This window comes from Balaenoptera acutorostrata, chromosome X (assembly GCF_949987535.1).
Source record: "Balaenoptera acutorostrata chromosome X, mBalAcu1.1, whole genome shotgun sequence".
Taxonomy (NCBI): domain Eukaryota; kingdom Metazoa; phylum Chordata; class Mammalia; order Artiodactyla; family Balaenopteridae; genus Balaenoptera; species Balaenoptera acutorostrata.
In genome coordinates this window covers 104,544,079-104,687,098 of record NC_080085.1, presented here as the reverse complement: position 1 = coordinate 104,687,098, position 143,020 = coordinate 104,544,079, and the positions used below count along the sequence as shown (strand labels likewise).

General features: G+C 45.4%; 3 protein-coding genes across 11 annotated transcripts; 2 read left to right on the top strand and 1 right to left on the bottom strand.

Moving 5' to 3' along the window:
* Window positions 1-34,122: 34,122 nt before the first annotated feature.
* SEPTIN6 (septin 6) lies at window positions 34,123-103,727 on the top strand. 6 transcript variants are annotated; one of them, XM_057537549.1, is made up of 11 exons: window positions 34,123-34,141; window positions 34,610-34,712; window positions 48,408-48,522; window positions 55,936-56,131; window positions 75,242-75,428; window positions 77,913-78,074; window positions 84,885-84,981; window positions 87,859-88,027; window positions 90,887-91,019; window positions 93,523-93,713; window positions 94,528-94,915. In XM_057537549.1, the coding sequence occupies exons 2-11, from the start codon at window positions 34,683-34,685 to the stop codon at window positions 94,619-94,621; spliced, it is 1,374 nt and encodes a 457-aa protein (XP_057393532.1). In that variant the 5' UTR covers window positions 34,123-34,141; window positions 34,610-34,682; the 3' UTR covers window positions 94,622-94,915. The 6 variants fall into 6 exon arrangements, with proteins under 6 accessions (XP_057393532.1, XP_057393531.1, XP_057393534.1 ...); XM_057537551.1 differs by lacking the exons at window positions 34,123-34,141; window positions 34,610-34,712; window positions 94,528-94,915 and adding exons at window positions 40,187-40,287; window positions 96,250-96,294; window positions 99,747-100,148; XM_057537548.1 differs by lacking the exons at window positions 34,123-34,141; window positions 34,610-34,712 and adding an exon at window positions 40,183-40,287 and having other exon boundaries at window positions 94,528-94,920.
* Window positions 103,728-104,014: 287 nt separating this feature from the next.
* NKRF (NFKB repressing factor) lies at window positions 104,015-124,190 on the top strand. 4 transcript variants are annotated; one of them, XM_057537546.1, is made up of 3 exons: window positions 104,015-104,039; window positions 120,036-120,157; window positions 121,216-124,190. In XM_057537546.1, exons 2-3 carry the CDS (start codon window positions 120,052-120,054, stop codon window positions 123,171-123,173), a joined length of 2,064 nt encoding a protein of 687 aa, XP_057393529.1. In that variant the 5' UTR covers window positions 104,015-104,039; window positions 120,036-120,051; the 3' UTR covers window positions 123,174-124,190. The 4 variants fall into 4 exon arrangements, with proteins under 4 accessions (XP_057393529.1, XP_028021350.2, XP_057393530.1 ...); XM_028165549.2 differs by lacking the exon at window positions 104,015-104,039 and adding an exon at window positions 110,501-111,198; XM_057537547.1 differs by lacking the exon at window positions 104,015-104,039 and adding an exon at window positions 110,519-110,539.
* A 2,850-nt stretch (window positions 124,191-127,040) lies between these two features.
* Window positions 127,041-137,495, bottom strand: UBE2A (ubiquitin conjugating enzyme E2 A). The gene is made up of 6 exons (XM_057537552.1): window positions 137,247-137,495; window positions 137,027-137,107; window positions 136,608-136,633; window positions 130,158-130,247; window positions 129,012-129,100; window positions 127,041-128,350 (listed from the first exon to the last, which is right to left on the bottom strand). The coding sequence occupies exons 1-6, from the start codon at window positions 137,288-137,290 to the stop codon at window positions 128,222-128,224; spliced, it is 459 nt and encodes a 152-aa protein (XP_057393535.1). The 5' UTR covers window positions 137,291-137,495; the 3' UTR covers window positions 127,041-128,221.
* Between the last annotated feature and the right edge of the window lie 5,525 nt (window positions 137,496-143,020).

The window sequence follows — 143,020 nt, the reverse complement described above, 5'->3', positions numbered from 1 at the left end:
CAAATTAAAATTTGATTTTCTCCTGTTAATCTGTCTCACTTCAATTTAATGACTAGACCAGCCAGAAGAATCTAGAAGGATAGAGGAAAGTTTTTTCCTCCCCAACAGTCATTACGCATCCCACAGCCAATTCCTCAGCAAATCCCGTCAGCTCTATCTGCAACGGGTACCCAGAACCCAGCCACTTCTCACTTCTCGGTAAGACATAAATCAGATCACATAACTTCTCTGCTCAGAACTGCCCAATGGCTACATCTTACTCCAAAGCCAAAGCCAAAGTCCTCATCTCCAACTGTTCTCCCCATCACTCACCCTGCTCTGGGAATCACTTGACCTTTCTGTTATTCATTTAACATGCCAGCCAAGCTCCTGGCCTGGAATGCTCTTTCCCCAGATGTCTGGTTGGCCTGCTCACTCATCTCCTGCAGATCTTCTTGGTGAGGCCTTCCGTGACCATTCTGTTTAAAATTGCAGCCCCTCCTGCCATCCCCTCTCTTTTACTTTCCCTTCTCTGCTTCCCTGCTTTACTTTTCTCCTCAGGACTCATTATCACCTAGCGTACTATATGTTTTACTCACTTATTTTATTCGCCCCCTTAGAATGTAAGCTCCACGAGGGCAGGGATTTTTGTGTTGTACACTGAAGTCTCTCCAGCTCTTAGAACAGTGCCTGGCACAGGGTAAGTGCTCAATAGATGTTTCTTAATCTCCCAGACGGACTGGTAAGTGACAAATGCAAGTTGCAGAACAACAAGAATCAGTGTGATCTAATTTATGTAAAAGAATACCCACAAAGCACCACTCTGTACCTGTATATATTCATGCATATGGATGTCAATGCATGGAATAGGCTCTGGAAGGATCACACCAAAGCACTAACAGTGGTTATAACTAGGGCTCTTCTCAATGGGCCCGGGAATGGGAGAGGGGTGTCCAAGGAGATTTTAGTCATATCTGTAATGTTTTCTCTTTTATTCCAAGGAAAATGTATCCCTGTATTACTTTTGTGGGATTCAAAAGAAATAAAAATGAATCAATTAAAAGTTATATTTTGCAATAGTTTCTGGAAAGTGAACAGAAGAGTTTAAAGGACTCAGTAGTACTAAAAGCCATTCTCAGGGCTGGGGCATCTAGGAGGCACCCCTCCCCCACTCCCTTCCTACCCCCCCACCCCATAAGACACATGATTTTTGTTTGTTTGTTTGTTTGTTTGTTCTGGCCACACCATGCAGCTTGTGGGATCTTAGTTCCCCTACCAGGGATTGAACCCGGGCCTTCACAGAGTCCTAACCACTGGACCGCCAGGGAATTCCTTTTTTTAAACAATTTATTTATATTTCATTTATTTTATTTTGGCTGCGTTGGGTCTTTGCTGCGCGCGGGCTTTCTCTAGTTGTGGAGAGCGAGGGCTAGTCTTCGTTGCGGTGCACGGGCTTCTCATTGCGGTGGCTTCTCTTGTTGCAGAACACGGGCTCTAGGTGCGCGGGCTTCAGTAGTTGTGGCATGCGGGCTCAGTAGTTGTGGCTTGCGGGCTCTAGAGTGCAGGCTCAGTAGTTGTGGCGCACGGGCTTAGTTGCTCCATGGCATGTGGGATCTTCCCAAACCTGCCAATGCAGGGGACACGGGTTCGATCCCTGGTCTGGGAAGATCCCACATGCCACGGAGCAACTAAGCCCATGCACCACAACTACTGAGCCCTCTTGCTGCAACTACTGAAGCCCACGCGCCTAGAGCCCGTGTTCCGCAGCAAGAGAAGCCACCGCAATGAGAAGCCTGTGCACTGCAAAGAAGGGTAGCCCCCGCTCCCCACAACTAGAGAAAGCCCGCACGCAGCAACGAAGACCCAACACAGCCAAAAATAAATAAATAAATTTATATTTAAAAATATATATATATATACCACCCCAGAATACGCCTCTTTGGCATATTGATTATCTTTACCTGGTTATTTTTAAGAAACAGCAGACACAGGTGAAGCTCTGAAAACTGAATGGAAGTTACCCTTTTGTAAGAGACTTTTACATTTGTAGGGGACATCTCCACGTGTAAGGGTGTCTCCCCCTCTGTACTAGGAAGAGAAGCGTGACTCTAAATCTCTAGAAACTCTTATCAATGCAGAAGGCAATGACTTGAATCTGCATAACACCCTTAATCTGGTTTACCCTTTACTGTGCTTTTCCTGGTAACCTCCCCAAACTGTTTCCCACACTCCCATCCCCCCAACATCTTTTGTCTTTAGCTGGAGATGGTATTTAAGATGGCAGCTTGGGCCATTTCAGGGAGTTACTCAGTTTTCCTGGTTATCTCTCACATGTACAGGAGGCATACATATTATTAAACTTCTGTTTGGTTTTCTCCTGATAATCTGTCTTTTATTGCAGGGTGTCTCAACCAAGAACCTAGAAGGGTAAAGGGAAAATAATTTTTCTTCCCCTACACTCTGTAGGGAAAAACCCAGTTCTTCCCCACTGTATGTTTCTTCCCTGTGAGTCTCCTTTACTACTCACGCCAAACACTTCACTTCTGGTCACAAAATGTGTGGATTTTTTTTCTTTTTTATAAATTTATTTATTTTATTTATTTTTGGCTGCGTTGGGTCTTCATTGCTGTGCATGGGCTTTCTTCAGTTGCGGCGAGTGGGGGCTACTCTTCATTGCGGTGCACGGGCTTCTCGCTGCGGTGGCTTCTCTTGTTGCGGAGCACAGGCTCTAGGCGCACGGGCTTCAGTAGTTGTGGCACGAGGGCTCAGTAGTTGTGGCTCACGGGCTCCAGAGCGCAGGCTCAGTAGTTGCGGCGCATGGGCTTAGTTGCTCTGCGGCATGTGGGATCTTCCCGGACCAGGGCTCGAACCCCTGTCCCCTGCATTGGCAGGCAGATTCTCAACCACTGCGCCACCAGGGGAGTCCCAAATGTGTGGTTTTTTTACCCACATCAAACAATTCTCTGTGACACCAGCTGGGTGTTCTGCAATTTAATTCAGTTCTGATATTGTGTACCAGTGATAGCCTCAGACCCCACAGGTTAAGGGCTCAGTCTCACAGGACTGCCCCCCAGCACTTCAGCTGACAGTGGCAAGCCCAGGGTATCACCTCTGCTGCTAGCCAACAGGCTAAAGGGCTATAGGTCTGGGAGGTTCCAATGACCCCCTCCTTTGGTTCAATTAATTTGCCAGAGTGGCTCACAAAACTCAGGGAAACACTTACCTACGTTTACCGGTTTATCAAAGGATACGATAAAGGATACAGATGAACAGCCAGATGAAGAGATAGGCTGAGGTCTGGGGGGGTCCTGAGTGCAGGAGCTTCTGTCCCTGTGGAGCTGGGATGTGTCATCCTCCAGGTGTGGATGTGTTCACCGACCTGGAAGCTCCCTGAACCCCCGACTATTGGGATTTTATGGAGGCTTCCTCACGCGGGCATGATCCATGATTAACTCCATTTCCAGCCCCTCTCCACTCCCTGGAGGATGGGGGGTGAGGTTAAAAATGCCAAGCTTCTCATCGTGACTTGGTCTTTCTGGTGACCGGGCCCCCATCCAGGAGCCCTTGGGCAATTTGCAAAAACTGGGCCCTCTGCCTCACTCTACACAAAGGAGTTTCCGGTTTGTAGAAGGAAGGTGGTAACGATGATAATACCTACTTCTGAGGTTGTGGTGGCAATTAAATGAGTTTTTTACTGCCTGTAAAAGCTCTTAGAACAACGTCTGGCATATAGTAGGTGCTCAGTACAAGGAGGCAGTTATTTTTACTTTTATTGAAATCACCTTTGATTTAATTTACTGGTTATAAGGATTTCCCTGGCGGTCCAGTGGTTAGGACTCCCTCCGCACTTCCACTGCAGGGGGCATGTGTTCGATCCCTGGTCGGGGAACTAAGATGGAACTAAGATCCTGCAAACAGTGCCCCCCCCCCAAATTTACTGGTTATAACAGCCCTGCAGGAAAGAATGAACAGAGTGGGCTCTGAAGTCAGACAGACCTGGTTTGAATCCCAGCTTGGGGACTTAACTAGGTGACCTTTGTAAGGCACTGCACGGTTCTGTGCCTCAGCCTCCGCTAGAGAGGTCATAATAATTACGTCTGCCTTCTAGCAGTGTCCTAAAAATTGAAGTTGCTCTTCCAAAGACAGCAAATGATGCTGGTGTGTGGCAAGCCTTAGTTAATGGGAGCTGGGTTTGGTTTTGGTTTATGATCTTGATTTGGCTGTGAGCTTCCTGTCTGGCCTTGGGCTCCTCCGTCCTCTCCCCGGAGCTTGTCTGCTTCAGCTGTCATTCAGAGAGTAGTGTCTGGCCCTCCCCTCCTGCAAACCGGGCTGCTCAGCCTGATGGGCTGTGACGGGGCCCTGCAGGAGAGCTGCTGGCCCCGCCCACCCTCTGGCCCCCTTTCCAGCATCTGGGCCACTCAGCTCCTCCAGGGAGGGGACTTCAGCGCTCCTGGTCTTGACTTTGGTGACTAGACGTTGAGTGCTAAGTCTATTTGTCACCGAGATGTCGAGATGGCACAAGTGCGGCCACCTTGCCTGCAGCCCAGCTCCTAGCTGAGGAGGAGGCTGCAGCAGGAGTCATTGTTGTGCCCCCTGCCATCCCCAGGCCTGCAAGTGACATTTCTCTGCTCAGTTCACTGTCACACAGGAGGGTTCATGTGCGGTTTTCTCCAGAGCCTAGACTGCCCTCCCACCCACTCCCGCCACTCAGCTCAGCTTGTCACTTCCATCCCTCAAGCAGCGCCTCACACTGCCATCCCGACACAGCCCCAACGCGACAGCCACTGCCCCGGGCTCTGTTTCACGTGCCCCTTTGCCCACCCCTGCTCAGCAGCCGCACAGAGGAGGAGTCTTCTCCGGGCAGAAGCACACAGCCTGAGCTTGCTGGACCCCGTGTCCCTGCAGGGTCCTTCACAGGGCTCTCGACTCCAAGTGGGTCCTCTTCATGAGCCTCACTGGCTGCCAACTGGCCCACTCTGAAGCCCACTCCAGGGAGGGAGTCCTGCCAAGGGCTGCCCCGATCGTTGTTGTGAGAGAAGCAGCTTGTCCCCCGTAGACACATTGGCTTCCATACTCACGGAAGTGGATATGCCTCAGGAATTTGCTTCCTCCACTCCTCGAGTTTTGAAAACTGGCTAAAATGGGCAGCCGAGGAGAGAGGGAAAGACCTTACTGTGATTGGAGCCCTAGGTCTGCCGGTGACCGGCTGTGTGATCTTGGGCCATCACTTATCCTCTCCGAGCCTCTATTTTTTCCATCTGAAAAATGGACATGAAAGGAATGACTTTATTACCTCCCAGGCCTTTTGTGAGAATCGAACGAGATCGTGGATGTGAATGCTCTTGGCCAGCTTACAGGTGACGAGGGCTGCTGCTGTGTGTGTGGTATGGGTGCAGCATTTCAACTACGACGCAAAATGCTGATTTTGTGTGTGTGTGTGTATGTGAGAACAAGTAAAAATTGCCATTGATTCTCCTCTGAAGTACTCAAAGACTTTGCTCAAGCAAGTGTCCCCTCTTGTTCTTGCATCATTAACTCCCCCCAATGGAGCATTGCCATCCATATTCAAGCATACTGTGCTGTTCCCTCTCTTTAAGAAAACCACAACCTTCTTGATCCAATATCCCCGTCTACCCACCACTCCATTTCTTTCTTTTTTTTGTTTTTTTAAGTTGAAGTACAGTCGATTTACAATGTAGTGTTAGTTTCTGCTGTACATCAAAGTGATTCAGTTTATATATATACTTTTCCATATTCTCTTCCATTATGGTTTATCACAGGATATTGAATATGGTTCCCTGTGCTATACAGTAGGACCTCACTGTTTATCCATTCTCTATATAACAGTTTGCATCTGCTAACCCCAAACTCCCACTCCATCCCTCCCCCACCCCCCTCCCCCTTGGCAATCACAAGTCTGTTCTCTATGTCTGTGAGTCTCTTTCTGTTTTATAGATATGTTCATTTGTATCGTATTTTAGTTTTAGTTTTTTTGTTTGTTTGTTTGTTTTGGCCGAGCCTCGAGGCTTGTGGGATCCCAGTTCCCTGACCAGAGATTGAACCCAGGCCCTGGCAGTGAAAGCGCCAAGTCCTAACCACTGGACTGCCAGGGAATTCCCATTTGTGTCATATTTTAGATTCGACATATAAGTGATATCATACGATATTTATCTTTCTCTGTCCGACTTACTTCACTTAGTATGATCATCTCTAGGTCCATCCATGTTGCTGCAAATGACATTATTTCATTCTTTTTTATGACTAACATTCCACTGTGTGTGTGTATATATATGTTTCCATGTCTTGGCTATTGTAAATAGTGCTGTTATGAACATAGGGGTGCATGTATCTTTTCGAATTAGAGTTTTGTCTGGATATATGTCCATGAGCTCACCACTCCATTTCTGTGCCCTCTTTTGCAGCAGGACTGCCTGGAATTCAAATTGTCTTCTCTGGCAGTCTCTATGTCCTCACCTCCCATTGTCTCTTTTTTTTTTTTTTTTTAATTTTTTATTTTATTTATTTATTTATTTATTTATTTATTTATGGCTGTGTTGGGTCTTCGTTTCTGTGCGAGGGCTTTCTCTAGTTGCGGCAAGTGGGGGTCACTCTTCATCGCGGTGCGCGGGCCTCTCACTATCGCGGCCTCTTTTGTTGCGGAGCACAGGCTCCAGATGCGCAGGCTCAGTAATTGTGGCGCACGGGCTTAGTTGCTCCGCGGCATGTGGGATCTTCCCAGACCAGGGCTCGAACCCGTGTCCCCTGCATCGGCAGGCAGATTCTCAACCACTGCGCCACCAGGGAAGCCCCCATTGTCTCTTGAACACATTCCAATAACGTTCATACCCCACCAAGCCTCAGAATCCACACTTGCCGAGGCAGGATTGGCTACATCATTTGCAGGGCCCAAGGCAAAGTGAATATGTGGGGCTCTCTGTTCAAAAGTGTATTTTTTTCCTACAGTTATCGTAACAAATTACCACACACCGGGTGGCTTAAAAGAACAGAAATTGATTCTCTCACAGTTCTGGAAGCCGGGAGTCCAAAATCAAGGTGTCAGCAGGGTAGGTTCCTTCTGGAGATTCTGAAAGAGAATCCATTCCTTGTGTCTCTTCTAGCTCCCAATGGCTACAGACAGTGCTTGGCATTCCTTGGCTTATAGATGCATCACTCCAATCTCTGCCTCTATCTTCACCTTCTCTGTGTGTCTTTCCCTGCTCTTCTCCCATTAGGACATGTGTTGCTAGGTTTAGGGCTCACCCTAATCCAATCTGATCTCACCTCAAGATCTTTACCTTAAGTATATCTGCAAAAACCCTTTCTCCTAATAAGGTCATATTCGGGTGGACATACCTTTTGGGAGAGGGGTCATCATCCAACCCACTGGAAAAAGTTGCTTAAGAATTTCCAGATGGCTACAGGAGAACATTAGACCAGCGCAAGACCCTCCTGAGAGTGGACTGTCCAACTGCACAGGTTGCGTGCCCATGAAGCGGGAGTGTGCCAAGGTCATCCACGGCCTCCATCCCTGCTGTCAAGTCCAATGGTGAGTTCTGAGTCCTCATCTTACTGGAGCTCTCAGGGAATTTGATGCAGTCCATCACTCTGTCCTCCCTTCGACCCTTGCTTCCCTTGGCTTCTGGGACAGCAAGCTCTCCTGCTTTTCCTTTGATCTCACTAGCCAGTCAGTCAATCCTCAATGCCTTCTGCTGGCTCCTTCTCCCACCATCCTCTAGCGTCTGGAGGTTGGAGAGCCACAGGGCTCTGGCTTTGGACTGCCTCTCTGTGCATTCCCTCCTTTGAGGGTCTCATCTGGTGTCAGGTTTTTAAATGTCCCCCCTGCTGCTCTGAACCCTCCTCTGGGTGCTAGACAGACAGATCCAGTTGCCTGCTCGACAGCTCCCCTTCGAGGTCTAATAGGCCTCGCAAACTCAGCACGTCTAAACTGGAGTCCTCCCCAGCTTGCCCCGGGTCTCCTCCGCATCACTTAATGGCATCTCCAGCCTTCCAGTTGCTTGGGTGAAGACCTTCGCATCACTGTAATGCCGCACTTTCCTCTCATAACCCAACAAGTAGTCTCAGCAAAAGCTCCCCATCCCACTCAGAGGGAGGTCTCCACTTCTTGCTGTGCGTGGCTCACAAGGCCCTGTGTGATCGGGTCCTCCTCTACCTCACCCACCCCATCTCCTGCTAACTTCACCCCGACCTTCACTCTCTCATGCTGTTCTAGTCCTCCCCCACCCCACCGGCTTGTTCCTTGATTATGCCAAGCACACTCCCACCTCAGGGCCTTTGCACCTGCAGTTCCCTCTGCCTGGCGTGATCTTTCTCCATTCATTCAGGATCCTTTTGCTCCCTCACTTCATCCAGTCCTGTTCAAATGTCCCTTGGTCAGGGAAGGCACCCTCTGGTCTCTCTCTCGTCCCATCCCCTGCTTTATTTTTATCCCTTTTTCTCTGTGTCAATCTTTCCAACTAGAATGTGAGCTCCATAGGTTTAGGGACTTGGTTTTTTCACTGCCATCACCCCCACTACGAGCGCAGTGTGTGACATATATATATATATATATATATATATATATATATATATATATACACACATACACACACACACACACACACACACACACACACATATATATATTTGGCTGTGCTGCACGACACGCAGGATCTTAGTTTCCCGACCAGGGATCGAACCAGTGTCCCCTGCAGTGGAAGCGCAGAGTCCTAACCACTGGACCGCCAGAGTTATTCCCGTGGCACACATATATTGAGTCAAAGAGTGACTCAATCTGACCGTGTTGCCCTCCCAGCTTAAAATCCGACAATGCTCCCTCACACCTAGGTGCCTTTGCGCATGTTGCACTCTCTACTCGGAAGGTGCTTCCTGCTCCTAGTCTGCCTGGAAAACTCTTATTCATCCCTTAAGACCCAACCCAGCTGTCACCAGCTTTGTGAAGCTCCCATGTCTCCAAGCAGTTAGCCAGTCGTTCCTCGGTGACCCCACAGCATCCCGTACAGGCCTCAGTTAATGTCTGAGTCTCATGCGATTTGTCTGTCTGTCTTCTCCAGTAAGCGGTGAGCTTCCTGAGGGCAGGCGCTGGGTCTTCTCATCCCTGTATCCCCAGAGTCTAGTCTGGTGCCTGCACAGCTATCAGTAAGTATTTGGTAAAGGTTTGCTGTCTGAATGAATAAATGAACCAACAGATGAGGGAAGAAGGGAATAGAAAGGAGGGAAAGAGGGAACTATTTCTTTCTCAGTAGGTGCCCTCAGGGTGCCTGGGAGCCCTGTTCTCCAGACTAATCCTGACACCCTGCCCCTCATCCAAACTTTCTAGAAACAGGTGCTAACCTCTCTGCCACAGTGACTTAGTTTCCACCACCCCCAAATTAGGACCCACGATCTGACAAGTTTAAGCATGGGTTTTAGAGACAGCAAGACTGAATTCTTGAAATCTGTCACATGCAGGACCTGTGGCTATTCAGGTTTATTTTCTGGTGAATGTAACCAAGAATCAGGGCTTGTGGATCTAATATATATTTACTAGAGATTATTTGAAAATACAAGTAAGTGCAGAGAAAACCCATCCACAATCCTACATCCTAGATGCTAAACATTGTTACTATTTTGACATAACTTCCTCTGGTATGTATGTAGGCATCAACATATGTGCATGTGTGTATATGAAACATAATATATACTTGTAAGTGCATATGTAAAATACATGAATGGAATCTCCCTGCACCTTCCATTTCATACCAATGGATCATATTGTAGCAGATGCCTGCCCACTGTCTTCATTCCATGAGTAGCTGACAGTTGGGTGCCCACACCAGACACCCCAGGAGTCCTGGCTCTGCCTAGACTCCCCATGCTGCCCCCACCTACAAGCAGGACCTCTAGATGTGCCAATGTGCCCGGAGGGCCAGGGCCAGCTGTGGGTAAATAGAGCAGCGGGGGGCAGAGCCAGGAGCTGGGGTGACCCTCCCACCTATTCCCCAGATCCTTCCTGTGAGGTCCAGGAGCAGATGGCGGACCAGCACCAGCTTTCCCGGGAGCTGAGGCAGGGGATGGAGGGAGAAGACATTTCCACAGAGATGGAAACTGGGACCCTGCTTGGAGAAATCCAGCAGTGGGGGGCTCTGCAGCCTGAACTGTCAGAACGCTGTGTTGCTGTGTTGCTTTTTTCCAGACATTTCTGGCACATCATGCTGGATGGTGTAAGAGACACTCAGATTTTCTCCTCTGTGTTAAAAAATAGGCAAAAAACCAATAACAAAAGTCTCCCTGAATCACTTTTTTTCCTTGCCTCTCCCAAGGTAACACCTTTCCTAGAGGGAAATTATGGGAATAAAAAAGATGGTTAAAGAAGATGTGGTACAGGGACTTCCCTGGTGGCGCAGTGGTTAAGAATTTGCCTGCTAATGCAGGAGACACGGGTTCGAGCCCTGGTCTGGGAGGATCCCACATGCCGCGGAGCAACTAAGCCTGTGAAGCCACCACAATGAGAAGCCTGGGCACTGCAACGAAGGGTAGCCCCCGCTCTTCGCAGCTAGAGAAAGCCTGCACACAGCAACGAAGACTCAAAGCAGCTAAAAATAAATAAACAAACAAATAAATAAAAAGATGTTGTATATATATACAATTGAATATTACTCAGCCATGAAAAGGAATGAAATTGGGTCATTTGTAGAGGCGTGGATGGACCTAGAGAGTGTCATACAGAGTGAAGTAAGTCAGAAAGAGAAAAACAAATATCGTATATTAACACATATATGTGGAATCTAGAAAAAAGGTACAGATGATCTTATTTGCAAATCAGAAATAGGGACACAGATGTAGAGAACAAATGTATGGATACCAAGGGGGGAAGGGGGGATAGGAGGAATTGGGAGATTGGGATTGACACATATACACTATTGATACTATGCATAAAATAGACAACTAATAACAACATACTGTAGAGCACAGGGAACTCTACTTAAGACACTGTGGTGACCTAAATGGGAAGGAAATCCAAAAGAAGAGGGGATATATGTATATGTATAGCTGATTTATTTTGCCGCACAGTAGAAACTAACACAACATTGTTAGCAACTATACTCCAATAAAAATTAATAATAATAAAAAAAGATGGTTAGTTGTTTTTTTTAATGAAGTGGAACCTGGGGGTAAGAACTTGGTTGGCCACTAGGCGGCAGCAAAGTGCTCCTATTCTTAGAGGAAGACAAGAAAGCCTTTCACATCCAGCGGTGAGGGGAATCAATCTTTAGCCATATAGCAATAAAGGCTCAGGCACTGAATTTACAAATGACTGGCCATCACCCACTCCAGCGTCAATATTTGGAAAAGAAATAAGAGTTTAAATCTCAGCTGAGCCACTTAGAATATGCCCTTGGGCCAGTCGCAATCTATTTCAAGTTACTCATTCTTTTATTTATTTATTTATTTTTGGCTGCGTTGGGTGTTCGTTGCTGCGCGCGGTCTTTCTCTAGTTGCAGTGAGCAGGGGCTACTCTTCGTTGTGGTGCACGGGCTTCTCATTGTGGTGGCTTCTCATTGCGGTGGCTTCTCATTGCGGTGGCTTCTCTTGTTGCAGAGCACGGGCTCTAGGCACGTGGGCTTCAGTAGTTGTGGCACATGGGCTCTAGAGCACAGGTTCAGTAGTTGTGGTGCACGGGCTTAGTTGCTCGGCGGCATGTGGGATCTTCCCGGACCAGGGCTCGAACCCGTGTCCCCTTCACTGGCAGGCAGATTCTTAGCCACTGCGCCACCAGGGATGTCCCAAGTTACTCATTCTTAAACTAGGGATACATGCTTCCCAATATCACACCTTCTTCATATAGTTTTCTTGATAATTAAGTGCATTAACTAAGGTAATAGGTAAAATGCTTGGCATAAAGCAAGTGTTCATATGTTAAATATTATTACCATATAAAGAACCAAGGGAATAGTTATTTGAATACCTATTGTGTGTCAAGCACTTTGAATCCTTAGAGCAATCAAGTGAGGAATGATGACAAATTAAATGAGAGATTGAATGCAGATTAGAGGTTAAAGAACATGGCCAAGGCCAAGTAGCTAGCAACAGCAATAGCAGCTAATGCGAAGCAGGCACTAATTATGGGCCAGGCACTCACTGTTCCAAGTTGCATGAATTATCTCACTTCTTACAGAAGTCCTCTGGAGTGGGTACTATGATTATGCCCATTTGTCAGAAAGGGAAACTGAGGCACAACAAGTAACTGATCCAATGTCACTGCTTTTCCCTAAGGTTGGCTCTGTCTTCTTTTTTTTTTTAAAGATTTATTTATTTATTTTTTTATTGATTAATTGATTGATTGCTATGTTGGGTCTTCGTTTCTGTGCTAGGGCCTTCTCTAGTTGTGGCAAGCGGGGGCCACTCCTCATCACGGTGCGCGGGCCTCTCACCATCGCGGCCCCTCCCGTTGCGGAGCACAGCTCCAGACGCGCAGGCTCAGCAATTGTGGCTCACGGGCCCAGCCGCTCCGCGGCACGTGGGATCCTCCCAGACCAGGGCTCGAACCCGCGTCCCCTGCATTAGCAGGCAGACTCCCAACCACTGCGCCACCAGGGAAGCCCAAGGCTCTGTCTTCTTGATCTCCAATTCCCAAGTAAACCCTTATCAAATAATCATCAACGGATATTTATTGTATGCCAACTATTTACAAGACATCGTGTTGAGCACAGTGAGGACTTGCACTGTTACTGAGGGACATAAAGGAAGACCTGAATGTTTGGAGGGATGCACCATGTTCAGGAATGGAAAGACTCAATATCATAAAGATGTCAGTTCTGGCATACAGAATTCATAGTTGTGAGATAATAAAAAATATAAGTATTGGGCTCTGGCCCGGTTGCTGGCACAGAGCTTCTGAAACCCTGTAATTTCCTAAGTGATGAGAGCACTAGGAGCATCTTTTGTTCCAATATTTGGTTTTTAACCCTGGTTTCTGACACAGGGCTCCTGAAACCCTTGTAATTACCTGGGTGGTAGGAGTGTCTTTTGTTTTCATGAGGCAAATCTGGGTGGGCTCCTGGATGGCTCCTAGATGGGGGCTGGTCACCAGAAAGACCAAGCCATGATTAGAAGCTTGGAATTTTCAGCCCTTGTCCCCTATTCTCTTGAAGAGGGAGAAAGGCTGAAAATGGAATTAATGTTCAATCATGACTATGTGATGGAGCCTCCACGAAATCCCAATAGTATGGGCTTCGGAGAGCATCCAGATTGGTGAAGAGTTGGAGGTGCCAGGAGAGTAGTGCAGCTGAAGAGGGCATGGAAGCTCCACCCCCTTCCCACATAACTCGCCCTGTGCATCTCTTGCATCTGGATGTTCATCTGTATCCTTATCATATCCTTTAATAAAACTGGCAAATGTAAGGAAGCGTCTCTCTGAGTTGTATGATGACCTGTTCTAGCAGATTAATTGAACCTGAGGAGGGGTCATGGGAACCTCTGATTTATAGCCGATTGGTCAGAAGCATAGGTAACCTGAACTTGCAATTAGCATCTGAAGTCGGGGTGGGGGGCATCTTGTGATACTGAACCCTTAACCTGTGGGATCTGACACGATCAAATTGTATCAGAACTGATGTGAGGGAGTTCCCTGGTGGCCTAGTGGTCAGAATTCTCTGGGCTTTCACTGCCATGGCCTGGTCGGGGAACTGAGATCCCACAAGCCACCTGGCACGGCCAAAAAAAAAAAAGAATTGATTTGAATTCTCAGTCACCCTGCTGGTGTCCAAGAATAGCTTGTTGGTGTGGGGAAGCACCACCCCACACACACACTGGATTTGTGTCCAGAACTGAAATAATAGCTAATGAGGGTTTAAAAAAATGTTGTGCCAGACTGTAAATACTGTTTTGCAATATTTTTTCATTTAACATTATATCTCTGAGTTCACTCCCTTTCAGTGCACATATAGATACACATACAGAGTCAGTGCTTTAGAAGGATGTATGTCAAACACTGGTTACCTCTAGGGATGAGACTAGGTTTGGAGATGACTGATGAAAGGGAACTTTTACTTTATTCTTTTGTTTTTGTTTTCTTTTTAAAATAAGAATGGATTCATGGGGGGACTTCCCTGGTGGCGCAGTGGTTAAGAATCTGCCTGCCAATGCAGGGGACAAGGGTTTGAGCCCAGGTCCGGGAAGATCCCACATGCCGCGGAGCAACTAGGCCCGTGAGCCACAACTACTGAACCTGCGCTCTAGAGCCTGTGAGCCACAACTACTGAAGCCTGCATGCCTAGAGCCTGTGCTCCGCAACAAGAGAAGCCACCGCGATGAGAAGCCTGTGCACCGCAGCGAAGACCCAGAGCAGCCAAGAAAATAAAAATAAAAATAAATAGAAGACATTTAAAAAAAAAAAGAATGGATTCATGTAGGATGGACCTAGAGATTATCATACTGAGTGAAGTAAATCAGACAAAGACAAATATCATATGATATCGCTTATATGTGGAATCTTTAAAAAAGGCTACTAATGAACCTATCTACAAAACAGAAACAGAGTCACAGATGTAGAAAACACACTTATGGTTACCAAGGGGGAAGGGGGAGGAGGGATAAATTGGGAGATTGGGATTGACATATACACACTACTATATATAAAATAGATCACTAATAAGGACCTACTGTATAGCACAGGGAAATCTACTCAATACTCTGTAATGACCTATATGGGAAAAGAATCTAAAAGAGAGTGGGTATATGTATATGTATAACTGATTCACTTTGTTGTACAGCAGAAACTAACACAACAGTGTAAATCAACTATACTCCAGTAAAAATTAATTTAAAAGAAAAAAAAGAATGGATTCATGTATTACTTGTGCCATTAATAATAAATTTACATTTTAAGACTTGAACTCAAAAAGACTGATTTCTTCAATGTTTCCACTCTGTTGTCCATATATCTTTTGCATCTGCTTTCATTCAATTCATTCTTTCACTCAGTTATCATTGAGCAACTACTGCATGCATGGCAGTGTGTTAGACACTGAGAGTATATGAGAAATTTAAAATATGATTTGGTTTCTCTAGATTGACAGCTTTAAATCTGTGTAGGAGAATTGCAGGGCAATCCCTCCCTCAAAGAAATAAAACCAGCATCTGATGGATAAGATCAGACATTAAAAAAATAAGTTAGGGGCAAAATATTTCCCAGGCCCAAAGCAGGAAGAGTGAGAAATTGATTATAACTTAACAGAGAGTTATAAGCTAAGGAAAGTCTGTGTCCACCAGAAGGAGAGCGGTCAACATTAGGCACAGAGAAACAGGAATTGGAGAGAAAAACATTTGGCAGGGCCCACCCCATGCTATCAAGTCTGAGGTCCCCACTCAGCTTCTTGAAATGTCTGGGCCCCTTGTCAGGTGTAGGTCTGAATCCCCACACGCTGCCCGCAGCCCAGGAGTGGGACAGGGAGAGGCAGGGCCCCGACTGGGGTTCTGCAGCTAGAGAAGCTTAGCAGGAAGAGTGAAGGAGCAAGTCCAAACTGAAATCCATGAGAAAGGGGCTGTAGACTAAGCCTCCATGGGCAAATGCTGAAACAGAGGATCAGACACCAGACTTCAGATGGATGTAAAGCTGGGTCGTGGAGCTGAGAGTTTACTGTCAGCCGGGATCACGGTCAGGTGAGACTAAGTCGTACACAAGCAGGGAAGGTCCAGCGCAATGGGATCAACAGTCTTGGAGTGGATGCTTGGGGCACTAAGTGTGTCAGGCCGTTTTAAGGCAGCGTATTCTGGGCAGGCAGTATATCACTGCAGTGGAGATGAAAGCGTCGGTGCTTGCTGTCTTTGGACATTAAAGTCATCCAGCTAAGCCCTTTGCTCTGGCTCTATGGTCACTAAGCAACCTTCTGATTAAAATGTGAGCCCTCACGTAGATCTGCCTCCCGGGAGATAATGGGCTGGCTAGCCAACATGAATGGGCCTTCTCTCTTGGTCTCTATTTCTCATTGTAATGGTTTTTTCTAACTAAAATATACTTTATGATGTTCTCTTATTACAAAAGTAATAGATACTAACTGCAGAAGATATAGACAAGCAAAAAGAGAGCATAAAGGTCACCCATAGTCCCACAATCTGGAACAACTATGGTTAATACTTTCGTGATTATTAGTTCAGATCCTCTTTATTATGTATATTTATCTACAGTACATATGCATATGGTCATATATGCATATTTACCTTTGGTATTCTATCTTTAGTTTTCTTTTTTTGGTTTGAAATTTCTTCGATTAGGCAAGTGATAACATGAGTACATTTTTATAAAAGATTTTAACACAATATAGAACTACATAGGGTAAGATGGGAAAGACCCGAGAAAGCAACTTAGAATAAATAGCTTCATATTTATCATTGCAGTTCTTTTTCTATGAATTTAGATATCTATACTCCATACTATTAAAATAGAAAACCCAGGATCCTTTCATGACGCTTTTTTTTTAATTATATATTTTTTAAAGTGGACCATTTTTAAAGTCTTTATTGAATTTGTTACAATATTGCTTCTGTTCTAGGTTTTGGTTTTTTGGCTGTGAGGCATGTGAGATCTTACCTCCCCAACCAGGGATCAAACCTGCACCCCCTGCATTGGAAGGTGAAGTCTTAACCACTGGACCGCCAGGGAAGTCCCCATGATGCTTTTTTTTTTTTTAACTGGTTATTTTTACTAAAGATTCTACCATGAACTTCTCACCATGTTGATAAACACAATTTACATGATCTTTTTTTTTTTTTTGGCCACACCACTCAGCTTGTGGGATACTAGCTCCCTGACCAGGGATCGAACCGGGTCCCACAGCAGTGAAAGCACCGAGTCTTAACCACTGGACCACTAGGGAATTCCCAATTTACATGATCATTTTTAATCACCACACAGTATTCCATGGTATGAATGCACCGTGATTTATTTAACTAATATTCTGTGTTTGAACATTTCGGTTGTTCTTCATCCTTCTCCTGTTATAAACAGTGTTTCAATAGCTATCCTCCTGTGTACACCATTATGCACACGAGTGATCATTTTCTTGGAATAAATTTTCATGAACAGAATTGTGGAGTCCAACAGTGTAAACATTTGAGGCTCCAATTGCCATCCACAAAGGACGCAGCAATCTACACACCCAGCACCAGGATGTGAGAGTGCTCATTTTCCTCAACCCTTGCCCACACTGGGTATTTTAACCTTTGCCAATCTATGAACACAGTAGGGTAGGTCATTGTTGCTTTAATTAGCATTTAAAATTGTTCCTGAGGTTTATTCATTTATTTAACAAATATAATTCAGCACCTACTATGTGCCCAACACTGTATTTGGCACCAGAGATACAATGGTGAACAAAAATAGCCACAGATGTTGATCTTATGGAGCTTACAAGCTAATGAAAGAGACAGACATTAATCAAATGATTCCATAAATAGAAAAAAACTGCAACTGTGATAAGGGTCATGGAAAAGTACAAAGAGCTCTAAGAGCATAAAATAGGGCACTCGGGCCATCAGGGAAGGCTTCCCTGAGGAAATGACGATAAAGTTGGTAACTGAAGGGAGAGTTGGGGTCACCAGGTGAAGCAGGGAAGGAAGCATCCATAGCGGGAACAGCACGTGCAAAGATCCTGTGGTAGGAGGGAGCATGGTGAGGCACTTGAAAGCAGTCCAGTGGACTTGGAGCACAAAAGGAGAGGTCAGAGAGATAGGCAGAATAAACTCAGGGAAGGTGATCTTGCAAAGGTGACCAAATACACAGGTTTCAAGTGCTCTAATTTGACTGAAGAAGAGAACTTAGAGTACCCAGGAGAGTGAATGGACATCCAAGGTGTCTGACATGAAGCTTGCAGATCCAAACATGGCCTGGGAAAGGGGGAGTTGTTGTTTGTGCCTGCCTGAGATTTTTAGCTAAATTAACTAATCTAATTTACTTAATAACTAATACTTAGCTTTTATTATATGTCAGTACTGTTCTAAGCATTTTACAAATTTTAACATATTTCATCCTCATAATAACCCCCTAACATAGGTAATCTTATTATCATTACCTGAATTTTACAGGGAAAGAAGAAATTGGGGCACAAAGAGGTTAAGCATTTTGCCTAAGACACATAGCTAGCAAGAGACATACTGAGATTTAAACCTAAACGGTCTGGCCCCAAGGTCCATGCTTTTTTTTTTTTTTAATTTATTTATTTTGGCTGTGCTGGGTCTTCGTTGCAGCATGCGGACTTCTTAGTTGCGGCATGGTATCTAATTCCCCGACCAGGAGTCGAACCCACGCCCCCTGCATTGGAAGCGCAGCGTCTTAACCACTGGACTGCCAGGGAAGTCCCCATGCTTTTTTTAAGGCCAACGTACATGAATTAGGAGGTCCCAACCAGCTTTTTTAAAGGACTTTAAAAAGTTCTAAACATGGAAAAGTTCACTTGTTATACATGGAGCACCTGCTTTGAAAGGCAAATAAGATTTAAACAATGTATTCAAGCCAAGAGAAATTTGGTGGGCCCAGCTGTCATTGCCTCATACCTCATGCCATGAATTTTGCAAGTCCAGTTTACCACATGATGGGATGGAGAAAGCAATGAAGATTATGAATGTCCTCTGTGCTCACGCCTTTAATCATGAGCAGTTTATGAGCTATTTAGAAGAGATTGATCCCAAGTATGGAGATTTACTGAGCTGCCATCTCCAATCAAGGACTTTTTGGAATAAGAGTCCCCAAATCCAATTTGTTAGACCTCCAGTGATTCACAAGATTATATTTTCTTATGGATGTGACAAGACGTCTGAGCACATTGAACTTGAAACTGCAGGGGACAAACAAAAGCTCTGTTGATCTGTTCAAGGAAATGCAGACTCCAACTGAACATGTGGATTGGACAGATGGTGACTGGAAATCCCTCATTTTCCATTGCTGAGCTGTCTTGAGTTCAATGCATTCATAGATTTTGAAGAGTTCTGCACTATATTGGTGGAAAATAAGTCACAATTGTGAGAAGATCCCTTCCTTGGGTGCAAGGGGAGGGGTGCAGAGGCGAGTTTAGACCACAGGATCCTGAGAGCCCAGGACTGGAGGAAGGAGTCTCTTACCTTAGGCCAGATACACAGAGTCAGGAATCTGTGAGCCAAAACAACCAGAGCAATAACAGCAGGGTCAGAGCCAGCTTCCAGGCCTGGGCCATGCTTGGCCGGTGCCCGGAATTGTTGATTGTCCTGTATTTCGTGTAGCCCAGTAGGGTGCAGAGGGCCCAGGGGAGTTTAAGGCACAGTGGTGGGGTGGTCAGAAAAGGTTGATAGGTTTTATTTTTCTCTAGTATAATAGTTTTTTTCCTGGCCATGCCACGCAGCATGAGGGATCCCAGTTCCCTGATCAGGGATCAAACCCGCGCCCCCTGCAGTGGAAGCATGGAGTCTTAACCACTGGACCGCCAGGGAAGTCCCTCTAGTATAATAGTTTTAATGAGATATAATTCACACACCACACAATCCATCAGGTTCATAGGTTTTGGTGAGCACACACAGTCCTTTATTTTCATAAACAAACAAAATATACTTTATTTTTTTAAAATAAATTTATTTATTTATTTATTTATTTATGGTTGCATTGGGTCTTCGTTGCTGCGCGCAGGCTTTCTCTAGTTGCAGCAAGCAGGGGCTACTCTTTGTTGTGGTGCACAGGCTTCTCATTGCAGTGGCTTCTCTTGTTGCGGAGCACGGGGTCTAGGCGCATGAGCTTCAGTAGTTGTGGCGCACGGGCTCTAGAGTGCAGGCCTAGTAGTTGCAGCGCACGGGCTTAGTTGCTCCGCAGCATGTGGGATCTTCCTTGACCAGGGCTCAAACCTGTGACCCCTGCATTGGCAGGTGGATTCTTTTTTTTTTTTTTTTTAATTAATTAATTTATTTATTTATTTATTTATGGCTGTGTTGGGTCTTCGTTTCTGTGCGAGGGCTTTCTCTAGTTGCGGCAAGTGGGGACCACTCTTCATCGCGGTGCACGGGCCTCTCACTGTCGTGGCCTCTCTTGTTGTGGAGCACGGGCTCCAGACGCGCAGGCTCAGTAGTTGTGGCTCACGGGCCCAGTTGCTCCGCGGCATGTGGGATCTTCCCAGACCAGGGCTCGAACCTGTGTCCCCTGCATTGGCAGGCAGATTCTCAGCCACTGTGCCACCAGGGAAGCCCTGGCAGGTGGATTCTTAACCACTGTGCCACCCTGGAAGCCCCAAAATATACTTTAAAAGACATTTTTATGACTGTCTTGGGAGTACAGGCAGTATTAGGTTGTCATTTATTCATTTATGCTTTGCTTACAACTAAATTATCAAACCCACTAATAGTGTGTGTCAATGTTCAGCTCAGTGAACTGGATTCATCCAGAATTTTGCAGGTGAACATTATCCCAACCCCTTAGGTTGGATGGCCAAGCTCTAGACAAGGTTAAGTAAGGTCCTCCTGATGCAGCTGAGGGTGTGGTCTCTTTCTTAAAACTGCCAAAATTGAAGCCTCCATCGGGAGTCTGTCTCTGAAGTCAGCATAAGACAGCCCCAGACTGAATTAGGTCTCACTGTTCCAGGTCATTTTGTTAAGTGTCAGTGTTCTACTCTTATCACTGAATCAATCAAAACTGACCAATGACCAACAACAGACTTACAAATGTGCGCTTTTTTTTTAAAACATCTTTATTGGAGTATAATTGCTTTACAGTGGTGTGTTAGTTTCTGCTTTACAACAAAGTGAATCAGCTATACATATATACATATGTTCCCATATCTCCTCCCTCTTGCATCTCCCTCCCTCCCACCCTCCCTATCCCACCCCTCTAGGTGGTCACAAAGTACCCATGTGATCTCCCTGTGCTATGCGGCTGCTTCCCACTAGCTATCTATTTTACATTTGGTAGTGTATATATGTCCATGCCACTCTCTCACCCTGTCACATCTTACCCCTCCCCCTCCCCATATCCTCAAGTCCATTCTCTAGTAGGTCTGTGTCTTTATTCCCATCTTACCCCTAGGTTCTTCATGACCTTTTTTTTTTTTTTGATTTACAAGCAGCTCATGCAGCTCAATAACAAAAAAACAAACAACCCAATCCAAAGATGGGCAGAAGACCTAAATAGACATTTCTCCAAAGAAGATATACAGATTGCCAACAGACACATGAAAGAATGCTCAACATCATTAATCATTAGGGAAATGCAAATCAAAACTACAATGAGATATCATCTCACACCAGTCAGAATGGCCATCATCCAAAAATCTAAAAACAATAAATGCTGGAGAGGGTGTGGAGAAAAGGGAACCCTCTTGCACTGTTGGTGGGAATGTAAATTGATACAGCCACTATGGAGAACAGTATGGAGGTTCCTTAAAAAACTAAAAATGTGTGCTTTTGAATGAATACAGTTGGTTAAACTTTTGGGGGATGCTTTTGTATTACTGTCTCTACAGTCCATATTGTGACCAGCCAACAAGCCATATTTCACTATTACTATCAATGTATGCAGCCTGTACATATCTCCATCTTTTATTATGTGACCTACAATGGAAAAAATGTGGATGCCACACCCCAAGCAAACTTTCCTAAAATTTCAGTTCTCTTATCTAGATTTGTGATCAGAACTACATGGCAGGGGACTTCCCTGGTGGGCCAGTGGTTAAGAATCCACCTTCCAGGGCTTCCCTGGTGGCGCAGTGGTTGAGAGTCCGCTTGCCGATGCAGGGAACACGGGTTCGAGCCCTGGTCCGGGAAGATCCCACATGCCGCAGAGCAACTAAGCCCGTGTGCCACAACCACTGAGCCTGCGCATCTGGAGCCTGTGCTCCGCAACGAGAGGCCGCGACAGTGAGAGGCCCGCGCACCGCGATGAAGAGTGGCCCCCACTCGCCACAACTGGAGAAAGCCCTCACACAGAAACGAAGACCCAACACAGCCAAAAGTAAATAAATAAATAAATTAATTAATTAATTAAAACCTTAAAAAAAAAAAGAATCCACCTTCCAATGCAGAGGATGTGGGTTTGATCCCTGGTTGGGGAACTAAGATCCCACATGCCGAGGGGCAACTAAGCCCGTGAGCCACAACTAGTGAGCCTGTGTGCCTCAATGAAGAGCCCATGCACGGCAACTAAGACCCGACGCAGCTAAATAAATAAATAAATAAATAATTTTTGAAAAAGAACCACATGGTAGGCCACTTAAACCTGTCATCTCTGATAATGGCTTAGCTAGAATTTTCTCTCTGTTGTTTATGGAGGGCTGATCCATTTATTTTGGAAACCAATAGAGGAGGTGGTTGGTAGATATTCTGCTATGAAAATTGAGAAGCTTGACCTCTGGTCTCACCTAAATGGAAGGTCATATGTCTTCTGGAGGTGGGCCATGAAGCTACTTATAGTGAAGCCCAGATCTTCCTCAGGAAGCTGCTTTGACTATTTGCCAACAGGTCAAAAAACACTCTGTTCTGTCCCTGAGTTCTACAATATGGAGCATGACATTAACCAATAACCTGCCATAATCCTAGCAGAACCTCAGTACTATTCCAGCTCCGCAAAGGTCACATATGTCCCCTCCAAGGAGTGGGAATGGGGCATTCCATATAAAAGCAAGCTTCCAGAAAGGGTGTTTGTCCTTTCTGCTAAGATCTTACCTGCACTTGAGGCATGCTTATTTTTGCCTTCCTTACTTTTTTTAAAAAATTTTATTGAAGTATAGCTGATTTACAATGTTGTGTTAATTTCTTCTGTACAGCAAAGTGACTCAGTTATACATATATATATTCTTTTTCATATTCTTTTCCATTATGGTTTGTCACAGGATACTGAATATAGTTCCCTGTGCTATACAGTAGGACCTTGTTGTTTGCTTACTTTAAAAAGTACTTGCTGGGACTTCCCTGGTGGCACAGTGGTTCAGATTCCAAGCTCTCAATGCAGGGGGCCTGGGTTCAATCCCTGGTCAGGGAACTAGATCCCACATGCATGCCACAGCTAAGAGTTCGCATGCCACAGCTAAAGAGCCCGCGTGCCGCAACTAAGACCCAGTGCAACCAAATAACTAAATATAAAAAAAAAAGTACTTGCTCTTCAAAGTCCCCACGCCCCATGTCTCTGCAGGAGAATGAAAGGTTCTTAATTCTGGAACTTACTCCACCACCTGCAATATACACATCCATGCTCACCCTTGGTTTTTTTTTTAAATTGATTTATTTTATTTATTTATTTTTGGCTGCATTGGGTCCTTGTTGCTGCGCACGGGCTTTCTCTACTTGTGGTGAGCAGGGGCTACTCTTCGTTGTGGTGTGCGGGCTTCTCATTGCGGTGTCTTCCCTTGTTGCAGAGCACGGGCTCTAGGCACGCGGGCTTCAGTAGTTGTGGCTCGCGGGCTCTAGAGCGCAGGCTCCGTAGTTGTGGCACACAGGCTTAGTTGCTCCGTGGCATGTGGGATCTTCCCGGACAAGGGCTCAAACCCGTGTCCCCTGCATTGGCAGGCAGATTCTTTTTTTTTTTTTTAAATCCACCCCTTCATTTTTTTTTTTTTAAACTTTGGGTTTATTTATTTATTTATTTATTTATCTATGGCTGTGTTGGGTCTTCGTTTCTGTGCGAGGGCTTTTTCTTGTTGCGGCAAGTGGGGGCCACTCTTCATCGCGGTGCGCGGGCCTCTCACTATCGCGGCCTCTCTTGTTGCGGAGCACAGGCTCCAGACGCGCAGGCTCAGTAGTTGTGGCGCACGGGCTTAGTTCCTCCGCGGCATGTGGGATCTTCCCGGACCAGGGCTCGAACCTGTGTCCCCTGCATTGGCAGGCAGATTCTCAACCACTGCGCCACCAGGGAAGCCCCAACAGGCAGGCAGATTCTTAACGCCTGTACCACCAGGGAAGCCCCACCCTTGGTTTTTGACTCTAGCGCAAGATAATGGACTCACACCTCTGGAACCCACCTCTGGACCTTTGCTGACCCTCTGGCATTTCTCCACCCGTTTCTGGTTACTAGTGTTTTCTTCTTAGACGTCAGCCTGATGAGATGATCATTGCCTTTGTCTTGTTCGCCCAACTCCTACTGCCATTCAGGACTCAACTTAGTTATCACTACCTCTGGAAAGCCTTACTTAATTACAAGAATTAGGTACCCAGCCCCTGAGGGCCCCGGAGCATCCAGTGGTTCTCTTTATCACGTTGTATTATAATAGCCTGTACGTCTTCCCCTCCACGCCCACCTAGACTGTAAGTTCCATAATAGCACTGGTTCACTGCTGTATCCCCAGTGTTATGTACAGTGCTCAGCAGTGCTCTGTAAACCTTTATTGAATAAACGAATAAGTGAATTCATTCCACTGGCTTACCCACCCCTTGAAACCCTGGCCGTATCCTTGACTTGATCCTGCAGCTGGTGATTGACACTATGGGATGTCTGATTTTAAGTAACATGAATTACCCATGAGCAGGCTTGGTTGAATTAGCTGCAAGTCAATATGGCCTGAGGTGAATGAATCTGCTTTATAAAGTTATAATATTGACCAGTTGAGTATGGAAAATATGTGCTAAAGTCAATGGTTACAATTTTACTTTACTTACTTCTATTAGGAGCAAAATACTAGGTCTGATTATCTTTTGAGGTCTTTCTTGGCAGGTGATGATAGAATCATGTCACTAGCTTACTAAAAGTCCCTGAATGTCTTATTTGCCGTGGTAGGGAGAATATCTGTGCAGGTGATTGAAACGCAGATTCAAATTATTGGAGTAGAAATTTTAAAAGAGAGGGCAGGCTCTTGGCAAGTGCCTTCTGTCTTAGTATGATATCTGAAATAATTAACTGAAAAGATGAGGTTAGAGGTGTTACCTGGCCACCAGGAGAACTCACAGGATGGTTAGTACCTTGGTGAGTTCAATAAGAGCCACAGTCTGCTCATCACCTTTGAGATTTAAAACACCTCAGCCTCAGGAAAGCTAATTCACAATAGCCAATTTCACATAAATCAAAGCAGAGGGCCAATTTACTAATTCACAAAGAAATGCAGAACACCAAGGGAAAAAATCATAAAAGGAAATATTGATAGATTTTGACTGTACAAATATTTTAAACTTCTTTACACAAAAGTCCACTATAAATAAACTTAATGATAAAGTGTTAATATCCATATATATAAAGAGCTCATATGAATTAACAAGGAAAAAAAGTGTTTCAGAATAAAAGCAGGCAAAGGACATGTACGAGAAATTCACAAAAGAAAAAGATAACTGATAACTGAACATTTCAGTCCTTTCTGCCGTCGGTGGTGTGCTGGAGCCTACTTGCAGGGCTTGAGAACTCACTCACATTAAGAGCTTGAAATCAGTTGTGGTGAGAATATTTACACCATGGAAATAAGCAAATGCTGCATATCAGAGTTGCTTTTTTTGGTTTTTTTTTTTCTTCTCAGAGAACCAGCTGTTAAACATTTAGCAGCACATTACTGCACATCTTCTATCACTCTCTCTCACCTGGATCCTTTCCAACAACATTCAAACCTTCGCAGGTCTTTTCTGCCATCTTTAAAGAAACCCCAACCCCCCCACATCCTTCTCCAGCTGCCATCTCTGTTTTCCTTCACAGCCAAACTTCCCCAAAGAACTGACTATATTTCCTGAATCCATTTAGTCATTTCCCAATCGTTCTTCCACATGCTCAAGCCATTTTTTGCCACCACGTCTCCCCTGAAACAGCTCTTGTTGAGCTCAATGACCTCCATGGACCCTAAAGTCTATGAACAGTTTTCCCTTACTTCCTTTGACCTCTTGGCAGTATTCAATTCTGTTGACCTTTACCTTCTTGAAATCCTCTTGTCCTTGGACTTCGGTGGCCCATGATCCTGGTTTTCCTCCAACCTCTCTAGCTTCTCCTTTGCAGTTCCCTTCTCAGGTTCTTCTTCTTGAAATGCTGTTGTTTTCCAGGGATCAGTCTTGGGTCCTCTTCTTTACTTTCTCCCTAGGTCATTTCATTTATTCCCATGGCCTTACATGCTACCTATACACCAATGACTTCTAGATTTATAGCTCCGGTCCTGGCCTCTTCTGGGAGCTCCAGTTGCCTACTTGACATCTTCCCCTTCAATGTCTCAAAAGCATCTCAAACTCAAGCTAATCCCAAACTGGAGCCAAAGACTTTCTCTCTCTTCCTCAAACCTGAGGTTCTCCAGTGTTCCCCATTTCAGTAAATTGCAGGACCATATAAGCCAGAAACTTAAGAGTCAACTTTGGCATCCCTGTCTTCCTCATCTCCCACATCACCAAGTCTGGGTTGTCTTTACCTTCTAAATAGCTCCCCAATAAGTTCTCTTCTCTCCATCTCTACTTCTACTGCCCTAGTACAAGCCTCCATGATCTTTCAGCTGGAAGACTAAAAGAGCCTCCTAACGGTTTTTTCTTTTTTTTTTCTTTCTTTTTTTGGCCATGCCGTGCAGCATGCGGGATCTTAATTCCCGGACCAGGGATCGAACCCATGCCCCTGCAGTGGAAGCGCCAAGTCCTAACCAGGACCGCCAGGGAATTCCCCTAACTGGTTTTCTGCCTCCATTTCCTTCTCTTCAATATGCTCTCCACACTGAAGCCAAGGAACTTTTCAAAACATGAGTCTGATCATGCCACACTCCTGTCTCAAACTCCTCAGTGGCTCCCCATTGCTTAGGGTAAAAAAGTCCAAACAGCTCTGTACAACGGCCGAGGGCCCTGAATTATCTGGCTCTGTGCCTATGTCTGCAGCCTCATTTCATTCCCCTCTGGTCCGTCTGTACTCCAGGAACACCAGCTTCCTTTCCGCTTCTTGAACAGAGCCTTCAAACATGCTCTTTCCTTTGCCTGGAAAGCTCTTCCCACTCCCGTCCTCCCTTCACTTAGCTGACTCTTATTTAACCTGCAGATCTCAATTCAAACATCACTTCCTCCACGAAGCCTCCTACACTGACAGGCTAGACTAAGTCAAATCTGCACCCCCCCCCCAATAAATATCTCCTTAATTGTTCTTATTGCAGTTTTATTTCTTCATTTTATGTGTGTGATTATTTGATTATTGTCTGTCCTCCCTACTAGACCATAAGCTCCATGAAGGCCAGGACCAAGTTTGTTTTTACTCACCAATGATCTCCAGTACCTAGTCTAAGACTTGGCACATAGTAGGTTATCTATTCATATTTGTGACATTAATGAATCAGTGATCCCTGTGTACAGAAAATACATAAAACTAAGCCAGCTAGTATTTCTCCTTTTGTTATATCTTCCAAGAAGCTAAGAATCCTATTTAAAGCTTAATCATGGCAGTTATATCAACCCACTAGATTCAGCATATCTGAATTCTCCTTTGTGATACTGATGTCCTATTCTCAGTTTATTGACCCATAAAATCTGTTTTGGAATAAGACGCTGTGTGTGTGTGTGCACATGTACGCGAGCACACGCCTACATGTGCACATGTGTATGAATACAAAGCTAAATCAGTACCTAAACGCAAAGCATTGACAGATTGATAAAAAAAGACTTCACCTTAACCGATGACTAATGGTGGTGATGGTGAAGCCAGTATCTCACTGAGGTGTCATTACCATCTTGATTCCATCTATGTGGCTTATTTCAATCCTTTCACAGTGCTGGTGGCTCATCTGTGGAAGACTGCAAGGTCACTGGGTAGAGACCTTCTTTCTCTAGATTCTGTACCATGTCTAGGGGCTGTGGGTGAATGTCATTCAACTCACAGAACTTATTGTCTTTTTAAACTTTCTTTTATCTCGTGAAATGTAACACATATCCCAAAGAGTTCCTAAAGCAGAAAGATAAAGCAAAAATCAATATTTATAAAGCAAACACCCATGTGATCACCACTAGGTTAAGAGATAGAGCATTGGGGGAATTCCCTGGAAGTCCAATGGTTAGGACTCGGCGCTTTCACTGTCGTGGCCCGGGTTCGATCCCTGGTCAGGGAACTGAGATCCTGCAAGCTGCGCGGCGCAGCAAAAAAAAAAGAAAAGAAAAAGAAAACAGAAATAGAGCATTGATATCTATTGTCTATGCTTCATATTGGATACTGCCTTATGACACATTTGGTATTTACTATTTGACTTTTAGTGCACATATATCTCGTCTCCCCAGTTAGACAGGAACTTCCTTCAGAACAGAAGCCATACCTCATATTTCTTTCTACCTCTCCCAGTGCCTAGTGCAGTGCCCTGGTAGGTACACAATGCATTTGACATGATTACACATCTTAGACTAACTCTGTGATTCTGGGAAGACTACTGAGGACTAATTGTGGCGAACAAGAATTGTTTGAGGGGGACTTCCCTGGTGGCCCAGTGGCTAAGACCTGGCACAGCCAAAAAGAAAAAAGAATTGTTTGAGGAAACACAAGATGGTATCATTTGTCTAAATCTATGTGTACAAATCAGGGTCTAAGGACAATTAGTATCCCTGATATGGGCAGTGTGCCCAGCCTTCTCTTGAGTTCTGGCTCTTGCCCACCGCAGAAAGCCAGCCTAGGGCTATGGCAGTAGCCTCCTAACTGGTCTCCCTGTCTCTGGTCTTGCCCTCATTCAATCAGTTCTTCTTGTGGTGACTCAAGTGTGCTGTGTAAACATAGATCTCACTGCCATGTCACTGCTCAATAACCTTTACATGGTGGTTCTCCAGCTGCGAGGCACCTCACAACCACCTGGAAATCTCCTTACACACCCATACTTCTACCAAACAAAGATTCTGTTTCGGCAGGGCTGTGGTGGGGTCTAGGCCGCTGCGTCTATAAGAAGCAGAAAGGGTGATTCTGATGCAGCCGGCTCAGGTACCATCCACCAAGAAACACTGCTTCAAAGGCTCTTTATTCCCTACAGGGTGAAACCTCAGCATCCTTAGCATGGCACACAAGGCCCTTAATGGGTGGCCCCTTTTAAAGCGGACTCTGTTCCCTCCATGCCACTCCAGTCCCATGTCACTGTCACCATCATTTCTTGCCTGAACTGCTACAACAGTGTTCTGGTTCCTGAGCCCTAACTGCTTCAGTCGCTCTCTGCTCCAATCTTCTCCCCAACCTGCAGCTACAGTGACCTTTCAAAATCGCAAATGTATTCATATCGGCCCCCTGCTCAAAACCCTTCGGTGGCTCCTCACCAGCTAATGGACAGTTTCTCCAACTGGTTCAGGGGGCACGGCAGCTGGAAGTCATGATGTTCTTTATAGAATGCCAGGAAATAATTGATATAGGATATCGCATCATAGGAAATAAAACACTTTTCAAAAGAACACTTCTGCGAGCAGAAAATACGTCTACATTATGTGTGTGCAATACAAACTCATAGCCACAAGCACAGATGTCCACGAAAAAAAATGAACTGTTGAATTAAGCATAATCAGTCCTGGGATTGTCTTTAACATTCTTTTGCTATATGTTCATTCATTTTGTTGCTCGCTAGCAGATAAGAAGGAGCATCTATCAAAGATTGAACAAAACTTTATGGTTAAAAAAAGTTAAAATAGAGGTTTCTACCCATTAACTGATTTGTTTTTCACTGTGAGCATCCATCTCATTTGCACCGGGCGTGGTTCCAGAATGAGCAGGCGTTGTCCCTGGAGAGCATAGCTCGAGAATCCCTACTCTGGAGCATAAAGGCTAAGCTCTTTGGCATGACCAATGTGCCCCTTCCAGCTCTGACCCCAGCTTCTCTTCCAGCCACATTTACAACCACTCTCCTCTCCTCCACCATTCCCTCTGGCCAAGAGTTGGAATTCCCTAAATGTTCTGTCCTTTTTTTCTGTGATTTTACATATAGTGTTCTTCTACTGTTCCCCCCACCCCTTGATAAGCTACTACTCTTTCTTCAAGATTCAATCCAAATGGGTCTTTTTTTTTTTTTGGCCACGCCGCACGGCATGTGGGCGCTTAGTTCCCCGACCAGGGATTGAACCCACGCCCCCTGCAGTGGAAGCGTGGAGCCCTAACCACTGGACCACCAGGGAAGTCCCCAAATGGGTCTTGAGGTGCCTTCCCTCACCTCTCTGGGTCTCTACCTCCGCAAGGTCTTGCTCCTGACTGATTATATCACTTATCACGTTTCTGGTTGTTTGTGGAACTATCTGGCACCTGGCCTGGGTGCTCCCTCAGGTCATGGCAAAGGTTCTTGTCACCCATTTTTCTTGAGTCCTCTGGCACTGAGCACAGTGGCTGATACGCAGTTCATATTTGTGGAATGAAGAGTAAAATTTCAAAGGAAGCAAAGTTTATCTTTAGAAACTTCCAGCTCCCTACAGGGGTCCCCTCTCCATCTTTTTTGGCACCTCTTCTCCAACCCTAGGCACTCTGTACTCTCATGCTGCCCACTGGTAGAAATCCACCAGGATCTGCCATTATTGCTACAGCCCAGGCTTCAGAATTTTCCCTCAATATCCTGCCAAACTTTACCCGGTCCTGTGTCCCATCCCTCCATGGCTAGGTTTCAGATAAACCAGTGACTCTCAAACCTTAGCATAAATTAGAATCCCCTGGAGGACTTATTCAAAGGTTGCTGGGTCCCAGTCCTCAAGGTTCTGATTCAGTAGGTCTGTCTGGCCTGGGGCCTGAGAATTTGCATTTCTAACTTCCCAGGTGATGCTGAGACTGCTAGACAAAGACCACATTTTGAGAACCACTGGAATAAAATAATGTAAAGCCAGGGGCAACAGGTAATAATGCACAAAGGAATCCTTACTTCATCTTGACTCAGCCCCTTCACTGAGTTTCTGGTTCTATCAGCACTGGATTTGGTTAATCTCAGATCATTTTCCCTCTGCTTCACCTTGTCCTCTTCCTCCAGCTTTCTGATCTTACTTTTCAGATGGTTCTCAGAGCGTCTCCACTTTAGACCAACTCTAGTATCCTCTTTCTCCTTTCATAAAGCCACAGTTTCAGGACAAAGCCCTTTGCTGAGCTCTTAGCTCCATTTCACTGCCCTCTTCCCCTTCCCTGTCCCCTTCCCCCATCCAGTCTGAGCACCCCCTGCCCCAGCCATCAGGGTGACTTTTCTAAAGCTTGACTATAATTAGGGCCCCCTCCTATCTAGCAGGGAGGGCCATTTCCCCTCTCCGGGGAGTCTGGTTCCACAAACAACATTAGCAAATTAATGACAGTCACCTGCTGGACTGGGGAAGTCGCTGCTTGCTCCAGCTTCCTTAAGGACAGTGGAAACACTGAAAACACCACATTTACAGGCTTCCGTTTATTCATTCACTCAACAAACATGGAGCACCTGCCAGATAACTGCGCTGGGCCCAAGGGACCCCACCAGGACACATCGAACATGAAGACATGTTCATGGCAGGGCCTGAGGGTCCACAATGCCTCTTCAGGAAGGGGATCTTTTGGTCCCACTCATCAACGGGGACAGACATTCAAGGAAGCAACTGACCACTTGTCAGTTGGTCGAAGCAATTGACTCTTGCCTCGGCCCTCCCGTATCTGCCCCGTGCCTGGGCAAGTGACCCAGCACCAAAGACAAACCCAGCGAATTTCCAAATTTCTTTGTTTTCATTTTATTTTTTCCCCTCCCTCCCTCCAAGCTTCTTTGTTGAAATAAGTATCATAATCCACAGCATTCAGTTACTGGCCCCCTGCATTGAGTCAGGTAAGGTATGTAAAGCCGAGAACGTAGTGAGCTAAAACCTCTCTACACATACGCACACGGCCACTGACACACACATTGACATGTACATACTGACACACACACAATACCGGCATGCACACCTTTTCATACATACCAACACACACCAAAAATGCACACTGACACACACACATCGACACAGACACACTCACTGAAACACACACACTGGCAGGTACACAAAACAAATACAAACATAGGAGTAAGCACATGCCAGTATACACACACATTGACACGCACTGAAACACACAGACACAGCTGACGCACACTGACACAGACAAATACACACCTACTCACACGTCAACACCAAGCCGCACCCCACGGAAACCGGGAAGCCCAAGCCCCAGGAGGCGCTTGCAGACGCAGGTGACAGGTCTTGGAGGGACCAAGGGGTTGAGGGAGACTTGAGTTACACACTTGGTTCCAGTCTACGAGGTCCAGCGTTTTGGAGGCGGAGGCCTCCGCGAGGTTCTGAGGGTCCCTAGGGACAGGCGGGCAGAGGGGGGGCACACTGGCGGGGCACCAAGTGTTCCCCGCTAAGGTAGCCCCAGCGCTGGGCCGAAATGCACGGAGCTTCGGCGAGCGCTAAGGCGGGAGGGCAGTGCTACTGGGGGCAAGCAGGATTCCCTGGAAGCCCCGCAGTCAGCCAGCCCAGCTCCGCTGGGCCCTCCGCCGGCTCGCCGAGGCTCCGGGTATCAGCTCTCAGCTCTGCTTGCCAAATGTGCGGCCATCACCCAGATCCCATGTCCGGGTCAGAGCTAATGACCTCCAGCCCCTCCCCGTCCTCCACGCCCAAGTCTGCAGGGAAGATCTGTCTCCCTGCCAGACACCCAGTCTGGAAGCGGCCAGTCCCCTCTGACTCCCCGCCCCCATCCGGTCCCGGCCCAGCCTTACAGCGGTTCCTCATATACAGCCCTGCTCCCGCACGTGGCTGCCACCCCAATCCAGGACCTGGCGCCTCGCCCAGGCCCTGCCCCAGCGCCCGGGCGGGCCTCGGAGACAACAGCCGCCCCTCTTCTCTGCCACCACCATCTGCCCTGCGGGCCTGCGCTGTCTGTCTACAGAACTCCCCTGTACTGTCCCAGATTGTGCCAGGCTCTTCTCTTTCGGCCCCTCCTAGGTCTCCAGCACAGTTGGCACCTCCAGTACTTGGCTCTTCTGTCTTGTGTCTCTTCTTTCTTCTGTACCCCTCCCCCCAATCCAAATCCTCTGCCCGCTTGTTCAGGAAATGCTTAATTGGGCGCTTGGTGGATGCCAGGCCCCGAACTAGGCACTGGGGGACGCATTTTGCGGAGTCCTTGCTCTCAAGGTTCACACGCACGTAAAGAGCTCCCTGAGACAGTGTGAGAAGCACTGTCCCGGCAGGTGGAATCAACTGCCAGGGGAGCGCTTCATATGGCCACCCCAATTTCTCTGCCTTCCCTCCTCCCCGCGCGCACGGGCCTCTGGGTTGGGTCCCTTCTCCTTCTCTCTCGTTGGTTCCCGTTTTTCTTCTTTCCTCCCTCCTGCCTCCCCCTCAGCCGCTCCCGCCTTGGGCCATTTCCCACGCTGCATCCCGGCCCCCTCGCGGGCCCAGCTTTCGCCCATGGATCTGTCTCCCCCCGCGGTCCCGGGTTCCACGCGAGGGTCTGAGTCCTTCTCCGAGACCAGGGCACCTGCCCTTTTAAGGAGTGGAGTGGAGTGGATTGTCCCGCCCGCTCGGGCCTCGGGCACGCCAAACCTGCCGGGGTTCGCCAGTCACTAGAAGCTAACAAGGGGCCACTCCCGGGAGAGGGGGTGCGGAGCGACAGGCCGGAGAGGGGGAGAGGTGCCGAGGGCAAGGGAGGGGACCCGCGGTGGCGGTGGGCCGGGAGGAAAAGAAAAAGCAGGCGGGCAGAGTCTCTGCCTTCGGAGGGTCTCCTTTTGCACGCCGCGGCCGCCTAGTCTCGGGCTGACCCAAGGTTAAGGGGAAATCAGGGGGCGGTACAGAGCCACCGGAGGCAGCTCCGCGCCCCTCCCCAATATCCCCTTCAGTTGAGCTGGGAGCCTTCAGCCCCAAGCCCCTCCTCTGAGACTCCCCGGCGGTCCAGGCACTACGAGGGAGTGAGTCGTCTGAGCCTCCGCTCACACGCTGAGCGTCTAGGGCTCGGTGGGGAGAGGAGGCTGGGGGTCCGTTTGTATTAAGTACCCAAAGGTGGCGAGCTCGGAAATGACAGCCCACAGCACCCGCCGCGTGGAAACCCCAGGGCAGAAGGGGCGTCTCGTCTCAGGACCGCTGGCCTCGGACTCCGCAGGTCACAGCTCAGCTGCTGGGCCCGCAGTGCGGCTCCCCCCAACCGCCTCCTTTCTAAGCTCCACCGTGGGGCGGCAGGTGCCGCTACTCGCCCCCCGCCCCGCCCCGCCCCCTACCCGCCCCAGCAGCACTCCCGGGCCGGGATGGGGGAGGTGGGGGGAGGTGTGGTGGAGCAGCGAGACTCCAGTGGCGGCCGCTCCCCTCCGAGCACCCAGAGATCTCGGTGAGGAGGAAGAGGGGGTACAGGGGGCGGGGAGCAGGGAGAGGAAGACCGCAGGGCTCAGTCGCCGAGTTGTGCGCGGCGGGGGGGGAAGGGCGGGGGCTCCCTTCCAGCCTCCGGGGTCTGGGGACTCAGGCATGTAAGGCGAGAGCAGGGGGGTGTGTGACAATTCAGCAGAGGTCGGGATGTACCACGGAGCCCAGTGGCGAGGGGGGGGGCAGAGGACGTGGTCACCGAGGGGAGCCCCCGCCCCCCTTCGCAAAGGCCTACAACTGAGGTTGCAGGGAGAGCCGGAACTAGGCTCGCGGGAGAGGGAAGCGGCGCGTTAAATCCGCCCCCTCCCCGCACCCCACTTCCGAGGGGGTGGGTAATAGAGGAGAGGTTGGAGCCGAGGCGAGGGGGCCCCTCCCTTGCACCTCCCCCCACCGGACTTGGTCGCGCCCGAAATGTAACACTTTCTCTTTGTCGGAGGAGCTCCGCTGTTTCCTGTGCTGTAGCTCCCGTTGCGGCGGCGCCGGAGGCAGCCCTGGCGGAGGCAGGAGCGATGGCAGCGACCGATATAGCTCGCCAGGTGGTGAGTGCGGGGCTTGGGTGCCAGCGCCTGGGCCGGGGGCCTCGGAAGGGCTGAGGGGACCTGGCCGCCGCCACCTCCACCGCGAGGAAGGCAGTGGGCAGCATCCAGGAGCCAAGGCGCGGCGGGACTTCTGCTCCTGGGGTCAGCGACTCAGTCCCCTAGCCTCCCGTCCCCGAGAACCGTGGTGGCGTGCGGGTGGGGGACCTGGTCCGGGTTGCGGGCCGGCGACTGAACTTGCATTGCCCAAGAGCCGCAGTCGGCGCCGCCGCCTCCCTCGCTGCAGCTGCGGCCCCGCCGCTGGGGCGTTGCCGAATGAATGGCCGCACTGGCCGCCGAGCCCTCCGGGTCCCCGGCACCCTGGCCTCGCTCCCTCCGGCTGCCGGGCCGCGCCCCTGCGCCCCGCAGCCCGCCGGGACCCGGGCCTCCTCAGCCAGAGGGGCTCGGGGCTGGGGTGAGCCTGGGGCAGGAGGCGGCGAGTGGTGAGGGGGGCGGGGAGGTGACTGGCTGGGGTAGGGTTTCTCCATATGCATTACATATGTGACTGAGTCTGTGTGTGTATCACTGTGTGCGTATGAGTGCACGCGCGCGCGCTCGCTCGTGCCTCCCCGGGCGGGCGGCGGTGCCCGGCTTGTCTGTGACCCTAGATGAGTCCGCCAGTTTCTTGGAGTGTGCTCGCCTCCCTGGTGCTTGTGTCTGTGTCCGGACGCTTCTCTCGGCGTCTGCTTCTGCTGTGTGCCTCTGGGTCCCATTTGTGCGTTTGTGTGGGGTGCAGTCCGCTGGCCTGTAGGTGGCTGGCTGCGTACTTTGGCGTGTTTCTGAGCACCTGACCAGGGTTTTGCGGGCCTCTGGGCGGGGGGATCTGTCTCCGGTGCGTGTTCAGTGTAACTGGGCTTGTGTGCCAAAACCTGTGGAGCTGGCTTCTTGTTATGGGGACTAAGGAAAATCAGTGCGACGCTTGCAAAAGCGGTGCCGTCTCTCTCTTTTTGTTGGCAGCCGACTCTGGAAAAAAAAAAAAACTTCATTTAACGAACTGAAGTTTTCCAGCCTGGGATGTGCAGAGAAATTATACTGAAGTGACCCGAGGCTCCATGTTTGTTTTTTTAGACCAGAAGTTTCGTTGCCAAGGGAGGGGATGATTCCATTTGAGGGAACAACCTAGCCTTTCTATTCATCCATGGGTATCTGGTATTTTAAGAAGCCCACAATTACCAGCACCCTGAGGTGAGGAAGGAGAGTGAAGTAGAGGTAGGTCAGATCCCATGACACTAAATACTACTTGATGCAAATCTCTGAAACACACACACGCACACACACACACACACACACACACACACACACGGTTTTTAAACCTTGTGGCTTACTTATTTAAGGAAATACTCCATGCAATGCAATTTCAGTGCAAAAAATATACATAGCCTCTAGGTATTTGGTGTAATTGAAACTGATTTGTTTTCAAAATCTGAATCCAGAGTCTGGTAGCATTTCCTCTACAGGAAATGGATACATTTATTCCATCCTCTTGTTCTTGTTTGGAAGGGCAAGGTGATTTCTTTGGAACCTCCCCCACCCCCTGAAAGACCCCAGCATGGAGCTCCTTATGCAGTCATGATGTGGAAGAACCAGCAGAAGGTGGGAGACAGTGCTCTGTGACAATGGAATTTGAGAGAATTCTCTTCTCCCCAAGATTGGCACTGTAATATGTATTGCTTTAGTGTTTTGAGGGTTCCCAGAGTGCCTTTCTGCTCCTCCATTACCTGCATTTTAGAGATGGCATGCCTTAAGTAGAGGAATTAGTCTCCTGGATTACACTTGCTCCATCGTTAGTGACCAAGAAGGACACTAGTGACTTTTCTTGTCAGCTAATTAATTTGCATCGACCTGCCCATACTCTCTCACCAGTCCCCCTAACCTGAATTAAGATTGAAGGGCCGATGTAGCAAAGGGGAACATTCCAGAAGGTTGTGTTTCACCTCCGGCAACCCAGAGATCCCCTTTGTTCTGCAAATGGAGGTGGGGGTGATTTAGGGCCACTTGGCTTGCTTTGCTTGTTTCCAGTTTGCTCTGGCTGGCCTTGCCCTACTGTATGATGAAGAACATAATTATATGCCAGATTCTGAAGCTGAAAGAGCAGCCCGAGCACTTGAGACCTTGTTATCGTGATAAATGGGTTTCTGGGAAAACTGACGTCACTCTCCATGCCCCCCTCCCCCAGCCAGTGAAGCTCTTGTTTATGTGTCATTTGTCTCTCTGCCTGCCTTTGTGTCTGCAAGAAGTTGTAATTCACCAGGGGAAGATGGAATTAACTCCGGAGGCCTTTGGACGTCTGGCTGCTGATTGTTTCTTCCTGGGAATGAGTATCCAGGGTTTGGGTAAAGAAGACTGGAGACTAAACCTAAGTGTGCCTGGCTTAGGAGTTCTTTTTAATGAGCTCTGGGACATGGTGCCCTGCAAGTAGTGCTCTGGTGTGTGTGTGAGGGATGGGCTGTCCTTTCCAGAGTCAGTTGAGGGTCACTCTGGCTTGTAAGGTAACATCATTAGTGACAAAAACAGACCTTAGAGTTGCTGGATAGGATCCTTATTTGGGCATGCATGCAACTTGGAAGTTCAGCTTTTGTGTACATAATACAATCCCATCCCATCTGAATGAACACCACAAAGATTCTGTATGACAAAACTGTTTCTTAATCATGTCCACAAGTGTTTATTTGATTGACTGCTAAGTGTCCAGCACTATGGCTAGCTCTGGTCAACTATACCAGAAAAAAGTAGTAGACATAGTTCTTGGCTTTTACGCTTATTGCAGTCCAGTTGGAGAGACAAATTGTGGACACGGTGAAATAATTAGAGAACTATAGAAGATTCTTGGGATGTTTCCATCCCCAACCCCTGCCTGTGAGGTGGCTTGGGCTGCTATTAATATATACTCTGAGAGGTTCCATGACTTGTCCAAGGTAACCTGGCAAGGCACGGTGCAGCCAGGTAATGGTCTTTCTCCCTAAAGAAAGAGCTTGCAGGGCCTAACACTGCCCTAGCTGTGGTGGGCCTGGGGCAACTGTCCCAGGGCAACCACCTACAGGTGGCTGTACTCTGGTCTTGTTATCAAATGACACTTAACCTTGATTCCCATCGAAGTGCCCTGCCTCAGCCATCTCCACCACCTCGCACTAAAAGTCATATTATACCCCAAGCAGGGAGAGGAAAACCCCAATATTCACCCATACCTCTACTGCGAATACAGCACTGAAGAAAATTTGCATGGCCCCAAATATTAAAAATTCTTGAATCTAGGTCGAGGGTATATGAATGATCATTGTACTATTTTCCAACTTTTCTTTGTGTTTGAGACTTTTCAAAATTAAAAGTTGGAGGGAAGTTACTATGTCCGCCCTCCTCCCCACAAATGCACATGGCCCCTGCCCTCAGGGAGTTTACAGTCTAGTAGTGGAGGCAGACACAAATAACTATAATTATCTTTGTGATGTGCTGCAGAGGAGAGCTACTGCCCGCTAGGATAATTCATTACAAGGGGACCTGATCCAGCAGTGGGCGGGGGTGGTGGGTGACAGGAAAGGCTTGCTGAGGGCTTTAACTAGGAAAAGGGTAGGTGTGAAGATGGGTGAGATCTCACTTCTGCTCCCAGGCTGGGAACATTTCATTTGTTAATTCACGCCCTTTTATTTTCATTCATTCCTTCAACATGTGTTTATTGGGCACCGACTCTGCCAGGCCCTGTGCCAGGTGTTGGGGATATAGTGGTGGCCACGGCACACACGACAGCCCTCTCAGAGCTTCCACATGAGAGGCCGGTATAATCCCCGTTTCCTCTTCATATCCTAAAACCTGGAAATGTGAGTGTTCACAGCATTCTTATTACAAAACTGCATTACAGCCGAGCGATTTGTCTGTATAGTATAATGAGATTTTGATCTGCAGTCATGTGCACAGCATTTACTTTGTAGAGTCTCTGCTGTAAATTTTCGATTAATTGCTGGCTTTGTTACCCAGCACGGCCCCTCCCTTTTTGTGCTGTAAGGGAGCGAACCCATTGCATTAGCCTGAGCAAAACTAATTAGAAAGATAAGTCCCCTGGATAAAGGTATTCCAGAACTAAATAGGACTGATTTCTGGACTTGCCTGGGTTTCTGGATTATCGGAGCCTTGGTTTCATATTAGCATGAACAACTGAGAAGCGCTTTCAGTTGCGTTTACGTTAAAACCACATTCCAGAAAGAAAGAGACAGAGAAAAGAAAAGAAAGAAAAAGAATACCGTAGATAAGTGTAACATGTCTCTTTCAACGATCTCAAAACGCTTCCATCTGTATGATTTCATTTTCCCCAGCAGCTTCCTGGATGAGTATTACTGTTCTTTTCATTTTATGGGTTCAGGGAGACCAAATGACTTAGTCCAAAGTGTTATTGCTGGTCAGTGGATGAAGCAATGAAACACCTTCCAGATGACACAGATTCGTTTTTATAAAAAAAAACTCTGGCCTTTTCATCATGTTTCCAAGAAATAAAAATCCTGCCATGTCCCCTCTTCCCCCTCTTTTCACTGCTACCCCCCCACCCCCACCTCAGTATACTCATGGAGGTCGAGAAGAGTATACTTGGGTGCTTTGAAGACTCTCTGATGTTAAAAAAGATTCTCAGCTTAAACCCCAGATAGCACAGTCATGGCTATGTGTGGGCTTTCTTCCTTCCTTCCTTCCCTTCCTCCCCTCCCCTCCCCTTCCTCCCCTCCCCTCCCCTCCCTCCCTCCTTCCCTCCCTCCCTCCCTTCCTTCCTTCCCCTCCCCTCCCCTCCCTCCCCTCCCCCTCCCTCCCTCCCTTCCTTCCTTCTTTCCTTCCTTCCTTCCTTCCCTCCCTCCCCTCCCCTCCCTCCCTCCTTTCCTTCCTTCCTTCCTTCCCTCCCCTCCCCTCCCCTCCCCTCCCTCCCTCCCTCCCTCCCTCCTTTCCTTCCTTCCTTCCTTCTTTCCTTCCTTCCTTCCTTTCTTTCTTTCCCATACTGCTTTAAATAAAAATCTTGGAGCCACCAGCCACGTAATGATGGATTATTTTAAGTAACAACTGGAGGAGGCGCGCAGAATAAATTTGAAACACAGACCCTTCCTCCTCGGTTTGGCAGGAGGAGGCTTCTGCTGCCTGCACAGAGGAAGGACCACATGCTCGGGAGGGGGAGATACCGTTCCCGCTCCTGCAGTGTCTTCTCATTAGAGGCAGCCATCTGCTGAATTATGCAGCACGCCGTCCGCTGGCCCTGCAGTGGGGTCATCCCTTCCACTCACTTAAAGGTGACTGGCCAAAAGATTCGCGGGCCTTCTCGGGGACAGGACCCAGGGCTCAGGTTTCTCCCGCCAGGGCCCTCTCTGGGTCGCGGGAGCAGAGCTCTGCCTTCACGGCCCTGATGAGGTGTGAGGTCGTGTTCAGTTTCCTTTCGCAGCAGAGGCCCCCAGCTCTGAGCACTGGCGCTGAGGCAGGAACTGGGTTTTTTCATATCCCCTTTAAATGAGACCAGATGGAGGCAGAGGCAAATTCAGGCTCCCCAGAGGACAGCTGGGCATTCATCCAGAAGCCTGTGAGTAAACCTTTTTTTTTTTTCCTCTTTTTAACAGATTGGAGATAACAATGGCCAGAACACCTAGGAAACTCTAAATGGCCTGATTTGAAGGGGATCTGTCAGGCTTTTGTGGGAAAGTTGACCCACCCTGGGCAAGGGTCACCCCTGGCTGAGGTGGAGATATTTTACCTAGAATCTGGCTGGTTGGGTTCGGTAGCCCTGGGGCTCTTGAGCAGAAGCCAGGCTGAGGCTCAGGCTTGAGTCAGCAGTGAGGGAAATGGGAGCTAGAGGCGGGAGAGAAGATGCAGAAGAGGGGCACCAGCGTCTCCTGGCCTCCACCGCCTCAGTTGCCTTCTGTGGGCCAGAGGCGCCTTGGTGAGCCCACGGGCTTCTGGATCATTTTCCATGACCCTTCTCCTCCCGACTGGCATTAGCCACAAGCCCAATGTCCCAGAATTCTAGCAGCAGAAAGAAATCTATGTGCCACTTGAGTCAGCTTTTCCATTTGAGAGCGGCAGTCTGCTTGACAGGGCCCTGGGTCCCAGCACCACTCTCTGCCACTAAATCACTCTGTGACTCGGGACAAGTCACTTCCCGCCTCTGAGTCTCTGTTTCCCTTTTTGTCAAATGCACGGGTTGGGTTAAGTGATCTTTAAGGGTGTTTCCAGCTCTGACATTGTACGCTTCTTGTGTTTCCTCCAGCCTAATTTCTTTCAGGTCCTTGCCTGCTTCTGCTTCTGCTTCTGCTTCCGATCGAGGTGGCGGAATTTAACTCCACCCCTTCCCTGCTTTGACTCCTTGAGCTGGGTGGGGAGACAGCTGTAGAGAAAGCAAGTCTGTGCTTTTAGCTCAGCAGGGTCTCTGGAACTGGAATAGAAACAAACAACCCTTCACATATTGTCTGTCCGTCCGTGTAGGTGTATATAGCTATTGACTTCCTATAAAGGTACATGACAGCTGAATTTTTGTCTATTGAATCCCCTTTTACATGCACTAGGAGAGCTGGCTATTTAATAGAATCGTGCTGTGAATCCTTTTATAGAATGAAAAGCCACTCTGGAATTGATCTGGTGTATTAAAATCCAGAGTTCCATCTATTGGATTTGCCAAAACTGGGCCTTCTCCCTGTATGGTGAGGATGGTTTCCTTTGTGCTTCATCAGGATCCCCTAAGCTGCTCCCCCACTGAAAGGCACTGGGGCCCCTAAGGGGTGCTGCTAGCTTTGGCAGGTTTTATTTCTCCTCGGAAAGGCCCCCAGATTTCTCTCTCCCAGTTCAGGGCATCGCTACTACTGTCAGTTTCCTCTCAGCTCAGCTTAATCGGAGCCAGGGAAATCCTGACGTTTGATGTGTTAGGCATATTGGAGTTGTTATTGTTTTAACCTCTGGGAACTTAGCAGTGCTTTTGTGGTTCTTATAGCTGATAATACGGGATAATAAGTGGCACTCACTCCCTTGGTAACACTGGAGGTAGCAGATAGGGCTATCATCCACCTGATTGTTTCAGCAAGACTTTTTGCTATATGTTTCAGGGTATGTGATTTGAGTTTGACTCCTGGTTCGCATGAATCTTTATAAGAATAAGGCATACTGCATAATAATGTTATATTGTATATAAATATGTTATAATAAGAAGAATAATAAGGTTTTATGGTATTATTGGTAAAATAAATGTTTTATATACAATAAAACTGCCGGAAAGCTGAATACTTCACCAAATTTTCTGGTTATCTGTACATAAAGCAACTTTTTGGCTGTAACTAAAGATTTTGCTAAAATATCTGAGGCCACTTTCCTGCCTAGGAAAGTATCATCATAGAATCTTTAAAAAATAATATTTTAATTCTGATTATAAAAGTAAAATATGCCTACTGTAGAAAATTTGGAAAACAGAAAAGCAGCAGCTCCTACAGCCCCTCCAAGCCAAAAGCAACCATTCTCACCATTTTGGTATATATTCTTCCAAGCTTTTAAAAATGCATACATACTTTTTTTCCTCATGATTGGGATGATCCTGTATACACAGGGTATTGTTTTTTATCTAACAGTATTTGGTAATCATTTTCCTATGCCATTAAGTATTCTTAGAATATCTATATATATTTTTTTTTAATTTATTTATTTACTTATTTACTTTTGGCTGTGTTGGGTCTTCGTTTCTGTGCGAGGGCTTTCTCTAGTTGCGGCGAGCGGGGGCCACTCTTCATTGCGGTGCGCGGGCCTCTCGTTATCGTGGCCTCTCTTGTTGCGGAGCGCAGGCTCCAGACGCGCAGGCTCAGTAATTGTGGCTCACGGGCCCAGTTGCTTCGCGGCATGTGGGATCTTCCCAGACCAGGGCTCGAACCCGTGTCCCCTGCATTGGCAGGCAGATTCTCAACCACTGCGCCACCAGGGAAGCCCCTTAGAATATATTTTTATCAGCCGTTTAATATTCCATCATGCATCATTGAACTATTCATTGAGTTTGAGCGTCCTGAAGATTTGCAGGGTCTCTCAGAGATTGATATTCAGAGCTGGGGAGGGAGATAGAGGAAGGGAAGGTGTGAGAGATCAGGCCCACCAGTAAGTGACACATGGGGCTGCTGGAGAGAATCCTATTTCAGTGTTTCTGTCCTTTCCTAGCATCTTTGTGCCAAGGCCAGAGGAGAAAGTTGGGGACAAGCCCGGTCTTTGGCCATGGGTTCCAAACTTTTTGTTTTGGTCTTGTCCTTCAGAATGACAGCTACTAACTTGACCACCCCAGTTTTTTTTTCCACCCCAGTTTTAAACGGAGGCCAGAAATTCTCCATCGACACAGATGCGCCCTCAGTTTCCGGAGGCTTCTTACATGGCTTGCGTCCTATGCCATAAAGGTTGGAAGGTGGGGAGGGGGGCGGGGGTTACCCACTTGGGTGCTTATGGGACCCTTTATTTTCAGAATCACAGCAAGGGGAGAACGATACACAGCTGGAACTGCCCTCACTCGTTCTTCATAACACGAACCTCCGACTATTCAATTAAAACGCGCAATTGGTGTGTCCTCGGGTGAGGAGGCGGAAGAGAAAGAGAGCGTTGTTTCTGCCTGTGATATGAAATGTGGTATAACGTATTTCAAGACCGCAGGTGACTGCAGATGAGGAGAAACAGGAAATGTAATTGGGGAGGGGAGTGGGGCCTCTCCCAGTTCTCAGGAGCACGCTTTCATTTTTGTCTTCCTTTTAGCTCCTCTCAGACTCTGCAGCCTAATTACCCCTGCTGCAAAGCTGAGCCAGAACTCTCTTTTCGTGTATTAAAAATGTTTTTTAAATTACACAGGTAATGTGTGAATACATTCATGCTGTAAAAGAATCAAACAATGCAGAAGCACACTGACTACCCCCCTGAGTAAGCCCCTAGTTCCAGTCCCCTCCCCTGAGGTACCCTGAGTTCTAGGTGTGGTGGGTGGCTTTTTAGTCTCCTTTCTCTCACATACATTTAAGTGCACATACACACGGAGGGTTTTTTTGCATATATGGCCTCATACTGTGCTTATTGTTCTACAGCTTCTTTTTTTCTATATTATAATATGTCTTGGAGATATTCTGATCAGTACCTATAGACCTACTGCATTCTTTTTTTTTATTATTGGAGTATAGTTGATTTACAATGTTGTGTTAGTTTCAGGTGTACAGCAAATGAATCAGTTATACATACACATATATCCACTCTCTTTTAGATTCTTTTCCTATAGAGGCCATTACAGAGTATTGAGTAGAGTTCCCTGTGCTATACAGTAGGGCCTTACTAGTTAACTGTTTTATATATAGTAGTGTGTATATGTCCATCCCAGTCTCCCAATATATCCCTCCCCGCCCTTACCCCCTGGTAACCATGAGTTTGTTTTCTACATCTGTGACTCGGTTTCTAGACCTACTTCATTCTTCTTAATGGCTGTGGAATATTCCAGCATATGCACGTACCGTAATTTAGTTAACTGTTTGGTTTTTCTGTCACAACCTATGAAACACCCGAACGAACTTTTTGGCCAACCCAATATTTTTCCCATTGTCGGACATTTAGGTTTTTTTTTTCTAGGTTTTCAGTATTATAAATAATTCTGTAATGAGTTTCCTTGTACTGTACATGGACCTTTGTACAGGCATGTGAGTCTCTCTAGAGTAGATCCCGAGGGGAGGTTGCAGGTCACGGGAGATGGGCCATTTAACATTTTGGTGGCTGTGGCCTTTCTAGCCTCTCAGTTCAAAGCGTCAAACGTGGTACCACCTGCTACTCAAGATGGTAACTTAAGATTTTAGTGTCAGACGTCCTGGGCCAAGTTGCCAGTTCCATCTCCTTTTGTGCACTTTGTAATCCAGGGAACATTCAATTAACTGCAATCAAAGCAGTCAGGTCCTCAATTAATCAGGCCACGTGAAGGAGAAAGAGGAAAGAGCTAAGCTATCAGAGGTTTAGAGAGGGAAGAGGGAAGAAACTTCCAGGGGCTGTCCTGGGGTCAGTGTCCATTCAGCCCAATGTCCTGTCCTTTTCACCGTTACGTATTTACCTCTGAACAATGAGGACTGATATTCATAACGGTGACCTTGACATCTAAGATTCATCAAAGCAGGAGTGAATGGTGCTCGCTAGGCAGGATTTCCTAAAGCAGGAACTGCATATACAAATTCATTTTCGAAGCTTTCTCAACTACAAGGATTGAGATATACAGTTTGCTGCTTTAAATCTTGATTGGCAAGAAAGACACATTACCCAGATTCCATGTTCCATAGTCCCCAAACCTTCCAGTTAACTTAGGTGTATTGGACACCGGGTAAAAAGATACAGAAGAAAAAAGGATTCTAAAAGTTACCAGTGGACTTTACCAAATCCAGACCAATGGTCGTTTCTCTGTAATCCTTCCTGACTTCAATCTTGGCCCCTGGTGATAGAAAACTATTGGGTCATCTCTTACTTTTCTGATCATCCTCCCGCCCCTTGGAAGAATTCTTTTCATCTTCCCATTCCTTACTTGTGGGCATTGCTTATATTCAGTCCTTAGTTCTTTTCTCCCTGTACTGTCTCTTGAAGAACACATCCAGTTTCATACCTCTCACTGCTAAATTTATATCTCAGTCCTGAATTCTCCCTGAGCCTACAATCCCATATTGCTAAGTACTTAGTGGGTAGATGTGTCACCATAAAATCAAAACTATCTTGTTTTCTTTAATATAGAAAATGCTTTTACAAATCCAGAAGAGAAAGACAAGCACCCATTTTAAGAAAATGGACAAAGACGTGAATAGGCAACTCACATATACATAGACACAATACACATATATAGTTGAACAATAAAAAAAGTTCACTCTCACTAATAAAATGCAAATGAAGTTACATGATGCCAGTTTGCAATGATTCAATTCACAATGGTTAAAAAGCCTCAAACTCAGTGCTGGTCTAAGTATGTGTAAACAGACAGTCTCGCATACTGGCGTTAGAAATAGACATTTGTAATATTCTCTGTTGAATGATTTCTCAGTGTGTACCAAAGTCTTTCCAATGTGTGTGGCCTTGGACCCAGCAGGCTTTAATTCTAGGAATTTAGCTTAAGGAAATAATCAGAGACTATGCAAACCTGTAAGAACAAGAATTATTACTTATAATGTTGAAAACTTGGAAACGCGCTAAATGTCTAGTAGTGGAAGACATTTCACTGGTTGAGAAAATGTGGTAAATTCCTACAATGGAATGCTATGTGGCCGAAAAAGTAATGTTTTAGAAGTATACTTAATTACTCAAGAGAACATCCATACTATGTTAAGTGTCAGGTTATTAAGCCAGGTGATGAAAAGGAATATACAGGATTATCCCTATTTTGTAAAAAAAAAAAGAAAGAAAGAAAAAAGAAAAAAAAGTATTATATATAGACTGTAGGGAAATACATGTAAATACTAATAGTGATTATCTCTGGAGAGTGATATTATGGGTGATTTTTATTTTCTGCTTTATAATTTTCCATATGTTTTAAAATTTCTACAGCGAACATGGATTACTCTTATAAAAAACCTGATAAATGTAATTTTAAAATAATGGCTATTTAAAACTAGACTCTTCGACTTTTCCACTGAAGCACCCTTTCCTGGCTTCCCTCTTTCTGCCCTTGGTGCCATCAATGCAATCTCCCAGGCGTAGGACCTTGCAGCCTTATAGCTTTGATTGCTCCCGCACTCTCTCTGCCCCATCATTCACCGAGTCTCATCCTTTCTTTAGGACGGCTCTCAAATTTGTTCCTCCCTCCTGAGTCCCAAGTCAGATCAGTTCACTTCAAGCAGCATTTATCGTCACAGTGCCTGGCTGTCACTCTGCCAGTTCAGCGTTATTGGAGTCCTCTCCTAATATGTCTTCCTGCCCCTGCTCCCTCTCTCCTCCCATCGATCAAGCGCCCTGCAGCCCTGCAGCTGGAATGATCTTTTGAAAAGACTACTTGTGTCATGGCCCTCCCTGCTCAAAACACTCAAAATGCCCCTTTCAAACCCCATTGCCTAGGGAATAAAGGCCATACTCTTTCTTCTGCTATTTAGGGCTCTCACAGCACTGGGCTAGGTGGGAGATAACTGTGGGCACGTGGGAGGTGCTTGGGTGAGGCTTGACAATGAAATAAATCTTTAAGAATAAGATGTGGAGTTCTCCCCACTGCCCTTCACTGTCTTCAGTTTGAAAATTCCCTTTCCTCATCTTTTGGCACTTGGACCAGACTCCCTGGAGCACTTGAAGTTTCATGGTGCTGAATTTGGACACAGGAAGAGGCAGCCGGGGGTGATAATATATGGCTCAGGAAACCTCAACTCTATGAGTCCCTCCCAATTTCCGATGCCTGCTAAGTAGGAGGCTCCATCAAGAAAGCATACTGGCTCTTAGGTTTCTGTCTCCCCTGCAGTCTTGAGGACCAAGAAGGAACAGTGGGAAACTTACATCTTTTTTTAAAAAAAATAATTAATTAATTAATTTTTGGCTGTGTTGGGTCTTTGTTGCTGCGCGCGGGCTTTCTCTAGTTGTGGCGAGCGGGGGCTACTCTTCGTTGCGGTGCGCGGGCTTCTCGTTGCAGTGGCTTCTCTTGTTGCGGAGCAAGGGCTCTAGGCGCGCGAGCTTCAGTAGTTGTGGCACGTGGGCTCAGTAGTTGTGGCTCGCGGGCTCTAGAGCTCAGGCTCAGTAGTTGTGGCGCATGGGCTTAGTTGCTCCACGGCATGTGGGATCTTTCCCGGACCAGGGCTCGAACCCGTGTCCCCTGCATTGGCAGGCAGATTCTTAACCACCGTGCCACCAGGGAAGCCCCTTAGATCTTTTTTTATTGCTTTGATAAAAACGTCGAGAAAAGGGTGAGGAAAAGCAAAAGGGGGTGAATATAGCCCTGAGTGATGCAGGCCACTCATGAAACCCAGCTGTCTTCAGGAACCCCTCTGGGGCCCAGAATATACAAACCAGGACTGAATGATGGCATATGGTTGTCTGTTGAGAATACTCCACTGGAGGGTGTGGGGTGAGATGTGTGAGGGTAACAATCTTGCCAGATGACAGTCACGGGCATGAGGGATCTTTAGTTGCAGCATGCGTGCGGGATCTAGTTCCCTGACCGGGATCGAACCTCGGCCCCCTGCACTGGGAGCGAGGAGTCTTACCCACTGGACCACCAGGGGAGTCCCGAGAAGAGAAATTGCTTTTTGAAGTCCCTTTGTCATATTTACTGAATACTTACACGTATTCCAGGCATTGTACTAAGCTCGTTACATGTGTTGGCATATTTGAGTCTCCCAATCATCTGTAAGGTAATATTATCTCATTTGACAGACGTGAAAGGAAACTGAGTCTCTGTGAGGAGAATTAGCCCAAGACTGGGAACCTTCTCACCCCCTGACCCCCTGCCCTCCCACCCCTTACAAGCCCCCTCTGTAGTTTGCTCTGTCTGGAACTATGTGACGTTCATTATGGAGCCTCAAGGGTGACTGTACCCAAGAATCCATGATTTCTAAGCGAATGGGTCATTTTGCTTTGGATCAGAGACTAGCTAAGGGGAGATGGGCCCCAGTGGGTGTTAATTCCTAGCACAGAGAGCATTTGGATGGGGAAGTGAGACCCAGGTTGCTTTTAAGCACATTTTCATTTTCTCCCCTCCCTCCCCTTCCAAATTAGGGTGAAGGTTGCCGAACTGTCCCCCTGGCTGGACATGTGGGGTTTGACAGCTTGCCCGACCAGCTGGTGAATAAGTCAGTCAGCCAGGGCTTCTGCTTCAACATCCTGTGCGTGGGTGAGTATTTCCATAGCAGGAAATTCTATTACAGAATATGGATCCTTAATGGCTGGGTGTGGCTCTGCAGGTCATTAGGTTCAATAGTGTGTCATTCTGATCTATTTGCAGGGGTGTTTCTGCCCCTCTTCGTCTTTTATCCCTCTGCTTGTTTTGGTGAGCTGCTGAGCTGCTGGCTGTAGTTACATTTTTCCCTGCCCAGACCAGAATGCGGGGCCATACCTTGGGGGGAGCTGAGCTGTGTCACACCCAGTGGAAACTCTGTAAGGGAGCTGTCTGGCTCAACTACTCTTACCAGGTTTGTTCTGACTGCAGAAAATAGGAGCCAGGGCAGAATTGGGAGGGAGGTAATGGCTGTGAAAAGATGCCTGCTTACCAGCTGTGGGCAGTGGGTTGGGTCTGTCTGTTTCCTCTGCAGCCCTGCTGTGCTTGGTACAGTTTGAGCTCTGTGCAGGGACCACACAGCTGTGTGCCAAGTTCTTTTTATTCCCTTTAAGTGTATCTGTGCCTGGACCTTTAGTCTCAAGTGTGGGAACCATGTCTTAGTCACCTCTACTGTGCTAATTACAGCACAAAGAGAGTTCAATAATGTATGTGAAATGAATGCATGAATTATCCCCGCAGGAACCACTCACTACATTTCTCAAACCCTTTCCCGTGTTAACAATTTGGGTCCTTACTAGGACTCTGGGAAGTGAACAGACCAAGTGGCATTCATATCCTCATGGAACAGACGGAGACCAAGAAACTCGGGGGGATAAGGGACTTAGCTGAGGCAACACAGAATAAGTGGCAGAGCCATGACAAGGACCCAGGTCTGCCTGACCCTTTGTCCCTCCCACTGCTTCGGTAACCGCTGCCAGAGACATCTCTTGAGAATGCAGAAGCACTTTGGAAACTGTCAAGCACCAACCAAACAAATCTCAGGAACAGCAAGCAGTTCCTTGACATTCTTTGAGAATCTGTCCTCAGACCTTAAATAATCCCAAATTTGCAAACATGATCACAGTGTATAATTTTCACTATACAGTGCGGTAAGGCATACCTGCATGTTTTTAGTGACGTACCTCCAAACCTTAATGATTCTATAAATACCATAATAATGGCAGTTTTCATGCTGGTCGGAACACTCAAAACACTTTTGCTAATTGCCTTTTCCTATTTTTGTATAGAGCATACGGGGAATACATTCATACTGAGGGTGTGAACCACTACTGAATTGGGTATTCTACTCTCTAATGTAGTCTAAAGTTCTGTTTTGTAACTAAGGTCATTCATTTTCTTGGACTCTTTGTTTTTTCTTCTCCCTCCCTGGCACTCCTCAGATCATTTTCTGTTGGAGAATTAGCTACACGCTCAAGGACAAGTAGAGAAAACAAAGCCACTTCTAAGTATGGTTGACAGGCAGTCAGCTAGGCTCACTCACTAGTGAAATGACTCACTCTCATGCACCACCTTTGGAACCTATGAGATGAAAATATGTGCTTCACAGATTTACATATCATGGGCCTGAGAGTCCAGATCTAGGCTGTTAATTCTTCAAATGCCAAAAGTCTACCCATGGTTACGATGAGGTGCTATTAGGAGAGGGATACAAAATAAACAGCAGTCATGGTGATCGACATCAAGATCAAATGCCATCACATCCAATATTAGCACTGCCAGATCTCTCCCATCTTTGGCTGATGGCCAGCTTATTTCACATAACATTTGATTACTGAAAAACTTCCACACAAACATATTGGAGTCCCTTGGCATTCCTCCCAGAGCTCCGGGTGACCTGCACTGAAGTTGAGGGGATGAGAAGTGAAGTGACAGGCCCACCCTCATCAGCCTCTCACACCAAGTGCAATTGGGTGGGCTAGTAAAGCTTTAGGAGGGAGGCCGCATAGGTCAGAATGGCTCTCTGAGGGCGGCAGCGTAGGGTAATTGGACATGTGGACCACAGGCTCCCCTAGGGCCCGGAGGAAGAGGCAGCCAAGCTCAAGGCAAAGTGAGCAGGAGAAATATTTATTTATTTATTTATTTATTATTTTTATTTTTGGCTGCGTTGGGTCTTCGCTGCTGTGCGTGGGCTTTCTCTAGTTGCAGTGAGTGGGAGCTACTCTTCATCACGGTGCGCAGGCTTCTCATTGTGATGGCTTCTCTTGTTGTGCGGAGCACGGGCTCTAGGCGTGCAGGCTTCAGTAGTTGGCGGCTCGCAGGCTCTGTAGCTGTGGCACACAGGCTTAGTTGCTCCGCGGCATGTGGAATCTTCCCGGAACAGGGGTGGAACCCGTGTCCCCTGCACTGGCAGGCGGATTCTTAACCACTGCACCACCAGGGAAGTCCCAAGTGGGAGAAACAGTAACCCCTACCCACCCAGGCATCGTACATATGCAACTGCTTCACTGTGCGCCTGCGGGCATGGAATCACTCAACTGCCCAGGACAGACCCTCCAAGAGGGGAAGGGTAGAAAGGAGACCCTCACACCCAAGGAGTCACCTCCTCTCTCTCTGTCTCTACTTATGAAGTTTCAGGAAATGGCTGCCCTAATAGCTCCCCTCTTAGCCGTGCAGGTGCACCCCTTGGATGCACCCACCCAGACTGGGTTAACTGCATTCCCCATCCCTGATCCAAAAAAGCCTGCAACTCATGCATCCCCCTCTCTGGCTGGGCTCACAAGCCTGTCATTGCTCTGAGAACCCACAATTTGGGCCAAAGTCACAGACGGCTTACGGTGGCTCTAAGGCTGCAATCTCAGCCCAGCCGTGGGGCTGGGTAGCGTCACCGACGTGGCGAAGGATCCATAGCTTGGCTGCTGAAGGTGATCGTTTCTCTCTCAGGACCTTCAGTGACCATACTTTCATGCCTACTGCCTGTGCATAACGGTCAGCTTTACTCCCTTAATGATGATTATAAAACGGTTCTGTTTGGGCATAGAATATGTTTCCCCAAAGGATTTTCTTTTCTTTTCTGATAGGGCATTTTAAGTGTAAAATTATGGTAACACTGGCTTTGGTTATTAACAGAGATCTAGAATATTTTTATCACAGTATTGTTTATTGTGCTGGGCTGCTGATCAGAGGCCCCAGCCTAGTGGAGTGAGTACCCTCCGTGCATAAGTGTGCATGTGCATGCTGGGATTGAGAGGGGGAATTTTTATGAATCAAGAGCATAATTTATACATAAGGGCACTGATGATGACACCTACGATCATTATTTTTAGAGGGCCAGGCACATGGGTGTGAGCATATTATGGCTCCTCTCCAACAGATGCTGTGGTTGACAGTAATTACCGAGTGGGCTGAGGTCCCCCTCCCGTTCTAAAAAATCTACTAGCCCACTCCCAGTCTACTAGCTTAGCTTTGGAAATCACTAGGATCCCAGGATTCTAGATATAGTACAGGAGGCGTTGGAGGAACCACTAGAGTCAGCAGTGCAAACGTTCTGCTGGGAAAGAGCCCCAAGGAGACTCAGCCCTCCGAATGTGCCAGCAACAGAGAATGCCTGTGACGAGCACAAAGGGTCATAATGATAATATTTACTTTGAAACTGCTCAGGATTCCAGGCTCAACTGGGCTCTGTTGAACTTGGAAAAAAAAACATACAAGAGAAGCAGGATTGAGGCTCAGTGCAGGAGGAGGGGAAGGGCAACTAGCATTCTCTCAGGGTCAGGGAGCGATGGTTTCATCTCTCCGTCTCTGGGAGAGGCAGCCGTCCACCTGTCTAAGACAGGCTGCCAGCGGTGGTGTGCTGGTCCGCGTCAAACAACCCACTCTCAGGAGAAAAGTTGCCGTGGTTTGTAGCATTTACCAATTTTTGTGCTGTCGTTATTCCCACCATAGCTGGTTTTAAGCTGCCAACATGACATCACTGCACATGGGCTTGGGAAGAGCTGCAGGAAGCCGGGCGAGCCGGCTCCAGCACACCACTGTTTGCCAGGTCTCTGCAAGATCAGGAGGAAGTAGAGGGCAAGGTCACAGAGCCAGGCAGGACCTCGTCCCCATCCATAGGCTCCCTTGGCCAACAGGAGTTCCTGGAGAGTTCCCTTTTGGACACCTTCCGGTTGAACTCAAAGACGTTTCTCTTGGTTTATTCCAACATTCGGAGCCGGAAGAGACTAGCTCCTGATCATTGCTGCATCCCCGGCTCCTAAACCTGTGCCTGGCTCCTATTAAAGGTTCTAAATATTTGTTGAATGACTGAATGAAACAACATATCACACCTATGGGACGCACTAGAACATGCATGGGCTCCAGTGTCAGACTGCCTGCAGTCAAATGCTGGCATTGCCACATACTACTTTCGTGACCCTGGGCCAGTTTCTTCCTCCACATTTTATAGATGAGGAATGTGACGTGCAGAGAGACGGAAGAGCAGGGACACATTCACGTAGCTAGGAAGTGGCTTGGTTAATCCATCTGTAAATTAAGGACAAATAGTAGTATTATCTAATACACAGCCTTATTTTAGGGAATAAATAAGGAAATATATGTAAGGTATTTACAGTGGTGCCCACATAGTAAGTGCTCCAGAAGCAATAGCTGTTATTATTACTACTCAAACCTGCTCATTTTATGGAAAAAAGAGACTGGAGTCCAGAGAAGGGGAAGGGCTAGGCTTAGGTCACAGTCATTTAGTGATAACCTGCCTGGGACTCTGCATTTCATCACTTGCAAGGACTTAATTGCACAAGGTACCAGAGGATGCAAATGTTAACAGCAGATGAGGAAAATGGCTAAGCTTTTCTTTGTCACAGTGGTTTTGAACTCAGGGTAGAGAGATCAACATCAGACTAGCCCAGGGAGTATAGTTTGAAAAAGCAGATTTCATATTCCATGTTTTAAATTGAATTCTTTTTTAAAAACCTGGTGTTTCCAGGATCCTATCTACATTAAGTCAAGTGAGAGGAAATCCTCTGGGCTGGTGGAGATGATTTGAAAGGGGTTAAGAAACCCCGCTGTACACTCTGAGGAGGGAGGAGGAGAGAGAAATTGACCCCTCGGGACTCCTCAGGTTTCCTGCTGGAATCTAATTGCCAAGTCCCCACCTTCCTGCAGGGGTGTGGAATCTGCTGACCTGATCTGAGTTGAACCGAGAGTGGCTCCCCTCCCTCCCTCAGTACTGGGCCCAGGACAACATCCCAGGCTCAGGCTGGGTCTGTGCCAGCCATCGAGAGAGAGCTCCCACCCCTCCCCTCCCCCAGGCTCCACATTGATGGAAAACTGGAACGGGAGCACTCGATAGCAATGGGACAAGCACACTTGATTTTCTGCCCTCTTCTCATGTTGCATTTATCACAATTCCCTAGACACCCGCCGGGTCTTTTCTTCCAGGCACTCATCATTGAGCATCTAATTTCCACAGCCCTTTTGCACTGGCAGGCATCCGTGTGGTCATTTTCCCCGTTGCCCTGCCCTGCCCGGCCCACCCGGCCTCCCTTTCTACAGCTGCGCAAACAGGGCGGGCCCTTCCCTCTGTGGTACTGCTCCTGAGGCCTCTGTGTGAGCCTCTTGCTAGGCGCTCCCGGGGAGTACCAGAAGTTGCCCATCCCCTGCTCTCTGAGAAGTCTTAGGATCAGGGAGTCAGGGAGCCAGCTCTGGGTGCTGGGGAGTCAGGGCCCGCCACGATCTAGGAGCTGCGGGGCATTCAGCAGAGAGCTCACAGAACAGGAGAGAGGGTCTGAAAGTGGGGATGTACACGGACAATTTATTAGGCACATACAAAGACCGGCGAAAATGTAGCTTAAGCTTCAACTCCCAGAGGGAAGGCGAGTTAGGGACAGGCAGCCGCCCTGTGTTCCCGTCTCAGAGGCGCTGGCCCCTTTGCAGTGGAGCGGCACCCGCACCTTGGGCGGGGAGGGGGGCGATTTATTCCGTTGCTTAGCCAAGTCTGCCACCTCCCATGGCAAAGGCCCCCACCTCACCAAATTTTTCTGGGGACCCAAATACTTCCTGTTCCTTTAGGGAGGGAAAAAAGGGCCTCTTCTGGGAGAGTCTTTGCTGCTAATAGGTATAGCAGACCCTGGCTGGAAGCACGATCTGTGTGAGGAACCATTTCCCTGCACCTTGGCAATCAACCACATTAGTCAGACCTGGCTATGAAATTGGGCTGGGGGGCCGGGTAGCCAGGCTGAGTTGAATGTTCTCCTTGTTTTCTCTCTCTCTCTCACTGATCTCTCCACATACAGAAAGCTCTCAGCATAGACAGATATTTTTAAAAGCACCTCCTGCCTTCATAGCTCATTATTGGGGATAAAAGAGGTTTGCAAGATGCAAAGCTAGACACACCCAGAGGTGGGAGGGGAGATGGACCATTTACGGTTATTGGTTGTGCAGCTCTAACCCTAGCCCTGGACTGCCGTGCAGATATGTGCTGTTGGTCACAAGAGGGGACTTGCCAGGCCAGGATTTGCCCAGGGCAAACCCACTCCCCCCATTCCCAACTGGGAAGATGTGTCAATTCTCACATCTCAAGGGTTGGGAGCAGGGAAAGGGAGAAGAGGGGTGATGATAGCAGAACGGCAGGGTAGCCCGGGTCTTCAAAGCGCGGTCCTTGGTTCCTGGCCGTGACTTGACATCCTCTGCGTCTCTCAGGAATAACCTCCACAAACGTTCACCAGTTCCCGCAGCCCTTACCCCACTCGTCGCCCTGGTGCGAAAGCCAGTGGTTTTGAAATTCCAGGGGTTTAATTTATTAGTATCCCGCAGCCTGTTAGTTAAACAAACAATTGACTGGCTTGTTTGAAATTTAAAGGGAAGAGTAATTTGTGGCCTGCTAAATTCCCTCTCCATTAGCTAAAAATGGTCTCCCCACTGGGATACATATCCGGGTGCTGTCTGGGCCTGGCAGGGAGAGGTGGGGACTGAGAGGAGAGGATATTTATTTGATGAGGGACTGCTGTCCCTTTCTTTTAAACTTGAAAATAGCCCTTAAATTTTTATTATGAAAGCTATACACGTTCCTTGTAGAAAACTTGGAAAATAGAGAAAAGCATAAAGAAAGAAGTGAAAAGCGCACATAACCCCACCACCCAGACATGACCGTTGGTAAGAGTACATTGTATGCCCTTCCAGTCTTTTTCTAGGCATAACTCTACCTCGCCATCACTGCCTTTAACATGGTTTCTTTTTCTGACTATAAAAACAATGCATACTCAATTTTCAAATAACACAAAAATACGAAGACTAAGAGAAAAATTACCCCAGTTCCACTGTCCCGAGATGACCACTGCTAATATGTTGGTGCAGTTCCTTATACTGTTTTTCACTTAACTGAGATCAAATAGTCCATGTAGTTCTATGTGCGCTTCACTTAGTGTCTTACCGTGTACATTTTCCCATGTCAGTGAATATGCATCCGAAACATGATGTGTAATGGCTGCGTGGTCATTGTGTGAATGCATCATAATTCATTCTTTTGTTTTTCAGGAGAGACAGGTTTGGGCAAGTCCACCCTCATGGACACCCTGTTCAACACCAAGTTCGAGGGGGAGCCAGCCACCCACACACAGCCGGGTGTCCAGCTCCGGTCCAATACATATGACCTTCAAGAAGGCAACGTGGGGCTAAAGCTCACCATTGTTAGCACAGTGGGCTTCGGGGACCAGATCAACAAGGAGGACAGGTAAGGGAGGCGGTGGGGTGGGGAGGCTAGTGGGAGGCCACGGGGAGGAGTTCACCACTGAGGTCCCGCTGGACCTCTCAGATGATGCAGGCAGGCAGCAGAGAGCTCACTAGCGCCGCCTCCGCCCAGGGTCCCTGTCTATTTCTGTGTTCTACTCCACACGCTTTGCCCAAAGCAGGATGTCTTTCTATTCCATTCGGCAGACATTTATTGAGCCAGGTACTGCTGTGCTCTGACAATCTAAAAAGGAATGACCTTGTCTCTGCCCTTGAGGCAAAGACTCACGGGGAAACCTGGTCTTAAACAAACAAGTTCCTTTGAGTGTGACCTGCTCTGTAAAGGACAGGGTACACAGAGGTAAAGGACAAGCTACAATGAGAACGTGAAGGAGAGAACAATCAGCTCCATGCAGGGAGGTCAGGGAGGCCTGCACAGAGGAGGTGCCCCTGAGCTGGCCTTTGAAGGGTGAACGATTTTGCTGGACAGACAAGGGAAGGTTGGGAACAGCATCCTGGGCAGGGACAGCTGCTTGTACAAAGGCAAAGGGATGTGGAAGACTGTGGCATGTTCTAGGGGACTGAGCTTTCTCTGTTTGGCTAGACCAGGGGTAGAGTTACTGTGAAGCTAGTGAAGCTTGTTTCAGGGCCCTCAGTTGCACACGCGCCTGCAGAGCCCTGGAACTAATGTCTAGTCATTGTGTTGTTTGATCTTTCTTGGAGGGCCCTTCAAATCGTGTAAACCTAGGGCCCCGCGATACCTACTGTGCCCCTGGGCCAGTGCTTGGTGTGAGCTAGGGGAAAAGTGAGGAGAGATGAGCCTGAAGAGGTAAGCAGGGACCAGATCATGGAGGGGTTGTAGAATGTGTAGATAAGGAGCCACTGAAAAGCTTTATGAAGTAGAATGATGTAGTCGAATTGGCCTTTGAAGAGGGGGCTTTGGGATAGTGTGGAGATGGGCTGGAGAGCAGGAAGACCAATTAGGAGACTGTTGGACCAATTTGATTGAGGCCAGCAGTGAAACAGGTGCTGAGACAGGGAAGAGGAGACAGATTTGATAACTACTGAGTAGGTAGACTCAACAGGACTTGGGGGTTGGGAAGGCAAAAGAAGAACCTAAAATGAGGCTTGGATTTCTGGCTTTGGAGAGTGGACAGATGGTGGCGGCATTCAGTAAGAGTCACCATAAGAGAACCAGGTTTAAGAAGAATCAGCTGTGTTTAGGACGTGTTGAGTTTGAGCTGCCTGCGGACCATCGAGAGAGGAGATGACCTTTATCGGTAGTCAGCTGCATATGCAGGGTTAGAGCTGGAAACAGACTTGGGTTATCAAGGTACAGGTGATATGTTCCAGCCACAGACACACGTAAGATCATCCAGGGATTGGAGCCGAGTGAGATGAATGCTGGGCTAAAGATAAAAACCTGAGGATGTTAAGTAAGCAGATGGAGGGAAAGACATCCTGGAAAGAGACCGATCTGGAATAAGCAGAGAGGTAGGAGGAGACACTGTGGGTGGTTGAGAACGGTGTGCCAGTGAGGGCTGGAGTGAGAGGCTCAGATGAGGACGAGATGAGGGCTGGGTTGAGGGAGGGGGAGGGCGTCAGGCACCATCTGCGTTTAACTACAAGTCACATGGTTATCACAGGTGCTCTTCGCAGAAAAGGTCATTCATCATTTTGAGCAAAGTGTCTGCTTATCCTTTGAGGATTCCCTTGCTTCTCAGATGAACTGTATCCCAAATTCTTCTATTTCTCCCTTAAAATAACAACAGCCATACTCATTTCCTTATAATGATTAAATATATTTAGCTCCTTAATAATTGAACTGAATTCTGTTTTCCATTTGAAATTCTAGACGAAGGACACCTCTGCTTTGTATAGGCCTGCTTATTGTGCTAATCTTGTTTGGTGGAGAATAAATTAAACCCTGGGGAAAGGGGATATTTGGGTCACAATATGAGTGATTAATCTCAGCTGCAGATTGCTCGGCATCTCCAATAAATTTTTCACAGTTCTCAGTAACATATAGTCGACATATCTAACATTGGAAAACGCCTGCATAATGATGGTTTGGGAGGGCCAAACTGATAGAGGCCCTTAGAGGCTAATCTACTTCTCTTATATTTTTAGTATCCTTACTGTTTTTCCTGATTATAAATGTGATACATGCTTATATCAAATAATACAAACTCGCATAAGTAAAAATGAGAAGCCTCCGGGAAATGGGCTGGGGAACAGGAGTGGAGTAAGCTTCAGGGATTTGTAATAAAAAGCCATGTTTTCTCCATTCTGACAGGGCCATGAGGACATAGATAGGTCAGTGCAGCTGCACTGAAAGAGAGCATCAGAAGGCCCTGCTTTACCCAGGGTGCAGGGGCAAACTGAGAAGAGCAGTGACGAAGGCCATATCCTGGAGAAGGGCACCATTTGAAAGCTGCTGAAGCAAAAGGAACTCGAGAGGGAGACAGAGGACAGGCTGGAAAGGGATGTGCTTAGGAACTTAGGCTTTGGTCTCAGACAGACCTAGGTTCAAATCCCACCTTGCTACTTATTAGCTCAGGGATCTTGGACAAGCGTTTTGTACTGGTCTCAGCCTATCCATAACCAATGTTGTGGCTGGACCGGCCCTTGTGGTTCTTATTATGATTGCAAGACGCCCTCAGTAATAACCATCAGGAAACTTGAAGGGGAGAAAAGGGTTTATTACTCACAGGTTCTGGAAAGGACAAGTCACACCTGGGGCTACACAGCGAGGTAGAGGGTAGAGAAAGAGAGAGAGAGCACCTGGGCCTGGGGTTCTGCTTTCATAGGGATCGAGGGTAGGCGGCCTGTGGTTTTGCGGGCTTACTCTTTATTGGTGAATGTAAAACATAAGAGCGGGAATTTAACACGTGGGGAGAGAAAAAAACAGATGGCCTAAATGGTCAGTTATAGAAATCTACCAATATCTTTAAAACAAGGAAGCTTGGGGTAGGGGGGAGGTGGACGGGGCTGGTTCCTTATCTTTCTGTGGCTGGCAGTGTGTTTATTCGAGATAGCTGTCCTTGAAGTAGGTGCCTTTTTGAAGTGGATGCCTCCGAAATCAAAGCTTAAATCAGACACTCGCGTTACAAAAATGCAAGTTACAACTGTCAGGGCTTACACTACAACTAGGCACTTAAATTCTCTACGCCTCAGTTTTCTGTAAAGTGGGGATGATGTTAATACTGATATCTACCCAGAGGGTTATGGGTGAGGCATACTCCACGTGTATGGCACAGGGAAACGCTTAAACAGTGCCTGGCACGGGGTAACTAACGAACAGAAGATATTGTTATGATCGTGACTTTTATTGGTAGAAGAATCAAGGGAGAGTTGTATTATGGAGCATATGGGAGGGAATGATAGTGTCCAGGAAGATAAAAACTGAAAAATATCCATTGGGTTTGGCAACATGAAGGTCATTAATACACTTAGGAATAATAATTCCAGGGAAATCGTGGGTAGAAACTAGATTGCCATGAGTGAATGGGAGGTAAGGAAGTAAAGGCATCAGAATAGCAAAAGGAGGGACTTCCCTGGTGGCGCAGTGGTTAAGAATCCACCGGCTAGTGCGGGGGACAGGGATTTGAGCCCTGGTCCGGGAAGATACCACATGGCACGGAGCAACTAAGCCTGTGTGCGACAACTACTGGGCCTGCGCTCTAGAGCCCGTGAGCCACAACTACTGAGCCCACGTGCCACAACTACTGAAGCCTGTGCGCCTAGAGCCCGTGCTCCACAACAAGAGAAGCCACCACAATGAGAAGCCCAGGCACTGCAACGAAGAGTAGCCCCCGCTCGCCACAACTAGAGAAAGCCTGTGCACAGCAACCAAGACCCAACACAGCCAAAAATAAAGAAATAAATAAATTTATTTTAAAAAAAAGAATAGCAAAAGGAGCAATTGAACAGAAAAATGAGTCCAAGATCAAATCCATGTTTATATGGGAATTTAGCATTTGTAAGTTAGCAAGGAAAGAATGGACTATTCAAGAAAACATGATGGGAAAATAGGCCATCCGTTAGGAAAAAATAAGATGAGACCGTCCCACACAAACACCATTCACAAAAATAGATTCCAGTTGGATTAAAAACAACTTCTAAAAATATGAGGAAAACATATAGGAGAATATTCTTATAACTTTGGGGGTAGAGAAGGCTTTTCTTCTCTTTTTTTTAACATCTTTATTGGAGTATGATTGCTTTACAATGGTGTGTTAGTTTCTGCTTTATAACAAAGTGAATCAGCTATACATATACATACATCCCCATATCTCCTTCCTCTTGCTGTCTGCCTCCCACCCTCCCTATCCCATCCCTCTAGGTGGTCACAAAGCACCGAGCTGATCTCCCTGTGCTATGCGGCTGCTTCCCACTAGCTATCTATTTTACGTTTGGTAGTGTATATATGTCCATGCCACTCTCTCACCCTGTCACATCTTACCCTTCCCCCTCCCCCTATCCTCAAGTCCATTCTCTAGTAGGTCTGTGACTTTATTCCCATCTTGCCCCTAGGTTCTTCATGACCTTTTTTTTTTTTCTTAGATTCCATATATACGTGTTAGCATACGGTATTTCTTTTTCTCTTTCTGACTTACTTCACTCTGTATGACAGACTCTAACTCCATCCACCTCACTACAAATAACTCCATTTCGTTTCTTTTTATGTCTGAGTAATATTCCATTGTATATATGTGCCACATCTTCTTTATCCATTCATCCGATGATGGACACTTAGGTTGCTTCCATGTCCTGGCTATTGTAAATAGAGCTGCAATGAACATTTTGGTACATGACTCTTTTTAAATTATGGTTTTCTCGGGGTATATGCCCAGTAGTGGGATTGCTGGGTCATATGGTAGTTCTCGTTTTAGTTTTTTAAGGAACCTCCATAGTGTTCTCCATAGTGGCTGTATCAATTTACATTCCCACCAACAGTGCAAGAGGGTTCCCTTTTCTCCACACCCTTTCCAGGATTTATTGTTTGTAGATTTTTTGATGATGGCCATTCTGACCGGTGTGAGATGATACCTCATTGTAGTTTTGATTTGCATTTCTCTAATGACTAATGATGTTGAGCATTCTTTCATGTGTTTGTTGGAAATCTGTATATCTTCTTTGGAGAAATGTCTATTTAAGTCTTCTGCCCATTTTTGGATTGGGTTGTTTGTTTTTTTTGATATTGAGCTGCATGAGATGCTTGTAAATTTTGGAGATTAATCCTTTGTCAGTTGCTTCATTTGCAAATATTTTCTCCCATTCTGAGGGTTGTCTTTTGGTCTTGTTTATGGTTTCCTTTGCTGTGCAAAAGCTTTCAAGTTTCATTAGGTCCCATTTGTTTATTTTTGTTTTTATTTCCATTTCTCTACGAGTTGGGTCAAAAAGGATCTTGCTGTGATTTATGTCATAGAGTGTTCTGCCTATGTTTTCCTCTAAGAGTTTGATAGTGTCTGGCCTTACATTTAGGTCTTTAATCCATTTTGAGTTTATTTTTGTGTATGGTGTTAGAGATTGTTCTAATTTCATACTTTTACATGTAGCTGTCCAGTTTTCCCAGCACCACTTATTGAAGAGGCTGTCTTTTCTCCACTGTATATTCTTGCCTCCTTTATCAAAGATAAGATGACCAGATGTGCGTGGGTTTATCTCTAGGCTTTCTATCTTGTTCCATTGATCTGTATTTCTGTTTTTGTGCCAGTACCATACTCTCTTGATGACTGTAGCTTTGTAGTATAGTCTGAAGTCAGAGAGCCTGATTCCTCCAGCTCCGTTTTTCTTTCTCAAGATTGCTTTGGCTATTCGGGGTCTTTTGCGTTTCCGTACAAATTGTGAAATTTTTTGTTCTAGTTCTGTGAAAAATGCCAGTGGTAGTTTGATAGGGATTGCATTGAATCTGTAGATTGCTTTGGGTTGTAGAGTCATTTTCACAATGTTGATTCTTCCAATCCAAGAACATGGTATATCTTTCCATCTATTTGTAGATGCGTAGAATCAGTTGGGGAGTGTTCCTCCCTCTGCTGTATTTTGGAGGAGTTTGAGAAGGGTAGGTGTTACCTCTTCTCTAAATGTTTGATAGAATTCGCCTGTGAAGCCATCTGGTCCTGGGCTTTTGTTTGCTGGAAGATTTTTTTTTTAAATTTATCATTTATTTTTGGCTGCGTTGGGTCTTCATTGCTGTGCGCAGGCTTTCTCTAGTTGCAGTGAGCGGGGGCTGCTCTTCATTGTGGTGCGTGGGGGCTACTCTTCGTTGCGGTGCGTGGGCTTCAGTAGTTGTGGCTCGCAGGCTCCAGAGTGCAGGCTCAGTAGTTGTGGCACACGGGCTTAGTTGCTCCACGGCACGTGGGATCTTCCCGGACCAGGGCTCGAACCTGTGTCCCCTGCATTGGCAGGCGGATTCTTAACCACTGTGCCACCAGGGAAGTCCTGTTGGAAGATTTTTAATCACAGTTTCAATTTCAGTGCTTGTGATTGGTCTGTTCATATTTTGTATTCCTCCTGGTTCAGTCTTGGAAGGTTGTGCATTTCTAAGAATTTGTCCATTTCTTCCAGGTTGTCCATTTTATTGGCATAGAGTTGCTTGTACTAATCTCTCATGATCCTTTGTATTTCTGCAGTGTCAGTTGTTACTTCTCCTTTTTCATTTCTAATTCTATTGATTTGGGTCTTCTCCCTTTTTTTCTTGATGAGTCTAGCTAATGGTTTATCAATTTTGTTTATCTTCTCAAAGCACCAGCTTTTAGTTTTATTGATCTTTGCTATCGTTTCCTTCATTTCTTTTTCATTTATTTCTATTCTGATCTTTATGATTTCTTTCCTTCTGCTAACTTTGGGGGTTTTTTGTTCTTCTTTCTCTAACTGCTTTAGGTGTAAGGTTAGGTTGTTTATTTGAGATGTTTCTTAAGGTAGGATTGTATTGCTATACACTTCCCTCTTAGAACTGCTTTTGCTGCATCCCATAGGTTTTGGGTCGTCGTGTTTTCATTGTCATTTGTTTCTAGGTATTTTTTGATTTCCTCTTTGATTTCATCAGTGATCTCTTGGTTACTAAGTAGTGTATTGTTTAGCCTCCATGTGTTTGTATGTTTTACAGAATTTTTCCTGTAATTGATATCTAGTCTTATAGCGTTGTGGTTGGAAAAGATACTTGATATGATTTCAATTTTCTTAAATTTACCAAGGCTTGATTTGTGACCCAAGATATGATCTATCCTGGAGAATGTTTCATGAGCACTTGAGAAGAATGTGTATTCTGTGGTTTTTGGATGGAATGTCCTATAAATAGCAATTAAGTCCAATCTTGTTTAATGTATCATTTAAAGCTTGTGTTTCCTTATTTATTTTCATTTTGGATGATCTGTCCATTGGTGAAAGTGGGGTGTTAAAGTCCCCTACTATGATTGTGTTACTGTCGATTTCCCCTTTTATGGCTGTTAGTATTTGCCTTATGTATTGAGGTGCTCCTATGTTGGGTGCATAAATATTTACAGTTGTTATATCTTCTTCTTGGATCGATCCCTTGATCATTATGTAGTGTCCTTCTTTGTCTCTTGTAATAGTCTTTATTTTAAAGTCTATTTTGTCTGATACGAGAATTGCTACTCCAGCTTTCTTTTGATTTCCATTTGCATGGAATATGTTTTTCCATCACCTCACTTTCAGTTTGTATGTGTCCCTAGGTCTGAAGTGGGTCTCTTGTGGACAGCATATATATGGGTCTTGTTTTTGTATCCATTCAGCCAGTCTGTGTCTTTTGGTTAGAGCATTTAATCCATTTACATTTAAGGTAATTATCGATATGTATGTTCCTATTACCATTTTCTCTTCTTTTGAATTATTTATTTATTTATTTATGGCTGTGTTGGGTCTTCGTTTCTGTGCAAGGGCTTTCTCTAGTTGCTGCAAGCGGGGGCCACTCTTCATCGTGGTGTGTGGGCCTCTCACTATTGTGGCCTCTCTTGTTGCGGAGCACAAGCTCCAGACGCGCAGGCTCAGTAGTTGTGGCACATGGGCCTTGTTGCTCCACGGCATGTGGGATCTTCCCAGACCAGGGCTCAAATCCGTGTCCCCTGCAATGGCAGGCAGATTCTCAACCACTGCGCCACCAGGGAAGTCCACCATTTTCTTAATTGTTTTGGGTTTGTTATTGTAGGTCTTTTCCTTCTCTTGTGTTTCCTGCCTAGAGAAGTTCCTTTAGCATTTGTTGTAAAGCTGGTTTGGTGGTGCTGAATTCTCTTCGCTTTTGCTTGTCTGTAAGGGTTTTAATTTCTCCATCAAATCTGAATGAGATCCTTGCTGGGTAGAGTAATCTTGGTTGTAGGGTTTTCTCCTTCATCACTTTAAATATGTCCTGCCACTCCCTTCTGGCTTGCAGAGTTTCTGCTGAAAGATCAGCTGTTAACCTTATGGGGATTCCCTTGTGTGTTATTTGTTGTTTTTCCCTTGCTGCTTTTAATATTTTTTCTTTGTATTTAATTTTTTATAGTTTGATTAATATGTGTCTTGTCGTGTTTCTCCTTGGATTTATCCTGTATGGGACTCTCTGTGCTTCCTGGACTTGATTAACTATTTCCTTTCCCATATTAGGGAAGTTTTCAACTATAATCTCTTCAAATATTTTCTCAGTCCCTTTCTTTTTCCCTTCTTCTTCTGGGACCCCTATAATTCAAATGTTGGTGTGTTTAATCTTGTCCCAGAGGTCTCTGAGACTGTCCTCAGTTCTTTTCATTCTTTTTTCTTTATTCTGCTCTGCAGTAGTTATTTCCACTATTTTATCTTCCAGGTCACTTATCCGTTCTTCTGCCTCAGTTATTCTGGTATTGATCCCTTAGAGAAGGCTTTTCTAATCATGACACAAAATCCAAAAGTCATAGAATACTGACAGATTTAAATTTTAAAAACAAAAACAAAAACAAAAACCTTTTTCTTGTGGATGAAAAATGTCGCCTGCTTTTTCAGTAAACAAAGGATGTTGAGACCATCAAGCCAGCATGGCCACCTGCAACAGTGCACCCTGAGGGGACTCAGAATGGATGGAGAAAAGCAGGATATTGGCCCTAGATAGTTAAGATGCCTGTCAAAGGCATGATTTCAATGAGCCCAGCCAGACTCTTGCCTCTTCCCATACATAGAAAAGTGCTACAATCATTAACTTGAGATGTCTGGTCTTCTTTAATTAACAGTAATCTTTTGATGTTCTGACTGCCTGGTTTTTGTTGCAAAAACCCCTGTATATCGTGGCTCCTCCTTTACCTCTTTGGAGCGGTCCCACAGAGCTCTCTGAGAAGCTGTCTTCTGGGCTAAGTCCTCAGTTTTGTCCACCAAATAGAACATAATTCTCAACTTTTAGGTTGTGCATTTTTTCAGTCAATAGTCTACTGAAAGATACTATAAATAAAAGTAAAAACAAACTACAGATGAGGAGAAAATATTTGCAACCTGTATAGCAAAGGATTTTTCTAAAATGTAAAAAGAGCTTCTACAATTCAATGAGAAATAAACAAGTAATTGACAGAAGAGGAAATGTAAATGGCCCATCAACATATGAAATGATTGTCATTCAACTTCATCAGTGAGTAGGGAAATGCAAAATGAAACAATGAAGTATTTTTTTCATCTATCAGATTTGCAAAAATAAAACATAAAAATATAATATCCGTTAATACCAGGTAATTTTATTCATGTTGCTGGGAGTGTAAATTGTTACAGATTTTGTAAAGGGCAGATTTGATGGTATCTATTAAAATTTTAAATGTGAATATCTTATGATCCAGCAGGTCCACCTTTAGGAATATAGCCTAGAGAAACAACTGTACATGTTCATAAAAAGCATACAAAAAGAATGTTCAGTGCAGCATTGGTTATGGAACGAAAAAAAATTTTTAAACAGTCTAAATTTCCACCAATAAGGCAACTAAATGAGCTATAGTACAACCATACCATGGAACTGTATTTGGCAGTGTAAAAGAATGAGTTAGATCTATATATACTTACATAAGCATGTTGTTAAGTGAAAAAAAGAAGTTGAAGAATGATACACAGATCATGATGCCATTTGTATAAATCTGCCCCTTCCCAGTAAAACAAACATTTCTCTCTCTCCCTCTCTCTGTTTATAGAAGCAGAGAAAAAAGTTTGCACAAATAATCAACAAACTAAAAATAGTAACTACCATTAGTAGTTACTTCTGAGGAGGGTAGATTAAGTACATGTATTGCTTGCATAATTAAAAATAAATTTTTGGGACTTCCCTGGTGGCGCAGTGGTTAAGAATCCGCCTGCCAATGTAGGGGACAGGGGTTCGAGCCCTGGTCCGGGAAGATCCCACATGCCGCAGAACGACTAAGCCCGTGTGCCACAACTACTGAGCCTGCGCTCTAGAGCCCGTGCTCTGCAACAAGAGAAGCCAGCACAATGAGAAGCCCGCTGACCGCAACGAAGAGTAGCCCCCGCTCGCTGCAACTAGAGAAAGCCCGTGTTCAGCAATGAAGACCCAACGCAGCCAAAAAATTTTTAACTAATTAATTAATTTTAAAAAATAAAAGATAAAAAGAGTTGAAAAAATTTAAAAAGAAACAGATAAAGTGGATATACACTGCTCCTTTAAAAAGCTTTTCTGAGCTGGGAAAAAGATAAAGCAGTGTCTAGAGGGAAGCAGGAAGGTCACAGGTGAGTTTTATGAGGATGGGAGAGATGACAAGGGATTGAACAGGAGCAGAAGCTTCCAGGATGGAGAGGAGGGGGCAGATGTGAGAGAAATAGACAATAGTAACCAATTGATGCAGGGGATCTAGTTCAGTTTATAAAATACTGAATGCCTACTGTGTGCCAGGTACAGTGTGAGGTGCCAGGGCTACTGAGGAATAAGACACAGTCTGTAGTTAAGGTGCCTGTAGTTTAGTAGAGGGGGCAAATATGTATACAAACTCTACATAATGTGGTAAGTACAGTAACAGAGGTATGTGGAGGGGGCCTGTGGGAACAGGAAGAGCAGCAATCAAGCCTGGTGGTGGGAGTATAGGGTGCAGGTTGCTGAAAGGGGAGAGGAGGTGATCAGGAATGATTGGGCTAAGTCTTGAAGTCGTGCAGGATGAGTACAAGGTAGTGACCTGGCTTAGAGTGGGTATTCAGTACACATTTGTTGAATGAATGAATGATATATACATTGATGGGAAAAAGAAAATAAACACCTCTAACTTTTCATCATTTAAAACCAAAAGTATCCAACTCACAGACATAGAAAACAAACTTATGGTTACCAAAGGGGGAAGCGGGGGAGGGATAAATCAGGAGGTTGGGATTAACAGATACACACTACTATAGACAAAATAAACAACAAGGACCTACTGTATAGCACAGGGAACTATGTTCAATATCTTGTAATAACCTATAATGGAAAAGAATCTGAAAAAGAAGATATACAGTATAACTGAATCACTTTGCTATACACCTGAAACTAACACAACATTGTAGATCAACTATACTTCAAACAACAACAACAAAAAAACCCCCAAAGTATCCATTGAAGGTTTCAGCTAGGATGCTGGTGAGGGTGGAAAACAGTCTACAGTGTGTTGAGGAATGAACGAGAAGTAAAAATAAATAAATGAGTAGATTATTCTTTCAAAAAAAATCTCTATCCATGCATTAAATATTTATTGGGCACCTATTATACGCCAGACCCTGTGGTAGGTGCAGAAAAGAAACTTGACTGCTAAGGGAAGAAAAGACACAGGGCAGTAGTTGGGGAGAAATGTGTGGTTGAGGAGGATTGGGCTGTGGAAAAGTCTTTTTTTTTTTGAGATGAGGGAAGACTTAAGCCTGTTTATAGGTTGCGGGAGGGAGTAGTCAGTAGTAGGTGAGGAGCTGATAGATGAAGCCAGGTTCTCAAAGAGCCTGAAAGGAATAAGATCAGGTACACAAGGGGCGGTGGACCTTGAACAGGATGAGGGACCCTTCATCCTCAGAGACCAGAAGGGAACAGGGAAGGGGAGGGAGTGAGGTGGGTTGGGGTAGTGTGAACCTGGTGACCTTGATTTTGTTGATAAAATAGAAGATAATACCGTCTTGTGAGAGGGAAGGGGTCATCAATAAGTTCTGGAGCTTGAGGAAAGTGTTGAAAGTTTGGCATGGTCAATGAAAGCAGTAGGAAGGGAGCCAATCAAGGCTGAGCAAAAGGATTGTCATGTTGTTTTAAAGGCCTTTGTGAGGTTGGAGGCCAGGAATTTGGGTGCCAAGACCCAAAGTGTTTGTTTGTTTGTTTGTGTAATATTTATTTATTTATTTATTTTGGCAGCGTCGGGTTTTAGTTTGTGGCATGCAGGATCTTTAGTTGTGGCATGCACGTGAGATCTAGTTCCCTGACCAGGGATCGAACCCGGGCCCCCTGCATTGGGAGCGTGGAGTCTTACCCACTGGACCACCAGGGAAGTCCCCAAGACCCAAAGTTTTGTGATTTCGTCGAGTCAACTTCAGCAGCAGTGGTGTAGGAGCAGAGAGCAGATCCTGAAATTTATTCAGCCCAGCAGTTTTGCTAGGCAAGGAGGGTAGAAAGCAGGGGTGTGGTGGGAGATGAGTTGATAAAAGAGTGTTTTGGACAATCAGTTATGGGGGTCAGCCTGGGCTGAGAAGGAGATGAGGCCAAGAGGGGGTTGATATCCTGTGAGATAATGGAGAGGTCAAGGTACCAGAGGATTCTATGAGGTGAAAGATCAGGTTTAGGCAGACTGAAGGCATAGAAGAGCTGGGAAGTTGTGCGGTGGTGGCCAGATAGTGGGGTGTTAGAAGCTGTCTTGGGTGAAGCTGGCCTGGCAAACGGTATGATGTGTAGGTGGCTGAAGTAGAGGGAGCTGGAGGTTGGTGAAGTTGAGGCGATCAAGGAATAAAGAGGCTGAAGGTTGATGGCCTGTCCGCAAGCACGTTGCAGTCACCCAGAACAGGGAGAAAGGCGGGGTCAGGCACCACCAGAAGAGGATGGAACAGGCCTCAAATGGAGAAAGTTGTTTTACACTGAGGTAGAGGAGTAACGCCCTAGAAGTGGGGCTGAGTGGCTACCTGAATGCCCACACACTGAGCCCAGCGTACACAGGTTGTGGGAGAATAAGAAGCCTACACAGGGGACTTCCCTGGTGGTGCAGTGGTTAAGAATCCGCCTGCCAGTGCAGGGGACACGGGTTCAATCCCTGGTCCGGGAAGATCCCACATGCTGTGGAGCAACTAAGCCCATGCGCCACAACTACTGAGCCTGTGCTCTAGAGCCCGCGAGCCACAACTACTGAGCCTGTGTGCCACAACTACTGAGCCTGTGTGCCACAACTACTGAGCCCGCACGCCACAACTACTGAAGCCCACGCGCCTAGAGCCCGTGCTCCACAACAAGAGAAACCACTGCAATGAGAAGCCCGCGCACTGCAACGAAGAGTAGCCCCCGCTCGTCACAACTAGAGAAAGCCCGCACGCAGCAACGAAGACCCAACGCAGCCAAAAAAAAAAAAAGAAGCCTACATAGGAGGGGGCTGCCAGGCAATGCCTTCCTCAGGGTTGTGGGGTCCTCAGGGTTGCAGGGCCCTCAGGGGAGAATTAGGTTACCAGTAGCGTGAAGAGGCAAGGCAAGTTCTGTGACGAGGAAGATGATATAGGCCAGCACTTCTCAAACTTTAAAGTTGCATACAAGCCACTGAGGCTCTTAATAAGATGTAGATTCTGATCCTGTAGGTCTGGGTTGGGGACTGGAGAGTCTGGATTTCTAACAAGCTTTCAGGTGACCACAGTGCTGCCAGTTCAAGGACCACACTCTGAGTGGCAAAGATGTAGGCAATTTTGTTTACCATGGTTCAGGGGTTTCACAGGGCACAGTGGACGTTTTTGAGGGATGATGAGTCCATGAGGAGAGAGTGGAATAGCAATGAGCATAGAGGGAAGAGGTGACTGGAGGGATGGAGTAGATTAGCTATTGTCACTCTGGGCACTGTTCCAGTAGACCTGACCTTATGGTATCTCGGCTTTGCCTGAGAGGGTGCTGTTCAAGTATAATGTCTGTGACCAGGCCTTCTGGGTTTCCAGCAGGGGAGCTTCTGACAGCTGCGTTTGCACTGAGGAATGGCACGTGGGAGAAGGAGACTGGGATGACTTGCGGGTGTCTAGGAAATGGATAGGAGACAGTGATAACTGAGGCCATGGGAGTGACCAGGACCACGCAGGGCTAACGGGCATGTGATGTGTAGAATGACAACAAAAGATGGTCCAGGATAGAACTTCAGAGATGAGCCAACAATTTAAGCTAAGGCAAGTGAGAAAGAAGAGTTATTATAGAGGTAGGAGCTAATGGTGGCAGTGAAGCCAGGGGGTGTTTCAAGAAAGGACTGGTCAACATTATCAAGAAAGATGACAATTGAAAATTATTCATTGAAAGGTAAAATTACTATTTTTCCATAATATCTCTGTCTAGGAAACCCAAAATAATCAACTGAAAGACAATTCTAATGGATAGTAGTTCTGCAAGGTAGCCAATTTCAAAATAAACATGCATAAAGCCATAGACTTCTTATCACCTGACAATAACCAAATAGAAAACATTATGGAACAGAAGACCCTTTTCACGGTTAAAAAAAAAAAACCTTACTATATCCTACCCACAAGACCCTATGTGATCTGTCCCCTGCTACCTTGCTTGCTTCATCTCTTATTATTCTTGTATTTCTTTTTTTTTTTTTTTTTTAATTGTATAGCTACTTTATTTATTTATTTATTTATTTTTGGCTGTGTTGGGTCTTCGGTTCGTGCGAGGGCTTTCTCTAGTTGCGGCAAGTGGGGGCCACTCTTCATCGCGGTGCGGGGACCGCTCTTCATCGCGGTGCGCGGGCCTTTCACTATCGCGGCCCCTCCCGTTGCGGGGCACAGGCTCCAGACGCGCAGGCTCAGTAGTTGTGGCTCACGGGCCCAGCTGCTCCGTGGCATGTGGGATCTTCCCAGACCAGGGCTCGAACCCGTGTCCCCTGCATTAGCAGGCAGATTCTCAACCACTGCGCCACCAGGGAAGCCCTATTCTTGTATTTCTTGAGGTGAAATTCACATAACATAAAATTAAGTCTTTTAAAGTGAGAGCAATTCAGTGGCATTTAATAAATTCACAATGTTGTGCAACCACCACCTCTGTTTAGTCCCCAGACATTCTCATCACCCCAAAAGGAAACACATTAAACAATAACTTCCCATTCCCCTCTCCCCTCAGCCCCCAGTAAGTAACCATTATTCTGTTTTCTGTTTCTGTGAATTTGACTATTCTAGGTACCTCACAGAAGTGGAACCATATACTATTTGTCCTTTTGTGTCTGGCTTCTTTCACTTAGCATGATGTTTTCAAGGTTCATCCATGTGGCAGCATGTATCTGAATTTTTTCCTTTTCATGGCGGAGTAATATTCCATTGTATGATATTCCACACTTTATCAGTTGATGGATGTTTGAGTTGTTTCCACCTTTGGGCAATTGTGAATAGTTTACTGTTCTTCCTTTGTTCACTAATTCTACTGCTCAAACTTGTCAAGCTTGTTTCTGCCTTAGGACAATTACATTTGTTATTCCCTCTGCCTGGAATGCTCTTCTCCCAGATTCTCCATGACTGTCATTCTCATCCTTGCAGCTCAAATGCCACATCCTCAGAGAAGCCTTCCCTGATCACTGTATTTAAAGTAGCTGAACCCTCAGCCACTTTTTATCCCATTATCCTACTTTATTGTCTTCATAGTACATATCATTGTCTGAAATGAATAAGAAATAGTGTCTAGACCAGGGCTTGTTTTGTGCCTTTGGCCCCTTAACCAAACAGTGAGGCATATGGGCTCAGAATATCATTTTTAAATGCCTAAAATACATTAATTATACCAAAAAATAGTTACCAAAATACTTTAAAATTGTGATATAGTAATCTGTGAGCTTCTCTTTTAATCCCTGAAATAACAATATCTATATGCAGGTCTAATAACTATTATACTTCAGAAGTTGTGATGATTATAAATGCTATTTTGAGATATTTGCAACAACTGTAATAGGAAACAAAAAATATTGGTGATTTCTATTGGTTATGAAATCACAGGCACTGCTGAAGTGACTGCAGATTGTTACCTACTTTCGTACCTGAAGAAACTCTAAACTCAGTTAGAGCTTAGTGAAAAAGATGCAGTTTTTTCCTATCCAAGTTCATGGATCCTATGAATTCTATGCATAGACCCCTTGGAGGTCTGTGGACCCCGGTTAAGAATTCCTACCCTGAAAAGTAAAAGATAAACGGTAGTGAGGAGGAGGGGTAGAGTATATTGGAGCTGGGTTTTGTAGGAGATGGAAGAGATCATAGTAAGCCAGGGAAAATGGGCTGGAAAAAAGCTGCCTTTGGGTGTGAGGGGTGTAGAAACTTCCAGTTGAGAAGGATATGAGGGAAGCAGCATCTCTGAAGGGGAGTCAGGTGTCATTTAGAGGAAGGGAGCATTTTGTGAGGAGGTTGCCTATAGGAGTAAGGGATTTTTGTTTACCATGGGCTGGAGTCCAGTGAGCATGACAGAGTGGGATGGGGGAGACGGCCACTGACGGAAGATGAGCCGTTGGGAGCAGGGCTGGGACCCTTACTATATTCCAGATACCATCCCGGACACTGAGAATATAAAGATGAATAATACTCTAGTTATGGGACTTCTCTGGTGGTGCAGTGGTTAAGAATCTGCCTGCCAGTGCAGGGGACACAGGTTTGATCCCTGGTCCGGGAAGATCCCACACGCTGCGGAACAACTGAGCCCCTGTGCCACAGCTACTGAGCCTGTGCTCTAGAGCCTGCGAGCCACAACTACTGAAGCCCACGCACCTAGAGCCCGTGTCCCACAACAAGAGAAGCCACTGCAATGAGAAGCCCACGTACTGCAACGAAGAGTAGCCCCCACTCACCACAACTAGAGAAAAACCCGCACACAGCAACGAAGACCCAATGCAGCCAAAAAATAAATTAAAAAAAAAAGACTCTAGTTATAAGATAAATACGAGGGATGTAATGTACAACATAATAAATACAGTTAACAGGGCTGTATGTTATATATGAAAGTTAAGAGACTTAATCCTGAATTCTCATCAAAAGGGAAAATTTTTTTGTATTTCTTTAATTTTGTACCTGTATGAGATAATGGATGTTCACTAAAGTGATTGTGATAATCGCTTCATGATGTAAATCACTATGCTGTGCACCTTAAAACTTATACTGTGCTCTATGTCACTTATATCTCAATAAAACTGGGAGCAGAAACAAAAGAAAATGCAGGAAGAAGGGGAAAAATGAATAAGACAAAGATGAGTCATCCATTTAGGATTAGTCTAAACCAAATACTGTTGGTTGACTGGCTGCTTTGGCTGGTCTGACGATGCATCTCTTCAGAGACCCTAAGAGCCAGAGGCATTAGCAGAAAGATAGGCTCAGGGTATCATTAGAGATTCAGGGGAAAAAAAGCTAAAAATGCATTGTTTTCTTTCCTCCTTTGATCCCTTTTGTAGAGCAAAAAAAAAAGTAAAAAAGTTATGTAATGGAGGGAAAAAATGTAGCAGTGCCATAATTAGATCACTCAAATGAGCCTGTCACCTGAAAATTAATTGGATAAACCTAAGGGATGTATCCCCCCGCCCCCACTCCTAATTCTTCAGGAACCTTTTAAGGATCTCTGCAGCCAACAGATTCTTTGATGCTCTTACCCTTCAGAACAATGTTTGGCTCATAGGGGTCAAAGGAAGAAAGAAAGGACTATATATTTAGATTTTTCTCTGCGGCTCCAGAGGTATCCAGCATCTGGCTCTCTCTGTATGTAGCTCTCAGAATCTAGAATTGTGTGATTTCTTTTTAAAAAGGCTCTTTTGCCTTCTCTACTAGGGGGATCTTTCAAAAAGGCTCAGGGTGGGAGCTGCTGCTCCTCCTTCAATCGCGTTCCCTTCCCGCAGTGGTCGCTGCAGACTCCCTCTCCTGGGCCGGATGATAAACCCCTTCCAGCTTGAAGGGAGAAGCCCTGGAGGGGGGGGCAGCGGACAGACAGGGAGATGAGAACAGAGGCAGGGCGGAGGCTAAGTGACCTAGCTAGAGCAGGAAGAGGCTGCAGGGGCGGCAGGAATGGCCTGGGAGAGAACAGAGACGCTTCCCAGGACAGAGAGAAGCAGAGGACTGACTCTCGGCTAAGACCCCTGGCAAGACTTGGAGCCACACGGGAGCGCCGTGCCTGGAGACTCAGTGAGCTGGGGGGCGGGGCATGCGGTGTGTGTGTGTGTGTGTTTGTGTGCGCACGTGTGTTCAGGTTGTGCAGACGGGACTATCTTCACCAAATTTTGTCCGAATATGTAGATTTTCAAGTCACAACCTTAGAGGAAATGAGAACTGGAAAAATACCTGGACCTTAGGGGAGCGCCTCGAACCCAGGAAGATTGAGCAGAACCCAGTGTGTTCTGGAAGATTCCCCAGCAATGGGTCAAGGAGAGGTCCTGACCGCCACTGGGTACCAGCTTGAGTATTAGGCACTGGGGGGGAGACACAGGAAGCGGAGACGTGAGCCCAGCCTGGCGCGCAATCAGCCCATCCACAGATACTGCCAGTGGGCTCCACACTGCATCAGGGCCCCGTGGGGGCAGAGAAGGGCCCTTCACTGTCCCTGCCCTTCACAAGGACACAGTCTATTTGAGGGAACACTAATCCTTGTGAAGCAACAGTAAGCGATCCAATAGCATAATTCTTTTTTACACTCCTGGGTCACAGAAGGGATTTCTGGCGTAACTGGGGAATTGTGGAGGAGATCGGCATTCATCCGAGCCCTGAGGCCTGGGAGGGCAGGATTGGGATGAGAAGAGAGAAATGCACATTCTAGAGAGAAAGCGCACTGATGGGCATATGGTTGGCTCATGTGGGGACCAAAGAGGTGGACAGTCTGACGGAGTTGGAGGCCCACTGAGAGGAGATGGAGAAATCCAGCTGGATGGGGAGAGTCAGATTACCAAGGACATTTTCAACTTCTAAAAGAGTTTCGAAGCCTATCAAAATCCAGGTTTTTGAAGTGGTCTGGCCATTTCCCTACTCTCTCCTTTAGCTACAAGCCCATTGTGGAATTCATCGACGCCCAATTTGAGGCCTACCTGCAGGAGGAGCTGAAGATCCTCAGGGTACTGCACAACTACCATGATTCCCGCATCCACGCCTGCTTGTACTTCATCGCCCCCACGGGTCATTCCTTGAAGTCTCTGGACCTAGTGACGATGAAGAAGCTGGACAGTAAGGTACTGAGGCCTGGGAGGCAGGGACGAGGGCGGGCGGGAGGCAGGGCAAGCTGGGCTCCCTCCTTCTGGTCTCTTGTGCAGTGCAGATGCCAGAGCTCAGGAGAGGTTGTGTGGCGTCCTCATCCTCCCCTTCATTCCCTGTCCCTCCATAAAGATGGTGTTAATTGATCCAGCACCTGAGTTGTATGCTTTGTGATGTTTTCCCAGCACTGGGCATGAGTCTTCCCTGAGCTGTCTTTCTGCCCTGATCCCTCTTGGGAATAAAGGTGGATGCAAGCCAGACGGCTGTCTGGGTCTAGGGCCTTAGGCTTTGGCGATGCAAAGGTGTTTTTCCTTTGTCCTGATGTTAACTGACCTTTACTAGAATCACACATGCAAACGACTTCAAAAGTTACTATTCTTATTATCAATAATAATTTTATCATAGCAGCTAACATTTGTTAAACCCTTATTATATGTCACCACTGTAAAAGTACCTCATGGAGTATCTCATTGAATCCTCACAACAACTCGGTAAGGCAAACACTATCATTACCTCCCATTTTATAGAAGAGAAAACTGAGGCTCTAAGAGGTTAAGTGACATACCCATTGTCATATAGCCAACTCCTGGCAGAGCCTAGATTTGAACTCAGATCTGTGGCACCAGGTTATGTTGCCTCCATACCCAAGGAAGATGGCTGTGGGAATCAGGCACATCCTGCTTTAAGATAAACTGAAAAATGCAAGTCCCACATCGGATATAAATTAGACAGTGATTCTTCATGTTAAAGGATTATTGGCTGTGCAAAAGAGTCGACCACAAGAATCTTTAAAAAGCCTAATTACTAGTACGTTTCCTCCCCTAACATTTCATATGTGTCTGGCACTGTGATGAGTACTTTATATGCATTGTTTTTATTTCGTCCTTCCAATAATCCAGTGTGGTGGGTACTATTATTATCCTCATTTTACACAGGAGGAAACTGAGGCACAGTCAAGTAGCTTGCTCCAGGTCAGACAACTTGTAATGGGTCTGGGATTCAGACCGAGCTCTCTCTCACTCCAGGGAATTTATTTTACAAAAAAAATCTACTTTATATGCAGCTGTTTAGTCGCACCACTATAAAAACGGAGTTTCAGCTAGCATCAAAATAGGAGCAGTTTTTCGTTTTTCACAGCAGTGAGTTCACTGCCCACGAGTAACGGGCCGCTTGGGAAACGTCGCCACATCCTGCATGTCTTGAAGAGGGCAGCAGAGTGATGCGGCTGGCGGCCTGGTGGAGGAGCTGAGTTAGGTAGGCCTGTGTTTACAGCGTGCCAGTGGGGGACGTGGCGAAAAGTGTTGCCACCTTGCCAAGGGCTTCAATCCCCACGCCCCAAGACTTTAAGGGAGGTGCCTCCAACGTCCAGTCTTTCTTTGACCAGCACCTGAAGCTGCAGTGTCAGCCTTGAGAGGCGCTCCTAAGGCAAAGAGCAAAGGAGGTGGAATTTGTCTTAAGTCTAGAGCTCTTTTCAGGGCCCAAGTACCATCCATGCCAGCCCATTGGAGTCTGCTGGCAGGACCAGCTGTGCTTTGTGTGTGAACTTGAGCTTAGCTGTGCTCTGTCTCACTCAGGCATGTAAGTTTCTTTACCCTCCGACAGTAAAAGCCTTGTCACTTCTTGGAGGTATTTCAAGGATTGAGGTTCAGGTGGATTGAACTTTGGGGTAGCATTAGTCCTTTCTCCTGCTGTCCAAAATTGGGCATTTGTACCTGCTTTCTTTATGCAGAAATTAATCATGAGACTCCGGCAATGTAACTCTTTTTGGCTAAGTCTCAGATCAAATTGGTAACACAGGGTCGTCGTCACGTAAGTGGGTTGGTTCATCAGTGTTTGCTGCCAGAAAGAGGGCCAGGTGTGCATCTTCACAGAGCCCTGCCTTTCTTCCCTTCGCATGTGGGTTCCTTTCATACTGGCTGGGGCTAGCCTGCACCGATGGGTTGGGACAATTTACTGTTAGCAAGGAGTTGCCACCTCTCCCCTTGTCCGCTGTCGATTCCCAACTGTCCTCTTTCTGCTTCAAATCACCCAAGCAGTGACCTTGATATTAAGATATCACATAGCTCATCAATTTGGATCTGAGCTGGCAGGTTAAGACTGTGGACTTAGGAATAAGGCTAAACTTGGATCTGGATCCCAGTTCTGTTACTTACCTGCTCTGTGGCCTTGGACAAGCTAGTTAGCCTCTCTGTGCCTCAGTTTCTCATTGTGGTACTAATACCTCCTGGGAGGGTTTTTTGTCAGGGTTAATTGTGTTAATCCTTGTAAAGCACTTAGTTCAGTGCCCAGCAAACAGTAAGCACTCATTGTCATATATTATACTGCTGTTTGGCCATGGAGGTGGCCAGTCCTGGACTATTGTGTTGAGCTGCTCCCTCTGGCAGCTGGTAGAAGTCCTAGGTCATGCTGCTATCAGCTGCAGATTACCAACAATGATGCCACTTTGCTCCTCCCTTCCCTAGGTAAACATCATCCCCATCATTGCCAAATCAGATGCCATTTCTAAGAGTGAGCTAACAAAGTTCAAAATCAAAATCACCAGCGAGCTTGTCAGCAATGGAGTCCAGATCTACCAGTTCCCTACAGATGATGAGTCGGTGGCAGAGATCAACGGAACCATGAACGTGAGTGGGAGCACAGGGCTTCAACTTTCTGGCCATTTGCTCTTTTTTTTTCTAAGTACATTGCTCTTTTTTAAAAAATTTATTTTATTTATTTGTTTTTAGCTGTGTTGGGTCTTTGTTGCTGCACGCGGGCTTTCTCTAGGTGTGGCGAGCGGGGGCTACTCTTCATTGCGGTGCGCGGGCTTCTCATTGCGGTGGCTTCTCTTTGTTGTGGTGCACGGGCTCTACGTGCGCAGGCTTCAGTAGTTGTGGCACACGGGCTTAGTTGCTCTGCAGCGTGTGGGATCTTCCTGGACAAGGGCTCGAATCCATGTCCTCTGCATTGATAGGCGGATTCTTAACCACTGCGCCACCAGGGAAGCCCTGGCCATTTGCTCTTAATTATTATTATTTTACCAAATAGCAGTCAAACATCACCATCCATCTTAGTGTAGTCAACTTTCATTATCCGAGTCTCAGGTATTTGTGAGAAAGAATCCAGAAGCAAATAGCTCCTCTCTCCTCAGAGATGCAGAGATTAATAGCCAGAGACTGAGGGAGGGAAAGACTGACTCCAGGGGATTCAGACCTCTCCTTCTACCCTCCTCTCTGATGCCACACTGGCCTAGGCCAGGCAGCCCCCATGGGACTGCCGGAAAGGCAAACGGTCTTTGTCTCTGACCAATGGATGCGGCGAAAGAAGGCAAGGCTGAAAAAGTTGGCTGGCTTCGGAGACTCGAGGCTAATCTGTACTCAGATAATCAAGCCCTTTGCCCCTGGGAGGAAAAATGACATGTAGCCTCCAATTTTTCTGGTGACTAGAGAAATGTTATTTTTAAATTTCAGGGTTATGCTTTGCTTTATTAAGTGTGAATGAATTGAAAAAAAAACCCACAACCAACCGCTTGCCATCTTTCCTCTCACTCCCCCACTCCCCCTACTAGAGGAATGAGTAATGAAGAAGGCAGGGAGTCAAATAGCTCCTCGTGCTTCTTTACAATGTGTTGATGCCGTTGCTGCGAAATCTTCAATGTTGTGATTTCAAGGAGACAGATAATAGCTTGCAGAAAGCCTCTGCTTTGGGAACAGATTTCTTTTTCTCTGTTGAGAGGCATCAGTTTTTCCTAATGACATAATGCCTGGGTATGGCCAAACTCAGGAAAGCCTTGTAATAAAAGCCATTTTTAGAAAACTTTCCTGCTGCCGCCACCCCCTAAGTTATCATTAGAGCATCAGCTGCCACCTCCTGTGAATCGGCCAACAAATTAGCATAGCGGGGCAGCAAGTCACTGTCTCGCCTGACTTCCTGCCCATCAATACACCCGAGATATGTTTGTGATGAGAGGTCCCTCATCATCTTTGACACAAATCTGGCCCGAGGGTAGAGCTGTGTGGATTGTGGGAGGTGGAGTTGTAGCCTCTCTGACTGGTCATGAGCATTAAAAAACTAAAAAAAAAAGATTAGTGCTTATCCTCTCCAGCAGTCAGGGCGTTCTGATGGAAACCAGCTTCTGTCATGATGAGAAAACCTGAAAGGGTGCCTAGTCTGCAAGAAAATTGGAGCCTAGAGAGAAGCGTCATCAGGCACTGATGTCTGGAAGCGCCTAGTCACCTCAGAACATCAAGTCCCATAGATACCTTCTGAACGTGGATTCCATAAGTCACTAGGCAGCTTTCGGTCTTGTGGTTTGCTTTGCTAAGGACAGAAAGGGGCGAAGAGTCCTCAGCAATCTCAGGGCATCACACAAAACGACCGCTGGCTGCATTGTGGGTCAGGAGTGGCAATCACGTTGGGCTCTGCTCTCGACTTAGCTCTGGGCCCTTGCTTGAAGCTCGGGCAGCCTTGGCCTCAAGGTCAGAAACTTCCTGTGCTACGAAGCAGCAGTCCTCAACCATGCTGTTTTGGCTGTGAAGGGATTCTGAGTCCTTTCTTACATTAGTCCAGTGTTTTACTTTGAAAAACTACATTTGAGTGTATTCCGGGTTATCCCTGTAACAGCATCACTCAGCACTCATTGCCTTGTGTTCCCCCAGGCTTTTTTGAGTGAGAAAGACGGGTGGCTCACAGCTAGCGTGCCTGAACTGGGCATGTGCACGGGAGGGGGCGTGCATGTGAACGCTGTGTGTTGCATGTGTTGTGATGGGGAAAGGGTGGGGAGTTGCTGCTATAAAATATATACACAGGATTGCTGAGCCTGCCTGCCACTGGAGCAACTGCATCAAACTGGGTCTTCGGACAAGCCGTGCATATGAAGCTGCATCATCAGAGGGCCGGGCTTGGCTGGTAGGAGGAATGGGTGCTGGCCTTTCAGTTCTGAATTTGACTCCAGCCTCACAGCCTCGGCCACCCCAGCCAATTGTCATGGGAACTGGATTGGAAGAGTGGAAGAAGCCTCTTGTCCAAGTGCAGAAGAGCCGCCTGTCATCCTGCAGCTCCCCACTAGGGATTTGCATGGCAGGAAATGAGAGTCGTGAGGTCTAGCCTCCCCCTGGGCTTCTGGGTGGCTCTGAAAACCCTTATTTCAGCTTGAGGGGAAAGAGAAGGGAGGGAGAGGTCTTGTCACGTGCTCCTTTCCACCTATGCTCTGAGAGCTCTCAAGGTTGTAGACTTTAATGCTTAAAATTGCTATGTGGTTCAAATCGAATGTTGTTCTTTGAATGGTTCAAACCATGGCCAGGGACCAGGGACTAGGCCCAGTTACTCGACTCGGCTCAGTCGGTTGGCTGCCTGTGAGGTCTTGGGTTTGGCCCCCGCAAAGGCATTTGGGCCCAGTGAGAGCGCATTGGTGACCGGGAGGGTCACAGGGAGACCCATAGGCACAAGCCTGTCTCTCCTCCTGAGGCAGCAGTGCCGTTTCCATTGTTGGCACATACTTTTGTGGGAATCACCACCAAGGGTTGACTTGAGAGAATCAGACAATTCTCGGTCACTGGTAGGAGCCTAGAATGGAGGCCAGCATAACCGGCGGCACGACTGGGAAATACTGTCCCCCTGGGAGGAAGCCACACCACTCGGGATATTATCAGATGAGAGATAAACGGTGGTCCTGACACTCTGTTTCGCGAGGCTTAGGGGGATGGTCATCTAACCTCCCTAGTAGAATGGGTGTCGTGGAACCAGAATAGAATAATCATGCCAGTTGGATCATCAAACACTTTAAAATGTTCCGAGAGGAATTTAAGGTACATATGAGGCTGCAAAGGTAGTGAGTCTGGGAACAGACTCCCAGGAGGAGGCTTGGGACTATCTCCTGGTGGAGTTTTCTGAGACTGGGGCATCCGAGGTCTCTTGGGCGAGAGAGGGTAACACGGAGTCCCCTTAGGAACCTGTCCAGGTTTCAGCAGCTGCACTATCTTGCATCGACCCGCTCCTCCCTGGGCCCACACATACAAAGTATCAGCCCTGGAGGTGGGGTTGGTTGGAGGGTTTACCTTCTGCATGCTCTGCTCGACTCTATTCTGGTTTTCAGAGCCATCAGTCTCTCAAGAGCAGCAGAAAGAGGGCCAGAGCTGGCCCCATGATTTCCTGTCCTTCATGGTTAAAGCTGAGCTGACTTCCAGCCCTGGGTGGTTGGGAGAGGCTGGCAGCTACAGCGTGGTGTCCTCACTGCTCCCTGGGAAGATCTGGGCACGGGACTTAGGGACCTGGGCAACTCGGTTAACTCTTCTGTGCACCAGTTTTCCAAATCACGAATGGGGTTGACGCTAACCGCCCTGTAAGCCTGTTGTAGCATCAAATGAAATCTGCCTGGGAGCACTCGGAAATGATATCCTTGCATATACTTATCAGAACAGACTTTGATGCCAGTTGCAAAGGAGTGTGTGTGGGAGGCCTCGGGAGCCCTCTGAAGCTGCCGTGGCAGGGGTTGTGTGTTTTAGAGCGGGGAAGGATAAAATGACAGCAGTTTAAGGAGGAGGGAAAGCAAGTGACCCTGGCATTCTAACTAACAGTGTCTTTTGGAGATAAAAATAACAGACCCAAGGGAATACTGACATTTTTTAATGCCTTTATTCTCTTCTTGGATTTTTTTTTCTTTTTTTGCTCTTAAGCCCAGAGAAGTACTTCCCACTTCACATGCCCTCCTCCTCCATCACTGTCAGCCGAGAGCCCAGGATGCGTGAGAATGATGCAACATTTCCTCCCTCGGTCTAGCCCTCTGCCATGGCTGCGCCTTCGTGTGACTGGAGCTTCGGGCTCTCTGCAGGAGGGGCAGCTTTTTCCTTGAAAGTGTTTGGGGGTGGATTTGAGGCTCCCGACGTGTCTTGGGTCTCTGAGGGGGAATGAATTGTGTCCAGATGACCCCCCTGCAAAGCCAGCTGGCAGAGGTCACAGACGCTCTGGCACTTAGGCAGAGTTTTCAGGATTTCATTGCCCCCACTCCATGCTCCATATGTCGCACGCCCGATGACCCTCGTGATCGGTCCCCTGCTAGGACTGATGAAACATTTCCCACCTCCACCCCTCACCCACCTTCCATATCCATAACCTCATCTTTCCCTCTGTCCTCTGTCCCCATTTCAGGGACAGTCATTGAAGTGGGAAGGGGTGTGGGAACACCTGAGATGATCATTGGAGAGCAGCTGAGAAGGGGGTGAAGGGGGAGCTGCTTCAGCTGGATGGCCAAGCACCTCGGGGGTTTAGCAGATGTCCTGGGTCTGAGCTCCTGACTAACGCCTGTGTTCTTCCACTCTGAAGAACATTCTTGGGGTGCAGAGTTAGAGGAGAATGGAAAGGAAGGATTGGCTGTGAGATCAGATTTCAACTGCCTCTTACAATCTGGCCTTGCATGGCCAGTTCACCCCCGGGGTTTAGAGTGCTCCCCTCATCTGCTGCTTGAACCCCCCAAAAGGGAGTGGTAGACCAGCAGGGGTGGGCTTTGAAGTCAGAGAGACCTGGATTCCACCCCTAGCTCTGCCTCTTACTACGGTGTGGCTGCTGGCAAGTCATTTAGCCCTTCTGGACTTCAGTTTCCTCTTCTATAAAATGGGGATAATAAGAATACGTACCTCCTAGTGTTGTAAAGATTCAATGAGATAATGCAACGTAGAGCACCTGGTACGTGGGAAACAGAGCTGCAGCTAGTATCAGGTCCATAGCTCCCAATCCTGTTAGTACAATTGCTACTACCTACTCCACGAAGCCTGCTTTGACTTCCCACGGAATTAGCTTCTTCTTCCTCTGAGTTCCTCCAGCCCTCAAGCCTCTGTTCATAGTCTGGACCTTTACTGTATTATCATTGTTGGTGCGTCTTTCCCCTACCACACTGTGCACTCGCCAGGGGCAGGCTCTGAGCTTTTTCGGTGTTGCATTCTTCTTTTTTTTTTTTTAAATAGTAATCTTTTATTTATTTATTTATTTTTATATTTATTTTTGGCTGTGTTGGGTCTTCGTTTCTGTGCGAGGGCTTTCTCTAGGTGCGGCAAGTGGAGGCCACTCTTCATCGCGGTGCGTGGGCCTCTCACTATCGCGGCCTCTCTTGTTGCAGAGCACAGGCTCCAGATGCCCAGGCTCAGTAGTTGTGGCTCACGGGCCCAGCTGCTCCGCAGCATGTGGGATCTTCCCAGACCAGGGCTCGAACCCGTGTCCCCTGCCTTAGCAGGCAGATTCTCAACCACTGCGCCACCAGGGAAGCCCCGTTGTATTCTTCTTAATGCCTGGCACATAGTAGCAGCTCAGTAAATATTTGTAGACTGGATGAGTGAACAAGTGGGTCAGAATATCTGAGATCGAAGCCTGTTTCTCCAAGCAGGCTAAGAAAGCTTGTTCCAGTGGACTTTTTCCTTCTCTGTGTAAAGCCCTTTTGGCTAAAACTCCACCCAGGATCACCTGGTTTGTAAACAGTATTTATTCAGTGCTTCCATTCGGCCAGTGGTGGCTCAGACTTATAACCTGGCCGGCTCCCTGTGGAATGGGGCGCAGTGCCGGTGTCCCAGGTCCCACGCTACCAGCTGGGGGCGGCTGCCTCTTCTCTGGGCCTCGCTCCTCATTACCCACCTCCCCTGCAAGCATTTGTACTTTTCTTTCCTCTGTTATTCCTGTGGTCGTGCCACTGCCATTCAAGGAGTATTTATTAAGCACCTACTGTGTGCAGGGCATCAGACCATACACTTGAGCCCTTGGGCATATTCTGTCTTACATGATTTTGGGTATGTTATTAAGTCTTCCCCAGCCAGAGTGTAAGCTCCCAGAGGGCGAGAGAGTGTGTCTTCTACTCCTTTTGTTTCCCTTACAGCCCCTGACACAGAACCCCGCACAGGGATGGGCACGTGGGTAAATACTTGGGGACCTGACTCCTAGGCTCAGGAGTTCAGTGCGAGCTCTTGCTCTGGGGAAGGATGAGAACCAGGAGCGTCCATCTCAGTCAGAAAGCAGTGTGGTCTCCGTATGTGCCTGTTCTCGGCGCTGTCACACTCCGGGAAGGGGTGCAGTGATCCCAGCCCCTTGGTTCTCCTTCAGTCTCTCTCCACACATAGCCCTCCTCATCCCACTCACCTGCGCTCCAAAGGCTTTTCCCCTCGGCAACTGTGAAGACTGACTAGCTGCCTAATCTGTGTATCTGCTTATTATTCTGCTTATTTACTGTCTTTGTTCCCTACGCACTCGGCCATGTCCTTGTTACCTTCGATTGTGAATTTCTGAACAGCAGAAGCTTGGACTAGGCCTATTCTCCCTACACAGCTCGGGAGCTTAAGAAAGGCCTCTTGATGATGGTGACAGTGAGGGACACTGCAGCTGGAGTGCCGAGGCCCCGGCGATGACCAGCAGCTGAACTGGGGGTCGCTCAGTGCCTTTCCCCGGAGTTCAGAGCTTTTGTTTGCCTCCTGTTCCAGGCCCACCTGCCGTTTGCTGTCATTGGTAGCACAGAAGAACTGAAGATAGGGAACAAGATGATGAAGGCACGGCAGTACCCCTGGGGCACGGTGCAGGGTGAGTGAATTTCCAGGAGAGGGGCTGCGCTCAGGGATCCTCCCCTTCTGTCTGTCTCTTTGTTTGTCCCCAGCCCCTGTGTGACCAGTCCCTAACTTGTCCCCAGTCTCTACTCATTCAGCTTGGGCCTCAAACATCAGTAGGCGTTGCCAGCAGGCAAACTCTGGCTCCATACCTGGATTCTCTGCGGTGAGCCAGGCTCTCTTTGTCTGTAATGGAGAAGGCATTCTTAAAAAATAAATGTACTTGGAGTAAGGTAGGAAGGAGTGTGTGAGAAAGCATGTGTACTCGCCTGAGTGTACCAGGAGACAGACAACAATGTCTACAGCAGCATTGTTCATAATACCAAATAATTAGAAACAAGCCAGATAGCCATTAAAAATAGATTGGGTGAATTGTGGAATGTTCAAATAATGCAATATTATTCAGCAACGAAAATGGATGGACTATAGTTAACATCTACAGCAATGCATCTCAGAAACATAATGTTGAGCTAAGTAAATCATAGAAGAAGACAGGCTGTATGATTCCATTTATATGGATTCCAAAAGTAGATAAAACTAAACTTTAGGAATTCATGCATAAGTGGTAAAACTATAAAGAAAAACAAAGGAAGGATAAATCCCCAGCTCAGGCTAGTGGTTAAGTCTTGTTGCAGGGAAGGAGAGGCATGAGATCAGGGACACAAAGGGACTTCTAGGGCACTGGTAATATTTCACCTCAGCCGTGGATACATCGGTGTTCTTTTTTTTTTAAACCTTTAAATTGTACATTTCAAGCACTCTTTTGTATGTATGATTATTTTGCAAATTAAAAACAGATGTATTGCCTACGGGCTCAGGAAATTTCCTTTTGTGGTCTGCCTGACACATATTAAGTAAGTTACCTTTGGTACTAGTCAGTTCAGTGGATAAGGCCCAGGACATTGCCATGGGTGTAAGAGGTGTCTGGTCCTCCGAGTCTCCAGCCATATGCTGGGCGGCAGACGGCAGGGGCACCGTGTGTGAGAGGGTGGCTGGTTTACTGTAAACTCATTCCGGCCACTGAGCAAACAACCAGAAGCTGGTGGGAAGTTGTCCACATCACATCAAAGTCTGGCAGACTCTGGGGCACGCCAGACACCCTCCGGCGATAGCTGGCTTTTCCACGGGTAAGGACAACGCTGGTCATCAGAACCATGCTAGGTTTTGGTCTTCTCTACCATTTGGGGCTGGGGATGCTCCTCCCAGAACATTTGCAAATGCTTTCTGGACCAACAGTACCACCCTGGGAGTGAATTTTGGAGTCTGAGAGACAGGAACCTGAGGTGAAATGAGGAGAAGCTAGCAGACGTGGTCCCAATGACATACTCCAATTCACCCCACACCCAACCAACAAAGGGGGTTTTCCAAGTGTTTCTTGCAAGTCGGAGTTCGTGGTTCTGTTTGAGTGAGAGAAGCCATGCATTGTCTGGGCCTTGCAGGGGCCTTGGAGTCACTCCTTGTGACTGGCCATCAGGGACCACTCTCCAGGGATGGAGGAGGAGATTGTCCTGAGGAGTTGCCTGGCTTAACGCTGATATGTTCTATGACAGCGAGGGGCTTTCTCCCAGAGGCAGTGTGTCTTAAGCGAAGGGGTTATGTGAGCTGATTTGGGCTTTGGAAAGATTGCTCTGATGACCGCAATGCAATCTGCTGCAACCCTGCCCCACCCTGTCATCCCCGTCTCCCTCCCTGTCCCCACGACCTTCTCCCAGACCCGTGAGACAGAATCCGGGGTGACTGTGCCTGTTCATCGTCTCAGATGCTACTGTCCCAACATGGTCAGGCCACATCTCCCCATTCCAGCAAGGTGGAGCCATGCCCGGAGACACGTGCCAGAGCACTGCTCATGACCCGAAATCCCTTTGCTGGGATCGGGTCCACACCTCTGTCCTTCTTGGCCACTGCCCCAAACGCAGACCTTTGCCACACTCTTTTGAGGAGGGGTCTTGTTCACTCAGGCTGGAAAGTGGGGCCCACTCTGTCCTGGTCATCATTGCTGCCATCAGGCCATTATCCACCCTCTAAAAACACCTCCTTTGAAGCTTCTACCATCCAGATGGGCCACACCTGTGGTCCACATCCTTCCTTGTCACTGTCATCTCTTGATGTCCTAGTTCTTCCCCCTTATTCTTTGGACTTTGGCACCTGCTCATAGCCTTTGTCTCTCCTTTAGAGGACCTGGATTGCAGTCCTAACCCTGCGACTTCTAGCTGTGTAACCTTGCCTAACCTCATTGAGATCTTGCAAGGATGAGTCCCTTATCTGCCTGATTAATTCCTAGCCTTCCTTCAAGAGTCATCTTAGGGGTCTGTCAGCTCTCTGTTGAAGCCTTCACTCTCCCTGGAGTTCTCAGGCCCCCGGGCTTTTCTGGGCTTTTGTTGCACCTTGGCTGTATACCTCCATGTTGGTAATTTTTGCATTGTATTATGTTCTTCCACTAAACTGGAAGCTCCTACGGGCAAGACTCCATGTTTCTGAATTTCCAGTGCCTCACACAATCCTGGGAACAGAGATTCTGCAAGTGTTTATCAGATGGATGGTTGAATGTGCATTTGCCATCGTCCTAAAAGTGGTGCGGAGCAAACATTCCTGTGAATGTCTGATGGGTGAATTTGGGTTGAGGTGCTAATGAATGTCTTCTTAGATATTTTTATGGTATTGCAGTTTTCCATTACTGTCATTCTTGTAACTTTTCATTTGCCTTTTTAGTAGAAAAGTCAATTAGGAGGCAAAATTGCGAGCTCTATATACACAGATTGAAAGGCAATGTCACTGTTAGACATTTCCCGTGTCGTTTTGTCCATTTCTGCTTCTTGTGACCTTCCTTTCCAATACCCCAACCTCTGCTATGCAGTTGAAAATGAAGCCCACTGCGACTTTGTGAAGCTGCGGGAGATGCTGATACGGATCAACATGGAGGACCTCCGGGAGCAGACCCACAGCCGGCACTATGAGCTGTACCGCCGCTGTAAGCTGGAGGAGATGGGCTTTAAGGACACCGACCCCGACAGCAAACCCTTCAGGTACCTCTCCCACCAGCCCGGCCCAGCTCAGCTCAGGGCACACGATGGGGGGGGGGCGGCGGTGGGGAAGCCTCGCCCTGGAGAATTCACAGGGGAGGTGAGACACGGGTGCCCAGACCTGGAGCCACAGGGCTAAGTCGCTCGCCACTTCCACTTGCCCGTCCCTTCTCTGCCTCGGCACACCTGCCAGGGGAGCTGTGGCAGGACGGGCTTGGTAAGCATTGCTGTCCTGCTTACAAGGGTGGGGGCAGGGAGGAGGCCAGGGGATGGCAAGGCCGATTGTCTTGCTGCCACAAGCATTCACACGGCAGCTGCGAGCCCTGAGCCCGGGCCTTGTTCCTCCACGTGGCAGTTTGTGTCTGGCCACTGCCCTACTTTCTACATCAGGCTCCTTCTGCTCTGTCTGGTTTCCAGTCTGTTCTTTAGCCCCCTCCCCAGTATCAGAACCAGATGGGACCAGGCAGCAGTCATCACACAAGTGTTGATGAACTTCCGGCTCTTCATTCGCTTTCGTCCTTAGTGTTTGTGTTCAAGGGCAAGTTTTGTTTTGACCACAGGATGTTAATAATCATTGACATTTCAAATCAGAATCTAAGATGCTTTCAGAGAAGAGGAATGTTTTTGAAAACATTGCTTCAAATGCTTTCAAATAACTATGCTGATGGGAGCTATATGTTTAAGTGTTTGATCTGGACGCGTGATGTGTGACGTAAGCCCCACATTGTAAATTACCGTGTGGTGTCCTTTATTGGAGCTCAGGTCCCCTTTCAGGAACTGTCAGGCCTCGATAAGCAAGTAAAGGGGATGCTTGTGGGATAAGGTGGCCTTCAAATGGCCTCTGAGATCCCACAGTACCTGTTCACAGCAGAAAGCCAACCTGGGGGCAAAGCATAGCCATTCCTTTGGGGATGCCTGGTTCTGGAGGGGCGAGTGAATGCCCCTTTCATGGGCAGGGGCTGCCGGAGCCCCTGGAGTTGGAGGAAAACATGCTGGTCTCTCTGGTGGGCGTTGCCTTTGCTTTCTCCCTCCTTCCCTTCCGACAGCTTTAATCTGCACCTGCGGGGGAAGAGGTGTCATCTAGTCCCCTCCCCTCCTAGGTCGGCTCCATCCTGACTACCTCTGTTTCCCGCGTCTTTGCCCTCTGCACGTTTTCTCTGCTGGCTCCTTCCCATGTTGCAGGCAGACATTCTCATCCTAAAGAAACTCTCCCTCACCCTGCTCCTTGTCACCAGCCTCCGCCCTGTCAAGGAGTTCGGCTCTGATGGGAAAGGGAAAGAATTGTTCTGTATTTACTGGCTTCTACCTCCACTGCACCACTGAATGCAGACGCCTCTTTCCAAGGTCAGCAGTCACATACTCACGGCCAATTCCACTGTGGCCTCTGAGTCCCATCTTTTTTTAATCTCAACACAGCATTTGATACTCGTCCCCTCTGCCTCCTTCCCGAAATTCTCTCTGCCGTTGGCTTTTCTCGCACTGGTCCGGCTGGTTTCAGCCCTCTCGCGCGCGCTACTACTCCTTCGAAGCCTCATCGGCAGGTTCATTTTGTTCAGCTTCTTCCTTTCCCTGTTCTGTCTGATGGCCTCTGCTCCTTTCACTCTCTATGTTCTTTGCAGCTGGTTCTTTCTACTCTCACAGCCCTAATTACCACCTAGAAATAGATTACTCGCAAGCTAACATCTTACTTTTGAGCTCCAAACCCAGTGATCCCACTGCTTACTGGATATTTTCACTTGGCTGTCCCATAGAGGATGTACCTGAAACTCAAGCTGTCTCAAATTTAATTCATCTCCTTCCCTCTTAAACGTACTCCTTCTCCAGTGTTCCCTGTCGTAGTACATGGCCCCACCATCCACCTGGTTGCCCAAGTCGAAAAACCAGAATCATCTTTGACTCCTCCCAAGTCCTGGGAGTTCTGCTTCCCTCGCTTGTCTCCCATTCCCACATTCCTTCCCAGCCCTTGCCGTTAAGATCCTGTCATTTCTTACTTGGCTTGTTGGAAAGTCCGTTCTTCATGCAATGCCCAGAGTGGTCTTTCCCATTTTCAAAATGGATCAAGTCAGCCCTGCTTAAAACATCTAAGTCTTAACATGGCATCCAATGCCTGCTCTCTCCTGCCACACTCAGGAATCTCATCTCCCACTACTCCAGCCAGGTGTGCCATTCCTTCTCCACATGTGCCCTTCCACAGGCTGCCCTCTTCGGAGCACACATCCTCTTCCTCTTCACCAGGCTAACTCCTATTTCTTTAAAAACTAAGTCCAGGCCGGGGGCAGGGAGACTTAACCCAGGCATCTCCCACTAGACTGTGAGTTCCTTGGCAGGCACAGTGGCTGTTGGCTCTAGATACTGAGTGACTAGCATAGTATCACTTATTTCTGTGTCTAGCACACGGTGGAGTCTCATCAAGTGTTTGTTGAAATCGTTCATCGGTGTGATCAGTTTCAGAGCCAGGACCTGGCAGCATAGTGCAGGTGGAAGGACCTAGATTATGAGACAAAACCCAGCTTCCGGTCTCAGCTCTGCCTCTAACTAGCTGTGTGATCTTGAGCGAGTCACCTCACTTCTCTGGGCCTCTTTCTTTATCTGTAAATCAGGGTATAGAAGCAGGTGTTCTAAGTCACTCCCAGTTCCAGATATCTCTCGGGTTCACCAGGATGGCCCCATAACCCCACAGCACCCTGTGACCCTGCTGTCACGTGCCAATCCAGGTGCCCACAGCTTTGTGCTTCTGCTTTTGCACGTCCCACAGAACTGAGGAAGAGAGGGTGGGAGAACCCAGGGAGGATCCCTGGGGCCAGTTTTCAGTGAACAGGAGCCATTCCAAAGGCAGGGGAATTAACCTGACCATGTTCGCAGTTTACAGGAGACGTATGAGGCCAAAAGAAATGAGTTCCTAGGGGAGCTCCAGAAAAAAGAAGAGGAGATGAGACAGATGTTCGTCCAGAGAGTCAAAGAGAAAGAAGCTGAACTTAAAGAGGCAGAAAAAGAGGTAAATGTGAGCCTGCGTGCCAGGTGGGAAGGAAAAGGAGGCTGAACTTGGGCAAGACAGGGGTTTCTGCCCCAAGAGAGCAGCTGGGGGGAGTCTTGCAGCCTCCGGGCAGGAATGGGGCACAGCATCCGTAGCCGTGCCTTGGCTGGCACAGAGGAGGCTGTGAGATCTGTGTCTTCTCCATCCCTCATTCCCCAAGGCCGGGATGTTTTCTCATTCTCTGTCATTTAGTTCACTAGAGCCGCACTGTCCCATATGGTAGCTGCTAGCCCATGTAGCTATTTAAATTTAAATGAATTGAAATTAAGTACAGTTTAAAACTCAGTTTATCAGTTGCATTAGCCACATTTCAAATGCTCAACCCTCATGCCACAGAAAGTTCTATTGGGCAGCGCCACTCAAGAGTCAAGACCTGACCTAGCCCCTCGAGGTCAGGGGCGGGCTGATATTTTCCCCTGCTTTCTGGGAGTTCGGAGCCCAGTAGGGACAGTCGATCACTTTCTTCGCAGTCCTGCTCCGTCCTGCCTGCACTGAGGGCCTTGAGGAAAGATGGTCCCAGGGGGTCCTGGGTACCTTGCTGAATCCTAAACCAGTGACAGCTGGTGCGTTTCCCCATCCACTTGAATATTCTGTTCCATTTCATGCTAGCGTTAAAGAAACATTTGTGCGGCTCTAGCGAGTTTTTAAACTAAGGCTTGATGGTCTATCTGGAGTTTTCATTACTTAAGCCGTGACTAATAGAGTGCATTTAGCCCTCTAACCATTTCCTTGCCTCCAAGGTCCCACGACCGATTCCCCTACTGCTGCCAGATTAATTGGCCTCAGCCGCAGTTTTGGTCCTGTCAGCAACTGCTTCAGCTCTCTGGGCCTTGAAACCCATAAAGAAAGGAAGCACTTAATTACTTCCCAAGTCTCTTCCTCTTTTAATCTGCTGTCCGGTGTTATTGCCAAAGCCCATGGCAAGAGACTTGACTTCATTTCAGTTTCACTTTTCAAAAGAAAAATATCACCCAGTACTTTTAGGAAGACAGGTGAGGGGATCTCAATGATAAAGAAAATGAATGAAAGGCCAGTGAACAAAAGCCAGGTGAAAGCAACTGATCAGCAGAGCTTCCACCACCAGCCTACCCCAAGTGACTAGCAAAAGCTGGTTTGCACAGCAGGTCTGTCATCCACCACCCCTTACTCAGTGACAGTCCCAGATACCTGTAGGACACCTGACCTCCTTCACGGTGTACTGTGAGTGCCGCAGAACCCTCCATTTCCTCCTGAATCCTCAAAAGAAAGTGCAATGATGCTTGGGCTGCTCTTACTATTCAGGGTAGTTTATCACATCCTAGTTTGTTACCACCTACACCCCTAGCTCTCTGATCCACTTATCACAGTGGCATGCCAGAATATTCTTGCTCTTCTCCTTTGGGTCTCTGGCTCTATTCAGGGCTAGTTAAACCCCCCCTTGATCAAAGCTGAGGTTTCCGCACTCATCCCATTTTCTAAAATTCTTTTATCTCCTTCCGTGTCCAAGGACAAGTGTTTTCTTTGACCAGCTTCGGCATTGCTGAAGTTTTCTCTGCAACTCCCCATGATCCTCCCTGATTGGAGGGAATAAGAAAAGGCAGGAGCCCCTTTCATATTGAGAGAGATGTCATTATATAATCATCTAAAGAATGAGTTGAAGGACTTCCCTGGTGGCGCAGTGGTTAAGAATCTGCCTGCCGATGCAGGACAGGGGACACAGGTTCAATCCCTGGTCCGGGAAGATCCCACATGCCACAGAGTAACTAAGCCCGTGCGCCACAACTACTGAGCCTGCACTCTATGGCCCGCGAGCCACAACTACTGAGCCCATGCACCTAGAGCCCATGCTCCGCAGCAAGAGAAGCCACCGCAATGAGAAGCCCGCATACCGCAGCAAAGAATAGCCCCCGCTCGCCACAACTAGAGAAAGCCCGCGCGCAGCAAGGAAGACCCAACGCAGCCAAAAATAAATAAACAAACAAATAAATAAATAAAAAGAATGAGTTGACCTCGGGCAAATTCCTTAACTTCTCATACCTTCTGTTTCCTTATAAAATGCAGACAATAACAGAATCTGCCTCATAGGGTTGTTGTGATGATTAAATGAGTTAATACATATAAAGTGCTTATAAAAGTCAGTGCCTGGCCTATAATAAGCACTCAGTAAATGTTCTATATTATCACTGATGCTATTTTTATCCATATGTAGTAACTATGGGGACTCTTTTAAATCAAATGCTTGATTAAGCAGAATGCACGGTTCCCTGACCATATTCCGGAGCAGAAACACAGAGGTAAGATGGCAGAAGAGAACTCTCCAGAACATGGTGCCCTTTGGTGCCATCATAGCCGTCCCTGGCAGAAATGTCTCGTCAGGTCCCAGGGTCCTGAGGGTCGCAAGCCTGCCCGTCCCCACCCCACCCCCGGGCTCAGCTGGGATCTCCTCGCGGGGGGTCTCCCCAAACTCCCTGTGCTTCCCCGCCAGCTGCACGAGAAATTTGACCGTCTGAAGAAGCTACACCAGGATGAGAAGAAGAAGCTGGAGGATAAGAAGAAATTGCTGGACGATGAAGTGAACGCTTTCAAGCAGAGAAAGACGGCAGCCGAGCTGCTGCAGTCCCAGGGCTCCCAGGCTGGAGGCGCACAGACTCTGAAAAGAGACAAAGAGAAGAAGAAGTAAGTAGTGGGCTGCTCTGGGGCGAGGGCCTCTCTCCCCTCCTGCTCGTCCCCTCAGGGCGGTGACAGAGGCCAGCTGTGGGCTGATAGGCTCCTTTGGGCCCCTGTAACTGGTCTTGGTGTCCCCACTGGACCTTCAGATTCCCTGAGTTTGGGGAGCTGAGAGTAGGGGAGGGCAGTGTGTGGCCCCAGAGGCCCAGCCCCTCTGCTCGGCCCGCTTGGGAAAACCCTGCAAACTCAAGGTAGGAGGAGAGGGAGGGAAAGGGGGAGGAAAAGCAAAAGGAATGTGAGACAGGAGAAAGAAGAAGGGAGGAAACAACGAGAAGCTGCAAAGTTACAAGAAAGAGCTGAACAGAAAGAAGGGCAGAGAGAGGGTAGCAGGAGCCTCTGGGCACCCTCTTTCCCCCGGGAGGTTGGAGCCGATCCAGCTCACAGGCCTGCTCGCTTGTCCTAGGTCTGAGGTGGTTCACCTCTCCATGCCTGGAGCCCCCCTCGCCGCCCCTCAGTTCTCACGGCTGCGGCCAACCGCTGAAGGCTGCAACCTGGTCCTGATTTCTTACCCCTTCCCGTCCCTCCCTCTTGGCTGCTTGGTTGTTCCCAGCCTGGGGTACCGGGGACTTGGTGGGGAACCCTCAGATGCTAGTATCCTCCGCGGGCACCACCCTCAACCCCGGGGGTGACTGTACAATCCATCTGCCTCCCCTGGCGTTTGGTGAGGCAGGATAGCATGAGCTCTTGGTTATTACCATGTGGGTTAATATCCCTGACCCAAGCCCAGGCCTTGCTCGCTGAAGTTATCCATCCCTTATCCCAGAACCAGAGAAGAGAAAAGCGTTTCCGACGGGACCTGTACAACACCAGGAAAACATCCGGTGGTCCCTTGCGCTCTAGTTGTTTGTGCAGTGTGACTGGAGGAGCCCTCATTTGCAGTGTCAAGCAGTGTCCTTACTAAAGCGGCCTGAGAATCTGAAACATGTCCCTGGTCATTGCCTTCTGTTCTTAGCCACTTGTTGCTGGACTCAACTATTAGATACTTGCCAGAAGGCGGAAACATCCTTTCCTGTGCCTGGCTTATCACTTAAGGATAAAACAGTATAACATTTCACCAACGATAAAATACAACAGTAAAATATCTTATATTTAAAGGCACTCAGTTTTGCCATCTGAATATTCTTTTTTCAAAAGTGTAATTTGGGTATTTTCACCAATAAGTCCAGAGATTTTTTTGTTACTGAATCACACTATATGTCAAAGTCACAGACTAACTTTTTGTGGTATTACCTGATAGATAAAGTTCAACTAGCCCGAAAAAAGCCTCTTTGGACGCACTGTATATTTTTTTTTTTTTTTTTTTTTTAATATGTTGCTATTGTTTTTTGGGTTTATTTATTTATTTAATTTATTTATGACTGTGTTGGGTCTTCGTTTCTGTGCGAGGGCTTTCTCCAGTTGTGGCAGGCAGGGGCCACTCTTCATCGCGGTGCGCGGGCCTCTCACTATCACAGCCTCTCTTGTTGCGGAGCACAGGCTCCAGATGCGCAGGCTCAGTAGTTGTGGCTCACGGGCCTAGCCGCTCCGCGGCATGTGGGATCTTCCCAGACCGGGGCACGAACCCGTGTCCCCTGCATTAGCAGACGGATTCTTAACCACTGCGCCACCAGGGAAGCCCGGACGCACTGTATATTAACTGACTTGTGTTAGTTGCACCAGCAGGAATGGATTCCTATTTTTAAGATCAGAAAAGTCTAAATTTGTCTTCCGGCTCTAACCTGCTGCCTTCATAATCCTGTGGTGTTTGTTAACTCAGTCCCTGGGGCAGTTTCACAGCCTGCTGGCAGGAATTAGGAGATTCATTTGTTGGGACCCCACTGACAATCAACTATAAATAGTCCCAATTGAGCTGTTTAGGGGAAGTTCCTCCCAGACCAGGCTTTCTCCTCGTTGCCCTCAATTAACTGACTGCCACCCCACGCCCAGGCAGAGGACCCCATATAGGGAGACATGTCTCTCCAGGAATATTTGGAGTTGGTGATGGCACCCTTTTCCAATTGTGAGATGAGTGAAAACCTCACGGGCATGAGGCATCTCCTATTAACAAGAGAGCCTGACAAAACAGCCTGTCCTCTTCCATATTTCCAGATATATAAGTGGCCCCAGGTGTGGGCTTTTTATGTAATTCCCTGAACAGTTGGCTAACCTCCGGAAGACCCATCATTAGACGTGTGTCACTCTTGTCCCGTGGTGATGATGGGGGGCGGGGGTTGAGGGTGGAAGTAGGGGTAGAAGCATTTCTTCTTGAGAGATGGTGATCGGATCTAATAGAGTCACATACTGAGAACTTCCTTTGGCTGCCCTTAAAGAGGTTAAGAAAGAGTACCGGTGTTTCGGGGGTCCCTACCAGCACACCCTCCCTTCTTCCCCTCCCCACTCCTCCTAATCTCCTTTGACCTCTAACTCTTCATTGTTTGTGTCAACTCATAATGTTTGATTTCTCCCCAAGCTCGCTCCATCTTCATCAGCTTTTACTGTTTTACAGTTAACTCTGCTGTTTGCTGCATGCTGCATGAGACCCAGGGTCCCGGTAAGCTTTATTAACTCTAAATAGAACTGGCAGTGGCTTCTAGAACACATCTCCCCAAGTCCCACCCCCTGCCCAACACACATATCTAATATCAAAGAAGCTGCTTCATTGTTCTAGCTGGTATTCTCTTGTGACTTATAATATGAAGAAATAGGCTGGTGTGATTTCAAGTATACATGTGGGAATGTTTGCCTTCCTGATTAAAAGTGGGGTGTTTTCAGACTTTTGCTGCTAGAACAGCTAGGTAGCATAGGTGGATCCTGTGATCAATATTTGAAGTTTCAATTTTGGCCATTTTTTTTCTAAAGGCGCCTTCACCATTACTTTCAAAATTAACTAAACTGCTGTGACGAGGGGAACTGTTGAGTTCACAAACCCTGTCCTGCAACGTCACGGTCAGCCTTGGCGCCCAGGTTTGGGAATGTTTTGAGCCAACGGAAACTTGCTTCTCTGTTTCCCTCTGGTGGCTGTTCTTACCTGAGGGGTTCAAGTTCTCTAATTTCGTTTGGCCCCCAAAACCATAATAAAAGTGGAAGAAAATGAAGGTTCTCAGATATTATAGAATATTTAATTCTACAAGTACCGGCTTCATGAACACCTTTGATAAGTAGGTAAGCAGGTAACCGTTGGTAAGATGGATTCCTCAGGGCTAGGTTTTGTGTCTGCAGGAGTGAATAAAGCAACCCCTGGCATCACATAGTTTATAGGCTGGTTATAGCAATGATTAAGCTGCTTCTATCTTTTTAACTAGACTCAGGTAGTGAGTGGGGAGGAACATAAATATTTTAAATCTAACATAATTAGGCTTATTACCATTGTTAAACTTTACCATAGAAACTTTCAAACAGGAACGAAAGAAGAGAGAGGACAGTACAATGCAGCCCCACGTACCCACAACACAGCCCCCAAACAACTGTCAACATATGCCAATCCTGTCTTATCTGCTGCCCCAAACCAGCTGGATTACTGCAAAGCAAAACCCATATCATTTCATCTGTAAATACTTCAGCATGTATCTCTAAGAGCTCATGACTCTTAAAAAAAATAAATAAATAACGACAACGCCACCATTATCACACCCCCAAAATTAACAATTCGTTCACATAAAATTTCTAGTCAGTGTTCAGAATACCCTGGTTGTCTCATAAATGCCTTTTACATTTGGTTTGTTTGGATCAGGGACTATAAAATATTGAGAAAACTTCTCCCCACTCACCTGTGGAGTTTATGATTTAAATGGAGAGCCTGCTGTTAGTCACCAAACTAATTGCTGCAGCTACTGCACTGGGGACTTTGGGCAGCTGGCAAAACATCCTACTTTCAAGCAAATCCCGAAGAGGAAGTCCACAGAGGCTTCTGAAACATAAGGCCCGTGCAATTGGGCCAAAGGAAACAACCCGAAAAGAACAATGAAATGACTTATTGTCTGGCTTAAAGGCAAGCCTTGGAGCCCTGTTAGCTGACTTGAATGAAACAGCAGGTTTCCACCTAGGAAGACTCTCAATTCCGACAGCGTCTGTCCATGGCTGCAGTCCCAGTGCCCAGCACAGAGGCTGACACTCAGTTCACGTGTATTTTCTTTGCCCCCCCCCCCATTTTCAATGAGGACAACAGGAAAGATGCATCCTGTTCAGTTAGATTTCAGTTAATGAAACCCAAATTAACGCTCTTTGACACAATTTGGTTCAGCTTTCCCTGAGTAAATCATTGGTAATGGCCATTACTAAAATGAATCCTGGCAAAACTATAATTAAAGCCATACTTTACAAGTGAGAGGCAATTGGCAAACAGTGGGAACAGCCAACCCCGACCCTGAGTAGGTTGGCTTTTTCTGGCATGCTTCTCGCCAGCACACCACAAAAGCAGTTCCAAACCAAATAGGGGAAGGAGGCCTTGGCTCCCTGGGGTCTGAAAGCAGCAAAGGCAACCCGTGCATTCCCCACAGCCCTCACTTCAGGGGTGGATCACAAAGGCCACCCCTCATTAACTAGAGTGCAGGCAGAGTGAGGTTTACTGTTCCTTGCTGGTTTTGAAATGGCTTGAGGCACTACTGGCAGCTGTCTGCAATTGCAAGAGAAATCCTTCCTCTGTGACCCTCACACAGTTGCAGGTGCTATGTCTCAGTGGTTGCTGGCCCCTTGACCCTTGGTTGGGGGTGCCCAGTGCATGGACGGTACACACATATCAAAATATTTCAGCCTTCCCATGCAGCCCAGGACATAGGCCGTTGCAGTGTTCTATAGGTTTCTCTTCCCCTAGGAAGTAGACAAAGAAGAAAAATAGAGCTGAGCATTTGTATTACATTTTCATACTATTCAAAGTGTTTTTCCGAATGGTACCTCATTTTCACATTACAACAGTCCCGTGAGGTAGAGGAGGAAGGGCTGATCTCCAGTTGACAAGATGAACAAATGGAGGAGTGGGGAATTCAAGAGACTTACCAAGGCTCACATAGCGAGTTAGTGGCAGAACTGGAACAAGAATGCAAAACTCCTAGTTCCTGGTATAAACTGCCATTCACATGCGTGTGTGTGTGTGAGTGTGTGTGTGTGGATGTATTCACTGAGGAAGTGACTGTACAAACATACCCAGCATATGCTTTTAACTGTCCCTCCCCAATATCTTTATTTAATGAGATAAATGTGTTCAGGTAAAAAATAACCAGGGGCTTAGATCCACAGGCAAGGAGTTATCAGGGACACTGTGGCGTGAAGGAAAGAGTCTTGATCAAGCAGCCAAGGGATTCGGGCTCTGCTCCTCTTGGTTGTGACTCTTTCTCTGTGACCTCAGGCAAGTCAGTTGGCCTCACCGGTGTTTCTCAGCCTCCTCATGTGTCAAACTTGCGTCACGAGGATGAAGTTTAAATGGGAGAAAGTTCAAAGTGCAGTGTGAACACAAACCAATAATGGATTTCCATAGTTCAGGTTTTCAGGTGACTGTGGTCGGACCCTAGTGCAGAGCCCAGTTACTGCCCGCAGACACTTCTCGAACAGATCTTGCCCAAGGGGTACCAGGTAGTGGACTGGGTATCTCCAAAGGTGAAACCTCTCCCTCCTCTGCTTTCCCTATGGGGCGAGGCACTCAGTGGCTGAGAGCCTGGCGCGCTGTGCCGTGGCCTGAGGCCACCTGGAGATTTGCTAAAGGTATTCCTCTACAGGGTGTTGGGTGGGGGGCACTAGTCAGGACCTAGTAATTGAGAAGGGAGAAGTATTCTTATGGCCGTTGATAATTGTTTTACTAGCTAATGCCACTGTGGTCGCCACTCAGAGGTGTGTGGGTGAATGAGAGAGAAAGCATGTTCCCAGAAGCCAGTGCAATAAGGCCTTAAGACCATCTAACACAGCTATATTCTAATTTATCCATTAGTCATCATGACATTTTCTTCTAACCTTTTTTTTTTTTTTGACATTAATCCATCCATTCATTAACCCAACTTCTGTTTTCATTTTCAGTTTGGGCTTCCTGTAGACGCCCTTTTCCTGCGCAACAGAGCTGGGCTTCCCTGTCTCTAATTCCCCCTTAACACATCTGGGGGCATTAGTCCGCAGTCACTTGGCTTCCCCAACCATCCCTCAGCCCCCCAACAGAAGAGCCGCAGCCTCTTCTCAGAGGGTTCCAGAAGGAGAATCCTTTGGTGCCTTTTTCTTCTGGCCTGTCAGCCCAGCCCTTTCCAGTTTTGATTCACTCAAAATAATTGCACTCAAGCTGTGTTAAAAATCTGGAACGAGTTTACTTACAGCCAGCCCTTCCCAGACAACACGACTGCTGAAGAAAATAGCATAAATTTCCCCTCTCTGTAATTCTGAGTACCCCACAGATGCAGAAGGCAGAATAAACCTGAATATTAGTACCAACCTAGTGTCTTATGGAATTGTTATGAGGTGTCTCAGCATCTCCTCTGTAATTTCCCTTAGGACGCCACACCATCCCAATAAGGCAGGGCCAGTAGCAGGTATAACCATCCCCTGTCACAAACTGCCAAACAGAGTGGTCAAAGAATCAGTGTTTTCAGTTTTGCTCTGATGAATCTTCCAGTCAGGTGAATATGATGATGAGTTTCAATCTGTATTTTGCGCATGCCCCACAATAAGAAGACGTGAGACTATCAGTTGGAGAGGAGAAAAGAGGTGTTGTGCCTTGGAAGGTCCCTAACTTCGTCTCCAGTCTAAGGATTTGGTATTTTAAAAATCTTCCAGCCCTGATTTGTATGATGGGGCCCATCCGATAGTGGCTTTGGGAGCCCCTTTGAAGTTGAGAGCCCTCCATTGTCAGGGCCATGAGGCACAGTGGCCTTTGGTGTTTGGCCAGTGAGAGAGTGAGAGCTGGAGTGACCTGGCAACGATCTGTGGCTAACACGCCGTTTCTCTGCCCTTCCTTTGCAGTAATCCATGGCTGTGTACTGAATAGTATTCCCCGCTACAGCTGGACTGGACTCCATTTAGCCTTTTAAGCCAAGGTTCCTATTGTAACTGACAGCTTTCCTTTGGAGCGCCAGGCAGCTGGGTCCCCTGCCCCTGCCATGTACTTCCACTTCAAGCCCCACCTCTTCTTTTGATTTCTGCCTCACAGTCCCACTGGCACTGACCATGACCTTCTTCTTTTTTATTTTTGAGGTTTTTTTTTTTTTTTGGTCACTTTCTTTCAAAACACACAAACAAGGCTATGCGAAATTTTCAGGCCTTTTTGAAGTATTGAGAATGGGGAGGGGGGTTCTCGCTTCAATAATAGATAATGACAGGAAGCAAAAAGTAGAAAAAACAAAAAGCAAACAAATGCACACACTTTATCTTTTCTTGTTGGCAAAGCAAGAGTGCAGTTTTGATATGTATTGTTTGGTGAGTCACTGATTGGTGAGTGGCCAGAAGCAAGTATGAAGGTGGTGCTGCGAAAGCATAAGCTAGTTTCTTGAGAAAATCCAAGTCACACAGTGGAGCATTTTAGGAGACCCTGTGCTCGGAGATTTAAAAAACAAAAAAACTTGGGTACTCAGCCAGTAGCTCAGGGAGATGCTAAGCTAGGGCTGTCAGGTCTCCTTGGGAAAGGCTACTTATTTGCAGCTTTGATGTTTCTGTGACCAGTTTCACGGCTGCTTCCCAAGAATCCCAAACTTAAACAACTAATCGGTCTCCATCCGCCGTAATTATTTGCATTACAAATAGGAGGCCCCCTCATTTGCATTTGTTTACAGATTAACTACTTGAGGCTTGAGGAGCTCTGAAAACTTCAAAAGGTATTAGAGCCACCCAGCCTTTGAGAGACCTTCAGAGACTAGGCAGGAATTTTGTATGAAGGGAGACATTTTGGTCCAGAAGACAGGACCCACTTTTTTGTAAGAGGAAATTGAGGCCCCGAGAAATGAAGGGACTTGCCAGACACCCCAGTCCTGTTTCATGGCAGAAGCCAGGCTAAATTCAGTGTCTCCTGAGTCCCGAGCCATTTTACAAATGGACTCAATGTGTTCATGTATGTTCCTGGAGACAAGTCTTTTGATGTTCCGGAGAAAATGAATAGTTAGTATTAGAGGGCCTTTGAGGTTTTTATCCCGTAGGAAAATATTCGAGGATGGGGTGGGTAGGGATAGGCAAAGCAGAGGACTCTAGGCCAGCTCCTGAACTGAGAACTTCCGCGGACTATAAGAGTCACAGGCACCTGTTAGCTGCTCAGCTTTCCTGGGAGTCTGGAATGGGGCGTGCGGATGCGGATGTTTAACAGGTGCCCTAGATGATCCTTGTCATCAAGGAAGTTTGGTAAACAAAAATCTTCCCTGTGAGTGAACATGAGACCTTTAGAAAGTCAACCAAGGCTATTAAAAGAATTAAAATGCTTATTTTATTGGGTAGCTTGTCTCACTGTAGACAGAAAGGGTTTCTTCCTTCTTCAGTGAAAAGACTTTTTAAGTGGTACAGTTATTACTATTTCAAAAAATACCCTAAGTACTCTGTTTACTTCTGGTGAAACAAAACCAGTTGTTAGAAATGGTCTGTGTCCGGCTCCACGCCCACCCCAACCGAGACTGGAATAGAATGGTTTTCTTGAAAAATCCGCACGTGTACACACACCCCTCATGTCTCTTAAGCCAAGAAGTTTGCTTTTCCTAGCTGCAGTCCAGATCACTTTTTTTTTGTTTATGTTTTTTGTTTTAATTATTTGGCATTCACATGTGGCTGTTAATATGTGCTCTCTCTTTCTCTCTTTTTTTTATTTAAATTAAAACAAGAAGCTTTTAACTGGTGTGTGGTGTTCTTAAAACCTTCTCAGCAGATTTCCTGGTGGTGATGGTCCATCAGTGACCCCATTTCTCACCTGTCTTCTCCAAGTATACTCTGTGCTACCTCACACTGCCCACTTCCCTCACCCTGTCTTACTTTGAATGTCCTTTTTCTTTAGCTAATTTCATGTTTTCTTTCTTTCTCTCTCCCTCTCCAGCTTTTTTTAATCTTGTCTTCAGCAGCTGCACTAAGTCTAAAGGAGAAGACTGCCATTATAGAAGAGTTAGGGTTCCATATTGTCTCAAATCAGAAACCAACCAATTCCCTCTCCCTCCAAAGTGCGTGCGCATACACACACACACATACCACACAACAAGTGTTCATTGTGTCCCTGTGTCCAGGCAAGACGCTCTCTCCCGACTTACATGGTATTTTAAATGGAAGTGTCTTGTCTTAACCTAACAAGGCAGGAAAAGAACCATCCGAGCTGGAGAATGGACCAAATGTAACCTCAGAGAGACAACTGCAGGACGACTCACCCAAGTGTAAGTGACTGAGGCAGGAGACCTCAGCTGTGGGTGTGGAAGTACTGTTCACAAGTTTTCGTTTGAGTTTTCTGTTTTTAAACACCAATTCTCCGGTTCAATGGGTTGACTGTCTACAGCCACTATTAAACATTTCTGAATGTGGACGAGAAAGTCAAGCAACATTCATATCTTCTTCAGCATTCACAGACCTTCTGCAGACCCCCCAGCAAGTGGGGGAAGTGGATCTACTAACTCTCAGGTGGAGAAGGGAGAGTCGGGGGAGTTTAAGCTTAGTGAGAGCAAAATGACTCCAACCTTCCAAGGCCAGTTGGGGTTTTGAGAGAAGTTTCTGCTCAACTTGGGATCTGGAGGGAGAGTTTTGATGTTGATAAATCTGCCTTGAATTCATTGGTTTAACTTGCATCAAAATACCATGTGAGTGTGCTCATTCCCATATATCCCTACAACCATTGCCATTCCACTGTCCTGTGTCTCTTGAGAGAGCCTCTTTGCATGTTTTCCAGAGTCTGTGTTTTTCCTTTCTTCTCCTTTGTTCTTTTTGCTCAGAGATGTGACCAGTCATTGGCCCTCTGGGGCTTTCATTCGCCAGGAGAAACATCCCGAAACCAGCACTGTTTAGCTTGATACCTTTCTAATGTCCATGTCAATTTTCAATAAAATTCAAAGAAATGCTCAACGGCTGTGTGATCATTAGGTGATGGGCCCACCATGGTTTGCCTTAGGAGGAGTGGGTGGCTTCCTTTCAAGGGGGTGACTGAGGGGCTCAGGGAGGCACCATCAGCCAGTTTGCAACCTTCCTGTTTAGGCTGCTGGGCCTACTCCCCCCACCTGGGCTTGAAATTTCCATGGGGTGGGGTGGGGGTGAGCAGGAAGTCCTTTACTTTTCCTTCATTAGCATAGACTTAACTGATCCGTTGAGCTCATTATCTTCCAGGATAATAAATAGATGGAGAAAGTGGAGTGCCAGACCCTACAGAATAAGATTCGGGTGAGTTTTAATTCCAGAAGGAAAAGAATTCTGCGCTGCATGTCTTCTCTTATTTAATACTGTGATGTGAGCATCCCTAAAATTCATGGATATGACTTGAAAAGCCTTCTATAGATAGGGTCTACTAGGGAGGGAATCCTCCTTGTCTCTGCCAGCATTAAAGTGGGCAAGAGGGAGAGTGGTCAGTTTTCATAATTCTGGTCGCCGTCGAGGTGGGGTTTCCTTTCCCCAGCTTCATTTCCCGAATGGCCAGATGCTGGAGACCGGAGAGTGGTCGATACCCTCTCTCAGAACCGAGGCCTGGAGGCCTCTGAGGGGGGTACCAGGGGAAACGACACTGGCCTGCGTCTGCGCAGCTCGCACACTAGGGGGCAGCCGAACGGGAACAACACTTGCCTGTGACGTCACCGAGCCCCGGCAGGCACTGAGGTGTGGAAAAATACCGGCTCTGAAGCCAGCCAGACTTGCCAGCTGTGTATGCTCTGGGGCAAGTTGTGGTCAAAACTTCCCTGTAAAAGAAGAATATCAGTAACTCCCTTGCAGGGTGATTGCGAAGGTTCCATGAGCTAATGTAAATTAAAGATCTGGGTGTTCACTAAACGGAATCGCTGTTACGGATGGAGTTTCCCCTTTACTAGAAGTATCTTAGGTTCTTCCAATCCACGGTTTCTCAACGTCAGCACTATAGTCTTTTGAGGCCAGATAATTCTTTGCTGTGGAGGCTGTCCTGTGCACTGTAGCATCCCTACCCACTAGATGTCAGTAGCACACTATACCATCCCATCCCCAGGTGTGACAACCGAAACTGTCTCCAGATAATGCTAACTTTCCCCTGGAGGGCAAAATCGCCCCAAACTGAGAACCATTGCTCTAGGACAGGGGCCAACAAACTTTTTCTGTAAAGGGCCAGCTGGTAACTATCTTAGGCTTTGCAGGCCACGTGGTCTCTGCAACTATTCAACTGTTAACTATAGAACAAAACCAGCCATTGATAATATGTAAAAGGATGAACGTGACTGTGTGCCAATAAAAGTTCATTTGCAGACACTGAAATTTGAATTTCATGCGTGGGTTTCATTTTCACATGTTCTGAATTATTATTATTTTGATTTTTTCCAACCACTTAAAACGTAAAGACCACTCTGAGCATGAGGGTCATAGAAATACAGGCAGATGGACTGGATTTGGCCTGTGGGCCACGGTTTGCTGACCCCACCTCTAATGCATTTTGGTGCTTGTTGATGCATCATCGAGCCTAAAGGTGTTAGAAGTGACTGGCTGGGGACTTCCCTGGTGGCGCAGTGGTTAAGACTCCACCTGCCAATGCAGGGGACACGGGTTCGAGCCCTGGTCCGGGAAGATCCCACATACCGCGGAACAACTAAGCCCGTGTGCCACAACTACTGAGCCTGTGCTCTAGAGCCCGCGAGCCACAACTACTGAGCCTGCATGCCACAACTATTGAAGCCCACGTGCCTAGAGCCCGTGCTCCGCGACAAGAGAAGCCACCGCAATAAGAAGCCCGCTCACCGCAATGAAGAGTAGCCCCCTGCTCGCTGCAAGTAGAGAAAGCCCGCGCACAGCAACGAAAACCCAACGCAGCCAAAAATAAAAATAATAAATTAATTTTTTTAAAAAAGTGACTGGCTGGTCAAAAGAAATCAGAAATGAAGACAAATGGCTGATGTTTTAATGCAAGTTAGTGGGGAAATGGGTTTGATTAACTAAAATTTGCATATAGTTTTGCTAGAGCATAGATGGGGCAAGGGTCTGCTGGGGCTCTGAGAGCCAGTTCCTGGGGCCCTGCTGAGCAGTGAGAAGGCCAACTACTTCTAGGGACAGAACCAGGCCGCTAATACCCTCAAAAAGGCTGAGCAAACTGGGCTCCAGTTGTAAGCACTGAGGTTAAGCAGTGTCCTTTTGTGTTCAAAATGCCCCCGCTCGGGGAGATTCATCCCTTTGCTAAAAGGACAGTTTTCTTGCAAGGCCATTCTTTTAAAATGAGGGCACCTCTTGAAAGACTTCTGCATTAGAACAGTTAATACCTCACGTTGGCTTTGCCACCTGGACCTACTACCTTCCATCAATGTCCAGCCAGGTCCTGTACTATCTCTTAGCTTGTTTGGCTTGGACTTTAGACTAAAGTCCCTGCCCTCAGCTCAATACCTATAAAAATTATATGTATATTTGTTATGTATAGGATTGGGGGCAAACTTCTTATCTTGGTTTTAGGTTCAATGAAATTATTTTTTCTTAACCAAATGATAAGGGTGTATTGGACACCACCCGTGGATTTGGTCCAGTGCCCTCTGCTATGGGGGATACTTTGCATGAGATCAGTTAGACACTGCTCTTGAGGAACTTACAGACTGGCCCTATCTTATCTACTCAACCATATTTTCCAATACTTCCTAATAGCTGTTTCCATTCCAGTCCATTCAGTCTCTGAACAGGCCTCTCCCTGAGTTATGCAAACTATTTGTTGACATTATCTGAAATATCCTCTACTGATTTAAATCCTGCCTTTGAGGCTCAGGCCTGCCTTCTCCTTGAAGCCCTTCTTGACCGCATTCACCTATCTCGATCTCTTCTTCCTTTTCTAACCTCCTGGCTGAAATTTTATAATCTTCTCTGCTTCTCGTTTGAGGGACTTCGTTCCTCAAGAGACGTTAAGCTTCCTAAGGGTAGGAACATCATTTTATAGCCCCCCAGAGGGCCAGGAAAGTGCTGGACACACAATAAAAAGTGATTAAGAGATAGCTAGATTGAGATTCTTCACCAATGTAGGGAACTATTGCACTTCTGAAACATTTAATTTTGAAATTAAGTTACAAGAATAATACCAAGTATACCCACATGCTCTTGACCCAGATGCACCAACTGATAATATTTTGCCCCATTTGCTTTATCATTTATACTCAGGCTCTCTCTGTATCTAGATAGATAGAGATACATAATATTTTTTTCTGAACCGTTTGAAGGTAATTTACATGTATCATGGCCCTTTACCCCTAAATATTCCAGTGGGTATTTCCTAAAAATAAGGATATTCTCTTACATAGCCACAGTCACCAACTTCAGTAAATTTAATATTGTTACACTACTTTAATCTATTGAATAGTATACTTTACAGCAATTTTTCTTGCCATATAAGATTGGCTCTAGGATCACCCATTGTGTCCTGTTTCTTTAGTCTCCTTTAATCTGAAACAGCCTTTCTTTGTCTTTCCATGACATTGATATTTTTGAAGTCCCATTTAAAAAATAGACTGTTCTCATTTTGGGTCAAGGTGTTGCCCAATCTCTGCACTATATAATCACTGTTTTTTCCCCTTCTTTGCTACTAGTAAACAATCTGTGAGGAGAAAGTATAAGTCCATGCAAATATCCTACTCCTCATCAAACATTTCCCCCTAGATTTAGCATCTATTGGTAATTCTTGCCTGAACCAATCTACAAAATGATGATTTTCCAACTCCAGCATTCCCTTCATATTTACCAGTCAGCACATGGTGTTCTATTGTAAGCAAAGGCCCTCCCTTCTCTCTCATTATTTCTTTATCTACTTGGTATCACTGTGGACTTATGGCTTCCTATTTTTTCAGTGGCTCATAACTGTCCTTAATAACTTTGGTGCTCAAATTACCGGAATTTGGCCAGCTCCTAGCTACTGCTTTTAATGCATTTAGTAGCCATTCCTCAAGAGGCTATTGTAGTGCAGAATACTCTGGTCAAGAACTTTTGGTGATCTAATTTCTGGGATAGTTTATGAGGGTGGTGCTTAGCCAGGTTCCAGGTTTCCCTCCTCTCATCATGCACTGGCTTCCCCACAGGAAAGGGCAGGGAAGGAAGCTCAGAGCTGTCAGACTCTGTGTGTTTCATGTAAAAACAGTGGCAGGAGCCTGTGTTAGAACAGGGAAGGATGATGGAGGGGAGGAGGACAGGTGATTACAGGAGGTTTCTGGATTGTTTTAGGATGGCAATGGCTGCTGTTATCAGAGCCCCCTCCTACACCTCTCTTCAACCATTATTCCGATAATCTACTTCTGCTTAGGGGTTTCAATTCCTGCTCACTGAGAAAACATCTGTGGCTTGTGAGAAGGGAATAGGCTGAGATAGGTTGGCTGAAAGCTTTTTTTGATCAGAAGGATTACCAAGGAAAGGTCATGGAGAATCATGGGAATTTTTGTTTTGTTTCCTGGAGATGAAACTGCTTATTCCATAGCGGGATTTACAAATGGACTCCAGCTATGGCTGTTCCAGAGCAAATGGCCTCTAACATCAATTTCATTGCCTTTCACTCTGTAATCCAAATTCACAAGTCAGATTGGAATTATTTGTTCCTGTATGATGGAAGAATTTTCATCCAAGCTGAGAGGAAGGCATTTTTATTTTCTCAACTCTTTTTCTAAGAAAGCTGTGTATTTTTTTTAACACTATGGTCTTTTGGTATAATTATCTATACTTCTTTTTTTAAATTAATTAATTAATTTATTATTTATTTATTTTTGGCTGTGTTGGTTCTTTGTTGCTGCGCGCGGGCTTTCTCTAGTTGTGGCGAGTGGGGGCTATTCTGTTGCGGTGCGCAGGCTTCTCATTGCGGTGGCTTCTCTTGTTGCAGAGCATGGGCTCTAGGCATGCAGGCTTCAGCAGCTGTGGCTCTCGGGCTCAGTAGTTGTGGCTTGTGGGCTCTAGAGCACAGGCTCAGTAGTTGTGACTCAGTTGCTCCGCGGCATGTGGGATCTTCCCGGACCAGGGCTTGAACCCGTGTCCCCTGCATTGACAGGCGGATTCTTAACCACTGCGCCACCAGGGAAGTCCCGAAAGCTGTGTATTGATTGCAATGTTGATTTTGATGAAAGTTGGCATCTTTTAGGCTGAAATTAATCTAACTGTAAAATTACAAATCAGCTTAAAATGTAGGCCCCAAGAAAATGAATTTCACAAGTTTGGGACAACAGAAAGAGCCTTCATTCATTCAATCATTCATTTAATTCAACAAATACCTGTGGAGTTCCTACAGGAGCCAGGTGTAGGTGCTAAAAGCAAGACAGATGCGTTCCTTGTTCTCATGGGGCTGTCACGGGGGGTGGGGAGGAGTCAAATTTTTTTAAAGTTCAAAAGGTGGTACACACTGCGAAGAAAGAAAAAAACAGAGCAATGCAATGGCAAATGACTGGGGGAGCACTGGATTATGAATCAGGTGACCTAGATTCTGATCTCAGCTTTGCCGGGAATGGTCTCTACAGTCTTCAGCTATCACTACACCTCTCTGGCCTTATTTTTCTCACTCATGCAATGATGATTTGAGTTTATGGTCTCTAAGCTTCCTTTCTAGTATCATGTTCTTTGATTTGATGGTTCAAAGACTGTCGTTATTTCAATAAACATGAATGCCTATCAGAGTCAAAGACAGCACTCCCTGTGTAATGGGAGAGACAGGCATGGAAATAGATCATTATGAAACAGTGTGAACAATGCTGTAATTTGCTCCTCTCAGTCCAACACACCCCTACACATAAATGTGTCACATAATGAGAAATACATCATTAAACAAAAGGGGACAGCGGGTCAAAGCTACCTTATCCAACGGTCCTGCTGCCGTGGGACACTGAGTTCTGTGCAGGACTATTTCTCCCCACTAACACTGTAATCAGTTCCAGGACAACAGAGAAAACCCAGTTTCTTTTTCCTTTGTATTGACTATACTGAGCACACAGTAGGTGCTGTGCAAATTCCCGCTGACAGACACTCATTAACTACTTTCATAGCACAGATTGGCAGACAGGGATTGAGGGATCGAGCTGGAGCAGAACCACGGGTCTAGTAATAACGTTTGCCTACAGAGTGATTGAGCCATTTGCTGCTGTGCAGCTTTTAACCCTCTTTTGGGGGCCCCTTTTGCATTTTGTAATATTCTGCACGTTTTAAATTGATACAGTTAATACAGAATTATTTGAAATCGTGATCACTACTGTGTAAACACGATGCTTGTCAGCAATTCGGATGCAGTATGGATGATAAAAGTAAGGTTGACTAGGGAAGTGGCGCTGTGGACGATTTTCTAAGTGTTTCGTTTTTAGTACTACTTCACAGTAAAATACAAAGCTAATCCTCTGAAGAAAAGGCGCCTCGGAGAGCTGACATTTAAAAAAATAAAAAGGGTAAAATACATTTCAAACCCAAGTCCCTCCCAAAGTACACGGTCCCACTGTCAGAAACCCAGGGAAAAGCATCAGGCGAGCTACTGCTGCCAAGAATCACCTGTGGGAGCCTTCCAGGGACTTAACAGAACAAGGTTTCCAAGCCTCAGAGAACCTTCCAAAAATCCCCTTCCCGGAGCCCCGCCTCCCGCTTGTTACCATAGTGCGTCAAAGGCCCGTAGTCGTCAGAAAAGGGAAAAAAACTTACGTCGCGCGAGACTCAGTGACGGGATTTCGAAGTTAGGGAACAGCCGCGGCGCAAGCGCACTGGCCTCACAACCTCGGGGCTGCACGCGGGTAGGTAGACTAGAGGAAGGGGAGGAAAGCGTGTGGTGTCTTTTTTTTTTTTCCTTCCCAGTGCAGTGCGTGAGTCTGCGGGTAGCCGGAGGTGCGGAGCGCGGGGCCTGGCTCGGCCTCACCGGCGCGCGTGTGACTGCGGCGGGTGCCCTCCTCCTGCTCCTCCACGAGTTGGAGGAGTGCAGCGGGCGTGCTCCCGGGTTGCCGGGACGCGAGCTCGTGCTCGCCTTTTCAGCGGTCGCCCGTCACGCACACACTCCAGTCCCCTGAGAGTTGGTCTTCGCGCCTTGGCGCGCCCCTCCTCACCCGGCCCCTCCCACCGACCCCCGTTCCCGCTCGCTCCTGGTAGCGAGTCTGCTTCATCCCTGGGGTCCCTGCTTGGGGGCGGAGAAGATGGCTGGCGGACGTCTGCTGTTGGGGGGCGACTTCCTGTCGCCGCCGCCGCTGCCCCCCCTCCCGCCGCCGCCGCTGCCGCCCCTCCCGCCGCCCCCGCCCGAGCCAGTGCTGGAGCAGTGGCGCTATAGCCACGAAAGTGACTGGCAGTGGGCTCTTAGGCGCAGCTTCATCTGTCGGCACCTGCACAGCTATCCCGGGGCTGCTCTAGACCAGCTCCTCGCGCTCTCCGCTGCCTGGACCAACCACGTTTTCCTGGGCTGCAGGTGAGGAAGGTGTGAGGGTCGGGTTAGGGACCCGGGTCGGGGGGGAATCGGCGATGAGGGTCGGGATAGGGACGGGGGGGCGGGTATGGATGAGGGCTTAGAGACTGGAGATTTGGAGGTGCTGGAGGACTCCAGAGGGCTCACTGTTGGCCTGGGGGGGTTGGCCGAGCTAGGTGGCAGGGGATGACATAACAGCTAGAAGGGTGCGGAGATCGCGGGAGCGGCCCCTCCAGGACCAGGGATGGAGATAAAGAAGCGCCTGGGAGAGAATTGTTGAGAGGTGGTCATTGTGATGGTGTTTTTGGAGGGCGTGGGAAATGACGAATAGAACCTCGGACCTGCGTAGGACCTTCCAGGGATGCGGTATCCGCAGAGAATATTCGACAGTCGGGGCTTCGAGGGTCTGTGGGGGGAGGGGAGGGTGACTCTTTGGTTCTAATTCTAGTCTCCTCCTGACTGGCCTCCCTTTCCATCCCCGTTAAATTAAACAACACCAGCCCCGCAGCTGGTTTGTACTGGCTTATTCTGGGGAGGCGGTTTGTGTGAGGTCTCTCAGCCGCAGGGCCCGCCTTTCTTGTAGATTTGCGCATAATGTGTCTGGACGCAAACAAAGAAATGGATATATCTACTGTAAAAAAGGATTGCCCTCATTCACTTTAATTGTCATCAGAAGGATTAACATTTGGCCTCTGGGTGAGGGTTTAGGTATGTGTCCCCTCCCCCCCTTTCCTAGAACCTGGTGCGTGTTCTGAATAGGCCTCTTTGAAAGCTCTTTGCATTCAATGGAGACTGCGGTATGGTTCCAACGCATTTTTTTTTTCTCAACAGACTACTTGGACCACTGTCCTACAGAACCCTCAAACAGGCCCTATACTAGACTTTGATAGACTATTCCTTTGATAGACTAAGAGGCTTCTTTTTTTGATACTCTTGCCTCACGGTGAATTTTTTATTAGGAAGGATGGGAAATTCTGGAAAATGATCAGATCAAATTCAGCCAGTTAAGTTTCAGGAATGACTGTAACAGATATAGATAAATAGGATTGTCTACTGTTAGTGCTTAATTGTTGAACATAGCATCCAGCGTGATACTTTGTTCTGCTTTCATAACACAAATGTGTTTTTTTCTATCTTCTCTAGGTTAGTGTAATTTCTGCCTCCAGAGAGAATGATTATTTCACTGGAGGAACTGGTTACAACTGGGGAAGCCTCAGTAATTAATCAAGTCAGATAAATCTAATTGACCTTCACTTAACAATATTGTTCTGGCAGTAGAAAAGGTACCTTTATCCTGTAATCATAGATCTCCTTAATATCACGGAAGGCCATGGGGAATCTGAATCCTTAAAAAAAAGAAGTTACATAGGTGAGGAGAATAACCATCCTTTGTGTTAATGATAAATCTTACCTTCCCACAAGAATGTAAGCTCCTTTGGGGAAAGGGTTTTTGCTTTCTTGTTCACACCTTTATCCTCAGTGCCTAGAAGAGTGCCTTCTTCATAATAGCTGCTCAGTAAATATGTGTGGCATGAACAGATGAATACAGCTTTGTAATGTACAAAATACTTAAAATATTTATGTATCTCATTTAATACAACAACCTTAGAAATTGAGTGGTGTCTCATTTTTACAGCTAAATCAATGGAAGCCAAGAAGTTAAGTGACTTTTCCAAGGTCCCATAGTTGGGGCTGGGACCCAAGTCTTCCGATGCTCTTTCCACTGAGACACAGCTGCTATAGGGAAGGATGGACCAGGAGTGAAAGCAAGTAACAGACAGAAGTCATTATTATGTCTCAGGATTTCATCCCAAGAACAACAGCAGCCTTGAGCATAACTAGGGCATTAAAAATACAAACAGGGCCAGTGATAGTGTTAAAAGCTCAGGCATCCAGAGCATTTGTGTGTATGCACTCACCCAGGCACATTTGTGTATAGTATATATCAACACATGTATTGTCATCATGTTGCATTGTAGTTAAGTCAATTCAATCAATACGAGAATTGCTATAACATTATCCAGTAGCTTAACTGAAGAGTAATGTTTGCATTGTACCTGACAACTTAGATATAGGAGAAATGGAAGAGGCAGTAAAGAATCTTGGAATCTAGGGACCAAGTGCAGTCTTCCACTTTAGGCAGGCTTTATATTAGCTGTCATCTTCAGGTGGGTAAAATCTGTATTCCAGTACTTGTTAATGTCGATGTTGGCAGAGCTCTTGTTTTCTGGTCTATTCTTCTGTGACAGAAGACTCTTCTTTTCTCCCAAGGGAACTGTGGAGTACATGGTGACACAGCCCATTCTAATCTAAAATTGTTAATTTGTTGTTCAAGGCTCATCCCTTGACTTACAGAACAGATTATAAACAGTAGCAAGAAGGTAACTCTTTGCCTTTTGTTTCCCACTTGCAGGACTTTCTGTGTTCTGATTTAGCTGGGGCTGAAATAACTCCTAGGTCAAGGACATCTTTGAAAACTCCTTGATCATAAGACCAAGCCAGGAGGAGCTCAAATGTGCAGGGAAGCAAACCATGTTTCATTCTTTTTGGTGATAGTGGTGATTGTCAGAGAACAAGTTTGAACATCTTCTTGACTATCTGTAACATGTTTCTCAGACTTAAGCAAGCATCAGAATCACCTGTTAGGCTTGTTAAAACACAGATTGCTGGGCTCCACTCCCAGAGTTTTTGATTCAATAGGTGTGAGGTGGGACCCCAGAATTTGCATTTCTAACTAATTCCCAGATAATACTGTTGATCAGAAAATGCTCATCCAGGGACTACACTATAAGAACCATTGCCTTATAGGATAAAATAAAGCAATGTTTTCCAGTCTGCTTTTTGATCGTTTTTTCCCTCATAGGCTAGGCAATGAGGAAGCCCAAATAGCTGAAATTATTTCTCTTCACTTTTTCTTGTCTGCTTCATAAAAGTAAACAACCTGTTAAGATTGTTTTCTGTAGGCAATTTCTAAGATACGTCTTGTGGCTAATGAAAAGTTAGTGCAGTCTTCTAATCAACTACGTCTACAGCACTGACATAATTGTTCATATGAATGCCTAGGGACCTCTGCAGTTTTTACTTAAAATTGTCAATAGTGTATGTATATTTAATAAAGCAGAATGTTTGGTTAACTGGAGCATTCAGTTTTCCAGTCATTCTTCATCAGTAGTATTAGAAGCAGAATCCTGGCCTAATTACCTTTGATGAGATATTAATTAATAGAGAAAATATACCCTAAAATGAAATCAGCTTTGCCACCTTTATTATTTGTCTCTTCCTTGTTGATTGAAATTGGTGTTTGGAAGGTAGATGCTGGCTGGGCTCATGTTGTGAAACTAACCTCGCACATAGTAGGTAGAGTTTATCAGTCACCAGCTAATGAAGTATGAGTGGGAGCTTTCAAAAGATGTATCAATAATCTTGGTTTTATGTTATTCACTGACTATGTTAGGAGAATAGAACTATTCTTAAGAATAGTTTTGCATAAATAATTTTATACTTGGAAATCCTAATCTTTGCTTAGTTTTCAAACCTCAGCTTTTTTATTTGGACCTAGTAGAGCAGTTTAATAAATTTAAAAAAATTGAAAGCATCTATTACTGAATATTCATTAAATTTCAGGTGCCATTGTATATCATAAGTATACACCTATATGCACGTGTCTTTTTTCAAGAATGTAAGATTCATGAAGTCAGATGTCTGTCCATTAGACATCATCTTTTTGTATGCTAGGTATGGTGGGACAGTTGTGATTTCCTAAAGCTTGGAACATAATAAACTATCTTTGGAAACCTTAAAGACCTGCTGGGGCTTTTTGGTTTTCTTTTTTAAGCATTTACAACCAAATGGGTGAATTAACAGACTTAACTACATAATATGCATGCATCTTAAAATTACTCTATTAGACTTGCCTTACTGACACTTTACATCATGGTCCCACCATAAGATAGAATACTATATAGCCATTAAAACTCCTGTGGTAATGACATGGAGAGAAAGTTTATGACATAGTAAATTAAGAAAAACAACACCCGCCCCCAGCAGATTACAAATCAACATAGATGATCTGATAGTGATTTTTTTTGCGGCGGTGGGGGGACGTGGTATGGGAAGCATAGAAAAAGGAATAAAAAGTAAACCCCAAAATGTTAGTGAAGTTATCAGTGGTTGGGTTTGTAGGTGCTTTTCTTGGTGGATTCTCTAAAATTTCTGGAGTAAAGGTGTTCCTTTTAAATCCACTACAAAAAAAAAATACACTATGGAAAACTGAGTAATGAAAGCTTTACTGCCTTGGCTTATTTCAAATTTGTGGAACCACTTCTTTATCCCTGGGTAGCTACTCTCTGGAGACTGAAATCCTAGTGGTCTTCATAGTAAAGATTAATGCAAAGATTAATATTTGCATTGTTCTTTGAATAGTCAAGTGTTAGGCACTATACGGTCTGTTCCATTATTTTTTCAGCTGGTTGGGCTTCTTCAGTATTATGACTTCCTAATAAAGGGCTGAGAAGATGACTGTGTTGGCAACTAACACAGAGGTTTATTTTTATAGCCTATGGGTGATGTTGAATTTTGTGGCAGATGTAATGAATAGAGAACAGTAAGTAGGTTTAATCATTACTAACGCTGGAAGAAACCTGAGAGAAAAAGTGAATGTGAATGGAGTGGGCCCCAAATGCATCATTCATGCACACTGTATGGCATACATGCCATTTACAGTTGTATACCGTATTTAGAATCAGGCTATAAGGTCTGGAGAATTTTGACTGGAATTCAAGGTGAGTGTGTTGGTTGTAGTACCAATTTTGGTAGCAAGAGTGGCAATACCAGTTTAAGATTTGTAGACTTCATCTCACTTTCATAATCTTTTGTTTTCATCACCTTGGAAATTGGACTCCCAAATCTTAATGAAAGTGATATATACAATGTATGACGTTTTAGGCAATGTTTTTTGATATTTAGGTAAGTAAATAAAAATAAAATTACTCTTGGCGTTTAAATACTGGTGTTAGCAGCAGCAGTTATCAGTGGGAAGTGTGGGTTACAACTGGGCTGGCTTCCAGGTAATCTGTCAGTGAAGGCCACCATGTCACTTCTCTGCTTTGCAAGGAAAGACATCTGAAGGGTGTGGAACCTATTGTGTTGAAAATGGAAAATGTTATCCTCCTTCAAGTTCAGAACCTATTCATGTAGAGGTGTGCTAGTCACTCATTTTCAGAACTTTCTTGGGGAATTCCCTGGCAGTCCAGTGGTCCCTGGTAGGCTGGGAAAGGCTCTGAAGGTAGGAAGGGTGAGTAGATCCCCATGATAACCGAAACTTCACTTGAGCCCATATTTTTGTTTCTCTGCAGGAAATTGATATTCTGTCAAGCTCCAATCTACTTCATAAAGGAGTCCTTTTAAAAATTGTATGTTTTAAAGCTTTTTATTATGGAAAAATCAAACACACAAAAATAGTTTAGTGGACACCCATGTGCCCATCACTCAGCTTCAGCAATTATCAAGTCTGTCATGCTACCCTTCTCATTTCATCTTGCCCCCAGTTTTTTTGTGGGTGATAGTCTAGAGTATATTAAAGAAAATCTTGACATCATTTCTCCTGCAAATACTTTAGTATATATCTGTACCAGGTAATTTTTCATAATACCATTATTCATACTCAACAAAATTAACAATAGTTTCTTAAAATCATCCAATGCCTAGTCCATGTTTAATTTTCTGCATTTGTCTCAGGATACCTTTTTACAGTTGGTTTGATTCACAATCCAAACAAGGTCCACGCATATCTGGTTGATCTGTCTCCTTTAACCTATAACCATTCCCTCACCCTTTATTTCATGCTGTTTATTTGATGAAGAAATGGGCTGTCACATAGTGTTTCCTTCATTATGGATTTGGCTGGCTGTATTTTTTTTTTTAATATTTATTTATTTTGGCTGCACCAGCTCTTAGTTGCATCATGTGGGATCTTCATTGCGGCATGTGGGATCTTTAGTTGTGGCATGTAGGCTCTTAGTTGTGGCATGCCTGCAGGCTCTAGTTCCCCGACTAGGGCCCCCTGCATTGGGAGCGTGGAGTCTTACCCACTGGACCACCAGGGAAGTCCCTGGCTGGCTGTATGCTTGTGATGGTGTTTAACATGTTTCTAGGAGTTAGGGGCTTGATTAGGTTTGAGTTCAATTATTTGGTGGGCAAGAACACTTTTTAGATCTTTGTCCTGTCATATCACATCAGGGACACAGGTCTGGTTGTCCAATTTTTAGTGATATTAAGATTATAAAGTTCTCCACGAGCTTTTTTTAATTGAAATTTTTATTGAAATAATTATAGATTCACCTGTAATTGTAGGGAAATAACACAAAGCAATGCCCTGTACTCTTTACCCAGTTCCCCCCAGTGACAACATTTTGCAAAGTTATTGTATCATATCATAACCAGGATAATGACCTTATTACAATCCACTGATTCTACACAGATTCCCCCAGTTTTACTAGTACTGGGGTGTGTGTGTGTGTGTGCGTGTTGTGTGTGTTTAATTCTAGACAGTTCATCACGTGTAGGTTTGCATATCCACTACCACAATCAAGATATTGAACAGTTTCAGTACCACAAGGATCCCTCACGTTGCCCTTTTATAACCACATCCATCTCCCTCCCACTCATACACAATATTGTGTGTATCAATAGTTTTTTCCTTTTTATTGCTGAGTAGTGTTCTGTGGTGTGTAGTACCAGAGTTTAACCACCTGTTGAAAGACATCTGGGCTGATTGCAGTTTTGGGCTGTTACAAATAAAGCTGTTTTGAACATTTGTGTACAGTTTTTTGTGTAAACATAAGCTTTTATTTCTCTGAGATAAATGCCCAAAAGTGCAGTTGCAAGATTGTGAGGTAATTGCATGTTTAATTTTATAAGAAACTTCCAAGTTGTTTTCCAGAGTGTCATACCATTTTACATTCCCACTAGCAATGTATGGGTGATCCAGTTTTTCTGCATCCTTGTCAGCATTTAGTGTTGTCACTATTTTTCACTTTAGCCACTCTGATAGGTATGGAGTGATATCTCGTTGTGGTTTTAAATTGCATTTCTTTGGTGGCTAATGATGTTGAACATCTTTTTGTGTGCTTATTTGCAATCTGTATATCCTCTTTGGTGAAATGTTCTGTTTATATCTTTTGTTCATTTATATGTATGTGTACACATATATATGTATATACACATATATGCACATTATATATATGTATATATCTTACTGTTGCATTTTGAGAGGTCTTTATACTAGATACTAATCTTTTGTCAAATGTGTGGTTTGCAAATGTTTTCTTGCAGTCTGTAGCTTGTCTTTTCGTCCTCTTCATGGGGTCTTTTGAGAACAAAAGTTTTTAATTTTGGTGAGGTCCATTTTATTAACTTTTTCTTTAATGGATCATGCTTTTGGTGTCAAGTGTAAGAACTCTTTGCCTAGCCCTAGATCTTGAAGATTTTGTCCTGTGTTTTTTGTAAAAGCTTTTTAGTTTCACATTTTACATTTCAGTTTGTGATGCGTTTCGAGTTAATTATTGTGTAAGGTGTGAGGTTTAGGTTGAGGTTGTTGGTTTGGCTTAAGGATACCCACTTGGTCCAGCACCATTTGATGAAAAGGCTGCCCTTCCATCATTGGATTGCTTTTGCAGCTTTGTCAACAGTTGAGCACATTCGTATGGGTCTATTTCTAGGTTCTTCCCCATCAACTTTTCATCTGATAAGCTTAGCAGCCATTGATGATCACTTATTGTTGCATTATGGGTCGCAAAATGGTAGTAATCTATCATTCCTTCATTTATTAGCTGGAATGCTTCTGTAAAAGAGATTTTCCTCATCAACTCTCTAGATTCTCTGAGGTACAGTCTGTACAGGAAAATGCCAGATAAATGCTTGCTTTCTTTAACATTACCTGTTTTTAATGATTTGATTCCCTACCATCCTACAAAGGTGACCAATAATGAGTTTGAAAGTATTATTATGAACTAATGGATTTTTAAAATATTTGATGTTTCAATCCACTGTGGTTATTCTTACTGATACTCAAGTTGGCTCACTTCTGAGTCCATTTGACACAACCTCTGAGATCTTTGACAGCTTCCTTGTTTCCAGGCACAAAAATATCTCCCAGGTTCACCTTATACATTTCTTGCCCCATATTTGGATCCAACCATTTCTCTCAGGACTCTGATTCCTCTTGGGGGGAAGTGATAGAAACCACAATCTGGATGTTAACAACCCATCCCTTATTATTTATTTATTTACTTATTTATTTATTTGGTTGCACCAGGTCTTGGTTTTAGCAGGCAGACTCCTTAGTTGCAGCACGTGGGCTCCTTAGTTTCGGACTCCTTAGTTGCGGCATGCATGTGGGATCTAGTTCCCTGAGCAGGGATCGAACCCAGGGCCCCTGCATTGGGAGCGCAGAGTCTTATCCACTGCGCCACCAGGGAAGTCCCACAACCCATCTCTTATTAACACTCTTAGTACTTCTGTAACTATATTAATGTAATTATTTACATATAATATGCATATATGATAGAGAAAAATTATGAGTATATGGATACTTTTAGTTCAAATTAAAGATAAGGTCTTCACCTAAATTTTTTGATTTTTATGTTTGTATGTCTTCTAATGATAGTAACATAATTACTCATTTGATACATAACTATTTTATGCCAGATTCTTCAGTTTTATAGCCAAGACACTCTGTTGGTAAAGTCCTGTGGGAGCAGTTATAAGACGGGTCATCTAGAAACTTTTTCAAAAACTGCATTCTTATCTGTTTTAACTGTAGATTATATTAATTTTAATAGATACAGCCCACGCTTGATGGAAAAAATTCTCCAAATGGCTGAAGGTATTGATATTGGGGAGATGCCTTCATATGATCTGATGCTGTCCAAAGGTCAAAAACGTCACCTCTCAACATGTGATGGTGAGTATACTTATTTCTGGAAGGTGGGATTTGAAGAAAGTGTGGCTTTTTTTTAATGATATGAGTGTGGTATATGATTTTAAATAACATTGGTAACTTTGGATCTTACACAAATGTAAAATTTTAACTTTTAGTTTATACATTTTTTTTTAGGATGCTAAATAGAACTGAAAACTAAGAATACTGAACTCATACTATAATGCTATCCTTGAAGTCCTTGCCATGGAACCTCCCTTTAAATAGAACAACCTTATACTCTAGATCATTTGAGCATCTAAGTAACTAAATCCTCTTGGATGAGTCCAACGTGGACCAATTTTCTACTAAACAGTGTTATAGGGAGAAAGCTCTAGTGTCTGGTATAGCCTCAACAGAGTTCTTCCATAGCTTTAAATTTGATATCCTCCATAAATCATTAGTTTCCAGCTGTTTGTTCTAGAAATAAAATATAGCAAACACCTTTTTGTGCAGAATAAGTCAGAACTAAGATTTTGAAGTTGAAAACCTTTGGGATCTTTTGACAATTTTTTTTTATTTATTTGATTTTTTAGTCACAACTGTGTAAAGCACCATCACAGAGTCGGTCACTTCTGGTACAAAAGAGAGGCTTTGTAAATGCCTCTGCTCGTCATCTCTGTTGCATTAGAGCCATCTGTTCTGTTTGCAGTCCTTCAGAAGGGAGCTTTTCAGTACAGGTGGTATGAGATCGTAGTGGAACAACCTCTTACTCGGTACACTTCACCTGTGCTTTAACTCATTGGATGCAGAAGCATCTACCAGTCATGCATGGTGGTGACCTGCATACTCGAGTCAATGGCATATTTCTTATCAAGTCTCTTCCCTTACACATGGAAAGACAGGGAGCAGTCCCTCCTTATGCTGGAATCTTACATTGATATTTGAGTCCCTTCACCTAAATGACCTGAAGTTTTTGTGATGGGAAGTATCTTGTACCAACAATATAGTTTGCAAAAATAATATGGTTGGTACTATTTTCCTGCTTGGTTCTTTTGAAATACTCCTTTTTTAATGAATTGTAAATTTCACTCATTCTATAGGTCAAAGTCCTCCTAAAAAGCAAGCCGGTTCCAAATTCCATGTGAGACCTCGTTTTGAGCCTGTACATTTTGTAGCTAGTAGTTCAAAAGATGAAAGACAGGAAGATCCTTATGGCCCTCAAACAAAAGAGGTAAATGAACAAACACATTTTGCCAGCATGCCAAGAGACATCTACCAAGATTATACTCAAGACTCTTTCAGTATACAAGATGGAAATTCTCAGTATTGTGATTCATCAGGATTTATTTTCACAAAAGACCAGCCTGTAACAGCCAACATGTATTTTGACAGTGGGAACCCTGCCCCCAGCAGCACATCACAGCAGGCAAACTGCCAGTCAGCTCCTGAGCCTTCACCATCACAGACATTTCCTGAGTCAGTGGTAGCCGAGAAGCAGTATTTTATTGAAAAATTAACAGCAGCTATCTGGAAGAACCTTTCTAATCCAGAGATGACTTATGGATGTGATAAAATTAATTACACATATATGTTAACTCGTTGTATTCAGGCATGTAAGACAAATCCTGAATATATATACGCTCCTTTAAAAGAAATCCCTCCTGCTGACATCCCCAAAAATAAAAAACTTTTAACAGATGGTTATGCTTGTGAAGTTAGATGCCAAAATATCTACTTAACTACAGGTTATGCTGGCAGCAAGAATGGTTCCAGGGATCGAGCTACTGAGCTAGCTGTAAAACTCTTGCAGAAACGTATTGAAGTTAGGGTTGTCCGACGGAAATTCAAACACACGATTGGTGAGGACCTTGTGGTGTGTCAGATTGGCATGCCTTCATACGAATTTCCTCCAGCTCTGAAACCACCAGAAGAGCTGGTGGTGCTGGCTAAAGATGCTTCTGGGCAGCCGATTTTTAATGCTTCTGCCAAACACTGGACCAATTTTATCCTTACAGAAAATGCAAATGATGCAATTGGTATCCTTAACAATTCTGCCTCATACAACAAAATGTCTGTTGAATACAAATATGAGATGATGCCAAATCGTACATGGCGTTGTCGAGTGTTTTTGCAAGATCACTGCTTAGCTGAAGGTTATGGAACCAAAAAAACAAGTAAACATGCAGCTGCTGATGAGGCTTTGAAAATCCTTCAAAAAACACAGCCCACTTACCCATCTGTCAAAAGTTCACAATGCCAAACGGGCTCTTCACCCAGGGGATCTGGGAAGAAGAAAGATATAAAGGATCTCGTAGTTTATGAGAATTCTTCAAATCCTGTGTGCACGCTGAACGACACAGCTCAGTTTAATCGAATGACAGTTGAATATGTCTATGAAAGAATGACAGGACTCCGATGGAAATGCAAGGTGATTCTAGAGAGTGAAGTAATTGCAGAAGCAGTTGGAGTGAAGAAAACTGTCAAATATGAAGCTGCTGGGGAAGCTGTGAAAACCCTCAAAAAGACCCAGCCGACTGTCATTAACAACTTGAAGAAAGGAGCTATTGAAGATGTGATTTCAAGAAATGAAATTCAGGGTCGCTCAGCAGAGGAGGCTTACAAACAACAAATCAAAGAAGATAACATTGGAAATCAGCTGCTGAGAAAGATGGGTTGGACGGGTGGTGGTTTAGGTAAATCTGGTGAGGGCATTCGGGAGCCAATCTCTGTCAAAGAGCAGCATAAGCGGGAAGGGCTTGGTCTTGATGTAGAGAGGGTAAATAAAATTGCCAAGAGAGATATTGAACAGATCATCAGAAACTACGCCCGCTCGGAGAGCCACACGGATTTAACTTTCTCTACAGAGCTGACTAATGATGAGCGGAAGCAAATACATCAGATTGCCCAGAAGTATGGTCTTAAGAGTAAGTCTCATGGGGTGGGCCACGATAGATACCTGGTGGTAGGTAGAAAAAGACGGAAGGAGGATTTACTAGACCAGCTCAAACAGGAAGGCCAAGTGGGGCATTACGAGCTTGTGATGCCTCAAGCAAATTGAGATCTTACTAATTTATTTTGTAAATGCCTAATGAGGCAGATTTGTGAATAAGAGAAATGCTACATGTTCTGGTTGCAGAGTATATTCATTCTTAAGATGTTTCACCTTGTTCATTTCATATAGTGCTTTATTAGATACTGGAACTTGAAGAATTCTGTCCACTTGTATTAACTTAATCCAGCAGATAGTATTGTGCAGTTACTGTTTGCGTCTTTGATATTGCTGTGTCCCTCAGATTTTAGTAGTTTGTACAAAGCAAGAACACATATCCAAATGGAATTTCACCCCGAGAAAGAAATTCCCATTTTAAAGGGCATAGCACAGCAATTTGCAACAATATGTAAAGTTGATACTAACTACAATAAAACTACAGTCTTAATTCCAGACTTAACTGAAAATGTCAGGTCATTTTGTATTACCTATTTTCATCTTTATGTGAAGCCAGTTATAGAATGTTTAATAGTAAGTTGTGCTGTACGTGTAAATGTCCTTACCAACTAAATGATGTAAAACTTTCTTAAAGTAATTTTAGTGTTCGTTTATTTATAACTTCTACCATGTGGTTTCCAGAATATTGGAAGTGATATACTGTATCTTGTGATATATGAGTGTTAACAAATTCTAGCCTTCATGCTGAGAGAGCACTACTTGAGAGAGCAATTGAAAAGTTCCCAAAACTTTGATTCAGTCTGAAGAAAGGAAGCTGGAACTGTCTGTTCTTGGTGCCTTGCAGAGAGACTCGCAGCAACTCTCCGTTATAGCTTTCACATGATTTGGGTGTATAGCACATCCAAGGTGGCCACAGCTGTGGTGGAGCTTGGTAAAAGACTGAAGATACATTGGTGCTTTGCTGACAAGGTTAGTTGGCTGGTCCCTCTCTCAAAAAGCTTATTTAGCCCCCAAAGCCAACTTTGTAACATATTTAAAACTGCTATTTTCGCTTATTTCTGGAATGTAAAAAAAACTGTATAAAAAGGATTAGTGTATGCTTCCTGAATAAAAAGGAGCCAAAGTTGATCAAAATGGTGGTGTGCTTGTTTCTGGGAAGCAGCCTGGTAGCGACACTTTGGGTCTTTGGAGAAGGGAAGTGGCGTTTGCACAAAATATTTCAACACTTAGAGCACATGTGGATGAACATAATGACCTAGCAGATAGGAACAGGCAGTCAGCCACCCATCACGTTTTCTCTGGGGACCAACCTGCTGGCTGCAACCAAATCTCAGGCTGTTTACTTTTACGTGATTTTGTTTTTGTATCTCAGATAAATCAAGTGTTAATATTCAGAGATGAATACTGACATTGATAAACACTTCCAATGACTTCATATTTAGAACAATTAGGTTGTTTACAGTGTCTTAAAACATTTAGCACCAAACTTGACATGTAATTGGCCCACAGTGAACAATTTCCTTTCCCCTCTTATTTATATTTTACATTAAGAAGCTGTCCATTGTAGTTAAATCAATATTTAAAAAATATAAAGGGATTAACTTTTATGCCTGGACCTCTGTGACTTTTAGTCACCTACAGTGTTTAACACAGTAAGTGATGTTTGCTTTCCACTAACTTTTTTGTCCTGCAGTATATGGCCTTTCCTAATGTTGGTAGGAAGGGAAATGAGGTCTGCATTTTATTTTGGCACTTAATGTTTTAACAGTGCCAAGGGGAACTAAGCTAAAGTTTATAGATTTTATAGGATTTTTTTTTTTTTACCTACAAGTCTCATACCAACTTTGAGAAGCTGTGGTTCAATTAGTGTTAGAAAAGTCAGGCTTCAACTCTCTTGGGTAAGAGTGGCTTTGGGGATTAAGGAGTGTGAAAACTCATTTCTCTACATTTCTTTCCTCTTCCCAAAATGATGTGGGGGCTGGAGGAGTAGGGTAATGTTACACAAATCTGGTTTATCTATATAAGTTCAATAGAACAGAATATTAATATAGTCAAAGTTAAGCTCTGAAATAATGGGGCCAAGTGTATATTTGGTTCTTGATTTGAGAGTCCAGATTTCCTAACTTCTTAGATCAGCCTTGGTATAGATGTGGAATTAGGGTGACGTCATTTAACTCTGCTTGAGAATAAAGAATGTTGAGAAATGGGTTTGGCAAAAATGAGCTGCTGACAAACCCTGCTGTTCTATTTTGTCCCCTTTTTGTTGGTTCTTGTATTTTCCCTTTCTTTGAGATGGCAGTCGTTTTAACCCAGTAACCTTGCTATAAAACCTGTGCAGGTACATGAGCAGTTTTAAGTTTTATTTGAATCACTTAAATATATTATACTGAGGAACTAACTCTGCTTTCAGTTATATATATATTTATAGCTTTGAGGCTCACAGATCTATCGTTTAGATTTTTTTCCCTCCCCTTTGATTATAAAATGAATAGAAATTTCCTGCATTCTGTTGGGATTCTTTTTAAAATAGTATACAGTGCATTCACTGTGCTATGGGTAACTCCTGAAGCTGGAGATCGGTCCTAAAGAAAGGACTTTAATTACAACTTTGGTTCTTCATCATACCCTCTTTGCCACACCAGCAGGTGCAGAATTGAAGGTTCAAGTTCAGTTCTGCCATTTAAAAGGGGACCTCACAAATCTGGTTTATTATTGTTATAAATTATTGTATGCAGGCAGCCTGTGGCATTTGTTTAAAAAAACTGTAAAGAAAAAAGGCAAATTAGCATTAAACTTTGAAGTGAATGATTTGTGGTGCCTTTGACCGTGGATATGATGCTTTGGGAGGTCAGCTTGTTGACGCCGTTGTAAGATTTTAAAAGGATTATCCCATGAAAGAGATTGGGAATAGTGTTTCTCAGGAGGTGTACAAAAAAAATATTAAACGTGCACATTCCCAATCTCACCTTAATTTTTTCAAGTATAAGTAACAGTGTCAACTATATTTAAGATACCCAGCCACAGGACTTCCCTGGAGGTCCAGTGGTTAAGACTCAGTGCTTTCACTGCCGTGGACCCGGGTTCAGTCCCTGGTCGGGGAACTAAGATCCCACAAGCTGCACAGTGTGGCAAAAACAAAAAAAAATGGAACAAAAAAAAAGATATCCAGCCACAGTAGGATGAAGAAATTTATGTAAAACTAATCTGCCAAATAAAGACCAATTTAATGTCATTCTACTTTGAAGTAGAAATGGACTTAAGAGAAAGTAAGTGCATTTAAGGAAGTTGCTTCTAGGTGAAACTAACCGGTTCATGTGTTCAGTGTAGGATGAGCTCCCTCATGTTGAGGCTCCTTTAAGTGCCATGTCTTAGAGGATGAGTGGGTACATAGAGCATAAGGACTTAATTTCAATTAGCGCCCACCCCCCTCCCCAAGAAGTGAGTTTCCACAGTCACTGTCCTTGTCTCTTTAAAATGAGATAGATTGCTCCTCAGAAGAAAGCAGAGTTTTGTTTAAACAAGGTAACACTGAGGATACCTGTACTCCCAAGCTTTACCTGAGACTTAAAATACCATTTTATTATTTAGTTTGTTTTTTAAGCTAGGGCTTTTTTAAGAGGTAGAATGTCAGGATCAACAAGTTAGATCTTGGTCTCTGAGGATGCTGGTAAATCTCCAGGTTAATTCTCCCCCCTTACCACAATTTCATTCCCTTGATTGACTATAATATATGCTGAAGTAACTTTGTTTTACCTAGTAGATTTACATTCTGTTTGTTAGCATGTTTAAAAAAGCATTAAACACTTATGACTGAAAAGAAAATACGTCCTCTCCAGCAGTATCTACTCTTCTCCCTCTCCCAAAATCTATTTTTGCTTTTACCATAATTTTTATTTTAAGGGGGGGAATGAGTAGATGAGAGTCCAATAAATTCATACTAAAAGTTCATACTGAGCTAAAATATAATTATACCTTGACTACAAATTTTTAAGGTTATTTTTATTTACAAGTTTTGAAAAATGTACATTTTTTTTACATGGGTTACTTGTGCAAAGTTAAATTCGTAAGAGTGATAAATGCACAAAAGGTGACAATGGAACATCAGACAAAACATTTACAAGCTTTTTCCCACACTGCTACTTAAAGGTACTGTCAATCTAAAAGTATAAATATCCAAAGAAAGATCGCAAACATTGACTTTAAGGTTCTTATAATACTGAAAGGGAGGAAGAAACTAAAGCATGCAGCATTAACAGAGGATTTGAGTGGTTTACCACAGACATGTTCCCTTCCTTGGGTTAATTAAAACTCTAAAAAAACAATGGAGGATTATAAATTTGTTTATCTAGGGTAGCACTGCTCCTTTAAAAGGATTAAAGGATCTCCAACCTTCCCTAGCTTAAAAACTAATGATTGTTTCCATTCCTCTGCTCCCACACCTCTTTAAAAAGTGAAAATCCAGAAGATTTCAGTATTCTGAATCTTAGCTTGGGTGTGTCCATTGAACACCTTGCAAGGAGAGGAAGTGTCAGTTACTATGATTGCTGCACTCCTTTGGCTGAGCCCTTTAACATTCTCCTTCCTACCAGTAAAAAACACAATTCGTGTTAGTTAGGTATTAGTATCATAGCCTTTTTAGCTTCCATTGCTCTTTCAAAATGGATGTTTATATGGATTTGTTTCCCTGTTTTCTATAGGCCATATTCCAAAAATTCACTTCTAAATCCAACACAAGTGAAGGACCAGCCAGGGTGAAACGCTTCAGTAATCATTCATTCTGTTAAAAATAACATTCTGGTCATCAAGCTATGCATAAGCACCACTTGTAAAACAATTCATTTTAAAAGCTTAGTGTAAAGTACAGTAACACAATACTGCCATAAAACTGGAAATGAGACACAACAGAAAAGGAATTAAGCATTAGTGACTTTTTGCACGTAACCCAGGTACAGTACATTTGATCTCATAGAGGGTGTTTTCTGATGTTTAAGGAGAGGGTAGAAGGGGTAGGAAAAGCCTGGCAAGGGAAGATGGAAACAGCACAATAGCTATTTTGCTTTTAATAAAGTAAATGTAATGACACTGACGAATAGGAAGGTGACAAACACATCACTATATATTTTTCTTAATGACCAGCTGCTGCTTTTCCTGCACCCGGGTCAACAGTCACGCCAGCTCTGTTCTACTATCGCAGAAACACGTTTTTCATACTCCCGCTTGTTCTCCTGGTACAGCTGAGCAGCCTGGCTGTTTGCTGGACTATTGGGATTGGGTTCATCCAAAAGAGACTATAGAGACAATTTGTAAAAAGTCAGTTCCTCAATGCAAATATATATATATATATATATATATGGTTGGCTAAAAACTTTGTTCAGGTTTTTCGTACCATCTTATGCAAAACCTGAACGAACTTTCTGGCCAACCCAATATGTATCTTCAACACACTCGAATTGTCCTAGGTAGCAGCTAAATTTGCTCTCTTAGCATAATAATCTACAGTTACATTAATCTGCTAGTAGCTAGGCAAACATATATGTTTTCTGGTGGGTTAGGTCTTACTGACCTACTTTTTACTTCTGACTTTCAAAAACAATTGCTAAGGGCTTCCCTGGTGGCGCAGTGGTTAAGAATCTGCCTGCCAACGCAGGGGACACGGGTTCGAGCCCTGGTCTGGGAAGATCCCACATGCCGCGGAGCAACTACGCCCGTGAGCTACAACTACTGAGCCTGCGCGTCTGGAGCCTGTGCTCCGAAACGGGAGAGGCCGCGACAGTGAGAGGCCCACGCACCGCGATGAAGAGTGGCCCCCGCTCGCTGCAACTGGAGAAAGCCCTCGCACAGAAACGAAGACCCAACACAGCCAAAAATAAATAAATAAATAAATTAAAAAAAAAAACAATTGCTAATATAAACATATCAAAGGCCATAGTCACATTAAGGAAAATTCACCTGTATGGATGTTAAAATGGAAGACACATCATATGTTGGACTCCAACGGTTCTGAAGTATGTCCAGACATATACTACCATCTGCATAGACTAAGAGCATAGAAGTAGGTTATGTTAAACATAACAAAACCATTAAGGTTTTAACATCATAGTCAAGACAAATACAGTCAAGAATACTTTGCTTCTGAGGTTTAAAAAAGATTACTAAGCTGCTTCTTAGTTACCTTCCTAAAAGAAGTGTCATAATCACTACTAGTGAAACAGGATGATCAGAGAATGTCAAACATAATCAGTATAAAACTGGAAGATACTTAATGCTTGTTATTCTGAAAAGACTGCCCTGTTATCCAGGAAACCACGCACAGTTTCTAAGAGGGTTCCTCATCATCGATAGACTTATGGGAAATTCACTCCACTAAATTTTTAAACTTTATCTCCTATCTGAAATAACCAAGATAGCTCAGAGTTCACAAGGTTTCATTTTGGTATGAAGGTAAAAATATCTGATACCCTGGAAAATACATTATTAACCTGAATAAAAGGCAACTTGTTCTAGGCTTATTACTAGGAAAAAAAATAAAAGAGCAAAATAGTAAGTTAGAATCACTAGGAAAAAAAAGAGCAAAATAGTAAGTTAGAATAGTAAGTTAGAATCACCAAGTAAGTTAGAATTCCAATATACCGTATACCTGGACTCAACCACAGAATCTGATATTCAGTATGTCTGGAGTGGGGCTGGGACATCCATGGCTTTTAAATGTCCCATGCTAATTCTGATCTGCATCCAAAGCTGAAAACTATTGCTCTAAATGCTAGTGAAAATAATCACAACACAAAACTACCCCAATCTGGCCTTATATTAAAAGGAAACCTCAAGAACATCCTTATTTTTGTTTAGTAAGTAAATGATAAAATCATCAAAACCAGGAGGCTCTCAGATTCCAAGCAAAGGCAATGTCCCTTCACTGCTTCAGTTCTAGGACCACAGACCAAGACAGCAATAGACCACCATGAACAAGTTCAGGTTTCAGGAAACAGCAAGATGCCTAGACAAATACTCAGGTGCTACAGACAAATAGGAAATGTGGAATACCTCCCAAATAAACAGTGTAGTAGTTTAAAATACTGTATTAAAAGTGATACTTGCCATTTGGATGAAACATCTTAGAGACAAATCTAACCGTAGGTGGCTTATTCGGATATTCTTCAGTGAATTCTATTGTAAGCTTAAAGGTTCCTGTAATTAGAAAAGAAAGGGTTAAGAAAACCTATTTATCACTTTGTTCGGTAGTACTTTGTTTTTAATACTACATGACTTTTTTTTCAAGTATTATATGAAATAACGCAAAGATATAGAGTAGAGAGGAAAGAGACCAGGTAAAAGATACAGCTCCAGGGATTGCCCTAAAAATGGACGGACACTGTAAGAACCATCACTCAAAGGTGATTTGTTTTCTGTTTTTCCATTATTCTCCCCCAAACTTAAATACAGCCATCTTAAACTCAAAATTACTGCCTGCAGGATAACTTTAGCCACTGTACATTTTGAAGACATCCTTAAAATGACAAGCAACTAGAGCCAAAACGTGGCCTTCCTCCTTGAGAAGACTGAAAGACCTTAATAAAGGCCAATTTTAATCAGCTGTCATCTTAAGTGGTGATTTTTAAATGCACTAGAAAGGATGAGAGCACAGTTCAAAAACCAATGCTAGAAATACAAATCAATAATCAAATTATTTTTAAAATAGCAGGGAATAAGAAAAGTGTTCACTGGCTCCTCTTCATGTAATAGCAACTCTATAATGAAAACATAATTGAATGTAAGCCAGAAAAAACTTCACAGTCCCTCTTTAAAACCCTTAAGTATGACTCACAAGCTACTTCACTATAGAACCAACTCAATTATTCACACTAATGGTAGGAATTAATGGCAGAAATAATTTAAAAATCATATTAGATTGCATTCATGTCTCCAGTAAATTTCTTTCTAATGATGTTTGTTTACGCTACTATTGAAACAAATTATTTTTCTTGAATATGTGTCAACTAAGGTAGCAGGAGGCCCTAAAGCATACTAAGTTGTAGACTTATTTATAAGAAATGGACAAACTGGATCTCATTCAAGAATTGTTGGGGACTTCCCTGGCGGTCCAGTGTTTAGGACTCTGTGCTTCTACTGCAGGGGACACTGGTTCGATCCCTGGCCAGGGAACTAAGATACCGCATGCCCCACAGCGCGCCCCCGCCCCCCACCAAAAAAGAATTGTTGGATGTTGTGATTTGGGGAGATTATTTTCTTCAAAATGTTATTTTTAATTGGGTTTAATAAATTCAAGAAAACAATTGGGCAATTGTTTTTTCCTGACTGAAATTTCTTCAAGTAATCTTAAGGAATCAGTTATTATCTAAGGTGATGCACGTTCCACTATATTACTCTGGTCCACTTAATAAATTATTTATTCTAATACAACAGACCACACTTCAGATAGAGTATAAATTGTTACTGGTTCCTTCGAGTTAGCAATTTATTTCCTCCTAGCTTCCATTCCTCCTTTCCACTTAAGAAAAAAAGACTATAATCATTTTACTGCTAGTTGTTACATGTAACAATACCAAAAAGTGTGTTTCCTACCAGCAAGCTCATAGGAAACAATTTGCTAACAAAGTTGTTCTTGGTATGAACATGTGTCCCAAAGTTTCAGAATAATTTAAAATGCAACATATCGGACTTCCCTGGTGGTGCAGTGGTTAAGAATCCGCCTGCCAATGCAGGGGACATGGGTTCGAGCCCTGGTCTGGGAAGATCCCACATGCCGCGGAGCAACTAAGCCCATGCGCCACAACTACTGAGCCTGCAGCCTATAGCCTGCGTGCCACAACTACTGAAGCCCACGCGCCTAGAGCCCGTGCTCTGCAACAAGAGAAGCCACCGCAATGAGAAGCCTGCGCACTGCAACGAAGAGTAGCCCCCGCTCGCCGCAACTAGAAAGCCCGTGTACAGCAACAAAAACCCAACGCAGCCAAATATAAATAAATAAATAAATAAATAAAATTTTAAAAATGCAACATATGGAGACATATTATATTCCCCAACTATTGTTACTCCCTAATCTTGAAAGGCAGATCTGAAGTTACTATGTATTATAACTAAGGACAAAAAGCAAAATATTTTGGAATGGATAAACATGCTATAGTCCATCAGAACACACTTCACCTTTATCACCACCTGGTCATAACTCTTCCTATTTTTGAGGAAGAAAGCATAGTTCTTTCTTTTCAGTTCTATTGATATTATAATACGCAAGAAAAAGTGGGAATAAGTGTTAGTTCAAAACTCTGAGCTTCCTTATGTATCTTAAGTATAAACACATTTGGCTCAGTGTTGATACCCGCTTAAATTATAGCTTAAAGATTTATCATCAAGAAATTGATCTAAAAAAACTGCTCGAAAATTGGGCAGATTTAATAGCATGCAGAGCTCCCAGGTACTTTAAATTAAAACCATCATTAAATATGATACCTAAAGGTGGTAAAGTCACACAGAAGGCAGGCGTAAGTGGAAACAGTGGAGTGCAGTGGGGCAGAGCAGAAGCTTTGCAGTCAGACAGATCTGGGTTCGAATCCTTGCTTTGCTACTTGCTGGTTACGAACCTTTGGGGAAACTGCTCAACTTGACTAAACCTCAAGTTCCTCATCTGTAAAATAGGGTTAATAATAGTACCTGCTACATAACATTGTTGTGAGGTTTAAATGAGGGAAAGATGCACAGTGACACAAAATAAGTGCTTCATAAATATTTTAGTTACAATAATTCTACAGTTTCATATCTCTAGACCCAGCTGAAGGAGGCAAAAACCAAAAATCCAAACTTTACTATCAGTAAGAAAAATACAATTAATGAATTCAAATATTAAATAGTACTTTCTTTCTGACCTACATCAATCACAGTGAAAGCAAGTTGAGTACATATGCTGGTGGCTCACAAAACCCTTGACTTGAGCTTTCTGCCTAATGCTTGCCTAAAAGTTCAACAAGGTGGTTACCTAGCTACCAAAGAAGTTAATCAAGTCTTTAAGAACAGCTCATTTAATATCTTGAGAAGTGAAACCAAGATAATTTATATTCAATGTGAGTATAAATTAGGACGTACCTAAATCTTACTCAAAGCACACATTTAAAGGGATATTTCACACTTTTAGCCACCTTAAACAATGAGAACCTCTTTAGTACAACTCTCAATCCAATTTCTGAGATCCAAAACAAATGTTAAGGAAATTTAAAATCTGAGAATTAATACTACGCAATCAAGACTAGAGCTTGTCCTCTGAATATTTAGAAGGCTAGGCTTTAAAATAATTGGAAACTTAAGCCTCACCATTGTTGTACACAATCTGTCCTGATTTTTTATCTTCCTGAGGCGGTCACAAAATTGTAAGGAAAGTATCAATTAATCCATCTATGTATAGGGACCAGGAAAATTATATAAATGAGTTAAACGGCAGGTGTATGGCAATAGGGAGTGATATGGTTAAAGTAGAGAGTGTATGTTCTGCCTAAAGACAGTCACAAATACAATTTTTTTGAAAATATTGTATTGGCCAAAGAAAGCACCTCTGTAGGTGTTTTCTGCCATTTAGCCACCAGTTTGTGACCCCTGAGGAGAAAGCAAAGTACATGTACTTAAAAAAGTTTTTTTTGATGACTGAAAAAAGTCTGATTTTTAAGATAATACCCAAATACTCTTCATCATAGGATTTATTTACCTTAAGAACACCCCTAGTGGACTTTGATTCATTTTTTTAAAAAAAGACACCAAATTCTTAAGAATACATCTATTATGAAAATCAAGTACTAGTATCTTACTGTGTCTATTAACAATTTTCAGATGATGTGATGGAGAATACATTGTTCCTTAGCCTTCGTATTCAGCATACATACCAAGATATTTTATGAGGAAGTATCTCCCCCCACTGTTTTGTTTGGTAGTGTAAGCTCTTGGGAGCATAGTCCTCTTACCTTCAAGTGTGTAAAGTTAAATCAAAATACCTTTAAGAGTTCCTTTTCTTAAAATTTCATCTCTTTAACTAGGGCCTGGCTGTTCCAGAAACCTCCACTACAAATGGTTTACAAGGAAGCAGCAGAAGTAGTTTTGGAGCTGTTGATTTATATAATACGTTGGCAACAGCAAAATCAACTATGCCACTTGTCCCTAATTGGGCCTTTCCAGTAAATTTCCTAACTGTAAATAACAGGTATTTTTAAATGGTCAAAAAATTTCTTGTAACCTTGGTCAGTGTTCTAGACACCTGAGAAAGCATCCATGGATAGCAGACTGCTCAAAAGAATGAATTAGAAAAGGGTACTGTCATTTAGCCTGAGTAATTCCTTTCAGTAATGTCAGGGTGGAGATACACATCATCAAAAAAAGAGCCAGTAATGTCAAGGGGGAAGGTCCAGGTAGATAATGGATTCCACAAGTACCTTTTCAACTCATACCACTTAAAACGAGAGAAGCACCCTTGAAATATTTAAGTTGCCAACCCCAGCAAAGTGGTGTACTATTAATAAAGCTGTGCCCAGCGTAAAGCAGTCTGAGTAAAATCAGGAGGAAAAAAGAAGCCAATGAAAACAAAGCCTGCTGGAGCTAAAGCAGATACACAGCTAATCTGCACATAAAACTTAAGTATGAAGAACTAGCACCAGTCTAGTAGAGGAAAATTAAGCTTAGCTAGCTCTTGCTACAGATCAGGATCAGTTCAAATGATTTACTGCACCAAAGTATCAATAGTATGGCTTGAGGATCCCACTCCCCTGCTGTCATTTCTTTTTATTGCAGCACTGAAGAGCAGTGATATCTACCCAGTGGGTGAAGGTAGAGAGGAAACTACAAGTATTTAGGTTACTGTCTACAGTCTTCTAGGGAAATGTGAGTGTTTGAGACAAATCATAGAATTGGTTAATATTGACCTACCTCACAACATCTTGTGGTTGGTAGCATCAAAAAGCAAACTGACTTGGCAACATAAGTTTGTACTTAGTAGTTTGCAGAAATGTTTTTGTTCCCACCTTCAAACTGAGTTATGTGCATATGTGTGTGCATATGTGTATAATATCTCTCAAATGCTATGTGACCAAAGGAAGGTAAGTCATTGAGAAAAAAATAACAGAAAGATCCTTTTCTTTTTAAAAAACCTCAAAATATTAAAGATGTCGATTAGTAGTTCAAATACTTTTAATCATGTTTTTAAATGTATTAAGCTTTCAAAAACAATTAACTACACACACACAAACACACACACACATACACACACACACAATTGAGTGCACTAAAACTATATCAATGTTAATTTCCTGGTTGTGCATAGTCATTCAAGATGACTTGTTACCAAAGGGGCGGGGGAGCAGGTGAAGGGTATACAAGGTCTCTCTGTAATATTATTTATTACAACTGCACATGAACCTATAATTATCTCAAAATAGGAAGCTTTAAAAAAATCCTTAAAAAGCAACTAACGTGGGGCTTCCCTGGTGGCGCAGTGGTTGAGAGTCTGCCTGCTAATGCAGGGGACATGGGTTCGGGCCCTGGTCTGGGAAGATCCCACATGCTGCCGGGCACCTGGGCCCGTGAGCCACAACTACTGAGCCTGCGCGTCTGGAGCCTGTGCTCCGCAACAAGAGAGGCCATAATAGTGAGAGGCCCGCGCACCGCGATGAAGAGTGGCCCTCCGCTCGCCGCAGCTAGAGGAAGCCCTCGCACAGAAACGAAGACCCAACACAGCCAAAAAAATAAATAAATAAACAATAATTAAAGGTGCTAATAATTTTTTTAAAAAAAGCAACTAACGTGTGTTTTTAAAGGTCAAACCTAAACCCATTAAAAATCATGTACCTATAAAGTACGTGTAGTACCTTGAAGTAGGTTGGACACTGGTCAAGACAGTACATTAAGGCTCCCCTCAACTGTGAAACTGCTTTGAGATTACTGACCATCAAGTCTTGATAAAAGCACATACTGAAAACTCATTTAAAAATCAGAAACATTATGCTCAATCTGGCTATTAAAGGTGCCATTAAAGACCATCTTAAAGCAGTGAGGCTGACAGGCACTCAATGCCAGACTGTAGAAACTAGACAATTGTGTGCAAGGGATTCTTGCATCCATTCAACATCCAACAAACACACATTAAGCACCTGCTGAACACAGTTCCCGCCCTTGTGAAGAATTCTGAATCAAATGGTCCCTGGGGTCTCTGAGCCTATCAGCAAGTGGTTGGGTTGACACTTACTCAGTATCTTGATGGGGGGCTGAATTCAGGAGGATCACAGCCCAAACCTCACAGACCCTTAACATCAGTGGTATGATGCTCCTTTTACTGCCTTACCCAGATTTTTTTTTAAGAAGCAATAAAAAAGGTGCAGTTCTAGTCAAGCGGACAATAGCCAGAACAACCTGCCACAGACTGGATTCCACTCAAGCCTTTAGTGGGCAGAGGCTAGGGAGAAGCGGGTTCCTAAGTAGGAGGCACTTCCAGGATGACTGGGAACCCTTTCCCCAGATGATCAGGCTCCTGAAAGGTGGGTAAAGAAACTCTCTTACCATCCTCAAACGGGGTCCCTTCAGGCCTGCAACACAGAGAAAAACCAATCAGTTCCCGCTTCGGGGGCTCCCCTCTCCCCGATTCATCTGAGGACATGGCTATTACGAGCCCTGCTCGCTCCACCGCTTGTAAACCACCGCTTCCCGGGTTGCAAAACCACTACCAACAGAGGTCTGGGGCTCAGAAACCCCGGGCAGGCCGCCGCGCCGAAGCGCCACCACTCCCCGCCCCGCCCCCCTTAGACCCCAAGCGGTTCCCCTCGCAGCGGGAACCGAGCTAATCGAGGCACAGGCTCCGGGGAGGCGCCTAGGCCCAGCCAGCCCCAAACACTCTCCCTCTGCCCCCGCTTCCGCACCGGGCCGGTCCCGGAGGGCACACGCGTCCCTAGCCCTCGCCACCACCCGGAACGCAGACTCACCCAAAAATGACCGCGTTCCAAACCATGATGTTGTTCTCGGACGGAGCTCCGCTGACTCCGGCTGGAGGATCCTCCTGCAACCTTCAAGGAAACAGACAGGGGGCCCGCGATCCGGCACCCGCTCGCGCCGCCGGCCGCCCCGCCGCCCGCCCGGCCCTCCGCCGGCCCCGCCCTGCGCCCCGGCCGCAGCCCCGGGACCCCGGCGTTCCGGGCGGGTTACCTCTTGAAGTCCCTCATGAGGCGCCGCCGAGCCGGGGTGGACATGTCTCTAGCGGGGTCAGGGGTGGGGCATACACCGAGCTCTTGGGTCCCCGCGGGCGGTAAGGCGGCCGAGGAGGCTGGGGAAGCTGATGGAACCGAGGGGGATGCTCCCAGAGGAACTGCACTGCCTCTCCGAAGTCGAGGGTCTGTCTGGCGCCGGCTGAGCACCACCCCTGAGTAGACAGGGGCTGAACCAACCTAGAAGGAAAGGGCGGGGGTGGAACGCCGATCGCCGGACAGGCCGTACCAAGACGGGGCGGGGGGGGGGACGGAAAGTTGCTTAGGTCATTAAACCCGGGCGGGAGGCGGTGGGGGGGGCGGTGAGAGGCGAGCTGCGGGCCGCACGTAATTGCCTGGAACTCGCTAGGATCGGGTGGTGGAACGGGGTGCACCTCTATTTTCCAATTCTAAGACGAACCCCGGGAAGTTCTTTTCTGTTTTCCTTTTTCTTTTCCCTTTCTTTCTTTCTTCCTTTCTTCCTTCCTTCCTTCCTTCCTTCCTTCCTTCCTTTCTTTCTTTCTTTCTTTCTTTCTTTTTCTTTCTTTCTTTCTTTTTTCTTTCTTTCTTTCTTTTTTTTTTTGAGATCAGATCACTTATTAAAGTGCGCACAGTGGCTGAGGGGGGAGAAGAACGATGGAAGTCCCAATCTCGAGATCTCGAGGTGGGAGTGGGCGGAGGCAAAACCGGTTGTCCAAAAGCCGGAAGTCTAGGGGACACACCCCCTGCGGACACTGGAGACTGGGGAGGAGGGTGTGTGACTGCTTAAAATCACTGAAAATCCAAAGAATAAATCGACCTCGACTATGAGGTCGAGGGTCCCTTCTCTATGGAATGTGGGTTCCTTGTCTATGGGATGAATGTGCGGGTTTGGGTCCTAACATTTAGGCCAATGATCACCCCCAAAGCAGAATGAAATGGTGTTGTGTGTCCTGGGGGAGGGAATGAGAGCTGGAGGCAAGAAGAATGAGGCTTTAGCTTTGGGCACTCACAATTTGGCTCTGGAACCACATTTCCCCTTGGCAGTTCAACAAGCCAAGCAGCTAATATATGTTCAGAAGAGTCCAAGGTATGAGAATATCCGACTGCAGAGAATTGGAAGAGCAGTGAGTCTGAAGTAAAGTAACGGTAAGATGCACGTGAAAAAGCTGCAGGTTGCAGGGAAGAGTCACAGTTAGTATGTGGACCTGCAAAAGCAATAACAGTTTTAAAGAATATTTTTTAAAAGGTCAACCCAAAATAACATAGAAGGTAGGCAAAATACTCATTTAAGGATTTTTGAAAATATGAGAAAGGTAGGTTTGGGTTAAGTCATGGAGAGTTTTGAATGCCAAGCTAATGGCTTCCTTGGAAGGTGGTTGAGCAGAAAAGCGACATGATCAGAGCTGTGCTCATCAGAGATGGGTCCCAGGACAGCAACTAGGAGACTCCTGAAGTATTCCAGGTGAGAGGTACTGAACCAGGCAAAGACAATAAACATGGAGAGGAGGGGATAAATGGAGAGGACCTGGGAACAGATAGAATGTGGGGGCAAGAGAGGGGAAGGAGTCAACTATGGCTCAAGTTCTGGGGACTTCCCTGGCGGTTCAGTGGTTAGGGCTCTGCGCTTCCACTGCAGGGGGCACAGGTTCGATCCCTGGTCCGGGAACTAAGATCCCACAAGCCCCGCGGCGCACTGCGGTGTGGCGCGGCCAAACAAACAAACAATGGCTCAAGTTCTAACCTCCAAGATAATTGGGGGTTTGAAGGTGCCATTACCAGAATTACAGAATAGAGACGGAGGGGCAGTTTTGGGAGAGGAAATTTGGGGACTTACTGAGTTCATGGGACTAGTGAGACATTTGCGTGAAGATGTCCAGTAGATATCAGATGTGCAGGAAATTGTTTTTAACATGGGAGGCAGGAGGCACTTGACAGTGGTAGTGATTCTAGCTGCTGCTTTACAACAAGTACTCTCATGGCCAAGGATTTATATCTCCCATTAACTCCAACGTATCAGTTAAGGCAAATCTCCCTAATAGCATCACATTATGGCTGTGGTGGGAAGGGGTTACAAAAATAAATTAAAAACCTCCTTTTCCTCTAATCTAGGAGCTTGCAGTCTACTAATACGCACATATGAAATCAACAAAAGCAAGGTCTACAAAAGCAAGTGGGTTAGTTTTCTATTGATGTTTAACAAATTACCACAAGCTGTTAGTCAACTTCAGTTCCTTGTGGTTGTAAGATTGAAGGCCCCATTTCCTCAGTGGCTGCCAGCCGGGGACCAGTCTCAGCTCCCAGAGGTTACCTGCATACCTTGCCATGTGGCCTACTCCATCTTCAAAGCCAGCAATAGAGAATTTCTCTCCCATCAAATCCCTCTCACACTTTTTTTTTTAACGTATATATATTTTTTCATCTCACAGTTTGAGTATCTTTCTTCAGAAAGAGCCCAGTTCACTTTAAGGCCTTATCTGATTAGGTCAGGCCCATCCCAGATAATCTCCTGATCTTAAAATCATCTGATTTGGGACCTTAATTACATCTACAGAATTGCCTCATAGCAGAACCTAGATTAGTGTTTGACTGAATAGCTGGAAGAAGTGACCAGAAATCTTGAGGAAGGGGGTGGCATCTTAGAATTCTCCCTCCAGAGCAGCAGCAAGATACATAGCAGAAACATGTGAATCCACAGATGCTGAGGGGCTGCGCAGCAAGGGAATCATCAGTCCGGTGGGGTTAGAAGAAGCTTCCTGGAATGGGTCTATTTCAAAGTTGTTTCAGAAGAGAGGAAAGCAGGGCTTAGGAGGGAGAAACTCAAGCAGTTGCTACGAGGGCAACAGCACGAGCGTGGGCATGGAGCTTAACCAGGATCTGGGGGTAGTGGGCAGGTTAGAGTGGCTAATGCAGACTGATGAGACCCTGGCTTGGAAAAGTGAGGATGACAGAAGTTAATTAAATGCCCTCAAATGCGAGCATGAGGAATTTAGGCTTGATAGGCAGCTTTTGTAGGCGTTTGAGCCCAAGAGAGATGCACTGAAAACATCCTACTGAGAAGCGGCGTATAATGTACTGGAGAAGAGGAGAGGGTCTGGGAGGCTCCTGGATATAAGGGACTGGGTATAAATGTCTAAAACTCATTGAAGGCTAGAGATGTGTTTGAGTTTGTTGCGGGCCTGTTTTCTGCCACTTCTTTGCTGTATAGCTAAGGAGTAGCTCTTTGACTACCTAATGAGGAAAAATCAAGAGCGTGAACCGAAGCAGTTTGGAAGCCCCGGGGCACTGGGATGTGGGGAGAGTGTTCCCTGACTGCACAATGGAATTGCTTTGCAGGAACGCTGTGCCCTCACATTCCCCATCAGAAGCAGGGTTGTCATAGCAAGCAGCACACAGAAGATTGTTCTCCAGCACAGGCGATTATAGGGCTGGAATATACTGACTATAGCAGAGCTGGCCGAGAATTCCTTCCACCCCATTCTCACCTTGACATCTTGAAGAAATACCCTCTTCACAGGCAAGCATCCCCCCTTCCCCCCAAGAACAGGGGTCAAGAAACTAGAGGTCCTTTTCAATTTAAAGAAAAGTGTGTGAGCAATGCAGCTGCAGGGAAGATTAAAAATTCCAAATTGTTCAGAGGCAAGGATCTGAGCATTTTCCTAAAAGGGAGGAAAAATATGGGACTATATGACTAGGGAAATTGTGGAATTTTATTCTTGTTTTCAAAATGCAGAATAGATTGTGATTTTCCTCGACTATTTGGGGTTGGAGAGAGAAACCAAATAAAATATCATTTCCTGCCTTATGAGGCTGGGAATTTGTATTTCTGTTAGCCAGTGAAGGCAAGGAATTTTATTTTTCTATAGTTCCCACTTCTATCAATAAAATTCAGTACAAATGACAACCAAGGAACAACAGAAAATAAAATCAAAAGATTTTTCTTGACTCCAATAATCTTGGAAGACAAGTCAAGAAGAGGATCACTTACAGGAGACAACAGTTGTCAGTGTGTGTTCTTGGCAGTAAAGGTAGTAGTATGCTGTCCATTTATAGCCCCTAGAACACAAGGAGAGAAAGAGATAGAGGGAGGGAGAGAGGAGAGAGAAATGGTGAAGCTTAGAGAAATGGGGAAATTAGGGCCATGAACATAGGATTTCACTACCTGCTGAACTGCTGAATAGAGGAAAACAAAGGCATGGCTGAATAATGCACCCCTCCTCAAGATCTCCATGTGCTAATCTCCATGTCCTAAACCTGTGAACATGTTACCTTATATGGCAAAAGGGACTTTGCAGATGTGATTAAATTTAGAATCTTGAGATACGGAGATTATCCAGGATTAAACAGGTGGCCCTGATAATAATCACACGGGTCCTTATAAAAGGTCCTTATAAAAGGAAAGGAGGAGTCTGAATTCAGAGAGAAGGCCCTGTGATGATGGAAGTAGAGATTGGAGTGATGCAGCCACCAGCCAAGGAGCCAAGGGTTGCTGGCAGCCTCTAGAAGCTGGAAGAGGCAGAGAATGACTTTTCCACTGGAGCCTCTAGGAGCAATCAGCCTGGCTGACACCTTGACTTTAGACCAGTGAGATTGATTTTGGATTTCTGATCTCCAGAACCCTAAGACAACAAATTTGAATTTTCTTAAGCCACTGAGTTTGCGGTAGTTTGTTACAGCAGCAAAAGGAAACTAATACAAATGGCTGCAGTGTTGCACATGAGAATTCAAACAAACCAGCCACATCCACCAGCAAACTACAACCGAATCCAGCCTGCCAGCATTCTTCCTATGGCCTGCAAGCTAAGAATGTTTTTCTGTATTTTTAAATGGTTGAAAAAAAATCAAAAGAAGAATAGTATTTAATCATATTTCATGACACATGAAGATGATATGAAATTCAAATTTCAATGTCCAGGGCTTCCCTGGTGGCGCAGTGGTTGAGAATCTGCCTGCCAATGCAGGGGACACGGGTTCGAGCCCTGGTCTGGGAAGATCCCACATGCCGCGGAGCGACTGGGCCCGTGAGCCACAACTACTGAGCCTGCGCGACTGGAGCCTGTGCTCCGCAACAAGAGAGGCCGTGATAATGAGAGGCCCGCGCACCGCGATGAAGAGTGGCCCCCGCTTGCCACAAGTAGAGAAAGCCCTGGCACAGAAACGAAGACCCAACACAGCCATAAATAAATAAATAAATAAAGTTCTTGATTTATTTAAAAAAAAAAAATTTCAATGTCCATAAATAAAGTTTCACTATGGCTGCTTTTGTGCTGCAATAGCAGAGTGGAGTAGCTGTGACAGAAACTGTATGTGGTGCCCTCATCACTTCCCACTGTTGGTCGGTACACTACGAACCACGGTGACACAGTTATATCTCAACAGCATTTTGGGTACCACTTGTATCACCGTGTTTTGGCATTATTATTATTTTTTTATTACAAGTGCATACCTAGCATGTCAAAACAAGAAAATAAAAGTGGATTTTGAATGTTGTGCTTTTAAGGCACAGTGGAGTGTAGATTACTTGGTCATCAATTTAGATGTCAAAACACTGTGTTTATTACACAATGACGCTGTAGCATGGCTAAAAGAATACGATATACATCGACATTACCAAACTAAGTGCTCATTACAATGTTCCCAGTTCACAGGAAAGCAACGGTTAGAAAAATTAGAAAGTTTAAAATAGAATATCTTACCATAGCAAAATGCTTCACAAAAATTAAAAATGAAAATGAGGTTGCTGCCAAAGTAAGTTTC

Bases quoted from the DNA above. Each gene is read 5' to 3' on its own strand.
- SEPTIN6 (XM_057537548.1), top strand. From the start codon at position 40,228: ATGGAGGCAGAGGCAAATTCAGGCTCCCCAGAGGACAGCTGGGCATTC. The intron at 40,288-48,407 runs GTGAGTAAACCT...CTTCCAAATTAG, and splicing joins GGGCATTCATCCAGAAGCCT to GGTGAAGGTTGCCGAACTGT. The intron at 48,523-55,935 runs GTGAGTATTTCC...TTTGTTTTTCAG, and splicing joins CTTCAACATCCTGTGCGTGG to GAGAGACAGGTTTGGGCAAG.
- UBE2A (XM_057537552.1), bottom strand. From the start codon at position 137,290: ATGTCCACCCCGGCTCGGCGGCGCCTCATGAGGGACTTCAAGAG. The intron at 129,101-130,157 runs GCAAGTATCACT...CTATGCTCTTAG, and splicing joins TAAGATGTTTCATCCAAATG to TCTATGCAGATGGTAGTATA. The intron at 128,351-129,011 runs GTGAATTTTCCT...TTGTCTCTATAG, and splicing joins CCATTTTAACATCCATACAG to TCTCTTTTGGATGAACCCAA.
- NKRF (XM_028165549.2), top strand. From the start codon at position 110,933: ATGGCTGGCGGACGTCTGCTGTTGGGGGGCGACTTCCTGTCGCCGCCG. The intron at 111,199-120,035 runs GTGAGGAAGGTG...TAATTTTAATAG, and splicing joins CACGTTTTCCTGGGCTGCAG to ATACAGCCCACGCTTGATGG. The intron at 120,158-121,215 runs GTGAGTATACTT...CTCATTCTATAG, and splicing joins TCACCTCTCAACATGTGATG to GTCAAAGTCCTCCTAAAAAG.